Source organism: Amphiura filiformis, chromosome 6 (genome assembly GCF_039555335.1).
Source record: "Amphiura filiformis chromosome 6, Afil_fr2py, whole genome shotgun sequence".
NCBI lineage: Eukaryota > Metazoa > Echinodermata > Ophiuroidea > Amphilepidida > Amphiuridae > Amphiura > Amphiura filiformis.
The window spans coordinates 52,490,796-52,599,148 of NC_092633.1; the positions used below are offsets into that span (position 1 = coordinate 52,490,796).

A 108,353-nucleotide genomic window follows, 5' to 3' on the forward strand; every position below is an offset into this window, starting at 1 on the left:
CCGACCTAATATCAGATATTGAATCATCACCAAACATTAATAAAGAAGTAATGTGATGGTACGTAAGCATAATTTTGTGTTTCCATTGGCATAGGGCTATTCCTATTTCCAGTTGGGAGATTAAGGTTTCAACTGAAATAGCCCATTCTCATTCCCACATCACCACACCTTTTTATCACAATGGAGGTTTTGGTGAGCTTTATTAGGTCAAAATGCATTTCAATTGTTCATTTGATGAGCAAAAGGGGAGACTACAGCAATAATAGTTCACCATCAAAACAGGGTCTTATGCTGGTATCATACTTTCTGCCACTTGCCGCTGAGCGGCGTGACGCTTCATCATGCCGCTGAGCGGCGTGACGCTTCATCATGCCGCTTGCTCTTGTCTGCAAACGGAGCAGCAGCGCCATGACTCTGAAAGCCAATCTTGTCGCTCAACACCGCTCCAAAATTGTATTTTGGTCACATACGTCAGAGCGGCACCGGTCCGAGTTGACTTGAATTCAACTCCCAGGGGTGCTGCCGCAGCGGCAAAGCAGTGGAGTGATCGATATATAGGCTTGCCGCTGGTCACCGCTAGCGTTTCTGGTGCGATTGCGCAGTGAAGTAAAATCATCTTCAAAGTGGCAAGTGGCAGGAAAGTATGAAACCAGCATTAGCTAGTATTTGACAAGTGCCTATAATTTGACCCTGAAAACAAAAACCAGACCTCGGCCCCTTCTAGGGGTTCAGTCAGTTAAAAAAATTACTTGTCTGGTCTCATTTTGGTACACAGAACTTATGCATTATTTATGTTACAGGCATTAATTTTGCCTGTCCTAGGAGCAAACTACCTGTTCAAAATGATGGGTGGATGGTGAATTTTGCAATTCTTAAATGTAATTTCATATCAATCAAATCACATTGGTGTCAACAGCTTGTTTTGGGAGAGGTGCAGCAGTTTGAGAAATCCGTATTCACATCATGTAAGCCTTCACAGAACTAGCCTATACTATCAAAACAGGGATCATACAGCATACAGAATCAAGCTGTATATTGACAATAGGCTCATTTTGAGTAGGCATAATGAAAAATAGACCAAGAAATCCTTGACGATATAACTTTTAGTTTAGGTCTAGAAGACTTTCTTGTTCACAACAGCCAACTGTACAATGTCATGGAATGTTTTGGCGACGGCAGACCGCAGTTCTCTATCCCTATTCTTCTGAGCTATTTGCAGCTTGGCGTTTTCCTTTAAGCTGAGATAGTCATGGGAGAAACTGGTTTCTGCAAAACAAAACAAAAAGTAAAATTAACATGGCTTGTTATAAAATCCAGTTGAAATCCACACTCCCCCTGTATAATATGTGGAAGATTTTGGAAATATCTTCCATAGGGGGAATTGGTCAGGGATAATCATTTTGAAACTCACCTCCTATATTTAGCTTTACCTATATCATCCACACCTGAGTATTCCAAATGGAAGTTACACAATTGTATATTCTATTCGAAACTCATATTCCCTCTATGGCAGATTGTAGCTAAATCTTCCACAGGGGTAGTGTGGGTTTTAAATGGAATAGCCATTACATGGGCTGCTCTCAAAGAAAAATTCTAACAAAATACACACATTCAACTTAAGTTACAACAACTCTAAGATTATTAAAATGCATAATTTATTACTTTTTGTAGACATCTTGTGAAATGCGCAATCCATTTTAAACCTATGGAAGACTTAGCGAAAGTCTTTCACAGAGGGAGTATGGGTTTCAAATAGAATACACAATTGGGTAACTTCCATTTGAAATACTCCAGTTGTGGAAGATATTGTAAGGGTTTCAAAACAATTACCCCCAGCCAATTCCATTTGAAATACATACTCCCTCTGTAGAAGATATTTCCAAACTCTTCCACAGGGGTAGTGTGGATATCAACTGAAATAACCATATCAAATCACACACTTTAACCTAAGCACCGGAAAATGCACGATTTGTGAGTGCAAATTTCATGCACCAGTTATAGAAAATTCATGATTACGATTTATCCATAATATTCCCAAAATGCGCACATTTTCCCAAAAAAGGTCAAATTTGCAGGTTTTTAAAATTAAATTATGAGTTGAATTTAAGCCCTACATTGTATGGTCTATTTTCTATACCTTTTTCTGCATGGATTGTATTGCAGATCACCATGGATTCTTTCAATTTTGTGAAAAATTATGTTTTTTGGAAAATGAATACTTTAAAAATGGATATCTTGGATATATGCTCCAACTTCGACAGTTTATTCAAGTAAGACTTTTTCTAAAAGTTTAAACTGACTTTCAGCACCAAAATTTACTAACCTTGAATTTTCGATGTGTGACACACATCTTCATCAGAAGAAGTCCTAAGATGTTGTGATGGGCTTGCCCTTTTGTTGACCATTGGCGACTTTTGGTCCAATGAGGGCGTTGTATAAGGTTGCAGAGCATAAAACAGACTCTCGCCACAATATTGACTGGGAATCCACAAAGGTATTAGCCAAGGATGATAGAGAGTACCCCCGTTTAGTGCGGTAGCCCATCCAGATCAAGAAGAAATCGCCAGAACTAAATCGCAATCAAGGACTGGAATTGCCAACCTTATACAACGCCCTCATTTGACCAAACAAAAGGGCAAGTCCATCACAACATCTTAGGACTTCTTCTGAATTCAAGGTTAGTGAATTTTGGTGCTGAAAGTCAGTTTAAACTGTTTATCACCAGCACGTATAAACTTACATTCGAGCAAGTACTGAATTGTAATGAATTTTGCATCAAATTTCAAGGAATCTTTACTGGAATTGGTTAAAATACTTGCCACATGCAGACATACCTGTATGTGTTGTACTCATATCATTCGCAGCCATCTGTGAGCTCACCATTCTACCTATTTGTATGAGTAATGAAGTCACATCTTCATACATGGGCGGGAAAGCTTGACATATACGTATCAAAGCTGGTAATGTTGGCAAGAAGAACTGGCTCAACTTTTCTTCGGGTAGAACTGAAATGAGAAAACACAGTATTGTACACATAATTGGGTGATTTATATCAAGGCAGTCGAGCTAGTGCCCTGTGTCGTTACTCCTCAGGTTTTCAGGCACAGCTCAACCACGCAATCAGAAAAATATGGGAACCGCCACAAAAAGACAGTGGAGCAATGGACCATAAGCCCTTCGGATATAGTTTGTAATTCCCCTCCTGGCACACAAAATAAACTTGATCAATCGACTAGTCATAAGATACAGATGAAATAAATGCATCGTTCTCCTTTTATTTTAGAGGATGTTAGAGCATGTTAAGCAAGATAATCCATTAATTAGTCGAAAGGTATTTATCGAGGGTTGACAAACAGAAGGCCTCAACTCACAAAGGAATCCTTTGTGAGTTAAGGCCTTCTGACTGTCAACCCTTGTTATGCAAGAATTCCTTTTAAAATGGACCCCTGCAAGTCAACTTACCAGCGAGTAGAGTAGACATGACATTAACAGTCAATCTGGCAACACTTAATGATTTGGGTAGTGCATATTGAAGGCAAAGATGGGATACAAGCTCTATTGCAAAGATCTGTGGAACAAAAACAAAGCATTCTTTTTTTTAGTCTGGTAACTCTCTACTTTGGTCCTGGGACTTTGGGAGTAGATAGTACATAGGAATGTTGGCTATGGAAATCACAATTGGGCTATAAAATTCCAGTTGAAATTCATAAACCCCCCTTGTCCTTAATCATGGTCATGTATAGATAGAAATAGAAATGACAAGCTTAAGTTGAGAATTTATTGCAAGCGCAGTAATAAAAAATTAATCATTTTCGCCAATTATACGCCAAACAAACTTTAATACTCGCATATCCAAGATGGCCACCATCCTACACCACCTTGACTTTCAATATTGCGACATGCGCTGAGAGTGCGATTTTGTGCAAATCAAAATATTATAATGGTTATTGTTTAATTCTCACCAACCTGTTTGTCCTGTTGTGGTTGACTCAATAACTCGGGTATGAAATCAAGACAAATATGCATTGATGGTATACCAGCTACTGCAACTGGTAACAACTCGCTGGAATAACCCTGAAACAGACAAAAATTCCAATTAAAAAATAAATAAAAGTACAAATAAATTTACGCAAATGGCTCCCAAATTAACATATTTTGCGACGAAAACCTACTGGAATTTGAAGATCGCCAATTGCCACCCATCCACCAAGTCACATCACTATATGCCTTACCAGTTCTGAGAAATTGGACAAAATGGAATTTATGCAAATGAGTTACCATATTAGCATATTATGTGATGAAAACCTACTGGAATTTGAAGATCGCCAGTTGCCAATCCTCCACCAAATATCACTATACGCCTTACCAGTTCCGAGAAATTGCACTCGCAACCTCTGATGGAATGATGGACAGAAAACAAGGAAACAGGGTATCTCCGGTGGAGGCATAAAAAATGAATCCAGCCAAGAGAGACAAAGATGATAATTGTGAACGGTGAGTGGTCAGATATTTCATATATTCCATTTCTATCTTATATTGAGGCCTGCCATTAAAACAAATGTTGGGTTGTATCACTTCAGCGGTTTTGATATGGAAGCAACATTTTTTTATAACAATGGCCCATAGGATAGTACATGCTAGTGGCTACCACTTCTTACGATGCTTTTGACTTTTTACTCAATTTCTGTTCACACTCTTCAACAAAACATACCTCGGGCATTCAATTAGACTAGGGTAATGAGAAAGATATGAGGTTGTCCACATACAAACTAATCCAGTTGAAATAAAACCACAGCATTCTGAGAAAATAATCTTAAAGCGCCAGATCGTTGTGCACCCCAAATGGAATGTGGGTCTGGTTTATGTAGTTACAATGACTAGCTGATTCACCACAAAGTTGGTAACCCTTGACACTGGCTACATCATAAATAAATTATAATAAATAAATAAATTTTGGATTTATAAAGCGCCTTTCGCCAGATCTTAGAGGACTCAAAGCGCTGTAATTTCGCTGCAATGGTGAATCATCACAATCAGATCGCATCAACTAGGTTGCTGCCGACCGGCGCACACCTATCCGCATTTAGATTGTAACATCCACCAATTATCTGTACAGCTCCCCAAATTCCATTGGGTGAAGGAAGTTTTGATAACCAAACAACTAATCACCGATTTTTGCGATACAGGAGGAAACCGGAGATCCCGGAGAAAACCTGCGAGAGCGAGCATGGAATCGGGATAAACCAAGTGCACATGAGTCCTTGGGCGCGCCGGGCTTGAACCCGGGACCTCAGTGGTGCAAAGCGAGGGAATTACCGCTGCGCTAACTCACCCTCCCAATCATTTCTGTGTGTAGTATTTAGCTCATGATTTTTGATTTGCCCTCATCTCCAGTTTTCTTTTACAATATTATAAATTTACACACAATTTACATCAATAGGCCTACATGGCATAATAATCATGACATTTGTACAGTACAACTTCAATTATTCTAGAAAACTTTGTAAATAACCATGATAACTCCTGACCCAGTTAATTTTACATTTCTCAGTGTTTTGAAATAAGAACCCATTGCCTGTCCTTTCATGGCCTTTATACTGATTAATTAGGTGACCACAAAATGTACTTTAGTATTCAAACACTTCATCATCTGTTATCATGTTTCCAAGCACAGTCTAAAATTGATATTTTCCAGATTTTTACCTGGCGCTTTAAGCATAACAAATATTACCAACTTACATGAAAATGTACAAGCTTGGCTAGATAGGGATCAGCTATGAACATCTGATGCAGTAGGGAGCATACTTGGCACTGTACCTCTCGTATCACACTCAATTTACTCTCGGTTGTCTGCAAATAAAAATGTATGCAAATTAACCCCATGAGAACTACCTGCCGATTGGCTAAAATGTATATTGTTTCCAATTTTGAACCAATTAAGGAGGGTATTAATAAGATCATATGCAAATTCAACATTGACCATAAATAGTTTAAAGCCTAGTCATAATTGGCAATTGAAATGAGCATTTCAAGTTATCAACCAATCAGAAATGCTGTTAGATGACCAGTAGTGTCCAAGGGGTTAAAGAAATTATTGAAGTCTGCAATTCAAATCACACACCAGAGGTTCATACAGTTGACCCTTGGCTAAGGCACTGCCATCAGATCACATGACCTTGCCTTGAAAAGTCCAAGATAAAGCTTTGTTTCCCACAAAAGATAATTTCTCCCATACTCTGCAGGATAATGGAATGCCCTACCAGCACATGTAGCTTCAAATCAGAATTTGTAGAGCTTCAAATGAGAGATTCACTTTCTCCACGCAGGTGTTGACTGCAGATGACTAGTTATTAAACAATTTAAAATTCAAACATTTCAGAATTGTAAATTTCCATGACTATAGATATAGAATCTGTATGAAAAATGCATTAAAATGAGTGCAAACAAGCCTGATATTGGTTCAGTGGTTCTTGAAATAGCTCTTGATATTTGAAAAAATATCTCAAAAAGTTGGACCTTGTTTGTTGCAGCCTATATGGTTAGCATGCAGAGCTTTCTTGGTGCCAACTTATCATTGTTACCTAATTAGATTTCTGTTGTTCATGCCTTGATTAGCCTTGACATAAAAAATATTAAAAAATAAGAGTGACTAGAATGCAGGTTGCGGGTTGACCGGGGGCACTTAACAAAAATGCCCATATGGGTACCCGGGTATGCTCCTCTGGAAAGACCCCCCCTTTTTGGATTTCGCAGCTCTGAAAGATTTCCCCTAAAGACCCTTGATTTTGATAATTTCAGCTCTAAAAGACCCCAAAATTGCTCATTTCTCATATTTCTGGGGTTTTCAGGCGATTTTCAACCAAAAAGCCAAGAAAGACCCTTGATTTTGATTGTTCGCAGGTCCAAAAGTCCCCATTTTACTTGTTCGCAGCCTGGTTTGCAGCTCCCAAAGACCCCCTTTTACTGGTACGCTGTCAGCTCCCAAATACCCACCACCTTAAAATTCTGGGGGAACATACCCACCAAAAACCCCCCTCCCGGGGGTTGACATGACGAGTGTGATTTGCAGCAAACCTGCAAGAAGCAACATCAATGGACAAAAAACAATTCTAAACCTACCTTTTCACTGGTAAATGGTAAACAAATTTCCAGTAATATCTGAATTGCTGCACTTTCCTGAGTAGCCACGAGGGCGCCCTTCAGCTCCTCCCTCTCCTGATCACTAGGCAATGGATTCGTTGTGGTTTCTGTGTTACGTCGGCTGATGTTTGGTGTTCGTTGTAGGTATGCTGACAGGTAGGCCCTTGATGCCGCCATGTATGCCAGCAAAATTTTCAGTACTATATCAAGAACAGGTGGACACCTGGGTGGAAATTAAGCAAATTTGTGATTGGTTAATTGTGTGATATAATCATCTGAGTAACCAATCAAAATAGAGCTTTTAAAACTCTTAGCAATATTATTGTAAGCTAAAATCCCTTCAGCATGGACAATTCTTACCAAATCTCTGATTGGCTCAATACATGACACAGCCATCTTTGTAACCAATCAAAATAGTTCTTAGAGGCCGATAATCAACTGGTAGTACTCATGGGGTTAATCACATACAACATATGAGACTGTCTGACATTTATTCATATATGAAATTTTCAATGTGCTTACCTAAACAATATAGTATCAAAATCTGAGTTCAATGAGTGCATAATGCTTACCTAAACACTCTTGTATCACATCTTAGTACAATGAGTGGATCCAATGTGATGTCTTCTTCTGTGTATGGTGCAACAGGTTTGGTTATGGTCAGTGCATTCACTGTGTTCACACGTAACCTGAATGAGAATATAGTAAGTAGATACTATTAACAGTGTTAGGTAATGAATGAATTAAAATTGGCTGAGTCCTACTTCAAGGCCATGTACCAAAATATACATTGCCCATTGCCCAACACATTAATTTCATTATCTTGTTCACAAGATTCTCAACAACCTGTATCCTAAGTCCTTCATATCCAGAAATCACACTGTGTTGACAAATGGCTCCATGGTCCGAAGTATTGTATGCAAGTTAAAGGCTTATGCTTAAAAGCATGCCCATCATGATTGAGCAAGACCAGGGCATATAAAATTTGGTAGTTTTCACTATTTTGGCCCTTGATTGGGGAAATAATTTTGGTGAAAAACAGGCTCCTTGCTCCTTTTCCTTTCTTCCCGATTTTTTTTCTTCATTTTTTTGTCAGAGGGGAACGTTTCTCTTTCATTTTTTGTCAGTAAGGCACTCTACCCTCCTGCTGGCTACACTACTTAGCAAGAGACTTGAACACCATCATTTCTTTCCCACACCCTGCAACATTAGCTACTGTAAAAGTCAATATTTTCGCGAGAAGATATTTTCGCGATTTTGAAGATTTTGTCAATTGCGCGAGAATTAAATTTCACGGTTTTGAAATTGATACAATAGCAACCTAATGCAAAAGGTTATTTTCGCGAGTTTTTATTTTCGTGATTTTATGTCCACTCGCGAAATTCGCGAAAATAAAAACCTCGCGAAAATTTCTACTTTTACAGTATGTATATTTGCAGTGAAGCCTTAACAATGTATTTTTTTAACATCCAACATTTGTAGTACCTAAGAATGTATGCTAAAATCAATATATTACTTGACAATAATCTTACTTTCTTGGCATAATGGTGTTTAGTCTTCTCCACAGTTGCACCACCATTTCTTTGACTTTTCTTGGTATGTCATCTTGCAGTAATCCACAGAGACTAGTCACCACCACATCAGCATACTCCATAAGATGGTGTGGTTGTCTGTGATTGAGGGCTTCAAGCAGGAGTATGGCTCGACTTGGGTTGTGTGTCACTTCTTGTAAACCTAGACAACAACAAATATTGATGATGATCATTTCATAATTCATTCTGTGATAACTATAAGGTAATAAGCTAATTCTATAATTCACAAGAGTGCATTGTGGGTAAAAATCTTGGATGCGAAATGGGACATATATTAACCCTAACCTGCCAGGGGCTTTTTGGCAACGGGAAGGGAAAGAAGGAAGGAATAAAAAGAGAAAAGAAAGAAAGAAGTTGTTTGCTCTGGGTGGGTTTCGAACCCGAGACCCTTCACATGCCAAACAGATGGTCCGCTACACTTTGCCACGGGTCTTGGGCTTCGCTGGCCAGCGAAACTGTGCCTATATATCACTTGGGGCGATTGCATCATCACACCACGTGGGATGCACGCATGAACAGAGCAGATATCAAGTAGTATTTTGTAGTACTCGGTACGGTTAGGGTTAACTCATTCCTCCCATAGAGGATGGTGGGAATAAACTTTGACCTATTGGAAATTCTTGTGATTTTGGTTTTCATTTACAACACTGGCACTCCCATGGTATGTTCAAACGATCTGTGTTTGTTATATGAAAGTTCTGTGGGCTAATCAGACTCAACAATGGGTAACAAAAATGCTTTTATAAAGTTTTTTTAATTAGAATTATGCGTTTCATAATTAAGGTGGCCCCCACACAAAGGTGTGTAAATAACAAAGGCTTGTAAATACAAATATTATACAATATGCTTATTAATATTCATAAATAGGCAAATAACGTGACACAAAACTTAAGAGCACATTCATTATGTAGTATCTATTGTCCAAAAAAACATGATGAAAATAAAATTTATATCCAATGTACAGTTTGGCAAGTAAATTAAGGCAACATGCAGTATGCTCACTTCAGGGACCTAAACATATGGTCAACTAATTTCAGGGTTTGAGTTTTGAAATTACCAGGTGTGCTACAAATTGCACTCCTTGAAATGTTAAGGCAGGCTGTCAGGTGAGCTATAAATTGCACTTGTGAAGAAGCTAAGGCTCTGGCAGATATGTAAGGTGAGCTATAAATCGTACCCAGTAGACTTTAAGAAATTTGCAACAAAAATGTTCAAAAAATGCTCAATTGTCAAAAAATCATAAAAAAGCCTGATTTTTGCCCAAATTTCAAATATTTTTGGTGAAGTTGGTCAAAAGTTCCTAGAAATTTTTATCTAGTTTTTAAAAATTAATAACAAAGAATTTTGGCCCAATAATTTTTTTGTTACGTTGAACCAAAAAGAAGTGGGCCAAAAATCTGTTTTGGGGGGATTTGGGACCAAAATGAGCATTTTGGCCCAAATTTGACCTTACAGATGAATTTATATAACAAGTCTTTGCCATTCAAAATATGTATACTTTTATATACTTTAGACAAACAATTCAGTAGTTATGAGGCCCAAAAGTTTCAATAATAAGACCAACCTTAAGTTGGTTAATTTCAGGTCATGATCAAGCTTTGAAGTCAAGATTCAGTGAGTCACAAATCTATGCAAATCTACAACTATTTTGCCTCTCATTCCTTATACCATTATCTGACTAAAATCTTCTCTAAAACAAACAAAGAGGCCTTTTGCTGCACCCTCATTTAAAAGGGATCAAAACAATATAAATCATGGAAACATGCGAGAAATAGTGGAAACCAAGAATATATCCATTAATATTTAGAGAAAGCTTTTCTGAAATCACCACCTATCCTTTATAACCATATACTTGAACTGTGATGAACTATATCTATACTTTGTTTACCCTACAAGTGGCAAACATTGTTTGGTTTTTGTTACTTCACGCATCAATAACATCCCAACTTACACTCGCGTGAATTCACGTTCATCGCACACCAGTCACATATTACACAAAGAGCACGGGTGCTGTGCCCAAATGCATGCATGACATTCAATATATCAATCAACAATGTTATGATTCTTGCCACACATAGGGTGAACAAAGTATAGATAAACCCCCTGAGCACTACCTGCCTATCTAACGTTGCCTCTAATTGGTCAGTTACGTGATATCCTCACTTTAATCACCAATCACAATGGAGCTTTGCAAATAATTCACCCCATTTTTTTTGCGCGGTGAAATTATTCTGACAATGTTGCTGATTGGTCCAATTGATAATGAAAACTTCTTTTGACCAATAGGCAGGTAGTTCTCACGGGGTTAAAATACTTACTGGATTTCAGTTTTTCTGGGGTGCATGACACTTTGCATCTCTCCATAACCATCACCCCTTGTCTCCCACCACTTTCCTCTTCCTCCATCTCTTCCCCAAGCCATTCTTCCACGAGACACAGATGTGGATAGTGTGTGGCAAAAGCCGTAGTAGCAAAGCTGGATATAGGCGGTGAAGTTGTGTTGTTGTTTTGGCATTGGTGAAGTAAGTACTTGATGGGTATCTGTGGCATGAGTTTACTGGAGTAGGAATGGGGTTGTTCATTGTTCAACACTGCAAAAAACAAATAATAATCATCATTTTTAAAATAATTTTTACAATTATGATGATAAAGCATTTCACTGAAGTCTTTTCTTGCATAGCGTTTTACTCTCTCCACACAGGTGTCGACTGCAGACGACAAGTTCCAAATTTTCTTTAAAAATTCAGAAATTCCAGAATTGTATATTTTATTGACTATATTTGGAATCAGCATGAAAATGGATTAAAATGAGAACAAACAAGTCTTGAGATAGCTCTTGATATCTTAAAAAAATATTTCAAAACTTGGACTACCTCTTACCTAAATGTTTCATGTTGTTCAACAGACAATCTTCATATAGCAACACATAATACAACATCAACAGCTGTGCAGTGAGCCCCGATGTCCTCTCTGTACCATCCACCTCCATCACTGCCTCAGATACTGAGGTTCTTACCAGAGAAACGCTTGAAGATTTAAAAACAGACAATATCTCCCTCTCTGTCAATGGACTGTTCCTAAACTGTCTTGCCCCTACTTGTGTTGGTACTACTACCGAATTGACAAAGACTTCCAGCAGAGGGGGGAGCAATGGATGAAGGGGAGATGTAGTGTTGCAAATTTGTTTGTATATCCAATCCTGTTTACAAGAACAGAGAGAGAAAAAAATATTACCATGAATTTCTGTTCGGTGATGCGTGACACCATATGATAGATAGGCTTCTACAATTTCTCATTAACTGTGCTGGTCCACCATTGGGCTATTCCAGTTGAAATCCATACACCCCCTATGGAAATCATGGTCTTAATCTCCCACACAAGGGGTGCAGATTTCAAATGGAGTCATCGCAACCACGACCAGCTCCCTGGTTACAACAATACAATTCTCGCGTTTCACAATACGATGCGCCTCCAGCGGTCGCTGGGTCGAGACCAAAATATGCAGTGCATCATGGGAAAAGGTCGACATCTTAAGACCGCGCAATACGAACACAATACAGGAACATGCATTATTGTGGGTTTAAATGTCATTATAATGATATTACATGCGAATGCACACGCACACTAAAACAACAATTATAGTAGATCCATTTTCTATCTATTGATTACAAGGAATCCTTTGTGGAGCTGTTTTCAACATATTTATTATCACACTCGCATGAAAATTCAATAGCAGCTAGAACGGCGATGTCGACTCTGGAGTCAAAAATTTGATTGCCAAGAGCAACCGCTGGTGGCGCATTGTGAAATGCGAGAACCACCGCCAGGGTTTGAATCTGCAACCTCTCGCACCATGATAGTCAAACACCTTATCCATTGAGATAAAGTAGTAACTAGACCTTTGTTTCCAGATTAATAATATGTAGTATTTATAATTGGGAAATTTAAGCATAATTAGTTATAGTGACCAATGTTTTTGGACTTATTTCAAAAATGTTTAATATTTTCTTTAAAATTTATACTTTCATATAGCCTACATGTCTTTGTTACTTGTGAAATTTATAGTAAAAATGAAGCGAATAAATTTCCTGCCAAAAGTGATCCTGCATACAATACATGAACAGAACAACATTTCTCCAGCAAGTGTTTAATAACATCCATTAGGACATTCCATTTGAAATCCACACTACCCCTATGGAAGATTTAGCTGAAGTCTTCCACAGAGGGAGTATGAGTTTCAATTAGAATAGGCAAATTGGGTAACTTCAATTTGAAATACTCATTCCCGTTGTAGAAGATTATAGGTAGCCATAATACAAAGGGAGTATGGGTTTCAAAATTATTGACCCTGACCTATTACATTTGAAAAACATACTCCCTCTTTGGAAGATATTTCCAAAATCTTCCACAGGGGTAGTGTGGATTTTAAATGGAACAGCCCATTGAGGGAACAGCTACTTACCTTGACTGGAACCTTGTTTTTGGCAAATGATCTATTCTTCAAAAGATGATAGAGGCAGTGTACTGGCAGGAATCCAGCAACGGATCCACTCAATGCTGGCGTCACCGGCACAGTAACTGCATGGGCTGTCACCACCTGGTGGGATAATCAAGAGGTCAAAGTTCAATGTTGGTGATTCTTCTCAGAGTGTGATAATTTTAACACCTATCAAAATGTTGCGAATAACAAGTCAGGTGAATTTATTTGGAATGATCAGGTGATAAGTAAAGATCAAACTTGCCTAATACCACACTGTTACTGAGGTTTGAAATTCTTGAGTAAAGGCAGATTCAAGTAATTATTTGAGTCTAATAAAGCTGACACACAAGAAGAATGGGTTTTATAAAGGAGCTCCCAAGGCTCAATATAAGGCTGAGACGAATATTCGTCTCAGATATAAGGGGTGTAATTTCTGCCCCATGTGCCTGATTTTTCTCAGGAGGGGGAAAAAGCCCAAAATTCTTGTTTTTATATAATATTATTGGCTGTTGTAACTAATTAACCACAAGACCTATGAAAATATAAATGAGATTATTGGCTTCCTTGACTCATTTTCTACAGTTTGTCCACTCTGAAGTACAAAGTGACAATGTGTGTTAACCGTGCGCAGTGCTGCGTCTCTGCTGCAGGTATGTGTGCCTTCAAAGTCGGCACAATGTGTGCGTCCGCGTCTGTACTTTGTACTTCGGAGTAGACTGACTGTATACAATCAAAGTATTAATCAGAGTATTGATCAAAGTACATTGCAGTTTTTTTGTTCAAACTGGAAAAATATGGCTCCTGTCATCTGACTCGCCTTAAGGGGATACTACACTCCTGCCCAATTTTGCGCCTATTTTTGCATTTTTCTCAAAAATTATAGAGTATTGGTTGTAGTCCTTGCCCCTATAATATACATATCTTACTTGTCACCAATGCACTATAATTTTTGAGAAAAATGCAAAAATAGGCACAAAATTGGACAGGGGTGTAGTATCCCCTTAAGTGTAAGAAAAAAGCAGCTGTTTAACTTACTTGTTCTGTGAATATTTCTTGCATAAACATTAGACTTATCCTGGCTAGAGAGTTTGGTCTGATGTGAATCTATGATACAAACAAACAAATCAAAGAAAGAAAGCAATATATTCAGGCATAATTAGAGGTTAGTGACTGCGCATTAGTTATTTAACATATCCCCTATGCAGAACTCACAATACTGCAAGAAATAGTGTACCACTGGGATTTATCATCAAAAGCCTGAAATGAATCAACTGAACTGAAGGCCTATGGGCCTAAATAATAACATCACTGTTCTTATTCATCTGACTCATTAGGTCAGTTGGTAGAGCATCGGTCCGGTGATTACAAGGTACAGGTTCAAATCCTGGATCTTCAGTGAATATTTTTCACTGATTGTCATTTATGTATATGGAGACTTGTGTAAAAAAAACCTTTCTCATAACTTTTCATCTTCTTTCTCTCTTTCTTCCTTCTTTCCTTCCCCATCGCCAAAAAGTACCCGGGGCGTTAACCCCATGAGAACTACCTGCCGATTAGCCAAAAAGAAGTTTTCATTATCAATTGGACCAATCGGTAACATTGTTAGAATAATTTCACCACACAAAAAAATTGGAGTGAATTATTTGCAAAGCTCCATTCTGATTGGTGATTAAAGTGAAGATAACATGTAATTAACCAATCAGAGGCAATGTTAGATAGGCAGGTAGTGCTCAGGGGGTTAAGGTATGGCTTGATAAAAGATGTGTATCATAGTCGTAATTACCTTCATCCCGAGAGTAGAGCAGACTAGATCCAAGATGGCTTGTACTTGGTTGGCATGGAAATGAATCGCTATGAGGAGCAACATCTCACTGAATGATGAGCTCACGCCACTTTCCCTGTATAACAAATGTAAATGGAATGAATTTCTTAGTCATGTTTATGACGATCTCATCCAAAACAATTCAAGAAACATAACATCTTCTAGAAACACCACCAGAGATCAAACAAATTTGGATATGAGAGTCAGTCAAATAATATATACAGGTATGTAAGCCACCATTTTCCTGCCATTGCGTATCCTGGAACAATACCGCAATTTCTGCCAGCTATATCACGTCCGTGCTCCGCGTTCAAGTAATGAAAATTACACGTAAAATCGCGGCTTGCTGCATCCACGGTTAGACTTTTTCAAACCTGCTACAGTGCATTTTTTGCAAATGTTGAACAGCTTTTTTAAACAATTTTAATAATATTTTTAGTGCATCCATTAACTTAATATATCAAATACATCAAATTTACTAACAATCCCGCTATCCGGGCCAAGATTTATACAAGAAAAATACTGTTTCAATCATGAAAATTAACCTAAATTTTTCACCTACACGTAAGACTTGGCAATAGTCTATTCAGATATCGTTGTCAAGCTCAAGGTGATTGACCCCCGATGATTGACAGTCAGGAATGCGTACTGTTATGTGCAGTCATGGTGCTGGGTGCATTCGGGGGAGCTGGCGACCATCGATCGACGGTCACCAGCACCCACGAAACCTAAGATGGCAGCCTCCATTCGTGTACCGGGGGTGCTGGCAGGGGCCTGACACTACCAGTGCTTCTGGATCAAGTCATCACTCATGATTAAGAAAGCAGACAAGTAAGTTTCAAAATGCTGAGACTCCAAAAAATGTGGGTACTCTGTGCATGTGGACATGTTTTTGGAACTTTTAAGTTAAAAAAACCTTTAAAAACTTTTAAAAAACCTCTTACTTCTCTTACAATATTACTATTGATGACTTATGTGTATGTATATTTAGCAAGTCAATAAAATTATTTTCAATCATAAAAGTTACAGTAGAGTAGGCATGTAACTTTAAAAACCTGTTGGGATCGACGACAAAACAAAAACAAAGAAACAAAAACACCATATGTTACCGTTCAAATCGTGGGCCTTCTCCGACAAGCCAGTTAATCCACTTAATGACTATTCTCTCCTCTTCTTGACTGCAAAATTAAGAACAAACAAGCAAATAATTTCACACTGCAATATATATAGTACCACAACTCAAATTTGCTGCTTGAAACGATAACACACACAATTTCTATCATGTTTATAAATATAATAAGTTCAAACAGCCAATGGTATCACACATCAACCAGTAGTTTTATGTTCTCAATCTTGGAATAGAGTAAAAAAACAGTTTTTCTCTTTCAATAGATATTTATACTACATGAAAATTTGTACATAAATAAAATAAATAAATGTAGGCATTTATGCAGTGTCTTAGATCCGTAATCAAGCAGATATAAAAGCACCTTAATTTATTTTCTCTGATAACTTACCTAATTAGTAGAGGACATGCTAACAGCATACAAAGACCTAATGAGATAAACCTGATACCAGCTGGTGTAGGGCATGGATGACTGGTGAGTAGATGCAATAATTGCCGAGTCTCTTCTTCAGTAAACCTGTAATGTGAGATAAAAAGTTGAAATTTATGCAACTTTGGATTTTTTCCTCAAAAGTGGGGGGAAAAATGGGGGAAGGGGACAAATGTCCCAATGTATTGGCTTGCTAATTATTCACAAACTGTATTCAGATAGGGAAACTCAGGTTCCACATATACACTAGGATCTACAACATACTCATCTATCAGGGGAACAGGTCTTAAACCCCAATACATTTGTACATTCATTGAATGACCTTTGAAGATTTGGGTACAAAAACTCATACTCTGCAACTTGAGGTCAAAATTTGCACTATGATTATGTAATTGAGGTTATTAGACATTGCTATTGGGATGAGGCTTTTGTGGTCCATAGTGATATTGCATCACATTATAAAATATTCGCACCACATTCGCAAAGGCCATCTTAATTAAATCCTGTGTCTCAAAGCTTGTGAGAAATTGAAAACCTAATGCGGAATGCAGTGTTTTTACTGAATTTTTTTTTTTCAATTTTTTTTTTTTATGTGTCAGTACAGGATTTCGGACAAACATTTTGTGCAAAAAATATCCAATGTTGCAAATGTTGGAATAGCAGACAAAAAAGACACTGCTACCAACTATTAATCTTCTCTTTTATTATTTTCGTGTCCAAAGTTTGCGAAAAAATCGTAAATGTGAATTTTGAGTTTTATTTTCGCCTTTTTGTTTAAAAAAATAAAAAGAGATAAAAAAAATTTAATTTCTTGATTTTCAAAGAGGACTACGTGCACGATTTTACTAACGCGTGCAACAGCATTGAGACACAAGATTTAATTAAGATGGCCTAAACAAGCAAAGCCAGGCTGCTTTGTGCACACTTACACAAAGCCTATTTGAAAAAACATTGTATTTCAATCCATGTCAAAATGGTCTAGTTTTTGTGACAGTAGGTCCAACATCCCAGTAAGGCCTAAAAAAATTGTTTGATTGGCGTAACCCGACCAACCTTAAAAATAGGCCCGACCCTAGACTTTTGTTCTTATACTTTTGCAAAAAAATTTTCAAATAACAAAAATTGAAATTAAAATGTGTGCTAAAAAAGAATTGCCGACCGACCTATCCTAATTTATTTTTATGTTACGCCAATCAAAAATTCATTTTGGTGTACCTGCTTGTTACACTTACTTCATGCCGGCAATGCCCTTCAGCGCACAATACAATCTGATGAGGGCGCTGGCTTGTACCACCTGTCTCTCAGATAAGTCGTTATGGCCGTCCCCTGGTGGTGCTATTACTTTGAGTTGAAGCAGCAGGTGTTTTCTCAGAGCATGGAGTGGTGATGAACTCAACGAGTATTTGTGCTGGTATAATAAGTATAAGAAATAACATTATTAATCTATTTTTATACCTATGTCCTTCAGTTCGTTCGTAAAAACAAACATTAAACAACATATGTGTTTTGCATGCAACGGTAGGAACATCTGAGTGAGGGCGCTATTATTTTACTTGATAATAAAGCCCTATGTAAATCTGTGCCATTTTGTGGCACTGAAAACACCATTTTTGGAGAAAATGATGAATAAAACCAAAATTAATCTTCTTCAGATGCTCTAGCTTGCATTGACAACAAATTCAGTGCTTAAGGAACCAGAATGCAACATTGGCTTCACTTTGGAATATTTTTTTCTGCGAGATACACCTTGTTGTAAATTGTCATTTTGGTCAAAAAAAGGGGTAACAAAGGGGCATTTTTGGAAAAAAATTCTATTTTGACCCAAAATTCATCTTCTGACAAAAGGGAGACATGGTTTGACAAAAACTTTCATCCTTTTCACATAACAATACCAGTTTACTTATTTGTTGGGAGAATGGGCTTTTTTGAAATCATTATTTTTGCCTAAAATGGGCTCAAAATGGCTGAAAATGGCAAAATTGGACCAAAATGGACATGTTAGCATCATCTGTTAATCTGTTTGCGTCCTAGTTAAATTTTTCTGTTAAATTAGTCTATTCTCAAAATGAAAACACAGGTAACCTGTACAAAGTAATGGGAGTATCATTGGATGAAATACAGTCAAAGTCCCCATGCATTGTATGCTGTGAATTCTCGCATATTCATGAGGGTCGATTATTAGATTGTGCCATGTCCAACAATCACACCAGCGTTGCATGCCTTCGCGTATACACAAGAGAGTGTTGCGTGCTTTTGCGATTACGCGATAGACCGTAAAAATATGCGGTAAGTGCGTAGCAATTTTGCCTGTCGCATTTCATGGAACAATCGGCCCTCATTATCAGGTGACGCTGAGCCTTTGACTGCTTGTACGCGGTCTGTTATCTTTTTCGTCCATGGGTATAAGATGGAGTATGATAATGTTCATTTAAGATTATATTTTCAATCAACCCACCTTTTGTCCACTGCGTATAAATTGCGAGAACCAATTCCTAACTTGTGAATTGCTCCCCAACAGTAAGCCGCTGACAAACCCAATGACATCACTTAGTCTTTCCTGCTCTGTGCCACCTAGTTTATGGTCGAGAGACAAATGCACAGCAAGACCTGGTAAACGACACTGCTCAACCTGCAACACACAACAAAAACATAGTGTTTCATTAATGACAATATAGGAACTCAACATATGCTAATTAACATTTGTGACCCGTTCTGACAAAACCAGGAACAAGTCGCATTTTTGACAATTCATGATTTGAATAAAAATGCACTGACGCATAAGAAAATAAGCTTTAAAATGATACCAAAATTATATACATAGCCTCGATACTTTTAAAGTTATGGATAACTTTGTAAATGATACCTCGATATCATTTGCAAAAATTGATCAAGGCATTCATACTGAAAAAACATCCCAATTCTTATTATTTTCCTTATTTTTTCTGTATACAGGGGTTGATTTACAAAATAAAAGTTACATGCAATGCTGCAGTTTTTTCCTGAATGTGGGCTCAATATCACAAAATTCTACATGCACAGGCAAGATTTTACATGCACAGAATCAATGTTACATGCATTGGTTCAGTGGTTGTCAAGATAGATCTTGACATTTTATGTTGAAGCCTATGGCCAGCACGCAGAGCATTAAGGTGGTACTACACCTGATAAATTTTGTGACCAAAAATAAGTCACAAAAAATAACTGCACACTGGTAACAAAAGTTATGTATATTATAGGGGCAAGAAATCCAATTACGTCACTGAAATTTCAGTGATTCAAGACAAGTGGTTCATTATATATGTTCAGAAATGAGGTACATTCTAGCGGTACCTCTTTTCTTGTCATAAATAACATACCGCTTGTCTTGAGTCACTGAAATTCCAGTGTAGTAACTGGATTCCTTGCCCCTATAATATACATAACTTTTGTTTCCAGTGTGTTATTATTTTTTGAGAAAAATGCAAAAATAGTCACAGATTTATCAAGAGGTGTAGTACCACCTTAAGGTAATGTTCAATGTACTTACAGCTAAGGCCCTTATGGTGAGCGCCTGACTAGGATTCATCCTGGATAACATCCTCAGTACCTCTGTTCTCCTTCTGCCTCCAGTAGTCTCTTCATCTTGTTTTTCACCACTCACTATCAGACTCTTACACACTGTCATGGCAAACAAATTTTAAAAAGAAATGCAGTCTTAATCAGCAAAAAAAATGCTGTTTAAGTAAATTGGAGCTCTATGCTGTTCCATTTCCATAGGAAAAGAGAATTTTCAAGTAGTGACTTTAAGTTATTCTGAGCACTGTGACTTCAAAAAGCAATCGATATTGTATTCTACAATCATCGATACTTATGATCAATTTGCACAATTTTTTTTATTAATGATGCAATTTTAAAACAAATTAAGACTTTTGTTCTGCTGATAATACACTATGGCTGTAATGGCACATACAATACATGCTTTAAAATACAACCAAACATCCAAATTTGTCAAATTTAAAATACAATCAAACTGCAAGATCGTCAAATTGGAAATCAGAGATTTGAAGGAAAAAAAACCAATATTACATGCAGTAGTAATGAGTAAAAATGTGTTCTTACCTTGGTAGAAACTATCTGGTACATTGGCAATAAGTCTGCACAGTAACAATGGCCCAAATTTCATTCTTAACAATGCTTCAGCAATTTTAGGCATTTTCAGTAGAATGGGTAACTCTGAAAAGAAGAAATTATAGCAAATAGGTTACATTGTTTTTTCAAACAAGACTATTTACCCCATGAGAACTACCTGCCTATTGGTCAAAAAAAGAAGTTTTCATTATCAATTGCACCAATCAGCAACATTGTTGGAATAATTTCACCATGCCAAAAATTTGGGGTGAATTATTTGCAAAGCTCCATTTTGATTGGTGATTAAAGTGAAAATATCATGTAATTGACCAATCAGAGGCAATGTTAGATCGGCAGGTAGTGCTCAGGGGGTTAAAATGGCTCAATAGAGGTAGTCATTGTGACGTCAACGCCGCCATCTTGTGGGTGTAAGGAGTGCCTTGTTGCTGAGATCACCGTGTTGACTCTTGACTGAAGAGGTGCGTCACGTGCTGCGTCTTCCGCGTAATCGGGGCGTAATGTCTAATGCATGACATGCAGAACGGCAGTACCCAAAAGATGGGGGACGGCCTCTATTGGCACTCAACTACATGTAAGTAAATGGAATAGGCTTCAACATGAAAAGTCTCAAGTTTTGAGATATTTCTCAAAATATCAAGAGCTATCTAAAGAACCACTGAACCAACATGCCTTGTCTGTAGTAATTTTAATGCATTTTTCATGCTTATTCCAAATATGGTCATTCAAATGTACAATTCTGAAATTTTTGAATTTTTAAAGAAAATTTGGAACTTGTCGTCTGCAGTTGACACCTGCGTGGAGAGAGTTAAAATGATGTAATCCTGTAATACCCTACCAGGGTTTACTTTAACGCACAAATCACACGCATTTACGCGTTCACACACTTTGCAGACTCCTTCATATCCAAAATCAAAGTCCAATGCGTACAAAATCTTGAAAACGTACACATTCAAATTTTGCATGATTTGAATATAGAAACACCTGATATTGTGCATTTATTTTCGGCTTTTGAGCAGCATAAAGCGGCAGCATTTACAATACATATACATTTATTATAGCTGACACAAAGTTTGCTTTTCATTACAGAGATGATGTTGGATAGCCTTTGACCTCATTTCCCAGTCCCAGTTTGGGTTAAGCATATTGGCGTCAACGTGTTGTCCGATGCACAGTATATAGGCACGATTTATTTAGTTTTTCATCATGCATCGAAAGCTGTGTGTATTGAGTGTTGAAAATATAATGGCACTTTCGGTAAGTGAAACCAATCGCAGAAACTACCGAAGATGCCACTGAATATGCCAGATTGCCAGTGAAACTCATGATGCAGAGTATGCAGCGGGGTACTTATAATTGTAAGCAGTGTTCGAAATAATCACTTATCCTCTTGTCCAAAAATCACTGGGGACAACCATATTGAGCTATGTACTTATCCCCTGGACAACCACTATATTTTACCTCCAAATCATGATTTATAAAATATAAAACATGACATTAAATTTTGACTTGTAATTTTTTAAATTTAATTTATCCTTATGTGAGATCTAAGCACAGATTAGTATAATATGACTGATGTCCACTTGTTCATCATGTCCAGTTCTGAATAATTTTAATTAATCATTTCACTGAGTTACCCATGGTGGCAGTGCTTGAGATCCGCATGATCAGAATGGCGAATTTTGAAGCTTGCACAGGTTCAGCAATTTGTGGCTACGGATTTTCCAGAACAAAATACATTTTTGATACATTTTGGGGACAACCAAAATGTTTTGAGGACAAGCAGAATTTATGCTTTAGTTACCCTCGGGACAACCTCCATATTTTCCTTATTTCAGACACTGGTTGTAAGGCCTGCACTTTCACAGTATTTATACTGTGGGCATTCGGTAAGAGCAAACTATACAAATATACAAAAACACACACATTGTTAAAAATGTCTTCCAAAATAAAAAAACCCCTTGGGCAATGTTTTGGACCCCTTCAGAGGAAAAATTCTCAACTGAAAGGGTCCCAAAAATTGGAAAAATACCCCTTCAGCAAAATGCTTAAAGAAAACCTTGTACCCTACCTGCTTGTGCGATACACAGCACGTCTGAGACTTCCTCCATGTAAACTTCACTTTCAAACAACTCACATGGCCTGTGGACAAAATCTGTTGGATCACGAATCTGAAACGAATAAAATGCAGAAAATGATGTGGATTATTAACATTTCGAACAATTGAGTGAAATTTGATTTATTACAGTTCAAGCAAATTTTGTTGGATAAATAAGTAAAATAAAGAAATTAATATATGACACATGGCCCTTCTAGTTAAGTAAGACAAAGGTCCCATATCTGATACGGTTCAAAGTTGATGCAAGTTTAGACTTTGCCAAGGCATCTATTCTTTGGATCACCTTAAGTTCAGAAGTGACATACAATATTTGGCTAGTTGCAATATAGAAACACGCACATAAAGTTAAATGCGCAGAGCATGCCCACATGCGTACAAGGGCAGTTTGTTGGCACGCTTGCGGCACAACCATGTACAGTATCCACGTCACTACCTAACTTAAAGCCAACCAGTGTACATGTATAGATACAATTGCTTTTTACGTGAAATGTAACTTGAAAAAATAATACAAGACCACACAGCACCAGATGCTATTAAGAGTTGGGCGACTATCACTTTTTTCCTAGTCGACAACAAATAGTAACGACTTCAACTATAGTCACGACTATCTGTGGTCAAAATTGGACCCAAAAATCGGGTCAAAGATTGGTGCTAATTTACGACAACAAGTCGACAACACCAATTTAGTGTTGTAAGACAATGTCTAATGTTTTTATCACATTTTTCGCAGTTTATATGTTAGTATTGTTGGTTTTGGTGTGGATATCTGCCACTTTTAACATGACTTTTGATTTTTTTTTAACATAAAAATATAGTTGCGTTAATAGTTGACTTTTGGTTTTCAATAGTCCTAGTCGCGACGACCAGTAATAATTGCGACTGACGATTATTGGCGACTTGGTTTTGGTGCCTTCAATCATTTTTGGAGGGGAAAGGGGACTACTGTTTGGTTCACCCCAAGTTTTGCGGTTGCACAAAAGCGTGCAGATATACCACCCTTGTACACATGCATGTACGCTCTGCACAATTAGCGTGTGATTCGATTCTGCGACCAGTGAATTATGCACCTACGTCACTACCATACTTGAGGCGAACCAATGCATAAGTGCTGCTACATAAACTACCTTTAATGTTATGAGTACATTAGGTAAGTGATATAATTAACCACAGAATCCAAACTAAGTACTATGGTACATATAACGTCACTGCGCTGGGCGGGAAAAACCTCATATGTACTTTTGGCCCTTGAACATGGATAAAGCCTTGTACATTTGTAGGTGTAGACTTTATTGAAGAGGTTGCTTCATCCATGTTCAAGGGCCAAAAGTACATGCAGGAAACACCTCATATTTACTTTTGGCCCTTGAAAATGGATAAAGACTCATAGGTGTAGAATTTATATTGAATAGTTTGCTTCATCCATGTTCAAGGGCATATAAGATACTTACTTGACTGGATACAAAGAGGAGTTCACTGATGAGGATGCGTAGTCTTCTTGCTGGATCACTCCGCTCAAACTCCAAAGCCAGACCATGTTGGATATGAGCTGTGGATAAGTTCTCAGATTCACCTAATTTAGTTCTACGGAAAAATGAACATTGAATGAAACACAAAATAAATTAAGACAAACTTGTTTTGACATTATTGACAATTTTCAACTTGTCATGTGACAGTACAGTGACCCTCATCAAGATCAAGTTGATTGTCTCACCTCTGGCTTCTATCTTTTCTTCTTTCTCCTCAGACTCCATCCAAAGTTGTTGTGGTTTTTATTTTGGTTGCTCACATTTTGATATGTCTCATCTTGGTCTGTTTTTGTATTTATCTTGTATTTTTGTCAGTGCCACCGACAAGGGGAGTAAACCGGGTGCATTACCCCGGGGTCATAGGGGGCGCATAAAAAGTGAGGAAAACATACTTTACTAATGGGGCAGTAAAAGCAAAAAAAGGGACCTCAGGCGCCTGTAAAAGGTAAAGAAAAGATACCTTGTAATTAAGGCATATTTTCTTTGCTTTACAATACGGGCCAACAAAGGTCTCTTTTCTTGTCCATTAGACCTAAGGTATCTCATCTGTGGTTTTTACGGGCCCTCCGAGGTCTCCTTTTTTTCTTTTTATGGGTCCATTAAGGTATCTTTTCTTTGCTTATTAAGCATTTTTACATACTCACTAACTCTTTTCTTTCCTTATGCCTATGGTATCTTTTCTTTGCTTTTTACGGGCCACTACCACTACAGTGTCTTTTCTTTGCCTTTACGGGTCCATTTTTAGGTACTGTTTTCTTTGCTCTTTTACGGCCATAAAAAGCAAACAAAAGTAGTGGGCCGTAAAAAACAAAGAAAAGAGACACACATTTTTTTTTAAATACAAATAGCCTTTGAAGCACACACTCTAATAAATATTTCACTTGAATTTACCATTTTCTTTTGCCAAATGATCATCCTCGATATAACAAAATCTTTGAGAAATCATGGGAGTGCAGCTTAATCGTGGCCGTGGGAACACAAATTGCAAATTTTCGTACGCTTCGCGTGCACTGTGGCCTTCAGTATATTATTACCTAGCTGGGGGATTTTCAACCCCCCGAGCTAGGTACTGTTTTGCTATCCGATTCTTCTTTCTTTACCTAGCTGGGGGGTTTTCAACCCCCCACTTACACATGTGCATCGGCTTTGCCCAGTGTCCATACCTTACACACAGAATTGGGGTCAAAGGTCATTAAGGGGGTAAAATCTTACAATTATATTATCTGGACATCTGTAAGGGGTATGGGGTTCAAACTCACTGACAACAAATATCACGACCAGTGGAACATTTTGCAGGGGTCAGGTCAAAGGTCATGCTGAGGTCAAATTTTAGAAATGCATTTTCGGGACATCTGTAAGGGGTACGGGGTTCAAACTCATTGACAACAAACTTAATGACCAGGGCAACATTTTAGAACATTTTGCAGGGGTCAGGTCAAAGGTTATCTAGGGTCAAATCTTATAATTTTATTTTCTGGACATCTGTAAGGGGTATGGGGCTCAAACTCGGTGACAACAAATCTCATGAACAGGAGAACAGTTTGCAGGGGTCAGGTCAAAGGTCAAGCAGAGGACAAATTCTCGAGATGCATGATCTGGACATCTGTAATGGGTATGGTTCAAACTCTGTGACAACAAACTTACTGACCAGGGGAACACTTTGGAACGCTGTGCAGAGGTCAGGTCAAAGGTTATCTGGGTCAAATCTTATTAATTTAATATTCTAGGCCTCTGTAAGGAGTATATGGGACTCAAACTCGGTGACAACAAACCTCATGCCCAGGGAAACATTTTTGGAACATTTTGCAGGGGTCAGATACCTCCAAAACACCAACATGCCCCAGCTAGGTTTGTGGTCTATGACCACCATTTGCCACTAGTTCTTCTTCTTCTTCTGGCAACAAACTTCAAAATGCTTCTCCTCCTACATGTTACACCCTACAATTACGTAACTGATATGTATCGGCTATATCCAGTGGCCATATGGTGCAAACAAAATTGGGATCAAAGGTCATTAAAGGGGCATTTTCGGTATATAACCAAATATTTTCAAAATGCTTCTTCTGCCACATATTACATAGCACAATGATGTCACACTCACTTACACATGTGCATCCGCTTTACCCAGTGTCCATACCTTACACACAGAATTGGGGTCAAAGGTCATTAAGGGGGTAAAATCTTACAATTATATTATCTGGACATCTGTAAGGGGTATGGGGCTCAAACTTAGTGACAACAAATATCATGACCCAGGGAACATTTTGCAGGGGTCAGGTCAAAGGTCATGCAGAGGTCAAATTTTAGAAATACATTTTCTGGACATCTGTAAGGGGTATGGGGCTTAATATCAAGGGGAACATTTTGGAACACTTTGCAGGGGTCAGGTCAAAGGTCATCTGGGGCCAGATCTTAGAATTTAATAATCTGGACATCTGTAAGAGGTGCAGGGGCTCAAACTCAGTGGCAACAATTCTTATGACCTGGAGAACGTTATGGAACATCACACAGGGGTCAGAGGTGTCGGGTCAAATGTCATCTGGGGTCAAATCTTAGAAATACATTTTCTTAACATCTGTAAGGAGTACGGGACTCAAACTCGGTGACAACAAACCTCATAACCAGGGGAACATTTATGGAACATTTTGCAGGAATCAGATTCCTCCACAACACCAACACGCCCAGCTAGGTTTGTGGTCTATGACCACCATTTGCCACTAGTTTGATCATTTACCTTAAAATTGGTAATTTCTCAGTTTTTCGCACGGAGTTTGTTTCAATAAGTTCAATCTGGGAGCAAAAGTTGCTAACTCAAATTGAAAATTTTCGCACGCTTCGCATTCGCACGCATTTGTCCAATTCAACGGTTCATACTTGGATCATTTTAGCTTCAAATTGTTAAGAGAAACTTAATCTGGGAGCAAAATGCCACTTTCAAATTGCAAATTTGTGCGCGCTTCACGCGCATTTGCCTCCTTCTTAAATGTTCATATCTGATTATTGCCAGCTACACATGCTAATTTCGCTTCGCTTCAACATAATGTTCAAGGATTTTACACCAACCTCCCTCCACCATGTCACAATGAAATTTACGCCACTGCTGCCCTCCCCCCCACACACACGCTTATGAAGTCCTGCACCGTCATCACTGATCAAAGGGGCCTGTGCGTTCACATTGCCCCCGGGCCCGTAATGGCTCTCGACGGCACTGATTTTTGTAGTACCGGTACATGTACTTATGGTACTCAATTCAGCCTTTGGCTGCGATGTATAGCCTAAACCTAACAAGTTTGAAAAGTATTCACTGAACTACTGGCCCACTGTTTAAGGGGGTACTACACCTCTCGATAAATTTGTGTCTATTTTTGCATTTTTCTCAAAAACTAATTGCACAGTGGTAACAAAAGTTATGTATATTATAGGGCAAGGAATCCAATTACTACACTGGAATTTCAGTGACCCAAGACAAGCGGTTTGTTATTATGATAAGAACTAAGGTACCGCTAGGATGTACCTCGTTTCCTATCATATATATTGAAACACTTGTCTTGAATCACTGAAATTTCAGTGTAGTAATTGGATTCCTTGCCCCAATAATATACATAACTTTTATTACCAGTGCATTATTATTTTTTGAGAAACATGCAAAAGTTGTCACAAATTTACCACAGGGGTGTAGTACCCCGTTAATGAACTCCCTAAACAATAACCTTACAGCACTGTAGTTGTAGTAACTACAAATTTCAAACGTTTAAGGACTTGTTCTCAAGTTGTAGGTACTCCCGTAGGGTGCCTCCAGGGTTTTATTTTGGCAAGTTTGCATAAGTACCGGTATATCTGGTAAAATACTCACTTTAGAAACCTGTGTCACTGATGTATGTCATCTGTTGCTCGAGAAACACTAGCCACGAATTTGCTCACGGATGCCCTCGCATTAGCGTGGCTAGTATCCTTCGCCCAGAATATCGGTCGGTAAACAAATTACGTAAGCTTACCGTTACGTAATGTCATTGTAATAACAATAGGCAATTCTGAAATACCCCCTAAATACCTCCTTGTACAGTATAGCTTTACCTACCAATTGGTTACTATGCGTGTTGCTGGCGTAATTCTCAGTTCTATGTGTCATTCCAGGTGCATTTAGGTAGATATTTCATCACTATTTCTAGAGAAATTGCTCCAATATTTTCTGGTGATCGGCTTGCTTCACCATTTTGTCACGAAGTAAGGTCAGAGAGATGCAGGTGGTGAGCGCCGTGCATTCTCTAAATTCAGTAAATATCCTTTGTCAGCCGTGTAATTGAATGGGATTATTTTGAAATTTAAAAACGCTTAAAATATCACAAACAAATAGGCCTATGTTAATAAATAATATTAATACAAGCTAAAACCGTTGGGGTTCGATAATGAACCCCACAAAACTAACCTTCAAATTAATTAAATACTATAAAATTTGATTTTACTGGATGACCCGTGAGAGTCGCTCTGGCGTAATTCGCCGTGTTGGTTAGGCTCCGATCACTCAGTGTGCCAATTTAATGGCGGCGTACCAGTGATCACGGCAGCTGCGAAATTCATTCCACTTGTGTGGAAAGTGCCATCATGTGCGCGTGCACGGCTGAGCAGTTTTGCCGTCTCTTTCTACCATGCATGTCATTCGCCGCCTGACTGAGGGCACCAGTCTAAGGTCAGGTCACGTCATCAAGTAAGCTCACGTGATAAGATACTCTCATCTATAGAAGCTGTTAGCCTATGACCTCCCAGTCATTATTCATGAACATTTACCTGCGTCAAATGCTCCCACATGTTGAGGCTAAATTTCTACCATCTTTTCGTCGGCCGTTCAGTCAGCAAAAATCAGCTTATATTTGCTTCAAATTTTTAGGATCGTAAGTATCGAAAATGTAAAAAGGTACGGCTCAATACATGCAATAGAATAAAGCTTATAGTGACACGCTTATGAAGTGTGTTTGTGAACTATGAAGCATGTTTACGTCTCGGTACAATTTTATGCATCGGACTATGCACAAGGATTTCATAGCAGCCATCTCTAACGCAAATCAAAGATTTGCATTAGAGTACATGCTCGAACAAGTCATCTGTGATTGCTAAACTTATTCTATGCATCAGCTTTTGTCCAAAGAAATATTTAAAAAGATGATTTTTGAGCAATTTTTATGAGCAGCGAAAAGTCCATTCCAAGACTATGTACATGTGAATATATGGTGATGAATGTACGCTAAATCGTGGCGACACATACACATAGCTCCTTGGAACTCACGGTCGGAGACGTGAGTTCGAATTATTGGAACTATTACAGCAGAAAATTAAATAATTGAAATAAATACAAATTACAGAGCTAGAATCTCATTTTATTCTAATTCTTAGAGCTCCATTTTTATTCTTGTGGGATAGATTTTTTAAGGTATTTTTCTCATTTTTAGACTTTAATCACTAAGTCTTAACTTAAGATTGAAAAAAAAAAATTATTATTAATTAAATTATACATACCTGAGCTGTAATTCTTTTCTTGCATCCTGCTCTAAGGCATTGAAATCTACTGAGAGCAATGCCACAATAGAATTGACTACTTCCAGTCCCGACAACACACGCAACACCTGTTTGCGGCCATCTACCCATGCTGAACTGACATCCAATGGTGCACACAAGGACATACGAACCAAACACGGCAATAGAGCTCTCAATTGACTCTCTTCCATCGACGCTATTCGGTCAATATCAACATTCTGGATAGCACTAAATGCCTCCGATGGTACTTCAAAACGTGGATTCATTGCTTAAATAATTGTTTTCTGCGTTTTGTGGCTAATTACGGAGGAATAGCGTCAGAAACACGGAGCCTAAAAATGTACATCTTTCACTCCTGTAAGTTTCCATATTATTTAATTCCTTTGGCTGAAGGAGCACCGATAAAAAATCAACAATGGCGAATGCAGTCACAGTGAAAACAGAATCTCAGAATTTAATAGGTTTGTTGCTTTTACATTGTAATATAGTTTATATTATGGTGTGTATTGGTTGTATATTTATGGGCTCTAAAAGATTCAAAATTTTTAACGCTAATGTAAACCATTTCTAGTGCAATTTTTAATAAACTAAATAAGCTTTCTTGCAAGTTGCATGCATGGTTGCTGAATTTTGAACCAAGCAATAAGTGAATAACATGAATTTTTGATTAAGTAGAAGTCAGAAGAATAAGAAGTGAACTGATTTTCATTAGACATAACAGTGCTGTGATCTTGATATTCAATCATGGTGCTGTACAAAAAAAAACGTTATTGTCATGATTTGTCAGTCCACCTAGCCTCCTAGGGCTCCGGGTATTCCCATTGTCATGATTGTGACCTGTACACCATCCGCGATAATAAAAACGCATAAAAAGGGTAGTTTTTCGTTGGGTAGGTACAATACGCGCGTATCGTGTTTAAAGGGTGTCAAAAACATGAAAAATTGGAGGAAAAGGGTAGCAAAATTGCTTGAAAAATTTGATGCAAGGAAAAAAAATCCCTGTTTAGGGTGTGAAGAAAACAGGCGTGTGTTACCTGTTTATTAGGGTATCATTTTAGCCAAGGTTAAATCCTTGTTTAGGGTGCTTTTCAAAAGTTGATTATCGTGGATGGTGTACAGGTCACAATGGGAGTGCCGAGACTAGAACCGGTGATCCTGTGTATAAAAGTCTTGATAGTGTAGAGACCAAAAGAGGGCTAGATTTGATTGAGAAATCTACATACAATAAATGTACAGGCCTAGTGCCGTACTATTACGCTGCCTTTCGTATTTGCCGAGGAGGACAATTTCAACCTCCTCGTTTGTTTACAAACAGAGAGGTAGACAAAGGGCCTGTCAAAACTGTTCCGCTTGTCCAAATACTCAAGTACCGTATCAAAAGGATGGTCCACAATTAATAGAGTAATTCACGCAACATGAATAGGGGATTAAAAAACTGTGAAGTAGGTAGGACCATGTGTTTCTTTTGTCCAATTTGGCATCAAGATTTCGAATGGAAACAGTTCAGACCCAGAACACGATCATGTAAGAAATTAATATTTTGTTCTGGGTCTAGTTATTCGGACTAGTACAGGCCCATAGCCAGGATATTTTGTAAGGGTACAGAAGGCAGGCTTTTTGAGCGTGAAGCATGTGATATAAAATTGGATCGGTTGAGCCCATATTTATTGGTCGAGCTATGAGTTTTAAAATATTGGACGAGACGTACATGTAGTCGAGTCCAATATTTTACAACTCATAGCGAGACCAATAAATATTGGGCGTAAAAAGCATCAATTTTATCATTATTATGTTTTGGATCCAATATTTTCACACACTTGGATTCATCAAAACATAATAATGAGCATCAGTGGGCGGGGTGCTAATCGATAATAATCCCACCTTAGCATCTAGCCCCTGCCCTAGAAGGGGTCCAGGGGGAAATCTTCGAGACCTCTAGCTTCAAATTTGCACCCATAGTTACGCATTTGATGCTAGAGTTTTTGGGTCGGTCAGCACAGCAAACTTGAATACAAATTGACAAACAGAAGTGTCATTTAATCGAGCATAATCACTCTCATTTTGGTCATATCTTCATACAATGGTTTTCAACTGGAATTACCAGTTTTCAAAACATCTTGTTTATTTGTGTTCATGTATGCATACAGATCCTGTACCTGCTGATCCAGAGAGAAACCGGTTCCAAGTTGAGTTGGAATTTGTTCAGTGTCTTGCCAACCCACATTATCTGAACTGTAAGTGTATCTCATTTTATTATTTGCTTGAGCCATCACCTTTGGCCTGTTATCAGTGGCGTAACTAGGGTTGGTAGGGCCGGGGCAAGAAAAAAATTGGTGCCCCCCATTCTTGAAATAATTGTGCCCCCCCCAATTCTTGAAATAATATTTTTAGCTCTCCTTAGTTGACCATTCTCTCCTTAAAAAAAATTATATTGTAAATGCTCTAAACAGCTCTCCTTGGAGGCTCCAGAAGAGCTATTTAATGCTCTCCTTTTTTTCCAGGTATTTAGAAATTGGAGCCATTTTGTCCCAGTATTTCAAGCCTAGGGGCACCTTCCTTCCACTCTAACACCCCCTGGCCCATATGCCTCTGTCGCTTATTTATATTTAAAAGTATTTGATACAGTATCACTAAATTACGGTACTAAAGTTGGTAATACATGTATTCTTATCTATGAAGTGTTTTATATTGCATATACCGTAACCACCCGGGTATAAGCCCACCTTCGGGTATAAGCCCACCCCCTATTTTTCAAAACATTCTGGGAACAAGGATGCACTCAGGCATAAGCCCAGTACTAAATATTGGCCAAGTTCTTAAATCAAATCAATGCTTTGCTCTCATATTTAAGAATAAATATAAAAAAATATCAGTTGATAATTAACATTCCACACTTATAATTTTAAGAAATTGACATAGATGATAGAAATTACTGGTACATTGGGCATATACAAATGGGGGATGATTAATATTGTTCTTATTTTTTAATTCAAGCACTAGCTCTTCCCGGTTATAAGCCCACCCCCATTTTTGAAGTGAAATCTGCCATCTAGGGGGGTGGGCTTATACCCGAGTGGTTACGGTACTTTTAACAGAACTGGACACTTAAAAATATTTGTTTTGGTTTTGTTTTTTATTTTAGTTTTAGCACAGAGAGGTTACTTCAAAGATTCCAAGTTCATCAATTACTTGCAATATTTGCAGTATTGGAAGCAACCGTTGTATGCAAAGTTTCTCAAGTAAGTTTGTCAACCATTCTTGACCCCAATGGGCACTACTGCTTCTCACAAAGTCCCCCTGTGATTGGTTAATTATATTAGATTAGTTGGTTAATTAACTGAGTAACCAATCAAATTAGAGCTTTTAAATCTGTTGGTAATTTTCAGCTAATCCCTTTTAGCCCTACTCACTATTCTTATAATATCTCTGATTGGCTCAATACATGATAAAGTCCTCTTTGTAACCAATCAAAATAGTTCTTAGAGGCTGATAATTGTCATGTAACTGCTAACTATTCTTACCATATCTCTGATTGGCTCAATACATGATAAAGTCCTCTTTGTAACCAATCAAAATAGTTCTTAGAGGCTGGTAATACTAATACAGCCAGTAGTACTGCTCATGGGTTTAAAACCTTGAACCAGTGGTGGCACCATGAATTCATTTTGGGGGGGGGGGGGTTTAAAGGGGCAGTGAGAGATTTCGCAGGAAAATTGAATGAGAACATTTCACTTTATATTGATAAAAGGGATCCAGAGAAACCTACCGCAGTGGTACTTTCAAGAAAAAAAACAGTAAATAGTAAAATCAACGACATTTTATGAGCGTTTCCTTTAGCGTGCCTAGATCTTGAGTTTTGCACTCGCGTTGCATTTTGGGATTGAGCCAAGGCAATCCGGTAACGATTTGACAGCTGTGGTGACAACTCGCGATACGTAAACAATTGACCGTCGATCGGGCACATGGACATGTGTACAAACTATGTAAACAGCAAATTACGCCGTACTAATTATATTCATTTTCTTTTGAAAAGATAAATGATTTCATGTCAATATATCCCGGCAATATATTGTCCACTATCGTGTTAAATTTCCCATTATAAAATTCAAATAAGAACAGCTTATACATGAAGAACCATGCACGTAAATGTAAAGGAAGTATTCCAGTAAGCTTATGCATACAATTTCCCTCAGTGCATGACGATTACGTGTAATCAGTGGCAGACCCAGGATTTTTTTTGGGCGGGGACTTGGGGAAGTGAATTTCAGGGGGGATCAACCAATTTTGTAGCAAAAGTTGCAGCAAAATTGGAAATGTGTGATTTTCTTTTTGGGGGAGTCAAGTTGCCTAAAAAATGGGGGGGCAAGAGAAATACCCCTTGCCCCCAGTCCCAAATTTACAAAAAGTCAGCATCAATAAAATTTCGACCCCTTATTTCGACAACAATTTTATGACCCAAACACCCCTCCCACCACCACAGTCCACCACCAATACACCTTAACCCCGGCAGGCTAAAATTGTATTGAAATCTGTCTTTTTGGAGAACATAAATACACTATCTGTGGACATCTTGTGACTTACTACATTTTGGTCATCAAAAATTTTATGACCCCTTATTTTTCTTTGTCCGGAAATTTATGACCCCCCCCCCCCGTATATTTGGGACCCCCTTCCGAAGAAAGTGACAGCTCCCTAATGCGGGGTTATACAATATCAGAAAACCCTGGAGAAAATCCAATCAGGATCATAGTAACACATTGACCCTTTATGCAAACCACAGATACTGTATTCAAACCCACATCCTAACCCTAACCAATAAACACAATCAAAAGCCAGAAGTGTAAACTAAGTCAGAATTTTGTTTCAACTTATACAAATTGCATTTGCGGGTTAAACAATTTCACAAAGCACAAACACCTAGAAACACAAGTGCATACCCACACACATAAGTATCCATAAATCACTTGCAAGTATAATTTTCTAAAATTCTGACATGCTTTTTACACTTCTGACTTTTGCTTTTTACATTTACGCTTCAATCAAGTGACTTGAAATGACTTGACTTGCCCTGAATTTTTGGTGACTTGTTATAACTGGGGTCTGGGGTGGACTCAACATTCATACTGGTATTCAGTGCTTGGGTAAGCTTTTTTAACTCAACAATGTCATCAGGGTGCTGCCAGTTCTTAGGAGGGGTCCCAAATAAGTGGAGGATCATGATAGGTTTGGCATAGGCTACTAACGGGGTCAAATTGTTTTCCACTAAATGTGTGAAACATGGAGGGTTTTTTTACAATTGAAATTGAAAAATGAAAAAGATTGTAAATGAGGTATCATCATGGCCCTCCAACCTATCCAATGCTTAAAAACCTTGTTTACTTTCAAATTTCAGGGACAGGGTTCTGTCCTTCTAACTGACAGTGCCCATATAACTTTATATTTGCTGATATGGATAAGGGGTGTGGTCATAAATATTATCAACTTCACTTCAGATACATGTAGGTGACAAAAAACAATGCAATCTGGTCACTGATAGCCCCCCCCCCCCATTCCTTTCCAAAGAAAATAGCCCCACAGGCCCTTCACTGCATGCACACTATAATATCCCCATATTATATAGCCAGTCAGTCAATGCGTACAACTACATGTAAGACACAGGGCATGTGTATGCCAAAAATAATTTCTCTCTTGGACCACTCACAGAGTGAATGGGCCATGTACTGTATGAACACTATGTGTTGATGATCCAGGATCAAACCACTGGTACAGCTACAAACATATAAGAACATGGAAAGTGGACACAGTATTGAAGAAATTGAAGTCTTTTATGGAAATAAATTGAATTACTCTTTTATTTTATTCTGCTCCTTTTCTTTTAATACATTGTAAATTACAATAATTATACAAAAACACCTCACTTTTCCCAGAACATGGGTATAGTATTATAGTATAGTATAGTATAGTATAGTATAGTATAGTATAGTAAAGTCCCATGTTTGAGTAAAATTCCACCCCTAGTTTTTTGACAAATTCCACAAATTGTCCAAAAAATTGGATTTTATTTTTTGGATTTGGAGTGTCCCTGGACCAAAGAGCTAAATGCTAGGATCAGCCATGGTTGACTTTTCAAAAAATTAAAAAAGTTACATTTTGTGTTTTCAATATGCAAAGTTATAATTGGCACTTCAAAATGCATTGGATTTGTTTTCCATTTTGAAATATGTCAATAGAATAATGACATGAATAGGCCTACAAATAATAACTTATGTTAAACTTTTCATAATTTAAAACTTAATGCTTATGAACACTGCTCACGGGTTCCGCCCAAGATTACATTACCGGGCAGGAAATTCCCTGCCCAGGTACCGAAATTTCAACAAAAATTATTTTTCCAGTATTGGAGTGTGTCCCTGGACCTAGAGCTAAATGCTGGGATCATTCATGGTTGTTGTGTTTTTTTTATGCAAAGTGATATTTGTGTTCATGTTATACCGGTACTTGATTTCAATATATACAAATTCAATGCATTTTGAAATCATTAAGGGGGTACTACACCCCTGTGGTAAATTTGTGACTATTTTTGCTTTTTCTCAAAAACTTATAACACACTGGTAAAAAAAGTTATGTACAATATAGGGGCAATGAATCCAGTTCCTACACTGGAATTTCAGTGACACAAGACAAGCGGTTTGTTATTTAGGATAAGAAATGAGGTACCGCTGGGATGTACCTCGTATCCGATCATATAAACTGACCCACTTGTCTTGAGTCAATTAAATTTCAGTGTAGTAATTGGATTCCTTGCCCCAATAATATACATAACTTTTGTAACCAGTGTGTTATTATTTTTTGAAAAAAATGCAAAAATGATCACAAATTTACCACAGGGGTGTAGTACCCCCTTAATAGAGTATGAACAATGGAACATGAATACAAATTATCAATTTGTATATTAAAAACATAAACCTTTTTTTTGTAAGTCAACCATGAATGATCCTAGCATTTATAAAAAATAGCTCTACGTGTAGGTCCAGAGAGAACCGAAAAAGGAATAAAATATTTGTTAAAAAATTTTGGGTACCATATTACCAGCCCGAAAAATGAGTCGGGTACCCGGACACAAATTTATTACCTGAAAATCCATGGCTTAAGGTGGTACTACACCCCTAGATAAATTTGTGACTATTTTTCTAAAAAAATAATAACACACTGACACTGGTAACAAAATTTATGTATATTATAGGGCAAGGAATCCAGTTACTACACTGGAATAATTATTTCAGTGACTCTAGACAAACGGTACGTTATTTATGATAAGAAAAGAGGTACCGCTAGAATGTACCTAATTTCTTAATGTAAATGAACCACTTGTCTTGAATCACTGAAATTTCAATGAAGTAATTGGATTCCTTGCCCCTATGATATACATAACTTTTGTTACCAATGCATAGCTATTTTTTGATACCAATGCATAGCTATTTTTTGAGAAAAATGCAAAATTAGTCACAACATTTATCAGGGGTGTGTAGTACCACCTTAATGAACACCATTTACTACTTGTTGTATGTAGTAGGGGGCCTACATGATCAACTACATAACAATACGATGACATTTCATCAACTTTGAATGCCAGTCAAAGGTCTCATATCAGGTGTCACATCCCCGGGGTCACATCGCAAAAAAGAGCTATCGATCATGCGATGGCATTTCTTCTTGAATTGAGTCCCTGCTGGCATGGCTGGCAGCTACCATCAAGTCATTTCCAGTTTATCGCCATCCCATGCCATGGAAGCTAGAGTTAGACTCGAGTAAATCATTCTTGAATGCTCCGTTGATTTTCCATGATGTTCGCCCCTTTTCATGTTTTTATCATGTGCATTTGCACCCCATTCATGCATTTGCTCCTATTTGCCCAGCATGTGAAGTAATGCTTTGATCACTACTAATTCATGTGCAATAGTTATAGCACTGACTAGTCTAGTATTGATGTACTTCACCAAAATAGGCTCATCAGAATGTTTATCGCGTCCTCACTTACACAGGATCGGCTACATACATACATGGTACTAGTAGTTGATGTTGCAAATAATGAAATTGCAATGCATATTGAACATGCATCCAGTTGCTGAACAGAGAGAAGTAGTGCATGCTGTCGAATTCTGCACTCTTGCGTAGGTACCGGTATATTCGTCTCAGACTGAACACAGTACATACATCGTCATCACACGCAACGGTTGAAATGTAAAGTTTTCCAACTTCAGTTGGTTCCTGAGGATGACTAAACTGAAGCGCAAGCAAACTGACCCTTGAAGCTAAAGAAACGAATAGTTACATATCGTCCTGGGTGTATCGCACCATGTACAACAACACTGTTTCACTCGCTCGCCAACTCATCATCTGCCAACATCAACATCAACAACGTAACGTAAATGTTATGGCTCATTCCCATGATGCAATGCACGCATTACCCTAAAATCAACGGGAATTTTATGTATAGATCTATACTTTTATTAGAAAATCATGAAATTTTACCCGAAAGACGCCGAATTTCGCTTAACTATTTCAGATTAAGATTTGTATATGTATAACCATTACGTATATGTAAAAAACCAGACTTTGAGCTAGTTTGACCGAAATTGAGGGCGTTCTGTGCGCGATATCTCTCAATGCCCCTTTAAGAGGGAGTGTGTTAATATTTAGACGGTTATAATATAAAGCTCAATGGAGTTGGGCCCTTCCACAAATATTGGGTAAAAGAGGAATTGTGTTCATCCATGAAAATTATTGAAATCTGCTATTCACTACAATAATCATTCTTGCCAACATATTACAGGCTTCTACTTGTGCAGTTAATGGATAATTACCTAATTTCTGTAGCTATTTATAACACATCTGCTTACGGAACTGGCACTTGCAGTATATTAGTGGAAGAAGGGCCCATACCATTGCCATGGAAAAATCATATATAATTTCGAATGTATGTAATACTGTATGTTCATGCATTAAATGTCCCCTGAAGATGAAAACATTCTGTCTATAAAACTTTTCCAAATATATTTTTTCTTAATATCTCAAAAACAGTTTTGATGGAGTTGGGCCCTTCTTCCACTCAGGTATTCAATTGTGAAATAATATTAATAACCCAGAGGCAGGGTCTGGTGGGCTGGTGCCAATAATCATACTAGAATTAACTACATATTTACAGAATTGGCCTTATTATTATAAATTTTTGGCTGGTACAGCACCGAGCGGTGGTAGGTGGGTGGGGAGTAGTATAAGGGGAGGCTGACATTACATGCTCTTGACACAAGAGCACCTGTCAGTGACATCATGTTTTTGTCTGTACATTCACATGGTTGTTTTGTTTTCTGTTTCATTTTAGGTACCCTCAATGTCTTCATTTCCTAGAACTGCTTCAATATGAGCATTTCAGAAAGGAGTTAGTCAATTCACAGTGTGCAAAGTTCATTGATGACCAACAGATCTTACACTGGCAACACTACACACGGAAACGTGTCCGCCTACAGCAAACACACACTGACCAATATCAACTCCCACAGGTAATATAGAACTGTATTTTGAATTTTGGTGTCAGGGTTCCTGCGGTCCTTGAAAGTCCTTGAATTTGAAAACACCTTTTCAAGGCCTTGAAAGTCTTGGGAATTTTCACAAGGTCCTTGAAAGTCCTTGAAAATTTTTACCTAAAGTAATAATTTTGACAAAATTTGGGCAGTGGATAGAAGCTGTAATTTTCGTTAATATGCGACGCATGGATAGTCAAGACGAAGATAATCATTGCAAGATTGGAGTTGCCTTTTTGGAACATATAATGATAAACAATTTAACAAATAAGTTGGTCCTTGGTTGTGAAAACATTCATATACAAGCAAAAGTAATTTAAAAATGATCCTTTGGCGTATTGGAAGCCAATGAAGTGATTTCAGAAGTGGCCCCGGTGAATGCTTTTGGTCGACTTCAAATACAAGACGGGCTGCCCAGTTTTGTAGACGTTGTAGGCGAGTAACTTTCAAAAGTCATATCTGCAAACACTTCCTTAATTTCATTAATTTTTTTTTGTTTGTGCAGGGCCAAGTATCTCAGATGCAGCAACCACCGCAACAGTTGCAACAACAACAATCTCAGCAGTCGTTACAGCAACATCAACAGCGATTAGGCAATGAACAGAAACCTTTACAGCAGGTTCAGCAAAATCAGCAACAAAACCAGAAGTGATGTAATGTTAACACTATCTGGGATGTTGCATAATGTGTGTCTCTACAGAGCAGATACACTGTAATACGGTGGTGCCTGTTGCATGCTTGAACTTGCCGGCACACTTTAAATCGGGTGTTCGTGGTAGGCAATCCAGTCCAGTTAAAGCCAGTTAGATGGGAGAGGAAGAGAATGTCCAAATGGACAAAGTGTTTGTCACATGGAAGCAAGACCAAAATTTGAATGCCAAGATGGAAGTGTGAGATGTAATGGCCTATTCCAGTTGCAATCCATACAGCCCCCTATGGAAGACACAACCTTACTCTATCGTACAGGGTGTGTGGTTTTAAATTGGACTGGTTACCTCAATTTGTGATATCACTATGGACCACAATGGCCTCATCCCAAAGGCATGGTTCAATAACCCCAATTGAACAATCATAGTGAAAAATTTGACCTCAAGTTGAAGAGTATGAGTTTTTGTACCCAAATTTTCAAAGGTCATTCAATGAATGTGCAAATGTATTGGGGTTAAAGAACTGTGCCCTGATAGATGAGCATGTTGTGGATCCTAGTGTATGACTCCATTTGAAATGTTCCTCTCTGTGTGGAAGATTAAGGTCATAATTTTATGTTCAATAGAAGTGTATGGATTTCAACTTGAATAGCCCACTGCCAGGATGAAGTGCTTGTACAATAAATTGTTCAAGTGCAAAGTAATGTACTTTAAATATTGAGGTAAACATCTCAATATATACTTGTGTTGAGTGACAGTTTAAATCTCCTTTGCTACTCTAATGCCCCGCCAGTAGTGATTGTACAATGGTATTTGCTACCAGCATCCATCAAGAGTTTCAATCCTGGCTAGCAATAATTAGAATTATTTATTAGCATTTTGCAAAAACAGTACAGGGCTAGTGGAAACTCGTTAATATGAGATCGCCGGGGCCGGCATGTTTAGCTCGTATTAAGCGGAGTTCGTTTTAAAAGTCAGGTGCCAAAAATGTGTCGGAAGGCATAGATTGTGTAAGCCTGCAGAAGTCGGCACAGTGAGACTGTACGAGCGAAACTTCATACTAGATTTGTGACAGCTGCCGAGCAATGTCACAGTTCCAAATTCCCTCGATCGTTATTATAGGCTAAATATTCCTTTTTGATTTTCGGTATGAGGCATTTTTCTCATAACGTTTTCTGATGAAATTTAGATGATTTCTCAAGCTGATTATCTTTAACAAAATAATAAACAATTATACGGCAGTGTCAGGATTTCCCCCACTTTTATCATGTGCGATCCAGGGCGGACTTCGAGTTTGTGATTGGCTAGTCGATATTGACGTCAGCAATATTGACCTTATATGGCAATATAAAAATAGGAAAGGGAATCCTCGTTGTTATGATGGTTGCTAAGGTTTTGACATGAGCTCATTAAGAATAGCCCCACCCCGCTAAGTACTGTATGGGCTTTTGGGGAATTTGACGGCAAGTTTATCTTCATTATTTTACGAATAAAAATTGATTAATTATTTGCTGTAATACTGCTAATTTGCTTCTTTTGAAATCTTCATTTTATTTTTTTAATCTAATCTCGGAAAGACTGTGGCGCGAGTGTACTCGGAGATCCTTTTGCCCTAGCCTGGTTCTCCTTGTACTGATATGTATGTACAAAAGTGCAGTTGCATTCAAAGTCGTGCTTTGAGTTTATGTCACTTTTCGAGCGAATATTTTGTCAACTCCTGACATGATTTACATCAAAAATCCACCTTGAGAAATTAGCTCGTTTTATCCGTTGTAAAAACAATAGAAAACAAAAGCTTCGACTCACAGTAAGTGCTTGTATTATATGGATTTCGTATTATTTACCTCGATTAAACAGTTTCTTTTGTACAGTAAATAATAGGGGAAAATCGGGACCACGTGTGACTGTTCGTAGTAAGCGGTTTCTCGCATTAAGCGATCTCGTATTAACAAGTTTCCACTGTATTAACCTTATCAGATGAGTGTTATTTATTTCAGGATACAGAACACTTGCACTATCAAGTCGAGGGATGAGAAGCAGAAAGCCTGAACTCACACAGGAATCCTTTGTGATGTGAATTGAAGCTTTCTGGCTCTCAACCCTGGAAGTGTTGATGTCCTGTGACACTGAAAAACACCTTGGTGAGCACCATATATACAGAGAAAAAAGAAAGAAAGATAAAATCCAGATTGTCCGTTTCTTATCCTTTAATTTCATTGAATAGTGAATATATCTGCAATCACTTTTCCCATAGAGATATGTGCTAAATTTGTCTTAAGAAAACATCATTTGGCGACTCAATGATGATTGAAATCAGCCCTTGCCTGATCCCTCTGGCTGGGAAAAAATATAGGTTGACCATCATTATTTTTAACGATTGGCCCTCGATATCTACGATGTCCTGGAATTGCCTAATTTGAAAAGAAAAGGCTGCTTAAAATCATTAAAAATTATTCGATCTCTCCCATCTGTTCGTACACTTGCACTGCAGTATTTAACATTACTAATCATGACCAATCCAAATTTTGCCCAAATTATGCAAATTTCTGCTCATTTTAATGCTTACTTTAGCTGTCTATCAGTTTTTCTGAGAATTGAATTTAAGGGTGCACAACCATATATTTCTATTTGGTGGTGTGAAATCTGAACATAGACAAGTAAAATATGTTACTCATTGCAAATGCTTATTATTTATTGTAGAATTCCTGTCACAAATTAAGTGTACTGCTGGCCGTCCAGCACATATTATTTTCCACAAGGTCCTATGCACATGCTTGATGTTGCGTGCATTTACGCGATGGTTTTAAGGGGGTACTACACCCCTGTGGCAAATTTGTGACTATTTTTGCATTTTACTCAAAAAATAATAACACACTGGTAACAAAAGTTATGTATATTATTGGGGCAAGGAATCAAATTACTACACTGAAATTTCAGTGACTCAATACAAGCGGTTCAGTATATATGATACAAAACGAACTACATCCTACCCTTACCTTATTTCTTATCATAAATAACAAACCGCTTGTCTTGGGTCACTGAAATTCAGTGTAGTAATTGATTCCTTGCCCCTATATATACATAACTTTTGTTACCACTGTGTTATTAGTTTTTGAGAAAAATGCAAAAATAGATTAAATTTATCAAGGTGTAGTACCCCTTAAACACAACAAAGGGACCTTGCAACAGATAAAAGTATACAGGTATAAGTTTGTGCAGAATTCGATCATTAAGTAGGTTATCTTCCCTAGCAACAAATGTTGCTAGCAAAGAATTAACCCAACCAGGGGATCATAGACTTCCAGATATGTACCAAACCCAGATATAATTATCTATATTACATGTAAATCTCTCAGATCATGTATATTATTTTGTTATGAGTGAAATTAATAAATTAATAAATTAATGCTCCCACGAAATCAGAGTAAAGTTGCAAGTTAGTGATTTTGAGACCTTCCAATTGTTGAGTTGCTGTTCATTGTTTGAAGGCATCTGTATAGTCAGTGGTATGCCCTTTGTGAATGGGGACATAATATGTTGTACTCTGTATTCAATTATGTACCCATTCGCAAAGGACATACCACTGCCAATACAGGTGTATTCAAGCATACATTAACTCAGCATTTGGAAACTCCCTAACTTATGACTTTTAAGCACATTTCATGGGAGCAGGTCACATACCGGTACATGTATGTGCTTAGACCATCATAAATGGTCCCATTTTCATGTGACTTAGTTTAACTCTATGAGAACTACCTGCCTATTGGTCAAAAAGAAGTTTTCATTATCAAATGGACCAATCAGCAACAATGTTAGAATAATTTCACCACGCAAAAAAAATTGGGGTGAATTATTTGTAAAGCTCCATTCTGATTGGTGATTAAAGTGAAGACATCACGCAATTGACCAATCAGAGGCAATGTTAGATCGGCAGGTAGTACTCAGGGGGTTAAAATAAGTTCAAAGCCTTCAGGCAAGTGGGATGACAGGAGCTGTATTTGTCCAGGTTTAGCCATTTAACCCCATGAGAACTACCTGCTGATTGGCAAAAATGAATATTGTGTCCAATTTTGAACCAATCAAGGAGGATATTAATAATATCATCTGCAAATGCAAGTTTGACCATAAATTGTTTAAAGCCTAGTCATAATTGGCAATTGAAATGAGCATTTCAAGTTACCAACCAATTAGAAATGCTGTTAGATGACCAGTAGTGTCCAAGGGGTTAACTAAAAAAAAGACATTGATCTTATATCAAGAATTAGTCAAGAAAGCCAATAATTGAATAATTCCTTGGGTCTAGCGGGTTCTTGAATTAATATATCAAAACAAAAAGTTTTTGGCCTCCCCCCCCCTAGAAAAATTGTGCACATGGGGCAGAAATGACATCCCTTACATCAATGCCTTGGGATCTCCTTTATTAACCCATAGTTACCATTCCTCTTGTGTCAGCTTTATTTGTCCCGATATTTGAGTGCAAACATTGCTTGGTCATGCTCTCCTCCAACCACTTGAAGTTGGGCAGTCTGCACCCAGTAACCCGCTGCAATAAGTTTGGTGTGAATGCAAATGGACAACACTGCCAGTGCAAGCTTGTAATTTGGTTATTTTTCACAAGTTTTCATCCACAGGCCAAGCCTAACTGTTTACATCATGCAAGAGAGTGCTTGCCTGTCAATCAATATCAAAACAATGCAACACTCACATGGGTGTTGTACTATTTAGAGGCGATCGAGTGCAGATCCGTCGGAACACGCTTTTCAATACGGAATAAATGTTAACCTTATCTTGACATCCAAGCAGCAAAGTTCATTTCCCATTGAAAAAGCGTTATCCGACGGATCTCCAGTCGACCATTCCGTTATGTGTGATCAATTTACTGGATTTGTTTTTTGTTGAACTTAAACTTGCATTGGTTATGGTGATGTGCAAATGAACATATTCAATTGTGTAATACAATTATTCATTGTTCAGATTTAGTTTTCCCAGACCGTATACAAATTCTTCAAGCTATGACTGATGTAGACATGTGAAGCTATATTATAGCGAGACCAATAAATAATTGGGCGTAAAGCATCCAATTTTATCATCATTATGTTTTGGATCCAATATTTTCACATACCGTACTTGGGATTCATCAAAACATAAGGTCACAAAAAACTCATTTGTAGGCAGTTTCATAGGCCATCATTGTGACATTAAGCTTGAGCATGTCATTCTGCCTGCTTACTTACATTATATGTACATATGACTGTAAATAAAGTAACTACTTAACATCTCAGTAAAATATTATGTCCATATTGTATTTTATTTATAAAATGTTCAATCTTTTTTATACAAACATAAAGAACAGTACATCCAACATCCTTACTGTTACATGTACTTCAATCAGCAAATTATCCCATAAAGTTACTTGCTTGACTGTGGAGTAAATATATGTCCATGTTGTATTTTACTTATAAAATACATTATATATACCTCATATATAGATTCCTGTCATCTGATTGGTTGAAAGTGCAGTCATTGAATTAGCTATGCTCTCAAAATGAACTATGGACCGGTCATAGAAATTAACTATGGACCAGTCACGTGCAGTCATTGAATTAGCTATGCCCTCAAAATGAACTATGGACCGGTCGCATGCATCCCGATCAAATTGCGCAATCGCAACATCCACGTACATCCATTCGGTATATAAAACAAATATTGACTGCTTTATTCGGGACATGGTTAAAATTATAGGCCACAGTGATCTCAAAACCATGCTATGACCCTTGAGATCCCCTTGGGCCTAATCTTAACTATGCCCCTCATAGCAGTCAATATTTGTATAATAGAATCCCATCTACAAGAAGTATAATGCCTCTAAATGAGGGGGGTTGACGAAAGAGAGGAAAAGCAGACATTCTCCATAAAACATTTTGAAGTTTGAGCAACTATACAAATAGCTATACAAATATGAATTTTTGTAAGACCAATCTATTATGCAGGGGTGTGAGAGGCCACAGACCAAAAACGAGGAAAATCACTAAAAACAGCGTTAAAATCAGGGTAAAAACGCCAAATATGGGCTGAAAATAAAAGAAAAACGCATACATTTTGGCAACAAAAAAAGAGGAAATCAGCTGAAAAGAGGAACTCTCACATCCCTGATTATGTTTTTGTAGAGGGTGTCTGCCTTCCCTTTTGTCCAAAAAAACCCTCATTTAGAGGCATATATGCCTGCAGATGGAATTCTACTGTATTCAGTCTTTTTATACAAAACTAATTCAACATCCTTATGTACTTCAATCTGCAAATCCATAGAATTACTTGGCAGGCTAGTTACAGTAAAGTTAACATGTGAATAAAATATAACTGAACTTATTAAGGGAACTGGAATGAGCATTTCGACAGCATTTTTTGTGGGACATGAGAGCACATCAGACCTATCGAAGAATACGAAGAAGAATACATCAGACCTATCTGAATACGAAGCATGTCCTTCTTATATGAAATAATTTTCATTTTATATTTTCACGATATAATACAAATTTTATGACAAATTATTAAAATTTGATATTTTTCACATTTTGGAGATATAACTGTCCTCGATGTAAATTTTATAAATTTAATGATATAGTCTTAAAGTGTATGTAGCTGGGAGGAACGCTGACGATCAATTGAAAATTTTGACCTTTCATATTGAAGATATGGATTTTTTTCCCAAAAAGACCTTTTTTTTTTGGTGTTTTGGGGAAAAAATCCATATCTTCAATACGAAAGGTCAAAATTTTCAATTGATTGTAGGCTTTTCATCCCACCTATATACACTTTCGGTAGAAATCATCAGATTTATAAAGTTTACTTCAAGTACTGTTAAATATCAAAATATAAATTTTAATCATTTGCCATTAAAATGTGTATTACATTGCGAATTTCAAAAAATTAAAATTATTTTATATCAGAAGGCCATTCTTCGTATTCAGAATGCAATTCGATATGTCTAATGTGCTCTAATGTCCCACAAATACCCATTCCCTTAACTGGCTTTAAAAAAAGAGGCTAAATACTTTCGTACATATTACAAAATTGAATTCAAGATAATAAAATGGGATTTATTCCTTTTTGTTTTACAAAATTATATTTAATTTGCATAGCACTCACTGAAAGGAGTCATTTAAACAGGTGCAAGTTGATTGAATAAAGTACTTTTTATGGTAATAGATAGTATACAAATATTAAATGCCTGAGTGAGCAATGGTCAAAAATACTAAAGCACAATGTCAAATGTTGACTTTTCCATTTCATAGGCAAAATGGAGTGGTCAAAACTTAACAGGTTTATATATAGCATTTATAAATAAGCGTTTATTTGTACAGAATTTAATAAGCGTTATATGTATATAGGATTTTAAATGGAATAGCTGATCAACAAATTAGCTCATCAAATTGGACAACACAGTAAGTTTGGTAGTAGACTACTCCGTAGTCCACTTGGATCGTGCATACTCGGGCTTTTCCTTTACACATAAAAATCCAAAAAAGTCGTCTGCATGCATTGAGCTCTGCATGCATCTTTTTCAGGCACCGTATACGCCCTCTGTTGTACATACTCGAGCTTTAAATACCTTTACACATAAAACTCCGATTGTGTGCACAATTACAGACTGTTTGGCGACTCACTGGTAGGCATGAAGGGAGCCCTCTTTCAAGGAATAAAAAACAAGCAAGGCAGGACACGAATTACTCAGAATGCCTAGATTGTAGTACACGATATAGAGACTATTTATTACAATATAAATATCGAGTAAATCTGGATTAATTTTTATATTTCTCAAAATTCGACTATGGCATAGTCTATAAGTTTGGTAACATGACCATGGAAATATTCTTACACAAAATCAAGCAGCAAAGAGTGTTTGCATGTGTGCAAGCAAACAGTGTTTTTGAAGGCTCAAAAAACAACTAGTGTGTGATCCCTGCTGATTGTATTATTTGATACATCTACATCATTTCTGATGTACTTGATCATTTATTTTCATTTATAACTTATGAATTAAAATAAATGGAGCTTGTCTAGTACATGATAGTAAATGGAGCTTGTAGTCCAGTACTTAGTAGTAGCATTTTCCAACCACAATTCTATAGGTTTAGTGGGTCAACATGATAACAATTCTAGTATTCTGCACCAAAGCATGATTAAAATATAATATTTTTAATTTTTGAAATATCTGAACGAGGTAATAAAACTCTTACTTTGACAGTTTGATAACACTACTACAAATTTTTTGGTTAAAAATACATTTGAGATGGTGAATGAACTAGTGGATGAAATCAAAACTCGACCGGGCGGTCAACTGCTGGTTCCGAGGCGGTTTTACCCGGTTTTCATTGTTTAGAACAATAGCAACCGGACGGAAGCGGTTGACCTCCAGTCAAGTTTTGATTTTGTTCCCAAAGTTGGAAGTGAAGTAAATCATTGGGCAGCAATTACCCTTTATTTTGTACAAAATATATGAACTACAAACTTCATACAAAATTGACTTTTCAGAAAAAAGAGAAAGCATATACTTGAGATGAGAATCCTGGTTTCAAGGCACCAAAAAGAATGTTTCTCTGAGATCTTTGTGTAGATATTTATTTATCCAGTAGATTTACTTCAAACCTGGGGGGGTGCCACTCACATAAATAGTCTGTATGAATGTGTGACCAAAAAAACAAGTAAACAGGGGTCTTTTTTTAGGCAATGCAAGTTACGTGCATGATGCATTTAGGGTTTAAAAAACACTGATTTTCAAGAATAAGGGTAGTTTTCTGAAACTGAACAACTTGTTTAGGGTACCTTTCCAAATTTTTGGTAATTACAAGTCAAAAAAGATAAATTTTTTCATTTTTACTAGCCAAAAACTCATTAGGGGGTAAATTCTATATTAAATTACCTTATTAAGGGGCTAAATTTGCTGGTAGGGTAAAACTCGTTTAGGGGGTGTTTAAAAAAATTTGGTCACGCATGTGTAGTTGCGTACACTATCATACTTGAGTGGCCCCCCTGGGCAGTCAAATTGGTTCAATGTGGCACCCCACAGAAATTCTGTTGATTGGTCCCAATGGCAATCTGAGAGCAAGTTCACATTATGCCCATTTGGTGGAGGATACACGCAGAACCTTGACCAGTCTTCAGTTCCCATGGGCCAACATCTGCACATAGGGAGATATTCTTAAACTCCACACTCAGCAATCCGGCCTGCCATAGTGGTTTTCATAATTTTCTCTCGTGGCATTGTTATCATCTGGGTACTTTTTCTGCCAAGCTTCATTCATGACATAGTAATGTTCATTAAATTCTTCAAAGCACTTGCCGACATCTGGGTGTGTTATCGTAATTGGACTGGTAGGGTACTGAAGATTTTCTGTACATTAAAAACACAATGGTATGGATTAAATTATCTTTTCTACAACTGACAAAGCATTATTAGCCTAGGGCTATATAAATTTCAAACTCTTATCCAAAAGACAGAATTTCATTAATTGTACGAAGGTTGATGTAAAAAACCTTAACAACTGAACTATCTATTGAAAATTTTCTTATAATTGGCCACTTCCAGCAGTTGATGGTGTTTTGGCTCAGCTAACTCCAATCAAGCCAGAATTAGCGATGCGGAAAACTGAAAGCGAGGACAACTCTGTAGCCTAGATACACACTCGTTCACTGATTGCAGTTAGCCAAACAAAACAAAAGCGAAGTGCTATTTTTTTTTTATTCCCGATTTTTTTTTAATGGTATATGTGGCTGGACGCGGCGAATGAGCCGTAAACTCGGCAAACTTCATTTCGAGCTACAGGTGCAAATATATGCAAATCTCGTATTTTGGCGAAGTTGAGATTTTTGCAGATTTGAAATGTTTAAGCTTTCTTCTAAACACATACAAAGTTTTATTTTAAAGAAATAAGTGGAAATATGAAATAATCTACATTTTCTGAGGTCCATCTGATGAATGGTCATTATGCTTCCCTAACTTTGAACGCTGCGTTTTTTCTCGGTTTAGCTTTTGATTCATGACAACCTATAACAAGCCATAACTTCGCTTCTGATTGTCATATGAAGTTCATTGAGGTGTCATTTTAATCCCTAAAACATGCTCTCTGCTAATATGTAAAAAAGTAAAAATGACCAGAGGGGGGGCTTTACGGCTTATTCGAGGTGTCCAGGCACATATTGAAAAAAAAAGTCTGATTTTCGCTAAATTTTTCCGCAAAATATTCTAATGACAGCGGAATAAATGTAACACACTTTGTGGACCAGCAATGCTGAAAGCCCCACCACCAACCACCCAGTGATTCCAAGGGATGACAAGACGAGTAGTGTCTGTAGCAGAGCGTAGACCTGGTCTAGCAGATAATCTGATAAATGGTAATGCAGTCTGTGAGGAATGAAGGAGCCTGATCATTAAGCAACTTGAAAATGTACAAAAGTGTCTTGAAGGCGATTCTATCTTTAACTGGGAGCCAATTAAGACTAGCAAGAAGAGACTAGCACTGTGACTAAGACAAATAAATATTCTAATGTTGAATGCTGACATATCAGATATTTACTAGACAATGATCTATGAAATGGGTGAATTTTAAATAGATGCAGCAATGAGCATGAATGATATGAAACTGAGAAATTTTAAAAATTGCAAAAATTAAAAATGTGTAATTCTTTCTCCTACCTTGTGCAGCATATCTACTGGACCCATCTTCCACGTACACATTATAGAACGGTTGCTCATTTTTGTCTTGCAGACTGTGAACACGCATCTGTTGTTGCCAGGAATCGGACATTTCACACACTGAATCCCAACCGTAAATCACACAATGGTAGTTGTATCTGGTTATAAAAAGATGACATATTTGTTATACAATTATCATACATATTAAACAGTTTATAATGTATGTCTTGCTAACACGGAGTAATGGCCCCATCACAGATCCATTTAACTTAATAGCAGAGCACATGATGCAGAATCCTAATATCAATTTGGCGAACTAAATCACTGAAAATTGCATTATTTAGGGCCAAATTATGCAAATATTCAGAGTTCCCCCTAAAAAGGATAAACGAGCCTAGGGGTTGGGAGATACCACTGGGGGGCAAAGCTGCACTTTTAACATTGGTAGTTGACATCATGGGCTACACAAAAATGTCGGATAGCAATTGAACTGGAGTAGCTTTTGGCGGGAAAAGGTCATCAAACTTTACACAGGCTCAAATTTCAAACTTGCTCAAATTGTCAGTCAATAGATTCATCAGGTTTGTACTTCAAATCAATTGGTAATTTTTGTGTGACAAAACCGGTAAGTTTTTACTTCTTAATATTTCGTCCATCTCGTCGCAGGATTTCATCAGATGTGAGCATCTGATCCACTTTCCCGGTAAACTGGCTTCCGGTTGTGTGTAGTCTTACTTCCAGTCTCAAAAGTGGGTTATATACGAGACTTTGGAAGTAATAAGTGCCTTCCTCTCTATTCATGGTCTTTGTCCCCCTCTTTCTGATCTCCATCGCTTGTTAAAATTTGCATCTGAGTCCATAGGAGTCAACTCTCAAACAATACAGTAGGCCAGGTCTATTCATGTATTTGTTAAAGAAAACCTGACTGCTATGGACTCAGGTGCAACTTTTAAAACGACCTCTTGTCTTACACAATTAACCATTGTGACTGAACGCAATAATGTGTGACGCTATAAATTGGTCCACATGTGTAAAGTAAACAGGGCTATACATACCTTTTTACATTTTGTTTTTTTACACTTATTTAAAAAAGTATTAGGGGGAACTTGTGGACCCTATATCTAAAACCATACACACATACCTTTTGTGTCTCATGACAAGACCACATGAGTATATTATTTCTGGGTTGTTTTCTCTTCGCTTTTTCTCCCTCTTTAAAATAAAAAGACAAAATAGAAAATTGATTAAACACTTATGTCTAAGCATATTACCCTACTCTCTCTCTCTCTCTCTCTCTGTGTCAGGGGGCGCTGTGTAGCGCTACATTAATTGCAGGTTTAATTCTCTTTTGATCATTTTGCATTTGACATTGAGTTATAAGGTTTGGCACATAAAAGTGTTTGGTCAATTTTTGTCAAACCTGATTTTTTGGCATATTTGTAATATTTAAACATGTCTGAAATTACACCTAATTGGGTTCAGCCAAATTAATTGTGTTTTCAAGACAACAGGGCAAGTTTGAATATTTGTCATAATAAATGACTTTAATTCCCCATAGAACACCACAGTTAAGCATATAAGATACAGTTTGTCCACTCTCAAGTACAAAGTGACAACGCGCGCGTATACAGCGCGTAGACAGTGCGCGGTGCTGCGTCTCTGCTGCAGGTATGCGTGCCTTCAAAGTCGGCACGATGTGTGCGTCCGCGTAGGTACTTTGTACTTCAGAGTAGACTGACTGTAGTAAGTGAGTTTTCTTTCATTTTGCCTCATTTGTTTGGCATAACATGACAAGAAAACTTTCCTGAGAGTTGTTCCTAATACTAATAGCTTTTTATAATATTTGGCAAAAATGACAAAATTAAATTTAATCCAAACTGTTTATGCTTTAACTTAGATTTACAGTGTGTGCTTGTTTGTGCTGCACATGTAATGTGTTTTGAATCTCTTGATTTCCATAAGAAAATCTCTTTAATTATGGATAGTTCCAGCTAAGTTATACTGCACAAACATTTCAATTTTCTGTACTGATTTGATATGCAGTACAACATGGGTCGATAGTGACAAAAAGTACCTCAATGAACAGAGCACATCCAGATCTTGTAATATATGTTTATTTCTTGATTAAATAACTCATGTTTAGCCAGTCTATTCTCAAAATGAAATCAAAGTGAACCTGTACAAAGTAATAGGAGTATCATTTGATGTAATGAGGTGATGTATCATGTTGCAAAGAATTCTGGGAAGGGCAATAATCCAATATGGCAGACACTTACATTTCTATCTTGTTCTGTTAATCTATCGTTCATCTCCTGCGCTTTAGACATCAAAAATGATACCAAACTTGCTCGAAGAGGATTATTGGTGAATCGGATGTGCGTCAAACGCTGCAAAATCTATAACGCAAAAACCAGAAAAGAAATGTAGCTTTTTTAACAGAGGTTTTAACTGTATGTTCTCATTCAACCTGAAAGGACATGCGTCATCACACATATCCAATAAAGGCATATGACGTTACAGACCCCCAGTTTATATGGCTATACAGAGGTTGTCAGCTTGACGTCACATGTCATCCACCTAATATTTTTGCAGTAATTATTTATTCTTTCTTTATTGAGGGTAACAACTTCAGTGACCAGCACTGCTTTCCAAGTAGGCCCTCAGTCTGTTCAATGTTTTGAACAAGCTTTCAAATGAGATCAAATTCATTACCATGCGATAAAGTACCATACCTTGTATATACTATAAATTTTTGACCACTCCTTTTATCATGCAATGATAAGGTGAATGTATGAAGGTGAATAAAACTATTACAATAGATTAAGACTCCAAAATGGTAACATGCCTTCAAGCCAGCCCTTGCAAAATAGGAATAATATAGAAACATTTTGAATGAAAATACAGGACAGTTATGTCAAATATACAGTGGGCATCAGAGACCAGTAACTATTGTTCAGGGGAGAAATCTCAAAGATACTTGAATTTTTGCATGATATGCATGCGCGTATTTTGCGGGGGGCTTTGGGGGCACGAGCCCCCGGGGTAAAAGCAGGGAGCGGCAAAAACGAAGGGGCGGTGGAAGAAGAAGGGGCGGCAAAAAGAATTTACTAAAGAAAAAAGGGCAGAAAAATTTGAAAAATGTATAAAAAATTGTGAAAATGGTATGTATTGCTTTTGGGGCGCTATATAGCGCCTAGACCTATAATCCTTTTTTTTTTTTTTTTTTCTTTTTCTTTTTCAAACCACCGGAAAAAAAAATGGGTCAACTTTTTGGGCTGTTGATCAAGGGGTGGCAAAATTTAACTTTCTTCAGCCCCCCGGTAGGAGCGCCACAGCACGCCACTGATATGTGCATTATTTTTGACTGGTATGATGTCTATAAATAATATACTGGGCAAAAAATAGAGACTGAAATAATCAATCCAATGACTTGTTGGAAATTTACCACAACTGCACATGCGAAGTGTACAAAATTTTCAATTTCACATAAAATTCATTAGTGCAAGTGAAAAAAAAACAAGTTAATTTCCTATATTTTGAAAAAAATTGGGAATTATAGGACATTTTGTAACAAAATTGGAAAATAGAAAATATAGGGAGAGTTCAAAAATAAAAGGCTGACAACCATTATTATTATCAAACCAATCTACCACTAGAGTGAACAAAAAAACATATTTCTGTAGAGGCAAAGCAACATCTTAAAGTAAGGTGACCTGATATATTTGGAAATTCAAATTCTTTAAAACATAATGTAATTTGTCCCTTTCAAGCATTCATGTAAAAAGATTTTGTAAATGTTCGTTGTAAATGCGACTAATTCTTTATGGAATTACTGACATTTAATACAGCATAAAACTGGTAGTCTACAGTGTTTTTATTAATCATCATGATCCATGTAATAAATTGATATCAAATGAAAGATCCTATTTTTCTCATTAACTTACTGAAATTAGGTGTTCCAAATTGGTGTATTTCCGAAGATATCATAAAAAAAGCTGCTGAATTAGTTGAAAATGTGGTATACCACAGTTGAAACTAATTCGACAGTTTTTGATGATTTCTTCGGAAATATACCGACTTGGAACGCCTAAATTTCAATAAGTTAATGAGAAAAATATCAGCTTTCACATGATACCAAAATCTGCATTTTGATATGGTTAAGTTGGGGATGAGGCTGTTAATCAGGTTACCACCTTTAATAATAGCTGAATTTATAAAACTTTGCTTCTATAGATGAGTTGACTTTTGACGTCAATGCCTGGCAGTATGCGCACGCATCATCACAATTTCCATTGTTTTTTGCCTGGCAGTATGCGCGTGCATCATATTTTGTTCAAGGCTCATGTTTTTAAAACTCCCGCCACATCACAATAAGGCTATTGAACAGTGTAGTGGTTGCACGGGATTCACTCAAGCATATCGATATACCAGTCCCTTGCCTTTGTTGATAAACATTGAGGTCAACTCATCTATAGAATAGGTCCAACTTACTTCCTCTAGATTGATTTCCATGTGTATATAAAATCTTGCTAACATGATGAGAGCATCCGCATCGCTAGGATTGATTTCAACACATAATTCTAGTGCCATCAACACTTGACTAGTTGTACATAGGTCATATATGAAAAGAAGCAAAAATATATAATATTATAGTTTACCACACAAGTATTCAGGGCAGTGGCGTAACTAGGGTTGGTAGCGCCCAGGGCAAGAAACAAAATTGGCGCCCCTATCCCCCCACCCAAGAATATCTTAGAACCCCCCCGTTTAGTGAAATAATTTTGGACAATTAAGGCCTACCACTAATTAATTTTGGTTACTAGAAGTTAAATACTGTCTTAAAATGTTCTTTCAATTGATTTTATTTGACTTTCATCGCTTGGAGGGGCGCAGAATCGATGCTGAATTAGTCAATTTGGTGCCCCCCCACTGATTCAGAATTACGCCACTGATTCAGGGGTGTAGCAAGCGGGTGGACAGGGTGATGATGTCCAGGGGCCACAAGGGTTCAAGAGCCCTGAGTTAAAGCGAAATGAAATAGGGCTGAAAAAGGAGATGTCAAAAGGGCCCTGCACTGCTCCTTGTCAATGGGCCTGAAGCTCTTGCTATACCCCTGCATGTATTTATTCACTAAATCTTGTGAAAGGCATAATAAAATGATGGACTGTTCTTTACTTTTAAATATTTGTTTTATATACTTAAATCTACAGATGCAATATCTAATTTATAGTTATGTGACATGCTCAAAGGGAATGAGTTACATGTCTGCAATTTTCAAGTAGCAGTTTTTCACATCATTTTCTGGCAGTTTATGAATGCTACATTTTGATGCAAACCCCGTCAAAATCGGACATCTGGTTACCGTGTTATGAGCAATTTATCAATGGCTGAAAACAATATAAAACAAAAGAATTTGAACACTGTTTTTGCCAATATCTCAAAAACAATATTAGCGACATCCGACTTATTCCTCTTGATCATGTCACATATCATGAAACATTGTAAGTACATGATACAAACAAAAATGTATTTAGGATATGTGATCAGAAAACATACATAAGTCTTATAAGTCGCAACTCATGCATGTCTACCTCAAAAGTTAAGGTTAACTCAATAGATCTGGCACTACTCCTGATTCATTGCCAATTAGAACTAACTAAAGGATTAGGATTAAGCTATGTTTCATTGGCGAAAGAGGATAAAATTGTTTAATACAAAATATCATATCACATTCACCTCATATGTACAACAAAAATCTTACTTCAACAACGCCATATCAACCTGAAAAGTGAAGATTATCTCATCGGCCACGTCACATACTGGTCTACATGAAAAAGGGCAAAGTGTTTTACATACAGAGCTATACCATACTGATTTTAGATTTAGCCTCAAACTTATTTATTGTTAAATTAATTTTCCTCAAAGTGTATTTTTTATGGAGAAGACACTTTTAATTTTGGTGTCTACATGCCAATCTTTCAAGTAACATTGTGTAACATGGTATTTGGTATTTTAATACCATGTTACACAATGTTGCTTGAAAAATTATAGCTCTGTATGTGAAACAATTTTGTTTAAAATGGTATTAGCTTCTAGGGCTGTATGTGATGTAAACGATGATCTTTGATTGCTGAAAGTTTGAGATCAAAATGCCCCAGTTTTGCCTGTATCGGGGGGCACTCCATATATTGACATCCTACACCCAATGACCCCATTTTTTTCAGTAGCCTACACTGAATGACCCCTTTTTTTGAACAATTAGTCCTCAAAATTGAAATTTTGGCGCATTTTGAAACAAATTAACGAGTTTGGTCTATTTTGCACTGTAAAATTGGGTAAAAAGCTATTTTTGATTGTTAATGATGTGAAATTTTGGCGCACTCATACAAAATCACCACATTTTTGACATTGCCAACACCGAATGACCCCGTTTTTTCTGAAAATTTCTACACTGATAGACCCCTAGTTTCGTACGCTGTTGGGAACAGGTATGTCACTTTCACATTCCAGTGCCCCCCTCGGGCCTGTATCATATTAAATGTTTACTCACTTATCATTATTTTGAGGAGCGGATCTGATGAGATTATTGGTCATACGTAGATACACATCTTTTGCTGCGCATGTCCTAAAATGTGCGCTGTCACCTGCGATGCGCGTATTAGTCAGTTCTTGACACTCATCTGCTGTGCGCTGTTTTCCTTTGTGAAATGGATCAATGTAGATCTGCTGCTGATGGGAATAGCCACTGTAAAAATAGAATGGGTATCTTAGCTGAAATACACCCCCTATGGAAGGCATAACCCCCTCCCCCCTTCCCCTGATAACCCCGGGCATAACCTTAATCTTCCACACAGGGGGTTGTAAATTTCAAACAGGGAAACCTGAATGAGTGATTCCATTTGAAATCGACACTCCTATAGTGGGATATTAAGGTCATGTCTTCCACAGTAGTGTATTGAATTTCAACTGGACTAGCCCAATATAGTTATTGCAGCATGATTATTGTTTGTTAAACATTCCTTTTCTACTTTCTAGTTGAAAAATTCACATTTTCAACCAGCATTGTTTGTCATGTGAATTCCATTGATCAAACCACACCCTATTTAAAACAGATCATTAACTTATGGAAGTACATTAATAAAATCAACAACAATACATAATTATTCAAATCAAGATTATGATATTTTGCATATTTCAATCAAATTTGCAATAATGCTGTCTTTTGCAATTTTCGTAACAAATTGACAAGAATAAATGCCACAGCGAAGACCTATGTACAATGTATCGCTTGAAAAGAGGCTCCTAATGAGCATCACTTTCAGTCTTCAAATTAATTTGTTTACCTTAGGTTGCACATTTGCACCCTCATTTTGAAAGTTGTGGTGCAATTTCATCTGATGCAGAGCAATTTGAAGTACAGTCTCAGACAATCAACATATTAAGCCTTATTGCAATTTTGAAGCACATTTTTAACGTTGTATCGCAACAGACAAATTTTGGAGTGCAAATTGCACTGCGATAGGGCTTACTTCGAACCCTGATCACTTTCCACAAGCAATGAGCTATTCCAGTTGAAATGCATACACCCCCTATGGAAGATATGACCTTAATCTCCCACACCATGGAAGTACAAAATGTGAAGACTAAACATCCATTCCCACACAGTGGTTGTAGATTTCAAATGGAGTCCCCCATTCAGTGTCACCTGCCCCAAAATAGATTATTCCAGTTGAAATCTATACACCCCCTATGGTAGACATGACTTTAATCTTCCACACAGGGGTGTAGATTTCAAATAATAATAAAGGAGGGATTTATAAGCACCCATTGCAAGCAAGCAAGCCACTGAGCGCTGTACAGGCAACATGATAAAAAGGGCACGGTGGCTCAGTGGTTACGAGAGCTTGCTCGACGTGCGTGGGTTCGATTCCCCGTCCCACCACCGTGTTGCGCCCTTGGAGTCACCCATTCAGGTAACCCATTCAGGTAACCCAATTTGAAATTCACACTCCCTCCTGTATGGGAGCTAAAGGGCATGTCTTCCATAGGGGGGTGTATGCATTTCAACTGGAATAGCCCAATGAAGTGTAAATTCAGCTTATATAAGAGCCATAGAAAAGGAAATAGTGAGAGACTACTTACAGACAAACAAGCAAGCAAAAGCTTGCTGATTGGTGATTAAAGTGAAGGTATCGTGCTCGGGGGTAATTTTGAACTTCATAATGTATTCATATCTTATTACACTTACTCATGTCTACTCATATCAAAAGCAAGCAGAAAATGTCCAGGAAAGTTGACAGGTTTTAGTGCAACTCCCAATCGTCTAGCGATAGACTGGTACAAAATACTAAGGGTGATAGGAATGCCACATTTACTTTCCAAAACCTGCCAGGAAAGAATGGATAAAAAATATAATTAGGCCTAAAAATAATGTTTGTATTGCCCTTATCTGACCCACCCAAACATCTGAAAAATTAGGGTCACATCAAATTTTCATATATTTGGTATAAAAGTCGCAAAATGTTATGTGTGTTCGGTCGGACGGCCGGCGGTCCCAGATCGGTAGTCCGAACACCACGCATATATATGTGAAACATTTTGTTTCCATTTTTGGGAAACTCTTTTTTTTTTCATATTCAGCCAATTTTACAAGTGCCTCAAATGACCTTTAACCTCATTAATAATGACCAAATCACCATTTTTACTTACCCCCATCTTTGTGAAAATGTTTTAGGGGTCAATATTGTCATCTGCAAAAGGTAGATTTTTTAATGTACAAAAAGAGCGTAAGTAGACCTCTCGGGGGTCACAGACTGTATTTCTTAATGATTCTAAAGGTCAACACCCCAACCCTAATTGTCATAAGAAAGTAAAAAAGAAAAGGTAAAGGAGGCGAACCTGTATATAAACAGTGAACGGAGTGCCCATCTCTCTTTCATTGGCGATTGGACCAGACTCCTCCATGTAATGTTGCTGTAGGGGGGTCGCTACATCTCCTCCACAGCGAGTCTGTTACCTTCCCAGCATTAAAGAATGCCAGTACCCATTTATACACCTGGGTGGAGTGGAGTAATCGAGATAAAGTCCCTTACTCAAGTCGCCGGGGCTCGAACCCACAACCTTCCGATTATGAGTCGGCCACCGTGCTCCCTATGAAAATTAGGGTTATTTTTTTCGTTATAATTAATAGGGTTTATAACAGACTTAAGGGTGTACTACACCCCTGCCCAATTTTGTGTCTATTTTTGCATTTTTCTCAAAAATTATAGCGCATTGAGGACAAGTAAGATATGTATATTATAGGGGCAAGGACTACAACTACTGCACTGGAAATTTTATTTCAGCACAGACAACAGTTGTGGAGTTGCAGTCAAAATGAGGGAAAACCAATATTTGATCAATAAATCAATAACTACTTGCTTTGAGTTGCTGAATTTTCAGTACAGTAGTTGTAGTCCTTGCCCTACAATATACATATCTTACTTGTCACCAATGTGCTATAATTTTGAGAAAATGCAAAAATAGGCACAAAATTGGCCAGGGTGTAGTACCCCTTAAATGTGATATAACACAATAAAAATTACCTGGTTGATCATTGAATTGCCAGTATTGTAATAATCCTGAGTATTTCCACTGAATGCTAACTTGCTATAAAGTACTCTGTTCATACTGTGTAATGTCTGCTTTGATTGGTCAAGGCTTAGGGATGGTATACACCTCTCATCATCTGAAATACAACCAAGTTATCAGTGTTGGTTTAACCCCCTGAGCACTACCTGCCGATCTAACATACATTGCCTCTGATTGGTCAATTACGTGATATCTTCAATTTAATCACCAATCAGAATGGAGCTTTGCAAATAATTCACCCTAATTTTTTTGTGTGGCGAAATTATTCTAATAATGTTGCTGATTGGTCTAATTGATAATGAAAATTTCTTTTTGGCCAATCGGCAGGTAGTTCTCATGGGGTTAATAAAAGGACACAAACTACAATGGTCTATGTCACTAATACATTCCCCTATACTGTACATTACTATGTAAAATTAAAGCTATTCAAATGAAATTTTCTCAGCTACAAAGTGACTGGTTGCTTCAACTTACATTTACTTTAAAGGAAGTCTCCAGTAATCACAACAAAATCGACAAATTGTGCGTGAAATTACCGCAATAGAATGAAATTTACATAATTTGGGGGGGCAAACTGGGGAAAGAAAATATTTGGGAATGCCCCCTTGCACACCCCCCCAAATGCTGCCACTGCACAGAATAAGGACACAGTGGAAAGAGGAGGGAAACAAGAAGGTGTACACTGATACATTTATTAGTAGAGCTAGGAGCCTTAAAATATTGGATGAGATGTAGTCGAGTTCAATATTCTAAAATTCATAGCGAGAGCAATAAATATTGAGCGTAAAGCATCCAATTTTATCATTATTATGTGTTGGATCCAATATTTTCACACACTTGGATTCATCAAAACATAATAATGATATAAAATTGGATTGATTGATATGAGCCCATATTGCCTATGATATTGGTCAAGCGATGAGATGTAGTCGAGTCCAATATTTCAAAACTCATAGCAAGAGCAATAAATATTGGGCATAAAGCATTCAATTGTATCATTATTATATATATTTTTGATTCTAATAGGTTTGGGTGTATTGCCTCACCATAATTACAGATCCTTATAGCTGCTGGATGTTCATCTCCATGTAATAAGATTAATTCATCTTTTACAGCATCAGCAATGGCATTTAGCTTCTGTTTGATATCAGATGTCTCGAGTTTAACCAAGGGCTGACACCACCTGGCAAACAGTATAGCACCTATGTAAATGACAAGAAGGAATATAGACAAGTAATTAAATAAATTAGTACGCATTTAACTAAAGCATTATTTTGATCTCATCTCGTTAACAGGAAGATTTTGTGTAGAGAAAATCTGCCTGCCTTATAACCTGTACCCATTCAGGTAATCCCATTTGTAATTCACACTCCCTGTATGGAAGATTATAAAGGTCATATCTTCCACAGGGGGTGTGTGGATTTCAACTAGAATAGCCCACTATGGAGCAGACGACACTGAAAGAGTGGCTCCATTTGAAATTTACACTACCTGTATGGAAGATTAAGGTCATATCTTCCACAGGGGGTGTATGGATTTCAAGTGGAATAGCCCACTATGGAGCAGATGACACTGAATGAGTGGCTCCATTTGAAATTTACACTCCCTTTATGGACGATTAAGGTCATATCTTCCACAGGGGGTGTATGGACTTCAAGTGGAATAGCCCACTATGGAGCATACGACACTGAATGGGTGATTCCATTTGATATTCACACTCCCTTTGTGGTAGATTAAGGTCATGTCTTCCATAGGGGGTGTATGGATTTCAAGTGGAATAGCCCACTATGGAGCAGACGACACTGAATGAGTGGCTCCATTTGAAATTCACACTCCCTGTGTGGAAGATTAAGGTCATGTCTTCCACAGGGGGTGTATGGATTTCAAGTGGAATAGCCCACTATGGAGCAGACGACACTGAAAGAGTGGCTCCATTTGAAATTTACACTCCCTTTATGGAAGATTAAGGTCATGTCTTTCACAGGGGGTGTATGGATTTCAAGTGGAATAGCCCACTATGGAGCAGACGACACTGAATGGGTGGCTCCATTTGAAATTCACACTCCCTGTATGGAAGAATATTAGGTCATGTCTTCCACAGGGGGTGTATGTATTTCAAGTGGAATAGTCCAATGCTACTTACCATCTTCCAAATGTTGTTTTTCAGGAGGTTGATCAAAGAATTGTTTCCACTCTGTCTTCAATACGGCATGAGTTACATATCTCATTGCCTTCTTGGCATACCACTTCTGAGTTAGATTCTTGTTTCTGAAGGGAAAATATTAGACAAAACAAAGATATGAATCGATTTGAAATTACTTGGTACTCTAGGTCAGTAAACATGAGTAAGATTTAATCTTTGCCTTTTATAGAGAATTCCTTTTCAGAGGGCTGAGCTTTCGGCAAGTGCCATCTTCGAGGCTCTGAAGATGGCACTTGCTAGAGTTCTGAAAGCTCAGCCCTCTGAACAGGACTTCTCTAGCGAAGAAAAATCTTACTCATAGATATGAATTGTGAGTCTCAGAAAAGATGTTTTTGAGAGAGAGAAAGTGCTCATAATAAGTACCATTATCCACTTATTTAGTGTCCCTCCACTAATAAGTGCCCCAACAGAATTTTTAGAGTGGCAACTGTAAAAGCTTTTAATGTAACTAAATTCCAGGGGGAAATTCCATATGTTTGATTAAAATCACCTTCTAAACCTTACAGTTTAGGGTCATGACACTTTTTAGTTTCAAATATTTTTATTTTCTTTGTACAGCGCATTGGTCTATGGGAAATGCGCTTTATAAGTTCTTTGAAATAATAAATAATAATAATAATAATAATAATAATATACATGTAAATTCCCATTGACACTTTCATTTCATAATTTTAATAAGCCATAAAGCCCCTCCCCAAAAAATGACTGATGGCGCTTAATTACATGTAGGTCTAATATGGCACACAAAATAAGGAGTCTTTGGGGGCAAAGATGTCAAAAAATGTCAATTATTACAACTAATTACTAGTACCTTCAATGGGTAACAACTTCGAGTCTTTTAAGTGGATTTTCATCATTTCTTCAGCTGGACTATTTAGAGAAAAATATGTGGTTATTATTGTTACACCTATGGTAGGCGAGCAAAAAAATGCTCTCCTCTGCTTTCTTTGAGGGAAGTGATGGGGAGCAATCGATCTACATGTAGCTCTCCTCAAACGGCAAAGACCTATGTGATGTGATGGATTCTGTCAATGACTATTCAACATCATTTTTGATGAAAACTTACACATTGTCATCTTCGTAAATGTTCCTAAGGGTCAAATCCAAGACATGATGTGATAATTTATCGCCACACAAATCCTGAAGTGGAGAAAAATATGTGTAGGGCACTTCTTCGGATTCAAAGTGATAATGTGGAAGAGCATTTAGCAGTGTAAAGGTAATCCCTGGTATTTGGTTGAGTTTCACACAGAGTTTGCGCCAGTCTGTATTCGATGGGTATTTAGCAGCCACATGTTGTAAATGTGGGAATTCAAATCTGTGAAGGAAAGAAATAATTTCATTTTGATTAACCCCCTGAGCACTACCTGTCGATCTAACATTGCCTCTGATTGGTCAATTACATGATGTCTTCACTTTAATCACCAATCAGAATGGAGCTTTGAAAATAATTCACCACATTTTGTTTGCATTGTGAAATTATTCTAACAATGTTGCTGATTGGTCCAATTAATAATGAAAACTTTCTTTTGGCCAATCGGCAGGTAGTTCTCATGGGGTTAAGGGGGTATTACACCCCTCGATAAATTTGTGTCTATTTTTGCATTTTTTTTTAAAACTAAAAACACACTGGTAACAAAGTTATGTATATTATAGGGCAGGGAATCAATTACTACACTGGAATTTCAGTGTCCCACGACAAGCGGTTTGTTATTTATGATAAGAAATAAGGTACCGCTAGGATGTACCTCATTTCCTGTCATATATACTGAACCACTTGTCTTGAGTCACTGAAATGTCAGTGTAGTAATTGAATTCCTTGCCCCAATAATATACAGAACTTTTGTTACCAGTGTGTTATTATTTTTTGAGAAAAATGCAAAAATAGTCACAAATTTACCACAGGGGTGTAGTACCCCCTTAAGAGAAGAGATGAACTATTCCCTTTAGCTTGAAAATAATAGATACATTGGGCTCTTCCATTTAAAATCCACACACCCCCTTTGGAATATTTCACTGCCATCACATTCCTGTTGCACCCTATGTTCAGTCCAACTGGAAATTTTGGCTAGTTTTAATTTGAAATTCCAGCTGAAAATTGTGGAAATCCAGTTGAATTTGGCACCATTTTTTGGCACAATTTCGCCAGCACCCCCGAAACCCAAGATGGCGGCCTCCATGCGTGTACCGGGGTGCTGGCTTGGAACCAATACAACAGCGGGAATCGCTGGTTAAATCGAACGGGGAAGATGATCAATATGGTCGCATAACGATCATAAACATGTTTGATGTTTGTTTGCACTGATTAGGCCAAGGAAAGTCGATTTTGAGTTTCCCGTCACCCGCCCTCACTTCATTTTCTGACCCTCACTTGAATTCATTATTGTGATTTTCCAAAAAATACCGATAAAAACTGGTTATATTTGCAGAAAAAATTATGAATATCCCTTTTTGTGGAAAAATCAAAATCAAAACATGCATTTTGCTGTCAACCTTGCAGACTCTTTTTAATATACTTTAAAATCTCATTTGGGCTAAACATCCATCTTCAAGTGAGTGAGCGGCAAATAACAATGTATTTTACATGCGTGTTGGTCATATAATGAAAGGCAGAAAAATAATGAATAATGAATAATGAAAAAGTTACCTCACTTGTTTTCAGAAATTATGTGACTGGAAACTCAAAATTGACTGTTAGGGGCCTTAAATCCATTCAAGTAGGGATAACCATCAAAATTTCATGTTGACCCTATTGCTACAAAAGATTGTTTTCTGAGTAGAACTAATCAACAGAAGTATTTTGGTGGTTAAATGGTCAAAATCGGTCAAAAACTTTTGAATTATGAATTATCAAAGTTTCCCATTCTGACCGGTCATTGGAACGAAATAAAATGACAAGGTCCAAAAATAGCAGTTGGGAGCAAAATTGGCATAAGCATATATTTACCTTTATATATTTCTTTATTTTAACATATTTGCAAACATGAAACAAGCATATTGTGAAAGTATCAAAGGGTTTCTTATGAAATGGCACTTAACTAGTCACTGGCATAACTTATTTTTTCAAACCAAGGCATTGAAATCATGCATTTAGAGGACATTGCCAAAAATCATCCAAGATAGCCGATATGGCACAAAATCAAAATTGCACTATAAAGTAGGTGAACTTTTTTTTCACAACCAAGAATTTCAATGTTATTGGGTTTAATATGACCAATTAGTAGGTGTATGTAAACAAAATCTTAAGTTTTGAAGGTCATTGACTCATTCACAACAATAGAGATTATCCTCATCATGCTCATGTGTATTCCTGTAGTATTCCTCATTCAAAACCAAAGTAGCACTCAATACATTATGAGTATCTTTGTTCAAACCAATTCAATGCTTGACCTCGGAGTTACCTGCATGACTATCGCGGGCTATTTTGAAACAGTTATGGTTGCACATTCAGGTACTTCTTTTGAAAGTCCTAAACAAGGTATAGCCAGCAGCAAGTTGTAGATGTTATAGGCCTAAATATAAGAAAAACGTTTAGGGTTAAGATCAGGTGAACAATACATCGAATGAGCACGAAACTTCACATTTATGTTCAGAAAGGTGTCTTCTTAACATGATTTGAAAGGAATATAAAAATTCCAAAGGGAAGCTGGTGATTTAATTTGTAACTCGAGATCTACTTGTTCAATTTTTTAACCTTTTTACAGAGGGTATGATAGAGGTATTACTGGCAATTCTGCCAAATTACAGCTCAATAGGCCACGTTTTTCACCTGATCTTACTGATTTGAATATTTTGTGCCATTCTTGAGCAGTGCTAAACTCAGCCACTGGCAATTAAGCGCACTGTGGCGATGGACCAATTTTGACTCGCACTTACAGAAAAACAAAATAAGTTATGTTGCTGTAATTTGCAAGATAGTTACAAAATATAATTGGCAGTAACTTCCCCAAATTTTACAGAAAAATATTGAAAAATAAAAGAATGAGATCAATTTAGAAATGTATGTGCAAGCAGTGCACAGTTGAGCTCCCTGCATGTCTATGGGAGTGTTCTAATCAAGTTGATGGTTCATTGGTCATCCCTAATTCAAGTGATGATTAGCATTGAATAAATGTAGTGTAAAGCCGTACCGTAATCGGTTTATCAATGGAGGCAATTACTAAGGTTTGCCAAAAGAGGCAAACCTTAGTTAACACATTTGCTAGTCAGCCAAATTGGCCTAAACCGGGGCCCAAACACAATACATACGGTACATAGAAATTTATTAATAAAGGGTTGATAAAAGGAAATCTACATATATGTTGTCTATACTTGTCTATACTTTTTTTTGTGATGAGACAATCGTACATGGAATTTTAGAGGGATTGTGATAGCACTAGCAGTTCCACATAGAAAAGCTGCACTATCATGAGACTATGGTTCTATGCCGTTTTGTTTTTTAATTGATGCATTAAATGTTGGCCGAATATTTTTGATGAAAGTCAATCTTTGACAAGATGTAACTCAAGCCTCAAGGGCTTTAATTTAATATACATGTATAAAATGATGCAGTTTGATGGCAAATTTGTCACCTATAATTTAATTGTGTCCCTCTTTTGAGGATTAGGATTTTTGTGGAATCTCCTTCTTTAGTAGCTCGATGCTACGCCACGACAGTCTTTTTGTTATTACAGTAAGAAAATGTCAGATTGTAAATGTAAACCTGTAATTTCAGATAGGATATCTTGAGCTAGTTTTCTAGTGCCGTACTATTAGTACGCTGACTTTCGTATTCGGCGAGGAGGACGATTTCGACCTCCTGGTTTGTTTACAAACAGAGAGGTAGACAAAAGACCGTCCCGCTTGTCCAAACACTGAAGTATCAGAAGGATGGTCCACAATAACGTGATTCACGTAACATGAATAGGGATTTAAAAGCTGTCACGTAGAACCATGTGCTTCTATTGTCCAATTTGCCATCAAGATTTCATATGGAAACAGTTCAGACCCAGTACAGGATCATGGCAGAAATTAATATTTTGTTCTGGGTCTGATTATTCGGACTACTATATAGTATACTACTAGTTTTCCTAAACTTTTTGTTTTAAAGCTTACACTTGCAGCATTTTTCTTTGCCAGATTTGCTGATCTTGTGACACCCTCAAGTGACGTTTGCAAGTCTGCCCAAATCTGCATATTTCTGCGAATCCAACAGCATCATCTGACAAAATATGAATGACGATTTCATCTGCCAAAAGACCAAACAAATCATAGTTTTGCACATGATCTGCTCCAACTTCAGGGTCCATGTTTGTTGTTATCAGAGGTCAGAGTCGCCACTCGTAATGAACCCTTGATAATTGCTTACATGTTGCATGTGGCGTTCGAACTGGGTAAATAACACGAGACTAAAAAATTATGTAAAATGATAGAGGGCGTTAACCTGTTTTTTTTTCTGGACACGATTAGACACGCACTAAGACACGCACGAACTGGGGAATTCCCTCGCATAATTTATGATGCAATCAATCTAAGAAAAGTAACCTGCGTGCCATACCGTGACACCGGGGGCACTCACTATCTGAAGTGGCAGGGATGCACTTTCAGATTTAAAAAAAATGTCTGACATTCACATGAATAGTGTCATTCATACAAATTGGGGTCATGATTTAATTGCCAAGAAGGGGCACTGGTGGCGACACTAGTGAACTTTGGAGGGGGTTGCCTTAAAAGAGGGGGATTGCGGGGAGGCAAGAAAAATATAGGGGACAAGAAAAATAGGTGAGTCGTTGTTAAATGTTTTACTTGACTTTAGGTATAAAAAAAGGGCGGTCATTAGTGGGTTGCCTAAATAACTTACGGTGGTGTGAGAACGGGATGGTCGCAATATTAATGTGTTAGTAGGCCTATAGGCCCTATATAGGCCTACTTCCGACCTTTTGACAATTGGGGTAGGCCTACAGGTCAGTAAAACAAAAAAGGGGTCAGAGTCCGGGCATTGAGTACAAGCCGGTTTGAAAAAGGGGGTCTATCCCGAGGCACAGCTGCGTATCCCCCGGGTGTAAATTGCATTTTGTGTATCTTGGAACTTGTCTGTGTAATTCCTGATCCCCTGGGAATTCCCCTCATCACCTTATTATAATGAGTCCATTGACGCAATAACATCATGTATATAAAGCAGCTATGATGCATGTGGCCATAATTATCATTGACATTGCAGTCAATTGCGTTGGAAGTTGGAAGTCAAGAAGTTTTACATCGAAAAGATCTTCGGGCAAGTCGAAATAGTTTCAAGGACTAGTTTGTATATAGCATATAGTTTATTCCTGTGCTGTTGAGGTAAGTTGTTTTAATTGTTTCGAAAAAAAAATACTGGCATGACACTGTCAAAACTCGATCTAGTTTAATACTGTTATGATCATGGAAGTAAAGAAAGAGAGACATTGGTCTATACTTAATCCGAAATCTTGAAAATGCAATTGAGATTAATGTTCATCAGTGGCGGCACCAGAATTTTTTTTTCGAGGGGCATTCGGGGGGTTAAAGTGAATTACAGGGGGTCGAAAATCATGAAATGTCCGCAAAAATGCCGCGAAAACAGTATGGTAAATTTTTGATTAGGCCTATAGTTTTAAATCTAGCAACCACACAGAGAGGCAAGATCTCTGACTGGGGATAAAATTTACCCCTCCCCCCTTTGTGGCGCTTCCACTATAAGCCTAGTTAATTAATTTAAAACGAAATTAAAACGACGAAAAGCAAACCGTCAAGCAACAAGCTTTCAACACTATTGATCATGTACGACGATTTCATTATCCATCACGTACAGGGTTCAAGTTCTGAGTGCTCGTATTAATTGATATCGATTTGACATGCACATGACAATAATTTATTGAAAATAAATTCTGAAATGTATTGATAAGGTATTATTGAACTTAAAGAAAATTAATTATAATAATATACACTATAGAAATTGTTTTGCAACTATGAGTTCCACTCCGAGCAATTAGATCTTTATTATACTGCGAACTGCGATCATCATTATGCAGATCATCAGGCAAAATTTTAAACACAAGAACGATCATTAATTTTCTATGGTTGCCATGGCGGTATTTGGAAACTATGATACAAAAAAATTATCTTAATTAATATTGTATATACAAAATTATACATGCATGTAAAGTAACATGTGTTTTAAAAACATACATGTTAGTTTATGTAAATATTTTATTATAATTAAGATAAATAAAACGTTTTTCAAAAACATTTTTCTAAACGTTGCATTAAAGTGGTACTACACCCCTGCCCAATTTTGTGCCTATTTTTGCATTTTTCTCAAAAATTATAGCACATTGGGGACAAGTAAGATATGTATATTATAGGGGCAAGGACTACAACTACTGTGCTGAAAATTCAGTAACTCAAAGTAAGTAGATATTGATTTATTGATCAAATATTGGTTTTCCCTCATTTTTGACTGTAACTCCACAACTGTTGTCTGTGCTGAAATAAAAAAAATTCCAGTGCAGTACTTGTAGTCCTTGCCCCTATAATATACATATGCAAAAATAGGCGCAAAATTGGGCAGGGGTGTAGTAGGGTAGGACTACCAATTATCGGACACTTAAGCAATTTGCTCAATATTTAAAAAACTGAAGAATATTTTCCCAACTATAGAACATCCACGTAATGACCAAAGACAGCCCTAAATGTAACATAAAATTTGAATTGATGAGACAAGCCATTATAGATATATGGATTGAAAACCACATTGAGGCATCTTGCCAGTTATCGGACGCCTATGCCAGTTATCGGACACTACGCAGCCAGTTACCGGACACCCGCAAAACTAACGGCACACATCTATTTTTTCAACTCAACCAAATGCAGTTAAGTTTGTGTCTATTCCTTCATGATTGTGGGTTATATTTGGACATTGTCTGATACTTCACGGTGGCATTTTCCCCACCGCAAACCACATTTAGGTACAATGTAGGCCTATACATTGTAGGCGCATCAACTATTTTAATCATAACAATATAATATAACTTAAACTTAACATCAAACCCTATTTGCGTTCTCAACTAAGCTAAAATAAGCTAAAATACACCTAACATAGTGCAACATGTTAATTGACATACAGCGCCGGCTGGCTGGCAACTGTTTATATATGAAGGCCAGAGGGTGTCCGGTAATTGGGCATGCGCAGATTTTACAAGCCAATTATCGGACACTTCATTCAGCCGGAAGCGTTGTTAGCAACCGGTCATGTCAGATGTTGCTGCAGAAACTACACAGTTTTACAAATATAATAATAAAAATATATCAGTTTTAGTAAATTATGAAAAGCTCAAGACCCACACAAATTGGTCATGCCAAATTACGCTACCTCATAAGTAACATGTTTTTAATAATAAAGAGGCATACTCAGTCCCTTTACGCTCGTATTTGCGAAATAATAATAAACGGAACCAGCTGCAAGGCAGCCATTTAAATGCAGTAAGTATCCATTCTTTCATTTGATGCGATATAAATTCACGTTGACTTGAAGAAACAACTCCACATGGTCCAAACCATGTAATCGTCCGATAACTGGCATTGTCCGATAATTGGTAGTCCTACCCTACCCCCTTTAATAATTAGACAAACGTTTTGCATAGAAATGTTAATGTTGTCAAAATGTTATATCGTTACTATCGTTAGTAGGCCTATGTAGAGAGCATATTCTAGCAGGCTACTCTACAACACTTATATTACATTACAAAACATCACAAATACAAAAACACCCAAGTTATTTTCAAATAAGGGGTTGAACTGACAGTATGGTGAAATAATTTAAAGTGTCACAACTCAACAAGTTGAAGCCCTCACGCTAACTCCTTATTCAAACCATAACCCATTATAGGACCCTACTTTTATAATCTTGACAAAAGCGAGTAATTTATGCACGGGATTCCAAACACAGGAAAGCGCACATTACTTGCAAGTTTGTCAATACAAGCTATATCCCATTGGGCACACTCACCGATGTATCAACGTTAAAATGCAATTGTACAGGTAAAGCATTTTTGTGTTTGCCTGCCCGCACTATTACTATAATAGTATATGCTTTCGAGAACAATAACATTATTACGGTGATAAATTTAGAATTATTGTCATTTCAGTTTATTTCATGATGTCGTATAGCGATTTACCGTTTGCGTTTGTGCAATTAGCTAGCGGCCCGGGAGTGGCGGAAATATTACTATTTCGGGGAGGGGGAAGAGCAGATTAAAATCTGATTTTTAAAACTAAGACTTGTACAAAATTAATTTCAGTCAATGTATATTCTTCTTGTAGTTCTTGGTGTGTTGGAAAACGTTTCTTGATCTCTTTTATATTTTAAGCCAATAATAAATTTTACACGCGACGGGCAGCTTTTGTCTAAATGAATTGACTGCAGATTGGATCGTTCTCTTCAAATTATTTGACTTTTAAAACAAAATTGGTCTTCTTCTCTGAGCGCTTTCAATTTTTGTGACGGTAAATGACGCAGATTTCGGGACAGGAAATTTTAGACATAAAGTGTGAAATTATTTTACTCCTTGCTCTGAAAGATGTGTTACAATAACTTTTTCTACAATGGACAACAAATAATTTGTAATTCCCGGTGTTTTTACGCTGCTAAATTATCCACTAAAAGATATCAGTATCAAAAGTTTTGATGACCCCAGTTTGGGACATAGGATTTTTGGGGTTGTGACACCCTGTACAAGTAATTTTCTCGAAAATAAGAACTTCTTCCAATATTTTGATGTTTTATTTAAAGATAGGTGATCAGATTTTTCGTATTGTGTTTTGTACCTAACATTGAAGCCTGTACCAAAATAATCCAATTCCCAAGTTTGGAGGTAAATATTGCACTAGCCATTTTGATATTAGAAGTAAAAACAGTGCGTCCACAGCCGTTACCACAGCAATCGCGTACATCAATCGCCAAACACACGCAATGTTTAACCTTTGAACGTTTGTTACGAACGAACAAACGACCGAAAGAGACCTATTCAGGTAGGCCTATATTTTCTTTGCTTAGAATGTTCCTTTTTGTGCTTTTAAAGGGCCTATTAAGGTACCCTTTCTGTCCTTTTTTCACTTTCATGTCCCTTAAACCCCGAGCCCGTGGGTAACACACCCTTTAATTATTGTCAGCGGTACCATGGGTCACATGGGTGCGATGGCTAATATTAGGCGAATGTAGCTGCGGCCGAGCACCCATAGTAGTTGCAACCCGAAATTCACGGTGTTTATTGATGTGCGCCGTAGGCCTACACTGCATGTGAATTGCTAATTATTTGTTTTCCTTTTTTTCATTCTGCAGAGTCATGGGTGTGACAGGATTGGCATCATTGGTTGGAAGGTCAAATTTACTTAAACCTTGCAACTTGAGAAACATTGATAATCTCGTGGTTGATGGCGCTGGACTTAAGCATTACATCTATGCCCAATGTATTGACGGAATTCCTGGATCCCAAAGAAGCTGTGTCTACCGATGCGGTGGAGAATACCACGCCTTTGAAACGAAAATACACGAGTTCTTTCAGATTCTCCGAAGTTATGATGTTAAAGTATACGTCGTTTTCGACGGAGCCGATGATCTCGACGGCAAAAAGCAAGATGAGCAACGGAGGCGCTTTTCAGGTCGAATAGACAAAGCTAACAGAATCGCCAAGAATCAGACTGGTAACGATCTTCATCTCATTCCACCACTGGCTCAGATGGTTTTATTGCAAACGCTCCGCGAGTTGAAAGTACCGTTTGCTTTCACCAACTTTGAGGCGGATAACGAGATTGCAGGCTTAGCGAATCATTTCAAGTGCCCCGTCATGGCCAATGATAGCGATTTCTTCATCATGCATCTCGAAGGCGGATACATACCATTTTACACGTTTGACTGGAAGTATGGTCAAGCTCAAATCTACAGAATCGACAAGTTCTGCACCAAATTTCGTGTCAGACAGGATCAGATGTCTCTGTTTGCAACGCTTGCTGGTAATGATTACGTAACCTCAACGTCAATGACCAAGTTCCATCAAGAGGGAGTCAGAAGAACCAACCAAGGACAAAACCGTGACAATCTTAGTTGGCTGAGTAACGAAAATAGATGGCATAGAAGTGTTGATGACTCCTTACAGCAGGTCTACAAATATGTGACAAGCGAGACAACACGATCTGCGATCGAAGTATCTTTGCGTATGTATGAACCATCTTTTCATTCTACCCTTGATGAGTACTTTGCTAATGGCATCTCATACGCATCCGGACTGATGACGGCCAGGATCGCCCGCCAGGCTCCCTGGTGTGTTGATTCGATAAGAAACGGCAGGCTTCCGTGCTATTTCATCAACATTGGAGTCACGTATTGTCAGCAGACACTTGTACAGGTCGAGAATAACGAGTTGCCTTCAAGCAATGAAGCATCGAAGGAGCTACGACAGATCCTGTATGGTGTCTTGCTTCTGACTGACGAAGGCCAAGAGACTGAGAACAAAATACAAATAACAGAGTTGGATAGAGAAGGAAATGACATCGGAGAGAATCTTATAGCACCACTGCGTCTAGAGGGAATGCCGCATGTTGCCTTCAATAACATGCTAACTTCAAATACTGAGAAGCAGGAAAGAGAAAAGATGCTTCTATCAGCGCTTGGGGTAAATATAGATCGAAAGACCCTCTATGACATGGACATTCCGCCTTGTCTGCATCTTCCAATCTGTATCGTTATCTACTGGTTATCTCATGCAGAACCACGGGTTACCTCTTGCGTATTAGATGCATTCCTTCTCAACTGGATATGGTCTTTCTCAAAGAAGTATCTACAAAATGGTAAAGCGTTTGACGAAGACTTTCATGACCTTCTGCAGTGGACGGAAGACGAAGTGCAGTCATTGGATAACTATTTCGATGACAAAGTAGGGACCCTGGAACCATGCGATGTAGGAATAGACGTTACACATAGTCTTGCCCAGTTTCAGAGTATTACGTTGGCAGCAATGGATCTTAATGCAGCGTTTCTTCATCCATTTCCTGAACCAGATATCGCAAGACTGTATAATGGTATGATTATCCATTGTTTGTATGGCGCTTTGCAGAGCGAGAGCGCTATTAGTCAGGAAAATTGGGTCAATCTTGTCTTTGCAAAAGCACCTCGCGTGAAGAAGCTCTACCAAAGCATTCACAAAGTGATCTCGGATAACCAGTGGCAGAGCAAAACGGTGGCCGCATATAGAGTTGGATAACTTAATAACCAATGATAACGCTACTTATTTACGGGTGGCCGGCGGTTGGTACATCGCTTCTCGACGAAACTCTATATGCATGGATGTCTTTGATAACAAAAGTTTTGATAACAAATTCAAACCTATTTTTAAGTGACGTTTGATATCCTATCAGGATATTTTCTCAAACTGATTATTACTTCGTCTGTAATGACATTTTTTGATGTTTTGATAACGTTTTGATAACCATGATAACGTTTTCACATGCAGAAGACTTCATAAACATGTTGCCGAAATTAAAACTATTGTAGGACGGTAAAATATTTCAAATCTCATCGTAAAAGTAAGCGTTCCCGACGTCAAAAATATTGGATCAGAACATACATAATAAAAGCTGCACCAAGGCCAAGAGATGCAAACAAAATGGTTTGATCTTTGGTCCTGTGTCACAACCTGGGGTACCTTTGTGTTACATAGTTAAAAAATGAAACGGTTCAAACATTTTACCTACACATCTCATTTGAAGTGGTTCATCCTTCTGAGCATTTTGACACCTTTTTTATGGAAATCGGTTAAAAAATGAGAGAATGCGGGCAAAAACAATCACAAAGTAGGGAGGATGTAACCCCACCTCTTTTTTCCACATTTACAATCATTCTGAGCAAGTATTGGTCTTTTAAATGAACTTCTGTATTTATTTACTTGGTTTAGATGTCTGGGAGTTCATTTGGACATTTTTTTACTAGATTCAAATTTGTAAAGGGAGTTTTAAATCAAATTTACAATATGAATCCCTCCCTAATCCTCCTCCCCCTAATCCTCAGCCACCCTTGGCACATTTCATGCCAAACGTCATAAGAAAATAATTGAAAAATATTTTAAAACAGGATAAAAACATGAGTAATGTAGAATAAATTAGCCTCAATTTAAGACCTAATTGAATCTTCTAAGTGAAGGAATACCCAAGAGACAGTGTTTTGAAGTCCAAACTGCACATCAAAATGTAACAAAGCCACCTTTTTGGGTACCCCAGTATATGGCACAGGATCCTTTGCAAAATAATCGACAGTACTAAAAAAAAAGAAAGAGACAAAATTGGCTGCTTTCAATTAGTTTAATTTGAAAGTTACTAGTTTTTGCATCCTCTTTTTTCTGTGGTTGAAATGTGTCGTAAAAACAGTCAGCAGCTCTTTAATAGGAAACATAATGTATTGCATTGTATTGTATTGTATTCTGTTGGTCTATTTCAATCCTGGGATTTCAATTTTGCAATGGTCTCAATTGTTATGTCAGCTTTTTCTTTTCCTATTCATATTTTGAAGAAACAAAGTGACATTGTAATTATACCAATTAGTGTATGTTCTATTTAGTTGAACATTTTACTTTTCTATTATAGTGTTGATTCGAGTAAGTTAAACACATTTTAATAAGACGATAATTCAGTATAAAGAGCGTCATTGCTATCTATTTTTAAAATATCAAGAGCTATCTCAAAAACTCATACAATTTGTTCTGATCCATTGATGTATTTTGGCCTGTAATTCATTTCTATTCGCTGTCGTAGTGCACGTTAGAATATGACCGTTACTAGGTCAACTGGATCACGCTTTCCTTGTTACGAACCACTGATCGAAATGATCACAACACAAAGCCTATGGTATATCAAAATTCGTAACAGGTGTATGAGCCCAGGCTTGGAGCAGTAACCAATGGTTACTAATGTGCACTATACGACACCGAATTAGTTGATTAGCCTACTTAAGGGATCTAAAATAAGCGTTTATTGCGTTTCGACAGTATTTTTTGTGGGACATGAGAGCACCTCAGACCTATCGAATTGCATTCTGAATACGAAGCATGTCTTTCTGATATCAAATAATTTTCATTTTTGAAAATCACAATATAATACAAATTTTATGACAAATTATAAAAATTTGATATTTTTCAATTTTTGATATATAACAGTCCTCGAAGTAAATTATATAAATCTAATGTTATATTCTTAAAGTGTATGTAGCAGGGAGGAAAAGCCGACGGTCAATTGAAAATTTTGACCTTTCATATTGAAGATATGGATTTTTTTTCCCAAAAGACCTAATTTTATTTGGTGTTTTGGGAAAAAATCCATATCTTCAATACGAAAGGTCAAAATTTTCAATTGATCGTCGGTTTTTCATCCCACCTACATACACTTTAAGTATAAATCATCAGATTTCTAAAGTTTACTTCAAGTACTGTTAAATATCAAAAATATCAATTTTTAATGATTTGCCATAAAATGTGTATTAAATTGCGAATTTCAAAAATCAAAATTATTTGATATCAGAATGACATTCTTCGTATTCAGAATGCAATTCGATATGTCTGATGTGCTCTGATGTCCCAAAATAAATACTGTCCAAACGTTCATACCCCAGCCCTTAAGTAACACTGTTTGAAAACAATAGAATACATACGAAATATTATGCATGTGTTATATATGATAAAATAATGCTCATTATAACATTTTGAGCGTCACCTGTTGAAGGTTTGTTATTTATCCACAACTTTTGAACGTGATGTGCGATTTTCATCAATTAGGCCTAAAAAGTTAAAGAAATCTGAATGTTTAAGTAATATCATAAGAGAAATTTCAATAATTGCTTTTTAGCACCCAATCACTAGAACTTGCTGGTCACAGCTATCGCGTGACTCTAATAATAAATTAGAATGAAAACTTCTAATTGTAAAATGAAAATGTTTGTACAGCCAGCAGGTGTAATTGGTCTGTGTTCTAATAATGGGGGTGTAGGGGATAAGCCTAAAAGAGTTTGAGCTTTTACAAATATGTTTATGTTGCTGTGGTGCTTTTCTAGCTATACCTTTGCACTTAGCATGTTTAATATTATATCTTTGCAATAAATGTGCATATATCTAAACTGTATTATTACACTTTGCAGTAGCCTATTATTTAAAAACATTAGCATCTACAAATGCCATATCTTTAGTGGCCAGTATTTCTATCTTCAGTAGACACCATTTGTGGTAGCACCAAAAGACGGCATTTGTGTCATGATATTCAGTACACAGCATTTGTACCATATCCAGAAGACTGCATTTGTACTACATTTAGTAAAAATTATTTGTGATACCATCAGAAGACCAAATTTTGTACTATCTTTAGTAGACAGCAAGTATGCTTTCTTCAATAGACAACACTGAAGCTATCTTCAGTACGCAGCATCTGTACTAACTTCAGTAGACAACATTTGTGCTATCTTCAGTAGACAGCATTTATGCTATCTTCAGTAGACAGCATTTATGCTATCTTCAGTAGGCAACATTTGTGTTATCTTTAGTAGAGAGCATTTTATGCTATCTTCAGTAGACAACATTTGTTTTATCTTCAGTAGGCAGCATTTGTGCTCTCTTCAGTAGACAACATTTGTGCTATCTTCAGTAGACAGCATTTATACTATCTTCAGTAGACAGCATTTATGCTATCCTCAGTAGACAGTATTTGTGCTATCTTCAGTACACCGCATCTGTACTAACTTCAGTAGACAGCATTTGTACTAGTAGACAGTATTTGTGCTATCTTCAGTAGACAGCATTTATGCTATCTTCAGTAGACAGCATTTATGCTATCTTCAGTAGACAACATTTGTGCTATCTTCAGTACACAGCATCTGTACTAACTTCAGTACACAGCATTTATGCTATCTTCAGTAGACAACATGTGTGTTCTCTTCAGTAGACAGCATTTGTGTTATCTTCAGTAGACAGCATTTTATGCTATCTTCAGTAGACAACATTTGTGTTATCTTAAGTGGACAGCATTTGTGTTATCTTCAGTAGAGGGCATTTTGTGATATCTTCAGTAGACAACATTTGTGCTAACTTCAGTAGACAACGTATGTGCAATCTTCAGTAGACAGCATTTTATGCTATCTTCAGTACACAGCAAATGTACCAACTTCAGTAGACGGCATTTGTGCTATCTTCAGTAGACAGCATTTGTACTATCTTCAGTAGACAGCATTTTATGCTATCTTCAGTAGACAGCATTTGTGTTATCTTAAGTGGACAGCATTTGTGTTATCTTCAGTAGAGGGCATTTTGTGATATCTTCAGTAGACAACATTTGTGCTAACTTCAGTAGACAACGTATGTGCAATCTTCAGTAGACAGCATTTTATGCTATCTTCAGTACACAGCAAATGTACAAACTTCAGTAGACGGCATTTGTGCTATCTTCAGTAGACAGCATTTGTACTATCTTCAGTAAACAGCATTTTATGCTATCTTCAGTAGACAACGTATGTGCAATCTTCAGTAGACAGCATTTTATGCTATCTTCAGTACACAGCAAATGTACCAACTTCAGTAGACAGCATTTGTGCTATCTTCAGTAGACAATGTTTGTGTTATCTTCAGTAGACAACATTTGTGCTATCTTCAGAAGACAGCATTTGTGCTCTCTTCCTCTTCAGTAGACATAATTTGTGTTATCTTCTGTAGACAGCATTTTATGCTATCTTCAGTAGACAACATTTGTGTTATCTTCAGTAAACAGCATTTGTGTTATTTTCAGTAGACAGCATTTTGTGCTATCTTCAGTAGACAGCATTTTGTGCTATCTTCAGTAGACATCATTTGTGCTATCTTCAGTAGACAGCATTTATGCTATCTTAAGTGGACAGCATTTATGCTATCTTCAGTAGTAGTCAACATTTGTGCTATCTTTAGTAGACAGCATTTATGCTATCTTTTGTGCTATCTTCAGTACACAGCATTTGAGCTATCTTCAGTAGACAGCATTTATACTATCTTCAGTAGACAGCATTTATGCTATCCTCAGTAGACAGTATTTGTGCTATCTTCAGTACACCGCATCTGTACTAACTTCAGTAGACAGCATTTGTACTAGTAGACAGTATTTGTGCTATCTTCAGTAGACAGCATTTATGCTATCTTCAGTAGACAGCATTTATGCTATCTTCAGTAGACAACATTTGTGCTATCTTCAGTACACAGCATCTGTACTAACTTCAGTACACAGCATTTATGCTATCTTCAGTAGACAACATGTGTGTTCTCTTCAGTAGACAGCATTTGTGTTATCTTCAGTAGACAGCATTTTATGCTATCTTCAGTAGACAACATTTGTGTTATCTTAAGTGGACAGCATTTGTGTTATCTTCAGTAGAGGGCATTTTGTGATATCTTCAGTAGACAACATTTGTGCTAACTTCAGTAGACAACGTATGTGCAATCTTCAGTAGACAGCATTTTATGCTATCTTCAGTACACAGCAAATGTACCAACTTCAGTAGACGGCATTTGTGCTATCTTCAGAAGACAGCATTTGTACTATCTTCAGTAGACAGCATTTTATGCTATCTTCAGTAGACAGCATTTGTGTTATCTTAAGTGGACAGCATTTGTGTTATCTTCAGTAGAGGGCATTTTGTGATATCTTCAGTAGACAACATTTGTGCTAACTTCAGTAGACAACGTATGTGCAATCTTCAGTAGACAGCATTTTATGCTATCTTCAGTACACAGCAAATGTACCAACTTCAGTAGACGGCATTTGTGCTATCTTCAGTAGACAGCATTTGTACTATCTTCAGTAAACAGCATTTTATGCTATCTTCAGTAGACAACGTATGTGCAATCTTCAGTAGACAGCATTTTATGCTATCTTCAGTACACAGCAAATGTACCAACTTCAGTAGACAGCATTTGTGCTATCTTCAGTAGACAATGTTTGTGTTATCTTCAGTAGACAACATTTGTGCTATCTTCAGAAGACAGCATTTGTGCTCTCTTCCTCTTCAGTAGACATAATTTGTGTTATCTTCTGTAGACAGCATTTTATGCTATCTTCAGTAGACAACATTTGTGTTATCTTCAGTAAACAGCATTTGTGTTATTTTCAGTAGACAGCATTTTGTGCTATCTTCAGTAGACAGCATTTTGTGCTATCTTCAGTAGACATCATTTGTGCTATCTTCAGTAGACAGCATTTATGCTATCTTAAGTGGACAGCATTTATGCTATCTTCAGTAGTAGTCAACATTTGTGCTATCTTTAGTAGACAGCATTTATGCTATCTTTTGTGCTATCTTCAGTACACAGCATTTGAGCTATCTTCAGTAGACAGCATTTATGCTATCTTCAGCAGACAGCATTTATGCTATTTTCAGTAGACAGCATTTATGCTATCTTCAGTAGACAGCATTTATGCTATCTTCAGTAGACAGCATTTATGCTATCTTCAGTAGACGGCATTTATGCTATCTTCAGTAGACAGCATTGTTGCAATCTTCAGTAGACAATATCTTTAGACAGTATCTTTACTAGACAGCATTCATGCTATCTTCAGTAGACAGGATTTGTGCTATTTGTGCTATCTTCAATAGACAGTATTTATGCTATCTTCAGTAGACAGCATTTATGCTATCTTCAGTAGACAGGATTTGTGCTATTTGTGCTATCTTCAATAGACAGTATTTATGCTATCTTCAGTAGACAGCATTTATGCTATCTTCAGTAGACAGCATTTATGCTATCTTCAGTAGACAGCATTTATGCTCTATCTTCAGTAGACAGCATTTTGCAATCTTCAGTAGACAGCATTCATGCTATCTTCAGTAGACATGATTTGTGCTATTTGTGCTATCTTCAATAGACAGTATTTATGCTATCTTCAGTAGACAGCATTTATGCTATCTTCAGTAGACAGCATTTATGCTATCTTCAGTAGACAGCATTTATGCTATCTTCAGTAGACGGCATTTATGCTATCTTCAGTAGACGGCATTTATGCTATCTTCAGTAGACAGCATTTTGCAATCTTCAGTAGACAATATCTTTAGACAGTATTTTTACTAGACAGCATTCATGCTATCTTCAGTAGACAGCATTTACGCTATCTTCAGTAGACAACATTTACGCTATCTTCAGTAGACAACATTTGTGCTATCTTCAGTAGACAGTATTTACGCTATCTTCAGTAGACAACACTTTTGCTATCTTCAGTAGACCTTTATCTGTGCTATCTTTAGACAGTATCTTTACTAGACAGCATTCATGCTATCTTCAGTAGACAATATCTGTGCTATCTTTAGACAGTATCTTTACCAGACAGCATTCATGCTATATTCAGTAGACAGCATTTATGCTATCTTCAGTAGACAGCACTTACGCTATCTTCAGTAGACAACATTTTGATATCTTCAGTAGACAATATCTATGCTATCTTTAGACAGTATCTTTACTAGACAGCATTCATGCTATATTCAGTAGACAGCATTTATGCTATCTTCAGTAGACAGCACTTACGCTATCTTCAGTAGACAACATTTGTCCTATTTTCCGTAGACACATTTGTGCTATCTTCAGTAGATGGCATTACTGCTATCTTCAGTAGAGGACATTTATACTATATTCAGTAGACAGCATTCATGCTATCTTCAGTAGAGCGCATCTGTACTAACTTCGGTAGACAGCATTGGTGCTATCTTCAGTAGACAGCATTTGTGCTATTTTCCGTAGACATCATTTATGCCATCTTCAGTAGACAACTTTTGTGCTATCTTTAGTAGACAGTATTTGTGGTATCTTCAGTAGATAGCATTTATGCTATAATCAGTAAACCATTTGAAATATTCAGTAAACCATTTATGCTATATTCAGTAAACAACATGTGCTATCTTTAGTAGACAGTATTTGTGGTATGTCCAGTAGATAACATTTGTGTTATCTTCAGTAGACGATATTTAGAGTATATTCAGTAGACAGCATTTATGCTATCTTCAGTACACTGCATCTGTACTACCTTCAGTATACCGCATTTGTGTTATCTTCAGTAGACAGCATTTATACTATATTCAGTAGACAACATTTATGCCATCTTCAGTAGACAGCATTTGTGCTATCTTCAGTAGACAGCATTTGTGCTATCTTCAGTAGACAGCATTTGTGCTATCTTCAGTAGACAGCATTTATACTATATTCAGTAGACAACATTTATGCCATCTTCAGTAGACAGCATTTGTGCTATCTTCAGTAGATGGCATTTGTGCTATCTTCAGTAGACAGCATTTGTGCTATCTTCAGTAAACAGCATTTGTGCTATCTTCAGTAGATGGCATTTGTGCTATTTTCATTAGATGGCATTGCTGCTATCTTCAGTAGACAACATTTATACTATATTCAGTAGACAGCATTTATGCTATCTTCAGTAGACAACATTTGTGCTATCTTCAGTAGACAGCATTTGTGCTATCTTCAGTAGACAGCATTTGTGCTATCTTCTGTAGACAGCATTTGTGCTATCTTCAGTAGATGGCATTACTGATATCTTCAGTAGACAACATACTATATTCAGTAGACAGCATTTATGCTATCTTCAGTAGACAGCATTTGTGCTATCTTCAGTAGACCGCATTTGTGCTATCTTCAGTAGACAGCATTTGTGCTATCTTCAGTAGATGGCATTTGTGCTATCTTCAGTAGACAGCATTTGTGCTATCTTCAGTAGACAGCATTTGTGCTATCTTCAGTAGATGGCATTTGTGCTATCTTCATTAGATGGCATTGCTGCTATCTTCAGTAGACAACATTTATACTATATTCAGTAGACAGCATTTATGCTATCTTCAGTAGACAACATTTGTGCTATCTTCAGTAGACAGCATTTGTGCTATCTTCAGTAGACAGCATTTGTGCTATCTTCAGTAGATGGCATTACTGATATCTTCAGTAGACAACATACTATATTCAGTAGACAGCATTTATGCTATCTTCAGTAGACAGCATTTGTGCTATCTTCAGTAGACAGCATTTGTGCTATCTTCAGTAGATGGCATTTGTGCTATCTTCAGTAGATGGCATTACTGCTATCTTCAGTAGACAACATTTATACTATATTCAGTAGACAGCATTTATGCTATCTTCAGTAGACAACAGTTGTGCTATCTTCAGTAGACAGCATTTGTGCTATCGTCAGTAGACAGCATTTGTGCTATCTTCAGTAGATGGCATTACTGCTATCTTCAGTAGACAACATTTATACTATATTCAGTAGACAGCATTTATGCTATCTTCAGTAGACAGCATTTGTGCTATCTTCAGTAGACAGCATTTGTGCTATCTTCAGTAGATGGCATTACTGCTATCTTCAGTAGGCAACATTTATACTATATTCAGTAGACAGCATTTATGCTATCTTCAGTACACTGCATCTGTACTAACTTCAGTAGACAGCATTTGTGCTATCTTCAGTAGACAGCATTTGGGCTATTTTCCGTAGACATCATTTATGTCATCTTCAGTAGACAGCATTTGGGCTATCTACAGTAGACATCATTTGTGCTATCTTCAGTAGACAGGATTTATGCTATCTACAGTAGACAACATTTGTGCTATCTTCAGTAGACAGCATTTGTGCTATCTTCAGTAGACAGCATTTATGCTATCTTCAGTAGACAACATTTGTGCTATCTTCAATAGACAGCATTTATGCTATCTTATCTTAGTAGACAACTTTTGCGTTATCTTTAGTAGACAGTATTTGTGGTATCTTCAGTAAACAACATTTGTGCTATCTTTAGTAGACAATATCTGCAGTTGACAGCATTTATGCTATATTCAGTAAACCATTTATGCTATATTCAGTAAACAGCATGTGCTATCTTTAGTAGACAGTATTTGTGGTATCTTCAGTAGATACCGTTTATGCTATCTTCAGTAGACAACATTTGTGCTATCTTCAGAAGACAGCATTTGTGCTCTCTTCCTCTTCAGTAGACATAATTTGTGTTATCTTCTGTAGACAGCATTTTATGCTATCTTCAGTAGACAACATTTGTGTTATCTTCAGTAAACAGCATTTGTGTTATTTTCAGTAGACAGCATTTTGTGCTATCTTCAGTAGACAGCATTTTGTGCTATCTTCAGTAGACATCATTTGTGCTATCTTCAGTAGACAGCATTTATGCTATCTTAAGTGGACAGCATTTATGCTATCTTCAGTAGTAGTCAACATTTGTGCTATCTTTAGTAGACAGCATTTATGCTATCTTTTGTGCTATCTTCAGTACACAGCATTTGAGCTATCTTCAGTAGACAGCATTTATACTATCTTCAGTAGACAGCATTTATGCTATCCTCAGTAGACAGTATTTGTGCTATCTTCAGTACACCGCATCTGTACTAACTTCAGTAGACAGCATTTGTACTAGTAGACAGTATTTGTGCTATCTTCAGTAGAGAGCATTTATGCTATCTTCAGTAGACAGCATTTATGCTATCTTCAGTAGACAACATTTGTGCTATCTTCAGTACACAGCATCTGTACTAACTTCAGTACACAGCATTTATGCTATCTTCAGTAGACAACATGTGTGTTCTCTTCAGTAGACAGCATTTGTGTTATCTTCAGTAGACAGCATTTTATGCTATCTTCAGTAGACAACATTTGTGTTATCTTAAGTGGACAGCATTTGTGTTATCTTCAGTAGAGGGCATTTTGTGATATCTTCAGTAGACAACATTTGTGCTAACTTCAGTAGACAACGTATGTGCAATCTTCAGTAGACAGCATTTTATGCTATCTTCAGTACACAGCAAATGTACCAACTTCAGTAGACGGCATTTGTGCTATCTTCAGTAGACAGCATTTGTACTATCTTCAGTAGACAGCATTTTATGCTATCTTCAGTAGACAGCATTTGTGTTATCTTAAGTGGACAGCATTTGTGTTATCTTCAGTAGAGGGCATTTTGTGATATCTTCAGTAGACACCATTTGTGCTAACTTCAGTAGACAACGTATGTGCAATCTTCAGTAGACAGCATTTTATGCTATCTTCAGTACACAGCGAATGTACCAACTTCAGTAGACGGCATTTGTGCTATCTTCAGTAGACAGCATTTGTACTATCTTCAGTAAACAGCATTTTATGCTATCTTCAGTAGACAACGTATGTGCAATCTTCAGTAGACAGCATTTTATGCTATCTTCAGTACACAGCAAATGTACCAACTTCAGTAGACAGCATTTGTGCTATCTTCAGTAGACAATGTATGTGTTATCTTCAGTAGACAACATTTGTGCTATCTTCAGAAGACAGCATTTGTGCTCTCTTCCTCTTCAGTAGACATAATTTGTGTTATCTTCTGTAGACAGCATTTTATGCTATCTTCAGTAGACAACATTTGTGTTATCTTCAGTAAACAGCATTTGTGTTATTTTCAGTAGACAGCATTTTGTGCTATCTTCAGTAGACAGCATTTTGTGCTATCTTCAGTAGACATCATTTGTGCTATCTTCAGTAGACAGCATTTATGCTATCTTAAGTGGACAGCATTTATGCTATCTTCAGTAGTAGTCAACATTTGTGCTATCTTTAGTAGACAGCATTTATGCTATCTTTTGTGCTATCTTCAGTACACAGCATTTGAGCTATCTTCAGTAGACAGCATTTATGCTATCTTCAGCAGACAGCATTTATGCTATTTTCAGTAGACAGCATTTATGCTATCTTCAGTAGACAGCATTTATGCTATCTTCAGTAGACAGCATTTATGCTATCTTCAGTAGACGGCATTTATCTATCTTCAGTAGACAGCATTGTTGCAATCTTCAGTAGACAATATCTTTAGACAGTATCTTTACTAGACAGCATTCATGCTATCTTCAGTAGACAGGATTTGTGCTATTTGTGCTATCTTCAATAGACAGTATTTATGCTATCTTCAGTAGACAGCATTTATGCTATCTTCAGTAGACAGCATTTATGCTATCTTCAGTAGACAACATTTGTGCTATCTTCAGTACACAGCATCTGTACTAACTTCAGTACACAGCATTTATGCTATCTTCAGTAGACAACATGTGTGTTCTCTTCAGTAGACAGCATTTGTGTTATCTTCAGTAGACAGCATTTTATGCTATCTTCAGTAGACAACATTTGTGTTATCTTAAGTGGACAGCATTTGTGTTATCTTCAGTAGAGGGCATTTTGTGATATCTTCAGTAGACAACATTTGTGCTAACTTCAGTAGACAACGTATGTGCAATCTTCAGTAGACAGCATTTTATGCTATCTTCAGTACACAGCAAATGTACCAACTTCAGTAGACGGCATTTGTGCTATCTTCAGTAGACAGCATTTGTACTATCTTCAGTAGACAGCATTTTATGCTATCTTCAGTAGACAGCATTTGTGTTATCTTAAGTGGACAGCATTTGTGTTATCTTCAGTAGAGGGCATTTTGTGATATCTTCAGTAGACAACATTTGTGCTAACTTCAGTAGACAACGTATGTGCAATCTTCAGTAGACAGCATTTTATGCTATCTTCAGTACACAGCAAATGTACAAACTTCAGTAGACGGCATTTGTGCTATCTTCAGTAGACAGCATTTGTACTATCTTCAGTAAACAGCATTTTATGCTATCTTCAGTAGACAACGTATGTGCAATCTTCAGTAGACAGCATTTTATGCTATCTTCAGTACACAGCAAATGTACCAACTTCAGTAGACAGCATTTGTGCTATCTTCAGTAGACAATGTTTGTGTTATCTTCAGTAGACAACATTTGTGCTATCTTCAGAAGACAGCATTTGTGCTCTCTTCCTCTTCAGTAGACATAATTTGTGTTATCTTCTGTAGACAGCATTTTATGCTATCTTCAGTAGACAACATTTGTGTTATCTTCAGTAAACAGCATTTGTGTTATTTTCAGTAGACAGCATTTTGTGCTATCTTCAGTAGACAGCATTTTGTGCTATCTTCAGTAGACATCATTTGTGCTATCTTCAGTAGACAGCATTTATGCTATCTTAAGTGGACAGCATTTATGCTATCTTCAGTAGTAGTCAACATTTGTGCTATCTTTAGTAGACAGCATTTATGCTATCTTTTGTGCTATCTTCAGTACACAGCATTTGAGCTATCTTCAGTAGACAGCATTTATACTATCTTCAGTAGACAGCATTTATGCTATCCTCAGTAGACAGTATTTGTGCTATCTTCAGTACACCGCATCTGTACTAACTTCAGTAGACAGCATTTGTACTAGTAGACAGTATTTGTGCTATCTTCAGTAGACAGCATTTATGCTATCTTCAGTAGACAGCATTTATGCTATCTTCAGTAGACAACATTTGTGCTATCTTCAGTACACAGCATCTGTACTAACTTCAGTACACAGCATTTATGCTATCTTCAGTAGACAACATTTGTGCTCTCTTCAGTAGACAGCATTTGTGTTATCTTCAGTAGACAGCATTTTATGCTATCTTCAGTAGACAACATTTGTGTTATCTTAAGTGGACAGCATTTGTGTCATCTTCAGTAGACGGCATTTGTGATATCTTCAGTAGACAACATTTGTGCTAACTTCAGTAGACAACGTATGTGCAATCTTCAGTAGACAGCATTTTATGCTATCTTCAGTACACAGCAAATGTACCAACTTCAGTAGACGGCATTTGTGCTATCTTCAGTAGACAGCATTTGTACTATCTTCAGTAGACAGCATTTTATGCTATCTTCAGTAGACAGCATTTGTGTTATCTTAAGTGGACAGCATTTGTGTTATCTTCAGTAGAGGGCATTTTGTGATATCTTCAGTAGACAACATTTGTGCTAACTTCAGTAGACAACGTATGTGCAATCTTCAGTAGACAGCATTTTATGCTATCTTCAGTACACAGCATGTACCAACTTCAGTAGACGGCATTTGTGCTATCTTCAGTAGACAGCATTTGTACTATCTTAGTCAGCATTTATGCTATCTTCAGTAGACAACGTATGTGCAATCTTCAGTAGACAGCATTTTATGCTATCTTCAGTACACAGCAAATGTACCAACTTCAGTAGACAGCATTTGTGCTATCTTCAGTAGACAATGTTTGTGTTATCTTCAGTAGACAACATTTGTGCTATCTTCAGAAGACAGCATTTGTGCTCTCTTCCTCTTCAGTAGACATAATTTGTGTTATCTTCTGTAGACAGCATTTTATGCTATCTTCAGTAGACAACATTTGTGTTATCTTCAGTAAACAGCATTTGTGTTATTTTCAGTAGACAGCATTTTGTGCTATCTTCAGTAGACAGCATTTTGTGCTATCTTCAGTAGACATCATTTGTGCTATCTTCAGTAGACAGCATTTATGCTATCTTAAGTGGACAGCATTTATGCTATCTTCAGTAGTAGTCAACATTTGTGCTATCTTTAGTAGACAGCATTTATGCTATCTTTTGTGCTATCTTCAGTACACAGCATTTGAGCTATCTTCAGTAGACAGCATTTATGCTATCTTCAGCAGACAGCATTTATGCTATTTTCAGTAGACAGCATTTATGCTATCTTCAGTAGACAGCATTTATGCTATCTTCAGTAGACAGCATTTATGCTATCTTCAGTAGACGGCATTTATGCTATCTTCAGTAGACAGCATTGATGCAATGTTCAGTAGACAATATCTTTAGACAGTATCTTTACTAGACAGCATTCATGCTATCTTCAGTAGACAGGATTTGTGCTATTTGTGCTATCTTCAATAGACAGTATTTATGCTATCTTCAGTAGACAGCATTTATGCTATCTTCAGTAGACAGGATTTGTGCTATTTGTGCTATCTTCAATAGACAGTATTTATGCTATCTTCAGTAGACAGCATTTATGCTATCTTCAGTAGACAGCATTTATGCTATCTTCAGTAGACAGCATTTATGCTATCTTCAGTAGACAGCATTTTTGCAATCTTCAGTAGACAGCATTCATGCTATCTTCAGTAGACATGATTTGTGCTATTTGTGCTATCTTCAATAGACAGTATTTATGCTATCTTCAGTAGACAGCATTTATGCTATCTTCAGTAGACAGCATTTTGCTATCTTCAGTAGACAGCATTTATGCTATCTTCAGTAGACAGCATTTATGCTATCTTCAGTAGACGGCATTTATGCTATCTTCAGTAGACGGCATTTATGCTATCTTCAGTAGACAGCATTTTTGCAATCTTCAGTAGACAATATCTTTAGACAGTATTTTTACTAGACAGCATTCATGCTATCTTCAGTAGACAGCATTTACGCTATCTTCAGTAGACAACATTTACGCTATCTTCAGTAGACAACATTTGTGCTATCTTCAGTAGACAGTATTTACGCTATCTTCAGTAGACAACACTTTTGCTATCTTCAGTAGACCTTTATCTGTGCTATCTTTAGACAGTATCTTTACTAGACAGCATTCATGCTATCTTCAGTAGACAATATCTGTGCTATCTTTAGACAGTATCTTTACCAGACAGCATTCATGCTATATTCAGTAGACAGCATTTATGCTATCTTCAGTAGACAGCACTTACGCTATCTTCAGTAGACAACATTTTTGATATCTTCAGTAGACAATATCTATGCTATCTTTAGACAGTATCTTTACTAGACAGCATTCATGCTATATTCAGTAGACAGCATTTATGCTATCTTCAGTAGACAGCACTTACGCTATCTTCAGTAGACAACATTTGTCCTATTTTCCGTAGACACATTTGTGCTATCTTCAGTAGATGGCATTACTGCTATCTTCAGTAGAGGACATTTATACTATATTCAGTAGACAGCATTCATGCTATCTTCAGTAGAGCGCATCTGTACTAACTTCGGTAGACAGCATTGGTGCTATCTTCAGTAGACAGCATTTGTGCTATTTTCCGTAGACATCATTTATGCCATCTTCAGTAGACAACTTTTGTGCTATCTTTAGTAGACAGTATTTGTGGTATCTTCAGTAGATAGCATTTATGCTATAATCAGTAAACCATTTGAAATATTCAGTAAACCATTTATGCTATATTCAGTAAACAACATGTGCTATCTTTAGTAGACAGTATTTGTGGTATGTCCAGTAGATAACATTTGTGTTATCTTCAGTAGACGATATTTAGAGTATATTCAGTAGACAGCATTTATGCTATCTTCAGTACACTGCATCTGTACTACCTTCAGTATACCGCATTTGTGTTATCTTCAGTAGACAGCATTTATACTATATTCAGTAGACAACATTTATGCCATCTTCAGTAGACAGCATTTGTGCTATCTTCAGTAGACAGCATTTGTGCTATCTTCAGTAGACAGCATTTGTGCTATCTTCAGTAGACAGCATTTATACTATATTCAGTAGACAACATTTATGCCATCTTCAGTAGACAGCATTTGTGCTATCTTCAGTAGATGGCATTTGTGCTATCTTCAGTAGACAGCATTTGTGCTATCTTCAGTAAACAGCATTTGTGCTATCTTCAGTAGATGGCATTTGTGCTATCTTCATTAGATGGCATTGCTGCTATCTTCAGTAGACAACATTTATACTATATTCAGTAGACAGCATTTATGCTATCTTCAGTAGACAACATTTGTGCTATCTTCAGTAGACAGCATTTGTGCTATCTTCAGTAGACAGCATTTGTGCTATCTTCTGTAGACAGCATTTGTGCTATCTTCAGTAGATGGCATTACTGATATCTTCAGTAGACAACATACTATATTCAGTAGACAGCATTTATGCTATCTTCAGTAGACAGCATTTGTGCTATCTTCAGTAGACCGCATTTGTGCTATCTTCAGTAGACAGCATTTGTGCTATCTTCAGTAGATGGCATTTGTGCTATCTTCAGTAGACAGCATTTGTGCTATCTTCAGTAGACAGCATTTGTGCTATCTTCAGTAGATGGCATTTGTGCTATCTTCATTAGATGGCATTGCTGCTATCTTCAGTAGACAACATTTATACTATATTCAGTAGACAGCATTTATGCTATCTTCAGTAGACAACATTTGTGCTATCTTCAGTAGACAGCATTTGTGCTATCTTCAGTAGACAGCATTTGTGCTATCTTCAGTAGATGGCATTACTGATATCTTCAGTAGACAACATACTATATTCAGTAGACAGCATTTATGCTATCTTCAGTAGACAGCATTTGTGCTATCTTCAGTAGACAGCATTTGTGCTATCTTCAGTAGATGGCATTTGTGCTATCTTCAGTAGATGGCATTACTGCTATCTTCAGTAGACAACATTTATACTATATTCAGTAGACAGCATTTATGCTATCTTCAGTAGACAACAGTTGTGCTATCTTCAGTAGACAGCATTTGTGCTATCGTCAGTAGACAGCATTTGTGCTATCTTCAGTAGATGGCATTACTGCTATCTTCAGTAGACAACATTTATACTATATTCAGTAGACAGCATTTATGCTATCTTCAGTAGACAGCATTTGTGCTATCTTCAGTAGACAGCATTTGTGCTATCTTCAGTAGATGGCATTACTGCTATCTTCAGTAGGCAACATTTATACTATATTCAGTAGACAGCATTTATGCTATCTTCAGTACACTGCATCTGTACTAACTTCAGTAGACAGCATTTGTGCTATCTTCAGTAGACAGCATTTGGGCTATTTTCCGTAGACATCATTTATGTCATCTTCAGTAGACAGCATTTGGGCTATCTACAGTAGACATCATTTGTGCTATCTTCAGTAGACAGGATTTATGCTATCTACAGTAGACAACATTTGTGCTATCTTCAGTAGACAGCATTTGTGCTATCTTCAGTAGACAGCATTTATGCTATCTTCAGTAGACAACATTTGTGCTATCTTCAATAGACAGCATTTATGCTATCTTATCTTAGTAGACAACTTTTGCGTTATCTTTAGTAGACAGTATTTGTGGTATCTTCAGTAAACAACATTTGTGCTATCTTTAGTAGACAATATCTGCAGTTGACAGCATTTATGCTATATTCAGTAAACCATTTATGCTATATTCAGTAAACAGCATGTGCTATCTTTAGTAGACAGTATTTGTGGTATCTTCAGTAGATACCGTTTATGCTATCTTCAGTAGACAACATTTGTGCTATCTTCAGAAGACAGCATTTGTGCTCTCTTCCTCTTCAGTAGACATAATTTGTGTTATCTTCTGTAGACAGCATTTTATGCTATCTTCAGTAGACAACATTTGTGTTATCTTCAGTAAACAGCATTTGTGTTATTTTCAGTAGACAGCATTTTGTGCTATCTTCAGTAGACAGCATTTTGTGCTATCTTCAGTAGACATCATTTGTGCTATCTTCAGTAGACAGCATTTATGCTATCTTAAGTGGACAGCATTTATGCTATCTTCAGTAGTAGTCAACATTTGTGCTATCTTTAGTAGACAGCATTTATGCTATCTTTTGTGCTATCTTCAGTACACAGCATTTGAGCTATCTTCAGTAGACAGCATTTATACTATCTTCAGTAGAGCATTTATGCTATCCTCAGTAGACAGTATTTGTGCTATCTTCAGTACACCGCATCTGTACTAACTTCAGTAGACAGCATTTGTACTAGTAGACAGTATTTGTGCTATCTTCAGTAGAGAGCATTTATGCTATCTTCAGTAGACAGCATTTATGCTATCTTCAGTAGACAACATTTGTGCTATCTTCAGTACACAGCATCTGTACTAACTTCAGTACATAGAACAGCATTTATGCTATCTTCAGTAGACAACATGTGTGTTCTCTTCAGTAGACAGCATTTGTGTTATCTTCAGTAGACAGCATTTTATGCTATCTTCAGTAGACAACATTTGTGTTATCTTAAGTGGACAGCATTTGTGTTATCTTCAGTAGAGGGCATTTTGTGATATCTTCAGTAGACAACATTTGTGCTAACTTCAGTAGACAACGTATGTGCAATCTTCAGTAGACAGCATTTATGCTATCTTCAGTACACAAGCAAATGTACCAACTTCAGTAGACGGCATTTGTGCTATCTTCAGTAGACAGCATTTGTACTATCTTCAGTAGACAGCATTTTATGCTATCTTCAGTAGACAGCATTTGTGTTATCTTAAGTGGACAGCATTTGTGTTATCTTCAGTAGAGGGCATTTTGTGATATCTTCAGTAGACACCATTTGTGCTAACTTCAGTAGACAACGTATGTGCAATCTTCAGTAGACAGCATTTTATGCTATCTTCAGTACACAGCAAATGTACCAACTTCAGTAGACGGCATTTGTGCTATCTTCAGTAGACAGCATTTGTACTATCTTCAGTAAACAGCATTTTATGCTATCTTCAGTAGACAACGTATGTGCAATCTTCAGTAGACAGCATTTTATGCTATCTTCAGTACACAGCAAATGTACCAACTTCAGTAGACAGCATTTGTGCTATCTTCAGTAGACAATGTTTGTGTTATCTTCAGTAGACAACATTTGTGCTATCTTCAGAAGACAGCATTTGTGCTCTCTTCCTCTTCAGTAGACATAATTTGTGTTATCTTCTGTAGACAGCATTTTATGCTATCTTCAGTAGACAACATTTGTGTTATCTTCAGTAAACAGCATTTGTGTTATTTTCAGTAGACAGCATTTTGTGCTATCTTCAGTAGACAGCATTTTGTGCTATCTTCAGTAGACATCATTTGTGCTATCTTCAGTAGACAGCATTTATGCTATCTTAAGTGGACAGCATTTATGCTATCTTCAGTAGTAGTCAACATTTGTGCTATCTTTAGTAGACAGCATTTATGCTATCTTTTGTGCTATCTTCAGTACACAGCATTTGAGCTATCTTCAGTAGACAGCATTTATGCTATCTTCAGCAGACAGCATTTATGCTATTTTCAGTAGACAGCATTTATGCTATCTTCAGTAGACAGCATTTATGCTATCTTCAGTAGACAGCATTTATGCTATCTTCAGTAGACAGCATTTATGCTATCTTCAGTAGACAGTAGACAATATCTTTAGACAGTATCTTTACTAGACAGCATTCATGCTATCTTCAGTAGACAGGATTTGTGCTATTTGTGCTATCTTCAATAGACAGTATTTATGCTATCTTCAGTAGACAGCATTTATGCTATCTTCAGTAGACAGCATTTATGCTATCTTCAGTAGACAACATTTGTGCTATCTTCAGTACACAGCATCTGTACTAACTTCAGTACACAGCATTTATGCTATCTTCAGTAGACAACATGTGTGTTCTCTTCAGTAGACAGCATTTGTGTTATCTTCAGTAGACAGCATTTATGCTATCTTCAGTAGACAACATTTGTGTTATCTTAAGTGGACAGCATTTGTGTTATCTTCAGTAGAGGGCATTTTGTGATATCTTCAGTAGACAACATTTGTGCTAACTTCAGTAGACAACGTATGTGCAATCTTCAGTAGACAGCATTTTATGCTATCTTCAGTACACAGCAAATGTACCAACTTCAGTAGACAGCATTTATGCTATCTTCAGTAGACAGCATTTGTGCTATCTTCAGTAGACAGCATTTATGCTATCTTCAGTAGACAGCATTTGTGTTATCAGTAGACAGCATTTGTGTTATCTTCAGTAGAGGGCATTTTGTGATATCTTCAGTAGACAACATTTGTGCTATCTTCAGTAGACAACGTATGTGCAATCTTCAGTAGACAGCATTTTATGCTATCTTCAGTACACAGCAAATGTACAAACTTCAGTAGACGGCATTTGTGCTATCTTCAGTAGACAGCATTTGTACTATCTTCAGTAGACAGCATTTATGCTATCTTCAGTAGACAGCATTTCAGTAGACAGCATTTATGCTATCTTCAGCAGACAGCATTTGTGCTTCAGTAGACAATGTTTGTGTTATCTTCAGTAGACAACATTTGTGCTATCTTCAGAAGACAGCATTTGTGCTCTCTTCCTCTTCAGTAGACATAATTTGTGTTATCTTCTGTAGACAGCATTTTATGCTATCTTCAGTAGACAACATTTGTGTTATCTTCAGTAAACAGCATTTGTGTTATTTTCAGTAGACAGCATTTGTGCTATCTTCAGTAGACAGCATTTTGTGCTATCTTCAGTAGACATCATTTGTGCTATCTTCAGTAGACAGCATTTATGCTATCTTAAGTGGACAGCATTTATGCTATCTTCAGTAGTAGTCAACATTTGTGCTATCTTTAGTAGACAGCATTTATGCTATCTTTTGTGCTATCTTCAGTACACAGCATTTGAGCTATCTTCAGTAGACAGCATTTATACTATCTTCAGTAGACAGCATTTAGCATCAGTAGACAGTATTTGTGCTATCTTCAGTACACCGCATCTGTACTAACTTCAGTAGACAGCATTTGTGCTATCTTCAGTAGACAGCATTTATGCTATCTTCAGTAGACAGCATTTATGCTATCTTCAGTAGACAACATTTGTGCTATCTTCAGTACACAGCATCTGTACTAACTTCAGTACACAGCATTTATGCTATCTTCAGTAGACAACATGTGTGTTCTCTTCAGTAGACAGCATTTGTGTTATCTTCAGTAGACAGAATTTATGCTATCTTCAGTAGACAACATTTGTGTTATCTTAAGTGGACAGCATTTGTGTTATCTTCAGTAGAGGGCATTTTGTGATATCTTCAGTAGACAACATTTGTGCTAACTTCAGTAGACAACGTATGTGCAATCTTCAGTAGACAGCATTTTATGCTATCTTCAGTACACAGCACAGCAGTAGACGGCATTTGTGCTATCTTCAGTAGACAGCATTTGTACTATCTTCAGTAGACAGCATTTTATGCTATCTTCAGTAGACAGCATTTGTGTTATCTTAAGTGGACAGCATTTGTGTTATCTTCAGTAGAGGGCATTTTGTGATATCTTCAGTAGACAACATTTGTGCACTTCAGTAGACATCGTATGCTATCTTCAGTAGACAGCATTTATGCTATCTTCAGTACACAGCATATGTACTAACTTCAGTAGACGGCATTTGTGCTATCTTCAGTAGACAGCATTTGTATATCTTCAGTAGACAGCATTTTATGCTATCTTCAGTAGACACGTATGTGCAATCTTCAGTAGACAGCATTTTATGCTATCTTCAGTACACAGCAAATGTACCAACTTCAGTAGACAGCATTTGTGCTATCTTCAGTAGACAATGTTTGTGTTATCTTCAGTAGACAACATTTGTGCTATCTTCAGAAGACAGCATTTGTGCTCTCTTTCTTCAGTAGACATAATTTGTGTTATCTTCTGTAGACAGCATTTTATGCTATCTTCAGTAGACAACATTTGTGTTATCTTCAGTAAACAGCATTTGTGTTATTTTCAGTAGACAGCATTTTGTGCTATCTTCAGTAGACAGCATTTGTGCTATCTTCAGTAGACATCATTTGTGCTATCTTCAGTAGACAGCATTTATGCTATCTTAAGTGGACAGCATTTATGCTATCTTCAGTAGTAGTCAACATTTGTGCTATCTTTAGTAGACAGCATTTATGCTATCTTTTGTGCTATCTTCAGTACACAGCATTTGAGCTATCTTCAGTAGACAGCATTTATGCTATCTTCAGCAGACAGCATTTATGCTATTTTCAGTAGACAGCATTTATGCTATCTTCAGTAGACAGCATTTATGCTATCTTCAGTAGACAGCATTTATGCTATCTTCAGTAGACGGCATTTATGCTATCTTCAGTAGACAGCATTGTTGCAATCTTCAGTAGACAATATCTTTAGACAGTATCTTTACTAGACAGCATTCATGCTATCTTCAGTAGACAGGATTTGTGCTATTTGTGCTATCTTCAATAGACAGTATTTATGCTATCTTCAGTAGACAGCATTTATGCTATCTTCAGTAGACAGGATTTGTGCATTTGTGCTATCTTCAATAGACAGTATTTATGCTATCTTCAGTAGACAGCATTTATGCTATCTTCAGTAGACAGCATTTATGCTATCTTCAGTAGACAGCATTTATGCTATCTTCAGTAGACAGCATTTTTGCAATCTTCAGTAGACAGCATTCATGCTATCTTCAGTAGACATGATTTGTGCTATTTGTGCTATCTTCAATAGACAGTATTTATGCTATCTTCAGTAGACAGCATTTATGCTATCTTCAGTAGACAGCATTTTTGCTATCTTCAGTAGACAGCATTTATGCTATCTTCAGTAGACAGCATTTATGCTATCTTCAGTAGACAGCATTTATGCTATCTTCAGTAGACGGCATTTATGCTATCTTCAGTAGACAGCATTTTTGCAATCTTCAGTAGACAATATCTTTAGACAGTATTTTTACTAGACAGCATTCATGCTATCTTCAGTAGACAGCATTTACGCTATCTTCAGTAGACAACATTTACGCTATCTTCAGTAGACAACATTTGTGCTATCTTCAGTAGACAGTATTTACGCTATCTTCAGTAGACAACACTTTTGCTATCTTCAGTAGACCTTTATCTGTGCTATCTTTAGACAGTATCTTTACTAGACAGCATTCATGCTATCTTCAGTAGACAATATCTGTGCTATCTTTAGACAGTATCTTTACCAGACAGCATTCATGCTATATTCAGTAGACAGCATTTATGCTATCTTCAGTAGACAGCACTTACGCTATCTTCAGTAGACAACATGTTTGATATCTTCAGTAGACAATATCTATGCTATCTTTAGACAGTATCTTTACTAGACAGCATTCATGCTATATTCAGTAGACAGCATTTATGCTATCTTCAGTAGACAGCACTTACGCTATCTTCAGTAGACAACATTTGTCCTATTTTCCGTAGACACATTTGTGCTATCTTCAGTAGATGGCATTACTGCTATCTTCAGTAGAGGACATTTATACTATATTCAGTAGACAGCATTCATGCTATCTTCAGTAGAGCGCATCTGTACTAACTTCGGTGACAGCATTGGTGCTATCTTCAGTAGACAACTATTTTCCGTGACATCATTTATGCCATCTTCAGTAGACAACTTTTGTGCTATCTTTAGTAGACAGTATTTGTGGTATCTTCAGTAGATAGCATTTATGCTATAATCAGTAAACCATTTGAAATATTCAGTAAACCATTTATGCTATATTCAGTAAACAACATGTGCTATCTTTAGTAGACAGTATTTGTGGTATGTCCAGTAGATAACATTTGTGTTATCTTCAGTAGACGATATTTAGAGTATATTCAGTAGACAGCATTTATGCTATCTTCAGTACACTGCATCTGTACTACCTTCAGTATACCGCATTTGTGTTATCTTCAGTAGACAGCATTTATACTATATTCAGTAGACAACATTTATGCCATCTTCAGTAGACAGCATTTGTGCTATCTTCAGTAGACAGCATTTGTGCTATCTTCAGTAGACAGCATTTGTGCTATCTTCAGTAGACAGCATTTATACTATATTCAGTAGACAACATTTATGCCATCTTCAGTAGACAGCATTTGTGCTATCTTCAGTAGATGGCATTTGTGCTATCTTCAGTAGACAGCATTTGTGCTATCTTCAGTAAACAGCATTTGTGCTATCTTCAGTAGATGGCATTTGTGCTATCTTCATTAGATGGCATTGCTGCTATCTTCAGTAGACAACATTTATACTATATTCAGTAGACAGCATTTATGCTATCTTCAGTAGCATTTGTGCTATCTTCAGTAGACAGCATTTGTGCTATCTTCAGTAGACAGCATTTGTGCTATCTTCTGTAGACAGCATTTGTGCTATCTTCAGTAGATGGCATTACTGATATCTTCAGTAGACAACATACTATATTCAGTAGACAGCATTTATGCTATCTTCAGTAGACAGCATTTGTGCTATCTTCAGTAGACCGCATTTGTGCTATCTTCAGTAGACAGCATTTGTGCTATCTTCAGTAGATGGCATTTGTGCTATCTTCAGTAGACAGCATTTGTGCTATCTTCAGTAGACAGCATTTGTGCTATCTTCAGTAGATGGCATTTGTGCTATCTTCATTAGATGGCATTGCTGCTATCTTCAGTAGACAACATTTATACTATATTCAGTAGACAGCATTTATGCTATCTTCAGTAGACAACATTTGTGCTATCTTCAGTAGACAGCATTTGTGCTATCTTCAGTAGACAGCATTTGTGCTATCTTCAGTAGATGGCATTACTGATATCTTCAGTAGACAACATACTATATTCAGTAGACAGCATTTATGCTATCTTCAGTAGACAGCATTTGTGCTATCTTCAGTAGACAGCATTTGTGCTATCTTCAGTAGATGGCATTTGTGCTATCTTCAGTAGATGGCATTACTGCTATCTTCAGTAGACAACATTTATACTATATTCAGTAGACAGCATTTATGCTATCTTCAGTAGACAACAGTTGTGCTATCTTCAGTAGACATCATTTGTGCTATCGTCAGTAGACAGCATTTGTGCTATCTTCAGTAGATGGCATTACTGCTATCTTCAGTAGACAACATTTATACTATATTCAGTAGACAGCATTTATGCTATCTTCAGTAGACAGCATTTGTGCTATCTTCAGTAGACAGCATTTGTGCTATCTTCAGTAGATGGCATTACTGCTATCTTCAGTAGGCAACATTTATACTATATTCAGTAGACAGCATTTATGCTATCTTCAGTACACTGCATCTGTACTAACTTCAGTAGACAGCATTTGTGCTATCTTCAGTAGACAGCATTTGGGCTATTTTCCGTAGACATCATTTATGTCATCTTCAGTAGACAGCATTTGGGCTATCTACAGTAGACATCATTTGTGCTATCTTCAGTAGACAGGATTTATGCTATCTACAGTAGACAACATTTGTGCTATCTTCAGTAGACAGCATTTGTGCTATCTTCAGTAGACAGCATTTATGCTATCTTCAGTAGACAACATTTGTGCTATCTTCAATAGACAGCATTTATGCTATCTTATCTTAGTAGACAACTTTTGCGTTATCTTTAGTAGACAGTATTTGTGGTATCTTCAGTAAACAACATTTGTGCTATCTTTAGTAGACAATATCTGCAGTTGACAGCATTTATGCTATATTCAGTAAACCATTTATGCTATATTCAGTAAACAGCATGTGCTATCTTTAGTAGACAGTATTTGTGGTATCTTCAGTAGATACCGTTTATGCTATCTTCAGTAGACAACATTTGTGCTATCTTCAGAAGACAGCATTTGTGCTCTCTTCCTCTTCAGTAGACATAATTTGTGTTATCTTCTGTAGACAGCATTTTATGCTATCTTCAGTAGACAACATTTGTGTTATCTTCAGTAAACAGCATTTGTGTTATTTTCAGTAGACAGCATTTTGTGCTATCTTCAGTAGACAGCATTTTGTGCTATCTTCAGTAGACATCATTTGTGCTATCTTCAGTAGACAGCATTTATGCTATCTTAAGTGGACAGCATTTATGCTATCTTCAGTAGTAGTCAACATTTGTGCTATCTTTAGTAGACAGCATTTATGCTATCTTTTGTGCTATCTTCAGTACACAGCATTTGAGCTATCTTCAGTAGACAGCATTTATACTATCTTCAGTAGACAGCATTTATGCTATCCTCAGTAGACAGTATTTGTGCTATCTTCAGTACACCGCATCTGTACTAACTTCAGTAGACAGCATTTGTACTAGTAGACAGTATTTGTGCTATCTTCAGTAGAGAGCATTTATGCTATCTTCAGTAGACAGCATTTATGCTATCTTCAGTAGACAACATTTGTGCTATCTTCAGTACACAGCATCTGTACTAACTTCAGTACACAGCATTTATGCTATCTTCAGTAGACAACATGTGTGTTCTCTTCAGTAGACAGCATTTGTGTTATCTTCAGTAGACAGCATTTTATGCTATCTTCAGTAGACAACATTTGTGTTATCTTAAGTGGACAGCATTTGTGTTATCTTCAGTAGAGGGCATTTTGTGATATCTTCAGTAGACAACATTTGTGCTAACTTCAGTAGACAACGTATGTGCAATCTTCAGTAGACAGCATTTTATGCTATCTTCAGTACACAGCAAATGTACCAACTTCAGTAGACGGCATTTGTGCTATCTTCAGTAGACAGCATTTGTACTATCTTCAGTAGACAGCATTTTATGCTATCTTCAGTAGACAGCATTTGTGTTATCTTAAGTGGACAGCATTTGTGTTATCTTCAGTAGAGGGCATTTTGTGATATCTTCAGTAGACACCATTTGTGCTAACTTCAGTAGACAACGTATGTGCAATCTTCAGTAGACAGCATTTTATGCTATCTTCAGTACACAGCAAATGTACCAACTTCAGTAGACGGCATTTGTGCTATCTTCAGTAGACAGCATTTGTACTATCTTCAGTAAACAGCATTTTATGCTATCTTCAGTAGACAACGTATGTGCAATCTTCAGTAGACAGCATTTTATGCTATCTTCAGTACACAGCAAATGTACCAACTTCAGTAGACAGCATTTGTGCTATCTTCAGTAGACAATGTTTGTGTTATCTTCAGTAGACAACATTTGTGCTATCTTCAGAAGACAGCATTTGTGCTCTCTTCCTCTTCAGTAGACATAATTTGTGTTATCTTCTGTAGACAGCATTTTATGCTATCTTCAGTAGACAACATTTGTGTTATCTTCAGTAAACAGCATTTGTGTTATTTTCAGTAGACAGCATTTTGTGCTATCTTCAGTAGACAGCATTTTGTGCTATCTTCAGTAGACATCATTTGTGCTATCTTCAGTAGACAGCATTTATGCTATCTTAAGTGGACAGCATTTATGCTATCTTCAGTAGTAGTCAACATTTGTGCTATCTTTAGTAGACAGCATTTATGCTATCTTTTGTGCTATCTTCAGTACACAGCATTTGAGCTATCTTCAGTAGACAGCATTTATGCTATCTTCAGCAGACAGCATTTATGCTATTTTCAGTAGACAGCATTTATGCTATCTTCAGTAGACAGCATTTATGCTATCTTCAGTAGACAGCATTTATGCTATCTTCAGTAGACGGCATTTATGCTATCTTCAGTAGACAGCATTGTTGCAATCTTCAGTAGACAATATCTTTAGACAGTATCTTTACTAGACAGCATTCATGCTATCTTCAGTAGACAGGATTTGTGCTATTTGTGCTATCTTCAATAGACAGTATTTATGCTATCTTCAGTAGACAGCATTTATGCTATCTTCAGTAGACAGCATTTATGCTATCTTCAGTAGACAGCATTTATGCTATCTTCAGTAGACAGCATTTTTGCAATCTTCAGTAGACAGCATTCATGCTATCTTCAGTAGACATGATTTGTGCTATTTGTGCTATCTTCAGTAGACAGCATTTATGCTATCTTCAGTAGACAGCATTTATGCTATCTTCAGTAGACAGCATTTGTGCTATCTTCAGTAGACAGCATTTGTGCTATCTTCAGTAGACAGCATTTATGCTATCTTCAGTAGACAGCATTTATGCTATCTTCAGTAGACAGCATTTTGCAATCTTCAGTAGACATCTTTAGACAGTATTTTTACTAGACAGCATTCATGCTATCTTCAGTAGACAGCATTTACGCTATCTTCAGTAGACAACATTTACGCTATCTTCAGTAGACAACATTTGTGCTATCTTCAGTAGACAGTATTTGTGTTTATCTTCAGTAGACACACTTTTGCTATCTTCAGTAGACAATATCTGTGCTATCTTTGTGACAGTATCTTTCAGACAGATGCTATCTTCAGTAGACAATATTGTGCTATCTTTTAGACAGTATCTTTACTAGACAGCATTCATGCTATCTTCAGTAGACAGCATTTATGCTATCTTCAGTAGACAGCACTTACGCTATCTTCAGTAGATCTTCAGACATTTGTGCTATCTTCAGTAGACAGCATTTGTGCTATATTCAGTAGACAGCATTTATGCTATCTTCAGTAGACAGACAGCTTATGCTATCTTCAGTAGACAACATTTGTGTATTTTCAGTAGACACATTTGTGCTATCTTCAGTAGATGGCATTACTGCTATCTTCAGTAGACAGACATATATATTCAGTGCATTCATTGTGCTATCTTCAGTAGATTTTCCGCATTTGTGCTAACTTCAGTAGACAGCATTTGTGCTATCTTCAGTAGACAGCATTTGTGCTATCTTCAGTAGACAGCATTTGTGCTATCTTCAGTGCTATCTTCAGTAGACAGCATTTATGCTATCGTCAGTAGACACATTTATGCTATCTTCAGTAGACAACATGTGCTATGTAACAGCATTTGTGTATCTTCAGTAGACAGCATTTCAGTGCTATCTTCAGTAGACAGCATTTATGCTATCTTCAGTACACTGCATCTGTACTATCTTCAGTATACAGCATTTGTGCCATCTTCAGCTGACGGCCTTACTGCTCTCCTCAGTAGACATCATTTGTGCTATCTTCAGTAGACAGCATTTATGCTATCTTCAGTAGACAGATGGCATTTGTGCTATCTTCAGTAGACACATTTGTGCTATCTTCAGTAGACAGCATTTGTGTTACTATGCCTTCAGTTAGTAACAGCATTTGTGCTATCTTCAGTAGACAGCATTTGTGCTATCTTCAGTAGACAGCATTTGTCTTGTGCTATCTTCAGTAGACAGCATTTGTGCTATCTTCAGTAGACAGCATTTAGTGCTATCTTCAGTAGACAGCATTTGTGCTATCTTCAGTAGAGACATTGCTGCTATCTTCAGTGACAACATTTATCTATATTCAGTAGACAGCATTTATGCTATCTTCAGTAGACAACATTTTGCTATCTTCTTCAGTAGACAACATTTGTGCATTTATGCTATCTTCAGTAGACAGCAGATCTTCAGTAGACAGCATTTGTGCTATCTTCAGTAGATGGCATTTGTGAGTGGCATTACTGCTATCTTCAGTAGACAACATTTATACTATCTTCAGTAGACAGCATTTATGCTATCTTCAGTAGACAGCATTTGTGCTATCTTCAGTAGACAGCAGCTATCTTCAGCATTTGTGCTATCTTCAGTAGATGGCATTACTGCTATCTTCAGTAGACATTTATGCATTTCAGTGCTTGTGCTATCTTCAGTAGACAGCATTTGTGCTATCTTCAGTACACTAGCATCTGTACTATCTTCAGTAGACAGCATTTGTGCTATCTTCAGTAGAGCATTTGTGCTATCTTCAGTAGACAGCATTGGGTATTTTGTGACATCATTTATGCATCTGTATCTTCAGTAGACAGCATTTGTGCTATCTTCAGTAGACAGCATTTGTACTATCTTCAGTAGACAACATTTGTGCTATCTTCAGTAGACAGCATTTGTGCTATCTTCAGTAGACAGCATTTATGCTATCTTCAGTAGACAGCATTTATGCTATCTTCAGTAGACAGCATTTGTGCAATCTTCAGTAAACAACATTTGTGCTATCTTTAGTAGACAATATCTGCAGTTGACAGCATTTATGCTATCTTCAGTAAACCATTTATGCTATATTCAGTAAACATTTGTGCTATCTTTAGTAGACAGTATTTGTGGTATCTTCAGTAGATACCGTTTATGCTATCTTCAGTAGACAACATTTGTGCTATCTTCAGAAGACAGCATTTGTGCTCTCTTCCTCTTCAGTTAAGTAGACAGCATTTATGCTATCTTCAGTAGACAGCATTTTTGTTATCTTCAGTAAACAGCATTTGTGTTATTTTCAGTAGACAGCATTTTGTGCTATCTTCAGTAGACAGCATTTTGTGCTATCTTCAGTAGACATCATTTGTGCTATCTTCAGTAGACAGCATTTATGCTATCTTAAGTGGACAGCATTTATGCTATCTTCAGTAGTAGTCAACATTTGTGCTATCTTTAGTAGACAGCATTTATGCTATCTTTTGTGCTATCTTCAGTACACAGCATTTGAGTACTATCTTCAGCATTTGTGTTATCTTCAGTAGACAGCATTTTATGCTATCTTCAGTAGACAACATTTGTGTTATCTTAAGTGGACAGCATTTGTGTTATCTTCAGTAGAGGGCATTTTGTGATATCTTCAGTAGACAACATTTGTGCTAACTTCAGTAGACAACGTATGTGCAATCTTCAGTAGACAGCATTTTATGCTATCTTCAGTACACAGCATATGTACCAACTTCAGTAGACGGCATTTGTGCTATCTTCAGTAGACAGCATTTGTACTATCTTCAGTAGACAGCATTTTATGCTATCTTCAGTAGACAGCATTTGTGTTATCTTAAGTGGACAGCATTTGTGTTATCTTCAGTAGAGGGCATTTTGTGATATCTTCAGTAGACACCATTTGTGCTAACTTCAGTAGACAACGTATGTGCAATCTTCAGTAGACAGCATTTTTATCTATCTTCAGTACACAGCAAATGTACCAACTTCAGTAGATTATGCTTAGACGGCATTTGTGCTATCTTCAGTAGACAGCATTTGTACTATCTTCAGTAAACAGCATTTTATGCTATCTTCAGTAGACAACGTATGTGCAATCTTCAGTAGACAGCATTTTATGCTATCTTCAGTAGAGCATGTACCAACAGTAGACAGCATTTGTGCTATCTTCAGTAGACAAGCATTTGTGTTATCTTCAGTAGACCACAGTTGTGCTATCTTCAGAAGACAGCATTTGTGCTCTCTTCCTCTTCAGTAGACATAATTTGTGCTATCTTCTGTAGACAGCATTTTATGCTATCTTCAGTAGACAACATTTGTGCTATCTTCAGTAAACAGCATTTGTGCTATTTTCAGTAGACAGCAGCTATTTCAGTAGACAGCATTTTGTGCTATCTTCAGTAGACATCATTTGTGCTATCTTCAGTAGACAGCATTTATGCTATCTTAAGTGGACAGCATTTATGCTATCTTCAGTAGTAGTCAACATTTGTGCTATCTTTAGTAGACAGCATTTATGCTATCTTTTGTGCTATCTTCAGTACACAGCATTTGAGCTATCTTCAGTAGTCCTCTTTTTGTTCTATCTTATGTAGGCTGTATTTTGTGCTATCTTCAGTACACAGCATTTGAGCTATCTTCAGTAGACAGCATTTATGCTATCTTCAGTAGACAGCATTTATGCTATCTTCAGTAGACGGCATTTATGCTATCTTCAGTAGACAGCATTTTTGCTATCTTCAGTAGACAATATCTTTAGACAGTATCTTTACTAGACAGCATTCATGCTATCTTCAGTAGATAGGATTTGTGCTATTTGTGCTATCTTCAATAGACAGTATTTATGCTATCTTCAGTAGACAGCATTTATGCTATCTTCAGTAGACAGCATTTATGCTATCTTCAGTAGACAGCATTTATGCTATCTTCAGTAGACAGCATTTTTGCAATCTTCAGTAGACAGCATTCATGCTATCTTCAGTAGACATGATTTGTGCTATTTGTGCTATCTTCAATAGACAGTATTTATGCTATCTTCAGTAGACAGCATTTATGCTATCTTCAGTAGACAGCATTTTGCTATCTTCAGTAGACAGCATTTATGCTATCTTCAGTAGACAGCATTTATGCTATCTTCAGTAGACGGCATTTATGCTATCTTCAGTAGACGGCATTTATGCTATCTTCAGTAGACAGCATTTTTGCAATCTTCAGTAGACAATATCTTTAGACAGTATTTTTACTAGACAGCATTCATGCTATCTTCAGTAGACAGCATTTACGCTATCTTCAGTAGACAACATTTACGCTATCTTCAGTAGACAACATTTGTGCTATCTTCAGTAGACAGTATTTACGCTATCTTCAGTAGACAACACTTTTGCTATCTTCAGTAGACAATATCTGTGCTATCTTTAGACAGTATCTTTACTAGACAGCATTCATGCTATCTTCAGTAGACAATATCTGTGCTATCTTTAGACAGTATCTTTACTAGACAGCATTCATGCTATATTCAGTAGACAGCATTTATGCTATCTTCAGTAGACAGCACTTACGCTATCTTCAGTAGACAACATTTTTAATATCTTCAGTAGACAATATCTGTGCTATCTTTTAGACAGTATCTTTACTAGACAGCATTCATGCTATATTCAGTAGACAGCATTTATGCTATCTTCAGTAGACAGCACTTACGCTATCTTCAGTAGACAACATTTGTCCTATTTTCCGTAGACACATTTGTGCTATCTTCAGTAGATGGCATTACTGCTATCTTCAGTAGAGGACATTTATACTATATTCAGTAGACAGCATTCATGCTATCTTCAGTAGAGCGCATCTGTACTAACTTCGGTAGACAGCATTGGTGCTATCTTCAGTAGACAGCATTTGTGCTATTTCCGTAGACATCATTTATGCCATCTTCAGTAGACAACTTTTGTGCTATCTTTAGTAGACAGTATTTGTGGTATCTTCAGTAGATAGCATTTATGCTATAATCAGTAAACCATTTGAAATATTCAGTAAACCATTTATGCTATATTCAGTAAACAACATGTGCTATCTTTAGTAGACAGTATTTGTGGTATGTCCAGTAGATAACATTTGTGTTATCTTCAGTAGACGATATTTAGAGTATATTCAGTAGACAGCATTTATGCTATCTTCAGTACACTGCATCTGTACTACCTTCAGTATACCGCATTTGTGTTATCTTCAGTAGAC

General features: G+C 37.1%; 4 protein-coding genes across 4 annotated transcripts; 2 read left to right on the forward strand and 2 right to left on the reverse strand.

Moving 5' to 3' along the window:
- Window positions 1–1,077: 1,077 nt before the first annotated feature.
- Window positions 1,078–30,233, reverse strand: LOC140155596 (integrator complex subunit 2-like). Its single transcript, XM_072178499.1, has 22 exons — window positions 29,872–30,233; window positions 24,283–24,415; window positions 22,787–22,886; window positions 20,689–20,802; window positions 20,117–20,247; window positions 19,046–19,219; window positions 17,823–17,998; window positions 16,552–16,677; window positions 16,144–16,212; window positions 14,996–15,110; window positions 14,248–14,316; window positions 13,195–13,329; window positions 11,613–11,931; window positions 11,051–11,323; window positions 8,673–8,874; window positions 7,713–7,829; window positions 7,120–7,363; window positions 5,740–5,850; window positions 3,967–4,074; window positions 3,463–3,568; window positions 2,835–3,005; window positions 1,078–1,266 (listed from the first exon to the last, which is right to left on the reverse strand). Exons 1-22 carry the CDS (start codon window positions 30,153–30,155, stop codon window positions 1,115–1,117), a joined length of 3,429 nt encoding a protein of 1,142 aa, XP_072034600.1. The 5' UTR covers window positions 30,156–30,233; the 3' UTR covers window positions 1,078–1,114.
- LOC140155600 (mediator of RNA polymerase II transcription subunit 31-A-like) lies at window positions 30,219–41,318 on the forward strand. The gene is made up of 5 exons (XM_072178514.1): window positions 30,219–30,350; window positions 32,037–32,123; window positions 33,032–33,128; window positions 39,272–39,449; window positions 39,976–41,318. Exons 1-5 carry the CDS (start codon window positions 30,305–30,307, stop codon window positions 40,120–40,122), a joined length of 555 nt encoding a protein of 184 aa, XP_072034615.1. The 5' UTR covers window positions 30,219–30,304; the 3' UTR covers window positions 40,123–41,318.
- Window positions 41,319–47,132: 5,814 nt separating this feature from the next.
- On the reverse strand, window positions 47,133–67,949 carry LOC140155588 (F-box only protein 21-like). Its single transcript, XM_072178490.1, has 12 exons — window positions 67,738–67,949; window positions 63,710–63,961; window positions 62,584–62,708; window positions 61,487–61,642; window positions 60,395–60,537; window positions 59,059–59,195; window positions 57,361–57,555; window positions 55,302–55,410; window positions 53,087–53,206; window positions 51,952–52,022; window positions 50,811–50,968; window positions 47,133–49,508 (listed from the first exon to the last, which is right to left on the reverse strand). The coding sequence occupies exons 1-12, from the start codon at window positions 67,929–67,931 to the stop codon at window positions 49,330–49,332; spliced, it is 1,839 nt and encodes a 612-aa protein (XP_072034591.1). The 5' UTR covers window positions 67,932–67,949; the 3' UTR covers window positions 47,133–49,329.
- A 917-nt stretch (window positions 67,950–68,866) lies between these two features.
- Window positions 68,867–75,308, forward strand: LOC140155589 (single-strand DNA endonuclease ASTE1-like). The gene is made up of 2 exons (XM_072178492.1): window positions 68,867–68,961; window positions 72,980–75,308. Exon 2 carries the CDS (start codon window positions 72,984–72,986, stop codon window positions 74,895–74,897), a length of 1,914 nt encoding a protein of 637 aa, XP_072034593.1. The 5' UTR covers window positions 68,867–68,961; window positions 72,980–72,983; the 3' UTR covers window positions 74,898–75,308.
- The last annotated feature ends 33,045 nt before the right edge of the window (window positions 75,309–108,353 follow it).

Coding starts and splice junctions, on each gene's coding strand:
- LOC140155596 (XM_072178499.1), bottom strand. CDS start 30,155: ATGAATCCACGTTTTGAAGTACCATCGGAGGCATTTAGTGCTATCCAG. Junction 11,324..11,612: donor GAACAACATGAAACATTTAG/GTAAGAGGTAGT, acceptor TGTTTTTTGCAG/TGTTGAACAATGAACAACCC. Junction 1,267..2,834: donor TATGAGTACAACACATACAG/GTATGTCTGCAT, acceptor TTTGTTTTGCAG/AAACCAGTTTCTCCCATGAC.
- LOC140155600 (XM_072178514.1), top strand. CDS start 30,305: ATGGCGAATGCAGTCACAGTGAAAACAGAATCTCAGAATTTAATAG. Junction 33,129..39,271: donor TTGTATGCAAAGTTTCTCAA/GTAAGTTTGTCA, acceptor GTTTCATTTTAG/GTACCCTCAATGTCTTCATT. Junction 39,450..39,975: donor ACCAATATCAACTCCCACAG/GTAATATAGAAC, acceptor TTGTTTGTGCAG/GGCCAAGTATCTCAGATGCA.
- LOC140155588 (XM_072178490.1), bottom strand. CDS start 67,931: ATGGACCCTGAAGTTGGAGCAGATCATGTGCAAAACTATGATTTGTTT. Junction 61,643..62,583: donor AAAACAACATTTGGAAGATG/GTAAGTAGCATT, acceptor TCATTTACATAG/GTGCTATACTGTTTGCCAGG. Junction 53,207..55,301: donor TGGAAATCAATCTAGAGGAA/GTAAGTTGGACC, acceptor TTTGCGTTATAG/ATTTTGCAGCGTTTGACGCA.
- LOC140155589 (XM_072178492.1), top strand. CDS start 72,984: ATGGGTGTGACAGGATTGGCATCATTGGTTGGAAGGTCAAATTTACTT.